This window comes from Zalophus californianus, chromosome 8, assembly GCF_009762305.2.
Source record: "Zalophus californianus isolate mZalCal1 chromosome 8, mZalCal1.pri.v2, whole genome shotgun sequence".
Classification (NCBI taxonomy): domain Eukaryota; kingdom Metazoa; phylum Chordata; class Mammalia; order Carnivora; family Otariidae; genus Zalophus; species Zalophus californianus.
Window position 1 is genome coordinate 96,352,456 of NC_045602.1, and position 144,179 is coordinate 96,496,634.

The 144,179-nt window shown below is 42.3% G+C and overlaps 3 protein-coding genes across 22 annotated transcripts; 1 reads left to right on the plus strand and 2 right to left on the minus strand.

Annotated features, from left to right (window-relative positions):
• Nucleotides 1-432: 432 nt before the first annotated feature.
• Nucleotides 433-13,840, minus strand: POLR3F (RNA polymerase III subunit F). 3 transcript variants are annotated; one of them, XM_027621281.1, is made up of 10 exons: nt 13,714-13,840; nt 11,661-11,778; nt 8,743-8,810; nt 8,341-8,361; nt 8,145-8,212; nt 6,740-6,852; nt 3,584-3,727; nt 3,269-3,376; nt 2,191-2,382; nt 433-570 (listed from the first exon to the last, which is right to left on the minus strand). In XM_027621281.1, exons 1-10 carry the CDS (start codon nt 13,773-13,775, stop codon nt 493-495), a joined length of 972 nt encoding a protein of 323 aa, XP_027477082.1. In that variant the 5' UTR covers nt 13,776-13,840; the 3' UTR covers nt 433-492. The 3 variants fall into 3 exon arrangements, with proteins under 3 accessions (XP_027477082.1, XP_027477083.1, XP_027477084.1); XM_027621282.1 differs by lacking the exon at nt 8,341-8,361; XM_027621283.1 differs by lacking the exon at nt 3,584-3,727.
• Nucleotides 13,841-14,173: 333 nt separating this feature from the next.
• Nucleotides 14,174-76,673, plus strand: DZANK1 (double zinc ribbon and ankyrin repeat domains 1). Of its 10 annotated transcripts, none has more exons than XM_027621270.2 (21): nt 14,174-14,278; nt 16,280-16,439; nt 20,561-20,714; nt 29,095-29,209; nt 30,590-30,686; nt 31,482-31,606; nt 37,056-37,141; nt 45,255-45,372; nt 50,540-50,653; nt 57,127-57,219; nt 59,811-59,933; nt 60,967-61,131; nt 62,665-62,872; nt 64,342-64,445; nt 66,494-66,568; nt 68,381-68,477; nt 68,921-69,018; nt 71,858-71,938; nt 72,663-72,790; nt 75,714-75,788; nt 76,219-76,673. In XM_027621270.2, the coding sequence occupies exons 2-21, from the start codon at nt 16,331-16,333 to the stop codon at nt 76,340-76,342; spliced, it is 2,289 nt and encodes a 762-aa protein (XP_027477071.2). In that variant the 5' UTR covers nt 14,174-14,278; nt 16,280-16,330; the 3' UTR covers nt 76,343-76,673. The 10 variants fall into 10 exon arrangements, 9 of the variants coding, with proteins under 9 accessions (XP_027477071.2, XP_027477074.2, XP_027477078.2 ...); XM_027621272.2 differs by having other exon boundaries at nt 14,182-14,278; nt 16,323-16,439; XM_027621271.2 differs by lacking the exon at nt 14,174-14,278 and adding an exon at nt 15,533-15,782 and having other exon boundaries at nt 16,323-16,439.
• A 25,014-nt stretch (nt 76,674-101,687) lies between these two features.
• ZNF133 (zinc finger protein 133) lies at nt 101,688-125,572 on the minus strand. 9 transcript variants are annotated; one of them, XM_027623290.1, is made up of 6 exons: nt 125,353-125,375; nt 123,989-124,061; nt 112,742-112,816; nt 105,786-105,912; nt 105,550-105,645; nt 101,688-103,609 (listed from the first exon to the last, which is right to left on the minus strand). In XM_027623290.1, exons 3-6 carry the CDS (start codon nt 112,772-112,774, stop codon nt 101,862-101,864), a joined length of 2,004 nt encoding a protein of 667 aa, XP_027479091.1. In that variant the 5' UTR covers nt 112,775-112,816; nt 123,989-124,061; nt 125,353-125,375; the 3' UTR covers nt 101,688-101,861. The 9 variants fall into 9 exon arrangements, with proteins under 9 accessions (XP_027479091.1, XP_027479088.1, XP_027479094.1 ...); XM_027623287.2 differs by lacking the exon at nt 125,353-125,375 and adding an exon at nt 125,038-125,274; XM_027623293.2 differs by lacking the exon at nt 112,742-112,816 and having other exon boundaries at nt 123,954-124,061; nt 125,353-125,474.
• Nucleotides 125,573-144,179: the final 18,607 nt, after the last annotated feature.

The window sequence follows — 144,179 nt, forward strand, 5'->3', positions numbered from 1 at the left end:
CCTCTAAGTGCTATTCCTGACTCACCGCTTTTGATTCCTTCTCAATGAAACCACTGAGAAAAGAGAAAACAGAAATGGCAATAGTGAACCACATATAAAATTTTCCAATGAAGACCTTAATAACTTTAAAATGGGCATTTTTAAACTTTAGTCATTATTGTAGTATATGGCAAATATGGATTTGTTGGCTTCTTTTTCCATGAACCATCAAAAGTCTTGAAAGCTTCAGAAGGTGGTCTTCCTGAAGTTCAAAGTATTTTATTTATTGAAGAATGGATTTCACTATTAACCTTACCTGCTTCATATTCTGTTGGCTACTCTACCAATATAAATTTAGTCTTCATAGATAAAAAAATACTTTTTCATAGCAGCAAGTCTATCCATTATTGTGAAGTTTGCTTTCAAAGGAATTTGATGTTCCATCATGAGTTAAATTATCTGCTCCCAAAGTAACTTCATTTGCAAAATGTCAGTAAAGTTCCTAGTTCTCTATTAAAATTCGAGCCACTCTGTCATATAAATACAGTTAGATGGTGAAATCTCACCACCTTCATGGCAGTCATCAAAAACCTTTAAAAAAGAAAAAAGTTTACAATCAAATGAGAGTTTTAAAATTATTACATTGTAAGTCTCAAATGTCACCTACAACTAAAATTTCTGTTAACAAAGTATCCAAGACCCAACCATTGTTTTTTGTTTTTTTTTTTTAAAGAATTTATTTATTTGGGGCGCCTGGGTAGCTCAGCTGGTTAGGTGGCTGCCTTCGGCTCAGGTCATGATCTCAGGGTCTTGGGATCAAGCTCTGCATCGGGCTCCCTGCTCAGCAGGAAGCCTGCTTCTCCCTTTCCCACTCCCCCTGCTTGTGTTCTCTCTCTGTCAAATAAATAAATAAAATCTTAAGAAAAAAAAAGAATTTATTTATTTGACAGAGACACAGCGAGAGAGGGAACACAAGCAGGGGGCAGTGGGAGAGGGAGAAGCAGGCTTCCCATGGAGCAGGGAGCCCGACATGGGGCTGGATCCTGGCATCATGACCTGAGCCAAAGGCAGACACTTAACAACTGAGCCACTCAGGCGCCCCGACCCAACCATTTTTTAAAGCAATATTAAAAATAAAATTTTTAGGGCGCCTGCATGGTCCAGTTAGTTAAGCGTCTGCCTTTGGCTCAAGTCATGATCCCAGGATTGGGATCAAGCCCCATGTCAGTTTCCCTGCTCAGAGGGGAGTCTGCTTCTCCCTCTCCCTCTGCCCCTTAACCACTGCTTGTTCTCTCTCTCCCTCTCTCAAATAAAATCTTAAAAAGAGAGACTAAGGCTGTATTTAAGAACATGCTATAACAGACCGGCTGTGTGATTATAAAGTTAGTGAATGAGAAACCTTTCACTGTAGCACTAAGATGACCTGCTCATCTGCCACTGGGCCAAAGGCTATCAGCAGATAACAGGAAAGCAGATCTATATACATCACTAACCAAAGGTTTCATGTTAGCTACATTCCTTTTTTTGAAGGATGCTAAACAGAATTCCCAATATGCTCGCTGTTTTTTCTAGGACTTGAAACCAGCACACAGAGAGCTTAGGCATATAGACAAGGGCTAGTGTAAGGAAATAAAACCTACATCAGCAGCCCAAGAATATAAATGCCCCGAGGGCAGAGGCAGTGCCTGCAGCACACAGCTGGCATGAACTACATGGGACCGGATGAAGAGTGCTGGGGCGCACTGCAGGGGAAAGAACATGTCTGGGTTTGCGTCCTGGTTGTTACCTCGAAGCTGTAGCTCCTACAGCTTCCTTAGCTTCATGCTTAGGCGGAAATAATACCACTAGCTCCAAGGGACAGAAGTAGGATTAAATGAGACCACATAAATCTTTAAGAATATGCCTGGCCTGTGGTGGGTTCTCAGCAAATCTCATTTCCCTCCCTACTTAGGGTTAAATGATCAGCCGTCATTAAAAATTGTCCATTTCAGGGCCATGAGTAGAAGACACAAATTTCCCCAACCTGGTTATTCTAAAAAAGAATGTAAACAATGACTTGTTCATCAAGGGCCTGTCATCAAGGTTACATGGAGGTTTGAGCCGCTGTTGGTCAACCCTGAGAGTCAGAAAACTGGAGTGTGCTTACTGGTAAGTTAGGTGGCATTTGCACTTGGTGGCAGTCAGGTATGAAGTGAAGCCACTTTAACTCACCGGGCAGAGTCCACACGGGGCCCGGACCAAACCCGTGGGTGGGATGATTGGATTGACTGCTCTGTACAGTTTCATGTGTCCATCTACACTGCCAACCGTGCCTTCTTTTGCAGCAATGATAGTCATCTCCACTTTCCCATCATAAATGAGTGTATTTAAGATCGTTTCAATGTCCTCCATGGACAACTCTACCTGAAAAGGGGATGCATTAGAAAGGACACAAAAAGCACAAGAAGACATCCTTTGGGAGAGTCTTTAAACTGTAAAGGGTCCGCAATTCCTCGGTGAAATGGGGAAGCATTATGCTGGTGAGTCACTAAAAGCATGGGTTGAACAACAGCCCAGGTTAGCACAAACCACAGAAATGCTAGGGATAGAACTCTAACCTCATGTTGAATTTGATACTTTCTATTTGTCCACCCTCTTCAGTAAAATTTAGAAGTCTTTTAACATTTTTGCGGCAAGAATTTAATGGGGATTTACAAAATGTTTGAACAGAAAGTTACTTTAGACATCAAATAGTCCAAATGCCTACTTTTTTTAATAAATGAGAGATTTGGGGTCTAGGAAATGAAAATGACTTGTCCAAGCGGCCACTTCAGTTTCTTCTCTGATTATGAAAAGCACCCAGCACAGTGTCTTTATGTATAGGGGTCTTCAAAAGCATATGTTGACACCACTACTCACAACTTACAAGGGGGACACAATACCAATAAATGACAACTGATGTGATGACTGATGTTTGGCATCTACGTTGAAATGTCCCTGAGAAAGTCAAGGACTTGTCAACAGACTTTCGCATTTTGGTAGTGCAATGAACTGCCAGGCCTCTACTCTGCTACTCTGTATCACAAGCTAAGTACATACAGATCCCACAGTGCCTGATGGCATGACAGTCACCTTTGTCTAAATGGCTTAAGACAGTGCTTTCTCAAAGTGGGTTCTGTAGAATGTTCACAGGTATCACCTGAAAAAAGGGTCTGGGTCCAATTATGTTTAGAATACACCGTAAACTATATTCCTATGATGAAGAGTAACCTTTACAAAATAAGATGAAAATTAAAAACTGTGTTCTCACCTTACTGATCCCCAATTCACAGATATACTTCCACACTTCATGTGATGAGGCAAATGAACTATTTCTTTGTATCATTGGATTCTGTTTGCTTTCTCGTGCTGTTTCTGCCTATAAGGGTAGAAACATAACTCTCAGCAAGAACACGGTGTTTTCTGAATATAACTACATAGTGTGCAATCAACAGAATATATTGTTATGTAAAAATTACCGATTTGAATTCAAGTCCTATAAAATATGATATACAAGATTAAACATCCTTTATGAAGCAACTTTTAAAAAAAGATCTGCAGTGAGGTTTCCTCTATTATGCCTCACCTTGGTTTGTAGGAATTTAAAGCACTGTTGGTTAAGCACCTCTACAAATTCTGACTCAAAATCCTGGTCACTGTACCAGGCTCCACCAGTCACAGACCGGTCCGGTTGCAGGTTATAGAGCATATATACTTTCTTTTTTGAGGCCTAGGGAAAAAATGCATAGTAGATGTGGTTATAAGATAACCAAGTCTGCCAGGGGTGCCTGGTTAAGCATCTGACTCTTGATCTCAGGGTCATGAGATCGGGCCCCTGGCTTGTGCCCACGCACTCTGAATGAATGAATGAATCAATCAATCAGTCTATCTTGAGAAAAAGAAAAGATAACCAAGTCTTCCAAAACTGAGATTTAAAAAAAACCCTCGGGGCACCTGGGTGGCTCAGTTGGTTAAGCGTCTGCCTTCAGCTTGGGTTGTGATCCTGGGGTCCTGGGATCAAGCTCGCATTGGGCTCCCTGGTCGGGCTCCCTGCTCAGTGGGGACCCTGCCTCTCCTTTTCCCTCTGCTACTCCTCCTGCTTGTGCTCTCTCTCTGTCAAATAAATAAATAAAATCTTAAAAAAATAAAATAAAATAAAAATTTAAGAAAAAACCCTCAAAACTTTTTTCTTTGGAGCCAGGGGTGGGGAAGGGGCAGGGAGGGAGAGAGGTGGGTAGAGAGAGAGAGACTCTTAAGCAGGTTCCACACCCAGCATGGAATTGATGTGGGGCTCGATCTCATGACCCTGAGATCACGACCTGAGCTGAGATCAAGAGTCAGATGCTTACCTGACTGAGCCACCCAGGCACCCTTCAGAACTTTATATTTTAGAGCAGTTTTAGATTTACACAATTATTATAAAGATGGTACATTTATCTTGTGCTCAGTTTCCCCTCTTAATATATTAGTAGGTTGTGTTTATTACAATTAATGAACCAATATCGATACACCATTATTAACTAAAGTCTACACATCACTGAGGTTTCCTTAGTTTTTCCCTAATATCCTTTTTCTGGTCCAAGGACCTATTCAGGACCGCATTACATTTACTTGCCATGTTTCCTTGGCAAATTCTCAGACTTTCCTTGCTTTTGATAACTTGCCAGTTCTGAGAATTACTGGTCTGGTATTCTGTAGGACATCCCTTGACTGGGATCTGTCTGATGTTTTTCTCATGCTTAGACGGGAGAAAAGACACGGAGGAAAAGTGCCCTTCTCATCACATCCTATCAAGGGCACTTGATTGTCACCAAGTGATGACTGATCACCATCAATATGACTTCTGTGTTGAGGTTAACCTTGATCATGTGGCTTGAGGTAGTGTTTCTCTGTTTTCTCCCCTGTAAACTGACTTTTTCCCACCTAGCCTTTCCATGTGTGGAAAGACATCACTATGCACAGCCCACACTTAAGGAACGGGAGTTACATTCCACTTCCTTGAAGGTGGAGTGTCCACCTAAATTACGTGGAATTCTTCTGCACAGGAGGTTTGTCTATTCTGCCTCTACCTACTCATGGGAAGATCTGTCATTTATTTACTTATTTGAGAGGGAGAGAGAGCGAGCAAGTACAAGCGAGGGGGAAAGGGACAAGCAGACTCTGCACTGAGCGCGGAGTCCAATGTGGGACTTGATCTCACGACCCTGAGATTATGACCTGAGCTGAAATCAAGAGTCGGACGCTTAACTGACTGAGCCACCGAGGCACCCCAATCCGTTATTTATTTATTTAAACATTTACATTTGTATGGATTCATGAATATATATATATACATATACATATATATATATATAAAACTTTGGGTTATAATCCAATAGTACTTTAGTTTGAAACCTTGAAAACATCATGTAAATGAAAGAAGCCCGACACAAAAGACCACATGGTATATGATTCTGTTTATACAAAATGTCCAGAGAAGGCAAATCTACAGAGACAGAAACTACATTAGTGGTTGTCAGGGCCTATGCGCAGGGAGGCTGGGGAGTGACTCCTAGTGGGGTCACATTTCAGGGGTGATGAAAATGTCCTAAAATTAGAATAGTGTGATGGATGCACGACTCTGTGGGTATACTATGAACTACCAAATTGTACATTTTAAACATGTGCATTTTATGGTATGTCAATTATCTCAATAAAGCTGTTATTAAAAATAAAGATGGAGAAGAAGGATTGGCAAAGTGAAGCTGGGTGATTGGTATGTGGGGACTTGTATTATTTTCTCTACTCTTGTATATATTTGAAATCATCCATTAAAAATGCTGAAGGGAGATAATGTTCTAAATTAGGGACTGGGGGGCGCATGGGTGGCACAGTCTGTTAAGTGTCTGGCTATTGATTTTGGCTCAGGTCATGATCTCAGTGTTGTGAGATCGAGCCCTGTGTCAGGCTCCATGCTCAGCACCAAGCCTGCTGGAGATTCTTTCTCCTTCCCCCTCTGCCCCTCCCTGTGATCGCACTCCCTCTCTCTCTAAAAATAAATAAAATCTTTAAAATAAATAAATAATTAATTAAATAAGAGTGTGGTAAGTTAAAAATATCATTTGATAAATAAAATCTCAAATGATGAACATCAAATTCTTATTTGCTGAAATCCGTATTCAAGCAAACTTTAGTTTAGGGGAATCTTGGGTCTTCTTCCGCCTAGGTCAGTGAGGTTAGTAGCTGGTGTCCCTGATGGAGCCAGCTCTGGAGTGGCAACCCTTGAAGGAGGTCATGGGGCAGGGGGGCTGGGATGAGGAGAAGGAAAAACGCCATGTCCTGGAACAGACACTCTACCAGGGCAGAGATCTTTCTCTGACTTGTTCACTAATGTAGCACAAGCACCCACAACAGTGCTTGGCACAGAGTAAACACACAATAGGTATTTATTGAAAGAGTAACCTAACATGCTAGAATGAAGTAAATTATATTTCATGCTGAAAATCCAGGAAAAATGTTCATGATTCCAAAAATTCCTAACTGAAGAGTATAGTAGTTTTAGCTTTTCAAGTGGGTGAGACACGGTTAGGCAGTGATAAATCTAAGCAACGTCTCCAAACCAATCCAACATGAACTAAATTTCAAAAAATCTTTTTGACTAGTAGTTTTAAATCATGACATAGCTTAAAGAACAATAAGATCTTGAAACATACTTGGAGCAAAACAATACAGTGAACACTTGGGGTAAGGAAAAACTACTCACTGCCACAGACTTAACAGCTTTGATAAGCTTTTTACTTTCCAAATTCTTTAGAATTTTGTTAATTTCTGTTAATGGCAAGTTACTTTTGTATCGGATATCTCTGCTCCATATTCCTGTAAGAAAGTAAAGTAAAATGAGTTCAACACCATAGGATTTGTGTCTACAGTCCTACTGCTTACATCGCAGGCCAAAACTAGCAAAATATGTATATATGTATACATTCCTAGGGCATAGCTATAGGAAAAACAGTGACTTAGAGTAAGAATCTCAGATAACAACAAAAGAATGCAAAATGATAAAGAAGTTACGTGCTTTATCTTCTAACCAGACATTTCTTTGAATCCTAGTGTGGCACCTTTTTAAAAACATGTGAAAAAGATACTTTTTAATGGAAGAAAAATCTTGAATGTTGCTGAATTAACTAACATTGTCTCTTCCATCCCCTCCTACACCCCAACTTCTGTTTCCTATTATTTTTACTTTAGATTGTATTTAGATTGTAACTTAAGTTTGGGCCAAGGTCAGCTGCCACTGTCAACGGAGAGCAAAAAAAACCTCTTTATGTAAGCATCTGTGTGCATGTATACCCATTATTTATACCCTATATTTAGGAGATGAAAAATGGAAGATTGCAGTTCTCACAGCCGAAAGCCCTGTGCAGGAAGCTAGGATTTCTCTTTCAAAGAAGGGCTGTATGTGGAATTTTATATTAAACATGTTACCTTATTTTCTTTACAGCACAGAAGCATAATGAGATAGGTAGAATTAAAAAAAAAAATAGAGAATGGCTTTTGTCATATGTCTATTTTTAAAATATTAAACTCCTAATAATAGAAGAATGGTATGATTTCAAGTTATATCATTATTGATACATTGTTGAAACTAATATCAGTGACTCAAATAGATCCTAAAGTGTAATAATAGCTATTTAGATATAGTTCTGTAAGAGGGATAGAGAAAACCAAAGTTGCTGAGGGACCTCTGTCGGGACACTGCCACACTGCACTGGACATCCCTCTGGTTTTTGCAAAAACAAGACAGAGATGGTATTATCCACAATTTACAGATAAGATGAAGATGAAGAAATGAAGATTAAAAAAAAAAAACTTAAGTTTTAACTGATTTATTTTGAATCGATAGTACATTTCCATGGTTCAGAATTCAGAAGTTTCTTTCCATCCCGGCCAACAGCCATCTAGCTCCTGCTTCCCATGAGCTAACAGCAGCGGCATCACACCTGGGTGTCCTTCAAGCATATGCACATTATATATTTCTATTTCCTCTCCTTTTAATATACATGGCAGCATTCTCTATACACAGATCTGTACCCTGGGAAGCCAGAGCTCAGTCCCTATATCAGGTCTAAAGACAACGTTTTTTTCTGTTTCCTCCTTCACATGCTTACCTTTATTTCCTGCATCCTCTATGATTTGATATACTAGTTTTTCTTGGTTATCTGATCCTTTCATTTTACTGCAGGGGAATAAAGTAGAATTAAAAAGGCGAAGAGATACAGGGTAATCTAATAATCTACATAACTACTTTAATGAATTAGTAGACAAGGTCATCACATTGACTTATTTACCAAAATAAGAGCTTACCTTAAAAAGAATGAGACAGGGCTGTATGTACCAGAATGAAAAGATGTCCAAGATATAGTAAGTGAAAAAAACAAGTTGCAAAACAGTATGGATAGCATGATCCCATTTTTGTTAAAAAAAAAAAAAAGAAAGAAAGAAAAAGAAAAAAAAAAGAAAAGAGATTATATATATAGTATATAAATATATAATCATTTCTATATATTTATATATATACCTAGAAGAAAGGACATATACCAAATTATTAAGAGCAGTTATCTCTGAGAAATGGAACTCATGATAAGAGGTGGGGATGGTATGCAGGACAGGTTTACATTATGCAATTCTATATTGACATTTTCCCCCAAAACATTTATTACATTTGCAATAATTAAAATTTCTTAAAATAAAAAAATTGGGGCTTACCCAGCATTCTGAGAATCCTTTATTCTATACAGAAGTCCTGTATTGCTCCTTAAGAGATCCAACTGACCCTAAAGTTTGTTTTGTTTTTTATAGAAATAACAATGAATTATTTTGGAGATATTTCAAATCAATCACAAATGTTAATTTTTAAAAAAAAATTTTACACAAACCAAAATATCCTACCCTGCACAGTTGTTAGTTCCTCACTTGAGACTTAAGTTTTTGCCTACATATCACATGTAATATATTTTTGAAAACACATAGCTCCTTAGTTCGTCATTTTCCAAAATATAAATACCTAACAGTTTCCTATATGCTATATTCTGGCTTGGTTATATGACCAATGTGTAATGAATTCTGAACAAGCAGCTTTAGAATAATAAATAAAAATCCACATTCAAATAAATTCACTAAGTATATATAATATAAACGTAAAAATGAAAATATAATTTATATAAATAAAAAGTTCAAAAGACTAACATGCATAAATATTCTATAACATGATGATCAAATAAAATTTGCAATGTTAATAGTGACATTTACTGATTTGTGTGATTTCTATTGTATTACCTGGATAGTTAGGCAGAAAGATCAAGCAATGAATAAAAGATGCAATAGTTTTGGTTTTATATAACAAGCCAAAAGTAAAGTAAAGCCTGTCTGATGTGATCTGGAAATTCCTTGGGTCTGAACACTGGAGCACTTAGGTGGCTGTACCACTGGGCTTCTGGCAGTTTGGGGAACCCATGACTGAGAGGCCCCATTCCCGTGAGTAAAGACTGGGATGACACATGACTTGCAAACAGGTTTACATATGGATGAACAGCAATAACTTCTTCCCCGGACCCCACTAAGTAGCAAAATTGAACCACAAAGTTCCATTTGGAGGTTGTTTAATTCAGCCTATGAATGTTTGCTGAACACCCATACTGTGATATATGTTTGGGGGCACCAACTTGAATTCTAAAAGAGAATCACACAGCTAATTTCAACTATCAACTTATCTCAACTAACATAGAGGTAAGTGAAGAGTAGAACAGGCGCTCAGAGCAGCAGCTTTGGCCCAACCTGGGGTTCAGGGAGGCTTTCTGGGAGACAGAAAGCGGAGCTGAGTCTTGAAGGATAATGAGGAGTTAGTCTGTGAGGAAAGGGAAGAAGGGCGTTCTAACCAGGGAAGACAAAGGACCTGAGGCATGAGGCGGCAGGGAACCAAAAACAATCCATTCTCTGAAACTTAACTTTTGAGGCAGAGTGATGGCAGATGAGGCAGGTGAGGAAGGTAGCAGCTCAGTGTGGTAAAGCCACAAGTTTGGACTTGAATCTCTAGGGCTGAGATTCTGGGTCAGAAGTGACTTGGCCAGATCTGTGTTTAAGATGATCAGGCTGGCTTCTCTAAGGCAGACGGAGCCAGGAGAGCGGGTTAGAATACACTGTACAGTCCAGGAAAAAGCCAAGACCTGAACACACGCGGGAGTAGTAGGAATGGAAATGAGGGGGCAAATCTGAGAGCTGTTTAAGAGCTAAAATCAGCAACACTTTGTGATTTACTAATACTTATTCCCTTAAAATTCATCATAGCTCCACCACCGCTTATATCCTCCAGACAACAGGACTGGCAGTGGATGGGGCTGCAGAGGTAGAGAAAGAGAGGGGGAGATACTGAGGATGATTTTCAGACAGAAAGCAAAGGGCTGAAAGGGTAGTCAGAGGACAAAAACAGTTTCCATTGCCCCAACTTCCAGCATCCCTTCCACTATCCCTCCTGGAGCCAAGTCCTTCACCAGGGTGAACTGATTAGAGATCACCAGCAGTACTAAAAGAGAGATCAGCAATCTGGCCCACCGCTTGTTTTTATAAATAAAGTTTTACTAGAATGCAGCCATGCTCGTTTGTTTATGTATGGTTCATGGCTACTTTCCTGTAGAGTTGAGTACTTGTGACAGAAACCACATGGCCTGCAAAGCCTAAATACATACTATCTGGCACTTTACAGAAAAAGTTTTCCAGCCACTAAGCTAGAAGGTTGAAGGGAGTAGTTTAACAGAAAGTTCACCTGTCCTCAAATTTCCATGAGTCCTTAGTGTAGAAATCTTTTACCCAATTTCTACTACGACCAAAGTGAAATGCTTTCAAGACAGGGGATCTCTGATGTAGGGGAAATGGAAGGAGAATTAGGTAGACTTAGAGGATGGGGTGCCACAAGGTGGGATATTTTTGGACAGTGGAGGAGAATGACACTAAGGCCCCAGGACAAGAGAAGAGGTAAAAGCAGGTAGAAGGGCTTCATTGAAAAACCCCATTGTAGTGTTACTGGACTCATTCCTGCCTCCTGAAATGCTCAAAGTGAAATTGTGGAGGGAGAAACCCTAACGAACTGACTTTGTGATAGCTGGCACAGGGCATATTTCATAGGGAATGGTCCAACATCGGCAGCAGGAAGTAAACAGAAGGTGAGAGCAGACTAGCCCTATGTGCCCTGTGTACACGATGACAATTAGGTCAACAAATACAACGGTTAAAACAAAATACATTTATTTTATTCATTTTTAAAAATTATTTATTTATTTGAGAGAGAGGTAGCACACGGGGGAGGCGGGCAGAGGGAGAGGGACAGAGAAAATCTCAGGCAGACTCTCCACTGAGCACAGAGCCCACATGGGTCTTGATCCCAAACTCAGAGATCATGACCTGAATGGAAACCAAGAGTCAGATGCTTAACCGACTGCACCACACAGGTGCCCCTCATTCATCTTGTAAAATGATGTGTAATTATTTCTTCCTTCCTCAGTTCAGGCAGTCTGAGCTGTTTCCTGGCTTGGAGTCTTAACCTAAGACACTTTCGAATGGTTTCACATACTAGGAAGTAATGACAGTCACAGCACATAAATGATTACGTGAACTAGTTGAATTTGCCTTACCATGGACAACAGTCTATTGATGGCCACTGCCCGCTGCTGGGCTTCTATATGAGGCATTTCATTCTGAATTACTTGGTCTGTGATTCCATGAGGGAACTGATGACATAATTCTATAATCCTAGGAAGAAAGGCAGTTCAATATTATTCATGTTTTTACCTATTTCAAGAGGTGGGGCGGCGGGGATACAAGCAGAACAGTTTGAAATTGTGCCTTTAGAATGAAATCTTGCCATTTGCAACGACGTGGATGGAACTGAAGGGTGCTATACTGAGTGCAATAAGTCAATCAGAGAAAGACATGTATCATATGATCTCACTGATATGAGGAATTCTTAATCTCAGGAAACAAACTGAGTGTTGCTGGAGTGGTGGGGGGTGGGAGGGATGGGGTGGCTGGGTGATAGACATTGGGGAGGGGATGTGCTACGGTGAGCGCTGTGAATTGTGTAAGACTGTTGAATCACAGACCTGTACCTCTGAAACAAATAATACATTATATGTTAAAAAAAAGAAGATAGTAGGAAGGGAAAAATGAAGGGGGGGAAATTGGAGGGGGAGATGAACCATGAAAGACTATGGACTCTGAGAAACAAACTGAGGGTTCTAGAGGGGAGGGGAGTGGGGGGATGGGTTAGCCTGGTGATGGGTATTAAAGAGGGCACGTACTGCGTGGAGCACTGGGTATTATACGCAAACAATGAATCATGGATCACTACATCAAAAACTAATGATGTAATGTATGGTGATTAACATAACATGACAAAATAAAAAAGAAGCAAAAAAAAAATTCCATTTAAGGTTCCAAGTCTTAAAAAAAGAAAGAAAGAAAAAGAAAGAAAGGAAGGAAGAAAGAAATCGTGCCTTTATTCACATTTGGCAGATAATCTATTTGTTTGTTTGTTTTTAGTGGGAGGATTAGTTGGGGGGAGGCGGTAAGGAGGGAAGGGCAGAGGGAGAGGGAGAGAGAGAATCCTAAGCAGGTTCCACGCCCAGCACGGAGCCCAATGTGGGGCTTGATCTTACAACCCTGAGATCATGATCTGAGCTGAAATCAAGAGTTGGACGCTTATCTATTGAGCCACCCAAGGGCCCCATGCTAAAATCAGATAATCTAGGTTTCTATGATGGTTCTGAATTAAAGCATGTTAGAAATTGGGTAAGATAAATATATGTTTACATTATTACTATTATTTAAAAATGTTTCTTTTTCTCACTAATATGAACTTTAAATTAGAACAAAAGTCAAATGAAAACACAGAAAAAAAATATTAAAGCTGAAGCTTCAATGTTCTCAGATGGAACAAGTATGACAAAATAAATATTCAGTGCGCTGGGCAGCCATAAGTCTGCAAGGAGAAGGCAAATCAGACACTTCTGGTAGGAAGGCAAAATTTGTTATGACAAGTCACCATAACTGGGGCTTGCTTTTGGAATTATCTCTACCAAACAAAAATAAGCCCAAATATCCCCTTTGTCATAGGATCATCATACGTGTTTTCATAAGTTTGAGAAAGTTAAGGTCTTCTAAAACTATGTGAACCTAAAAATAGTGCACGGATAGCGAATTTAAAATTAGGAGAGGCTTTAGGTGACCTAAAATCTTGACTTAAGTACTGCACGGAAACCATTTGGCTCAATGTCTCTTCAAAAACCACAGAGTGCATCCTAACTTCGCCCAAATGTTCTGTCTTGAGAGTTCTCTTAGCGACAAGAACGATCCTGGATGAGAATATGTAGCTACAAGTACTACGGGAAAAACACCGAGTCCTCTCCAGGCGTAGATCACCTTAATGCAGGAAGGAAGCACATCATCACAACTTTCAGAACAGCACCGGGGCAAGGGGAGATACAGAAAGTTACAAACTGTCAAACTCGCTCGGAACTTCTTAAGAAGTCTACGTTCCAGGGATGGGAGAGGGGTTCCAAATCCCCAGTCTCCTTCCTGCACGCGCCAGTATCTACCGAGGGTCCCGGGAGAAGGCGTCCGGCTGCCCAAACGTCCCGCCGCCTGCGGGGGGCTCCAGAGCCGGGAAGCGAACCTCACTGGTTTTACCTGTTTTCTATTTCGACCGGATCCGCGTCGGGTGGCTGCACCTTCACTTTCACCTCAGCCATGACTGCCCAGTTCCCGGCCCCTGTGGGGAGAGACGCTCGGGGTCGCCAGATAGCCAGTCCGGGAACCGAGGAACCGGGAATTGGGGAAAAACGGCGCCCGGCTTGGGCAGGGGCCTTCTTCCTCGTGTCGCAGCCGGTCCTTACTTGTTCTGTCGGCTTGAGGTGGCCAAGGGGCGCCTGATCCGCCTCATTTGCCCGCGCCGCTACATCTTGTTTTTCAGAAAGTCAATGCCTGTCGGACGAATGAGCCTGGTTCCTTCACTCTGAGTTGGGACGCCACCTCCGAGCACCCAATGTCGGTGAAGGCATATTCTCAGAGGCCTGCCGTGAAGCCTTAGGAAAGGCGCTCGAGGCCGGTACCAGTCTCCGGGCCTAGCGGCAGGGGCGGAGCTGGTTGCTAGGAAGGCAGTTTCCGCCAATCACCTGCTCGACTCTCGTGGGCGGGGCCCGACTCGCAGCGTCTGTGGAAACCCAAGAGGCGGCCGAGGAGAGGGCAAGAGGAGGTGAGAGGTGGGCTTCCTGACTGGGGACCGTGGCGGTACCTCGGGGCCCCAATACAGGTCCCGGTGGCCGGAGGAGAAGGGCCTCCCTCGCTCCAGCCGAAAGGAAGCGGGCGTCTCTATTTGCCCCTGATGGACGGGGACAGGGACCTGATGAGGTTCCGGATCCGGGCGGCGAGGGGGCGGTATTGATGGAAGGAGTTGAGGGGTTACGGGTGCTATTGATCCCAGACTGTCATTTAGGCCTAGCATGTCTGTCTACTTCTTGATCCTCTTTGCTTGGGGCCCACTGGCCGCCCCAGCCTCCCAAGGGTAGCTCCAAATTGCGGCGCATATTACTCTCCTATTTTTTGTTTTTTGGACTAATTTTTCAACTGTTTTAATTTTAACTGCCTCTTACTTAAGTGGAAAAATGAGTAACAGCACTTCTTTCTTCCCTCCCTCTCCCTTCCCCGAGTCCAGCCATCCTTCTGTACAGGCTATTACGCTAAAATCAGAATCTGCAATTTAAATTCTTAGCCTCTGACCTGGAACTATCCAACCAGGCATTAAATTCACTTCTTAAACTTAGTTATCCAACTTTAGGGAATGTAGTCTGTGGCAAAATTCAAACCAGAAGTTGGTCAGAGCAGCATTATTTAGAATTGCACCAACCAAAACTAAAAAGAAACTAGTAATAGCCTAAATGCCCAACCACAAATTAATAAATAAGATTATATAAGTATGTGGAAAATTGTAAATAAACAAGTGAGGGTGCAAGAAGTACACTATAAAAACTGAATGAACATATAGATTATAACTGAGTGAAACATATGTATCCATAATCGTTAAAATTTGAAAAGGCTGCATAGAGATGTGAATCGTTGTTGAATTAAGGTGTTCCTTCCCCCCCTTTATCCTTTATGGATTAAGAATTATACTCCATCCTACCAAAAAAGATCAGTAAGGCCTCCATACTTATACTTAATTATTTATAAATGCAGGAGAGAGAGTGGGAGACTTTTTGCTTGTTGCTCACTGTTTAAATCAGTGCCAACTTTCTTTCAGCTGAGGCATGGTACTCTTTGCAGCTTTCAAATGCAAGAACGACTTGGCGACAACAGCAGGGCCTTGAACCTGGAGCTTTCCCAAGGGAGCTGGCTCTAAATTAACATTTCATGCCACATGCAGAGTTACTTCTGTTCCTCTTGGGTGATGACTTGCCCTGAAGCCAAGAGAGGTGGCATGTTAACAAGAGGCAGGAAAAGGTGATAATGATTTAGGGGAAGCTCAGATCAGATCAGGACTGATGGTCTCTGTTCTGATGTACACTAGTCTCCCCTTATCTGCAGTTTTGCTTTCCATAGTTTCTCTCACCTGCAGTCAACTGGGGCCTAGAAGCAGATGATCCTCTTTCTGATGTCAGAAGGTCAGTGGTAGCCTAATGCCACATCACAGTAACTAGATCATTCGCCTCACTTCATCCCATCATGTAGGCATTTGATCATCTCCCTTCATCACAAGAAGGGTGAGTACAGTACAATAAGATATTTTGAGAGAGACCACATTTGCATAACTTTTATTATAGTATGCCATTGTAATTGTTCTATATATTATTGCTGTTGTTAATCTTTTACAGGGCCTAATTTATAAATTAAACTTTATCATAGGTATATATGTATAGGAAAAAACAGTACATATAGGGTTTGGCACTATCTATAGTTTCAGGCATCCACTGGGGGTCTTGAACATTTCCCCCACGGATAAGGTGGGGGGACTATTGTATTCATCTAATTTGTTCATTTAAAATAATGTCATTTCCCCATCCCATTTGTTCATGCTCTTTTCCCAGATGTGAGGTAAGTATTTAGATAATCAAAATCCCACACAAGATCTCAACAGCAAAAATGCAGCTGAAATAATAATTATTTGAATTAAAAATGTTTTTGGTGGCATTCTCTTAGTTTTTACTAGGTTTGCTGTATTTAAACAAAGTGCTTCTCTTCAACTTTTGTGTTCAAAAAGGTGCCCATTGGAATTTATTTTCATCCACTTTTTTTAATGTAAGGAGGGAAAATGACTGCAGGCTCAGTGTGTGTTCCTCAGATCATACCATTGCGAGTGCCTCCCCCCGGAAAAGCCAACCATGAAATTGATAACAATACACTTTTGGAAATGAAATCTGGTAAGAATCAAATGTACTTGAAAGCATGTAAAATAACATTGCCATACTCTTAATGTTCATCGGGTTGTTGATTTATCACTTCGCATGTTTTCTATAATTAGGACCTCGGGAATTTTGTAAAAGTTCCAAAATTTGAAACTGTTGTACTTGGTGGTTTATAGAGTGGTGTATATTTGGATTAAAGCGGTTGGCTCTGACCAACTTTTCATTTGTAAGAGTAGACAGTTGCAGCAATGCCTTGACTCACATTAGCCAAGGTAAGATGTCCCGGTTCTTCCCTGCGCTATCCCAGGATTCTTGTTATTTTGGTGGGAGAGTAATTTGACCTACTAACACAGGCTTTCCAGTCAGACATGCTGGAGATTAAATCCTGCTTTCAACAACTTCTTGTGATACATTACTTAGCCTTTCTGAGTCTCAGTTTTTTCACTGTCAGTGAGAATAATGTCTGCCATTTAGAGCCACTGTGAGAATTAAAGGAGTTGACATGTTATGTGCGGTACACAGCATCTGGTACATAGTAATGCCAAAATAAATCTTAACTATTATTAAAGAAAGAAAGCAGTGAATACATTTCCAGGTAATGACAGGAATTTATATATATATATATATATATATATACACATATATACACGTGTATATATATATAATTAACATAAAGAGAAGAGAAAGCTTTTTTTTTTTTTTCCTTAATCTCTGTGCCCAGTGTGGGGCTTGAACTCATGACCCTGAGATCAAGAGCCGCGTGCTCTACTGACTGAGCCAGCTAGGTGCCCCAGGAAAGTTTTATAGATAAAACATTCTAACAAATACTTGTTTAAAAAGACTTTGAGGGGCACCTAGGTGGCTCAGTCGTTAAACATCTGCCTTCAGCTCAGGTCATGATCTCAGGATCCTGGGATCAAGTCCCGCATCGGGCTCTCTGCTCTGCGGGAAGCCTGCTTCTCCCTCTCCCACTCCCCCTGCTTGTGTTCCCGCTCTCACTGTGTCTCTCTCTGTCAAATAAATAAATAAAATCTTTAAAAAAAAATTTTAAAAACTTTGAAATTCCAATTATATATATATATTTTTAAAGATTTTATTTATTTATTTGACAGAGCGAGAGAGCACAAGCAGGGAGAGCAGCAGAGGGAGAGGGAGAAGCAGGCTCCCCGCTAAGCAGGGAGCCCGATGTGGGACTCGATCCCACAACCCTGGGATCAGACCTGAGCCGAAGGCAGACACTTAACCACTGAGCCACCCAGGCGCCCCCCAATTATATATTTTGATAGTTAATGTGTAAAATCATCTATTTATCTATATTTCTGGTGACCCCTGTGCTTCCTAGACAAATTCCAGCTAAGAATATTGTGTAATATACTGTATCTCCCTTTATCTTAAAAGCTAGTATTATTTTTTTAAAAATTCTCAAACCAGAATACAAATTTTAATGAATATGCCCAAAACTTTTGGAAGAAGGTGGATTATTATTGACAAATGATGATATTAAAGAGTATCCAAATTCCCTAATATTTAAAATGTTTAATAAATAGGGGCGCCTGGGTGACTCAGTCGGTTAAGTGGCTGCCTTCGGCTCAGGTCATGATCCCAGGGTCCTGCGATCGAGTCTCGCATTGGGCTCCCTGCTTGGCAGGGAGCCTGCTTCTCCCTCTCCCTCTGCCTGCCTCTCTGCCTACTTGTGCTCTCTATCTCTCTGTCAAATAAATAAATAAAGTCTTTAAAAAAAATAAAATAAAAAATAAAATGTTTAATAAATAAAGAGGTTCCGGGCACCTGGGTGGCTCAGTTGGTGTCTGGGATTGAGCCCAGGGTGGGGCTCCATGCTCAGCAGGGAGTCTGCTTCTCCTCGCCCTCTGCCCCTACCTCCACTTGTGTGCACTTGCACTCTCAAATAAATAAATAAAATCTTTTAAATAAATAAATAAATAGGTTCTAAATTCGGTACCAAAAATAATAGTAACCCAATAGAAATGTGGGCAAAAGATGTGAAAGGACATTTTATAGGAAAGGAAATATAAATGTATTTTAAACATAGGGGAATATACATCTACCCATCCCTTTACCTACTAGCTGAGCAGACCTTATCCCCTGCTTTATTTACTCCATGACATTTAATTACCACTTGATAGCATGTATATACCTGTTTGTTTGTTTTGTTTACTGTTTGTGGGTCCTTCCTAAAATAGAGGCTCCCTGAGAATCGAGTCTTTGGTCACTGGTGTATTCCCCAGTGCCTAGAACAGTGTCTGGCACAGAATAGGTACTTGATAAATATTTGTTGAATGAGTGAATGAATCTTACTCAAAAATGTAAGCAATGTGAGCTAAAACTCTGAGTTTTTTTTTTTTTTTACACCTAGCAGATGGCAAAAATAAAAGAAAAATTAATACCACACTATAGGGGTGAGTGTGGGGGAACAGGCACTTTCATGCATTGCTGGTAACAATGTAAATTGTTTCAGTGTCCGTGAAGGGAAGTTTGACCATATTGTTAAAATATCTTTTGTCTGAGCAGTACTGGTTCTACACATTTTACAGATATTAAAAGAACTTCTTGCAAAGATATTCATTGCAGTGCTTATGATGGCAAAAGAAAAGAAAAGAAAGGAAAAGAAAAAGAGCCTAAATATTCACCTGTAGGGAATTGGTTAAATATTGGTTCATTTGTATAAGGACAGCACCCAATACAGACGTAACAAAGAGTGAGGACACCCTGTACACCAGTATAGAAAACTGTCCAAGATAATATTGTTCAATGAAAAAAGAGGTGTGTGGAACAGGATATGTTATGTCACCATTTGTATTAAAAAAGAGGGGAAAATAAGAATATATACATGCTTGTATGGATGTTAAATATTTTTGGACGGATACTCAAGACACCATTGATTGCCTTTGGCCATCTGATGGATGTCAGGGGTGGGAGAGGGTTTTAATTGTATATCCTTTTCTGACTTTTTTAAAAAATTGAGATATAATTAATGTATAACTTTATGTTAGTTTCATGTACACAATGTAATGATTTGATATTTATATATACTGCAAAGTCACCCCCACAATTAATGTAGTTACGATCTATCACCAACAGTTTTTTTTCTTGTGATAAGAACTTTTAAGATCTCCTCTCTAAGCAAACTTTTTTGACCTTTTTTTTTAAAAGATTTTATTTATTTATTTGACAGAGAGAGAGAGAACACAAGCAGGGGGAGTGGGAGAGGGAGAAGCAGGCTTCCCGCAGAGCAGGGAGCCCGATGCGGGGCTCGATCCCAGGACCCTGGGATCATGACCTGAGCCAAAGGCAGACACTTAACGACAGAGCCACCCAGGTGCCCCTTAAAAGCATTTCTTTTTAAAAAGCATTTTTTTAAGTAGGCTGAACTCACGACCCTGAGATCAAGACCTAAGCCAAGATCAAAAGTTGGAGGCTTAACCGACTGAGACACCCAAGCGCCCCAGTAATAGCATTTCTGAAACAATGCTCAAAAAATAACAAATTAGGGATGCCTGAGTGGCTCAGTCGGTTAAGCATCTGCCTTCGGCTCAGGTCATGATCCCAGGATCTTGGGATCAAGTTCCGCATCAGGCTCCCTGCTCAGTGGGGAGTCTGCTTCTCCCTCTCCCTCTGCTTCTCCCCCTGCTTGTGTGTGCGCGCTCTCTCTCTCTGACAAATAAATAAATAAATAAAATCTTTAAAAAAAATAAATAAAAATTTAGCTTCTGCTTTCTAAATGAGTGTTGTATTCTTAAAACTGAGCCTTGCTCTATTTGCCTCGGTGCGTTATTGGAGCCACACAATAGCATAGTGGTTCAAGAGCATGGGCTCTGGATCCATAGCCAAAGTGAAACCACAACTCTGCTGCTATCAAGCAACCTCCTTAACCCCTCTGGGACTCAGTTTCCTCATCTATAAAGTGGGTATAAAATGGGACCTTTCACATAGGGTTGTACACATGCGTTGAGCTAATTCATACAAGGCACAGTGCCTGGCACAGAGAAAGAACTCACTTATTGCTAGTTATTGTTATTCATTCCTATGATGTATAAAAAGTCTCATTAATTAACTGACCCACAGAGACTGTGCTACTTTAGTGTTAATTACACTTACCCTGTTTTGGTTTTTTTCAGACACCCCGGATGTCAACATATATTATACCCTGGATGGCAGCAAACCTGAATTTCTAAAGAGAATTGGTTATGGTGAAAATAATACATTTAAGTATACGAAGCCTATTACTCTGCCTGATGGAAAAATACAAGTTAAAGCTGTTGCAGTCTCTAAGTAAGTTAAAAGCATGGTGATGAAAATAATTGGTAATATAATGACATTACATTTTAATTTTATTTCTTCCTGTGAGAACAAGTGCTGTATTAGAAGGGCACTAAAGGCAAAGTTATTTTAATTTCAACATATCTGTAACTTTTGGGTTTTGTCTTTTTCCAGGGTATACTGTAAAGTGCACAAATCACCAGAGTGCAGCTTGATGAGGTGTAATATATATTAAGACTTTTTCTTTTCACTTCCACATTGGGATTTGGGGAAGGAAGAGCCTTTTTAGGGTTTGGGACCTTTGAAGTGATTCATCTGGCTGTGAAGAAAATACTGGTTTTAGTGGATGGTCCTTTTATTCCACAGGACATGACCTACAACCACCACCATCATTCTCTATTGTATTTTGTATTGACTTAAATGGTCTTCATGGCTACTGTCAATTTAATTTGTTGGACATTAGCTCCTTTATTCGTTTCTTTGTCCTTTCTTTTCTTCTCAATGACTTTTTCCAATTTTCAGAGACTCTTTTTTTTCAAAATTATTATTTTTTTTATTATGTTCAGTTAGCCACCATATAGTTTTCAAATATAGAAACACCACTTAATTTGGAAACCGTGTGTTGTAGAGAAAAAAACCCAAGTGCTTTGCACGTCTGTGTGTCCGTGATAGGGGAATTATTCTGCACAGCAAGACAGGTTTAGCCACATTTTTGGAACACCTTAAAGCCCCAAACCAATAACAGGCTTTGAGCAGGTACTTAAAAAAAAAAAAAAAAAAGTCTTCCAGGCTCCCCCTGGTGGCTGAACTACTGCATGGCTTTTGAGGAGAACTACAAACTACACAGATGACAGCTTTGGCATTTGAAAGTTTTAAAAAAGAAGAAAATAAAAATGAAACAAACAAAAATCCTCATACACATTATTATTCCTTATTAAAGATTGGAAAAAATTGATTTTTTTCACTTGCCAAACCACTTCTGTCAAAACAAGTCATCTCAATTATTAGAAATTAACAAGCAAAATACTTTAGTGCCTAAGGCTGTAAGGCAGGCCCTTTTATAACTTGCAGGTAGTAGTAAGATGAAGTAATAATTACTAACTATGTAATTCAGAGGAGTTAATACAGCTTTCAAAAGAGTCTAAAATAAGGTCCTTCTTTATGCCTCTCACCATCTTGCTCTGTGCCCACTTAGTGTCTGTTCTGAAAGCACTGTTAGTAGTTCAGGTATGCTCAGCTCAGGGAAAGTACTTATACAAAAATGTTTTGGGGTCTTCAAGACAGAAAGATTTGTGCTTGTATATATTTGTGACAAACGTATTTAAGTGCAATAAATTTTCTTTTGGAAATTATACTGCTTTATTCAAGCCTTTTTCTAGGTACTTACGGTAATTAATTTCTTAATGAGGAGAAAAGGCTTTGAAATGATAGTGTTAACAATTAAAGGCCACTAACATGTTAAGAGGAAAAATTATGGTCACGAAGTTTTGAGTGATTCGGGAAAATATGATACAAGTGAAAACAAGTTAGGATATATGAGTGCACTATAGTATTTTGACATTGTTTAAAAATGTGTTGGGACAGGGGTGCCTGGGTGGCTCAGTCGGTTAAGCATCAGCCTTAGGCTCAGGTCATGATCGCAGGGTCCTGGAGTTGAGCCGTGTCGGGCTCCTTGCTTGGCGGGGAGCCTGCTTCTCCCTCTCTCTCTGCCTGCCGCTCCCCCTGCTTGTGCGCTCTCTCTCTCTCTCTCCCCCTCTGTTAAATAAATAAATAAATAAATAAAATCTTAAAGATGTGTCAGGACAGAACTGAAGAAGGGCACTGACCAGAGGCGACCAGGAGTGAGTGAGTGGTGGGCAAGGAGTGCTCATTGCACGGAACCAGCCCTCTCTCCCTTCCCTGAGCCAGATGGCCAGGGACATTATGGATGTCTTTGTTTCAAAGGGGTCAGGTTGAGGGGCAGCCCCCCAGTCTCTTTCCGTCCCAGCTCAGTTTGCAAAAGGTACTCATGTGTAATTCTTCTCTATTGTAAGCTTTCCTTTTTAAATTTTTTTTAATTTAAATTCAATTAATTAACATATAATGTATTATTAGTGTCAGAGATAGAGCTCAGTGATTCATCAGTCTTATATAATACTCAGTGCTCATTACATTGTGTGCCCTCCTTAATGCCCATCACCCAGTTACCATCCCCCACCCCCCTCCCCTCCAGCAACCCTCAGTTTGTTTTCCACGATTAAGAATCTCTCACGGTTTGTCTCCCTCTCTGATTTTAGTTTGCTTCTTATGATTAAGCCATTTGAAAACAAAACAAGCCCAACTTCAACGTTCATTGCCTCTGGTGATTTAGTCATGGTTTGTGTTGTTTGTGTTGATAATTTTTGTAGCTTCCAAAATTTAACAGTGAGCTTTGCTTTTGTGATAAATAAATACAAATAATAAAGAATCTCCAAACTTATTATGTAACCAGTGCTTCTCAACCTTGGCTGCTGAATCAGTTGACTATTGCTGTATAACCAACAACCCTGACATTTAATGTCTTAAAAGAACAATCATTTATTTGCTCATTATCCTGTCAGCATTTTGGTGTGCATTCAGCCGGGTACTTGTTCTCCTGGTCTTTCCTGAGGTCCCTGACCTGGCTGCAGTTATTTTTTTGGCTCACCTTGAGCTGGAGAGTCTAAAAAACCTGAGTCACATTTCTGGTGGTTGGTGCTGGTGGTTGGCTGAGCCTTGAGTCTCCACCCAAGTCACCTGAGTTTTTTCATTCAGTTCCAAAAGCTGTAAGAAAAATAGCAAGCCCGGATATGCAGATGTTTTTCTAGTCCCTGCTTGTGTCATATTTGTTAATGTTTCACTGGCCAAAGCAAGTCACATGGCAACACCCAAAGTCAATGTGTGAGGGGATTCTGCAAGGGCACAAGGGCACCAGGGCGTGCAGATAGATAAAAGACATAATACCTCAGGGACTGTGATTATGACAATCTACCAGAGGTTCCTATCAGAATCACCGAGGGAGCTTTGCAGAATCTCCAGGGCCAGGTCATACACTCCAGACCAACTAAATAACAGTGTCTTGGGGTGGGACACAGGCATCAGTATTTTTAAAGTTTCTTAATGATTCCAATATGCAACCAAGGGTGGTAACTGACACATTAATGGGGGAAAAAAAAGATGTTTCCATTTAGAGAGATTTGACCAATACCACCTTTTTTGAAATATGTTTTTATTAAAGTTTGATATTCTGGAATGAAAGAAAAGGAATAAGGACACTGTCATATGTGCGCTTTCATGGGTCCAAATACATATACATGAATTTTCACGTCAGAGCATGGTCAGTAAAGAACACAGATGAACGGGATGGGTGGGGAACTTGGGAACTGGGGAACTTGGGAACATTTCAGCAAGCAGGAATGGGTGTCGGGGTTGTTTTGTTTTACCTTGTTTTGTTTAATTAGGCTCCACGCCCAGCATGGAGCCCAATGCGGGGTTTGAACTCACAACCCTGAGGTCAAAACTTGAGCTGAGAATTAAGAGTCAGACATTTAACCGACTGAGACACCCATGCACCCCAGGTGTTGGGTTTTGATGGTCCATATTAATGGTCCAGTCCAGGATCTGTAAACTTTCTGACATCTGTCTTGTTTCTTTAAAAGCTACCTTTATGGTCAGGAACTTCCTATCTTTGATATCATTTTATAGTGTTTTTTATTGTTATGTTAATCACCATATATTACATCATTAGTTTTTGACGTAGTGTTCCATGATTCATTGTTTGTGCATAACACCCAGTGCTCCACGCAGAACGTGCCCTCTTTAATACCCATCACCAGGCTAACCCATCCCCCCACCCTCCTCCCCTCTAGAACTCTCAGTTTGTTTTTCAGAGTCCATTGTCTCTCATGGTTCGTCTCCCCCTCTGACTTACTCCCCTTCATTCTTCCCCTCCTGCTATCTTCTTCTTTTTCTTTTTTCTTAACATATGTTGCATTATTTGTTTCAGAAGTACAGATCTGTGATTCAACAGTCTTGCACAATTCACAGCGCTCACCATAGCACGTACCCTCCCCAATGTCTATCACCCAGCCACCCCATCCCTCCCACCCCCCACCACTCCAGCAACACTCAGTTTGTTTCCTGAGATTAAGAATTCCTCATATCAGTGAGGTCATATGATACCTGTCTTTCTCTGATTGACTTATTTCACTCAGCATAACACCCTCCAGTTCCATCCACATCGTTGCAAATGGCAAGATCTCATTCCTTTTGATGGCTACATAATATTTCATTGTGTATGTATACCACATCTTCTTTATCCATTCATCTGTTGATGGACATCTTGGCTCTTTCCACAGTTTGGCTATTGTGGACATTGCTGCTATAAACATCGGGGTGCACGTACCCCTTCGGATCCCTACATTTGTATCTTTGTGGTAAATACCCAGTAGTGCAATTGCTGGATCGTATGGTAGCTCTATTTTCAACTGTTTGAGGAACCTCCATACTGTTTTCCAGAGTGGTTGCACCAGCTTGCATTCCCACCAACAGTGTAGGAGGGTTCCCCTTTCGCCGCATCCCTGCCAACATCTGTCGTTTTCTGACTTGTTAATTTTAGCCATTCTGACTGGTGTGAGGTGGTATCTCATTGAGGTTTTGATTTGGATTTCCCTGATGCCGAGCCTTGTTGAGCACTTTTTCATGTGTCTGTTGGCCATTTTACAGTGTTTTGACAGTGAACTTGTGTGGTTCTCCCTTCTCTGTCAATTACCTTATATGGTGGTCAAGATAAATTGAGCTGGGCTGAGGTAAAAGTTGTCTCAAACTGAAGGTAGGTAGCTGGGGGAGTCAGAGTCCCCTGAGAACAATAATTTTTCTTTCATGGGGGACTTACCAGTTTTACAACAATGGTTAATAAACTGATAGGCAGGTTACCAGGGCATCTCATGGGCATCCATCTGCAGCCCCATGCAGTATATAATGTGTGGAGGAAAGATCCGGATGTCATCTCCATAGCAGCAACAAAGGCAAGAAGAACACTGCTTTGAGAGGGGTAGTTTGGAGTGTGGGACAGAGGATGGAGTTTGTTGGTCTTCAGATCTGGACTTTAACCCAGTTCTCTTGCTCCTCATTGAATAAGAGGAACTTATTAACTTGATTAAGTTCTGATTCTCGGTTTTCTCATTCATTAAATGAGGTTAATAAAACTTAGTTGGCAGCCATTGTGAATATCGAGGTGATACACTTAGTATACACTTGGCATTGCACATGTAGTAGCTGTTATTGTTGTTTGTTGTTATTCACATTCTTAACAAAGGGGCTAACAGGTTGCTGTTGTGTGACCCAACTCAAGGGCATGCCTCGTATTTGAAAAATCTATGCCTGCATGAGTAAGTGGGTTCTACTTAACCCCTTCATGTTCCTAAACCAGAAGTTCTCAGGTGGGCATAATTTTGCCCTAAAGGGGACATTTGGTCATGTCTGGAAACATTTTTGGTTGTCACATCTGGAAGTGGGAGTGTGCTAGTAGCATCTGCTGGGGGGAGGTCAAGGATGTTGCTAAACATCTAAGCATAGGATAGCCTTCCACAACAAAGTATTATCTAGCCTAAAATTTCAGTAGTTCTTAGTAGATTGAGAAAACCTGGCCTGGACAAGTTGCAGAATTCTTATAGATCCAGCTTCTTAATTCTTACAATCATCCGAGTAATTCTGCTGTTTTATTGAGAGGATAGTGATCATTGTGGGGCTAGAGCTACAAGTAACTTTTTTAATGTTGAATGCACCTTATATTGCTATTCCTAAAGATATATATTTAAGGCCTCTGATTTCAATCCTAGCAAAATTTTATGTTTATTTATTTTTATTTTTATTTTTTTAAGATTTATTTATTTAGTTATTTGACAGAGAGAGACACAATGAGAGAGGGAACACAAGCAGGGAGAATGGGAGAGGGAGAAGCAGGCTTCCCACAGAGCAGGGAACCCGATGTGGGGCTCGATCCCAGGACCCTGGGATCATGACCTGAGCTGAAGGCAGACGCTTGACTGAGCCACCCAGGCACCCCAATTTATGTGTGTTTAAATGAGATTTGGGCTGAGTATGATTTCTAGCTCCAACCCTAAACTTAAGCCTTTTTTGATATCACAATCAGGAATCCTTCTACTTAGCAGGCAGTTGAAGCTAGTTTCTGGGCTCCTCATGGACGGAACAAAGTCCACGGGTGAGAGCCCTGGCTGGGTCCCCATGGAAGGGGCCAGATATGGTTGGAGAGACAACCTGTACCTTCCAGGAGTAGAGCAAGTGGATGGGAGTCAGGCTTCAGCTTAGTGTGATGGTGGGGCTAGAAGCGCACATTTCAGGGAGCCCCATGATTATCCAGGATTTAAAAGATCCCTGGATAGAGATGTTTGTGGTGTCTAGGAAGTATGCTAGCTAGGAGGACAACTGTATCTTGGGTGACAGACCTGGGACCAAAGATGAACATTTAGGTGAGATGGATGTTGAGATGAATGAGTTAAGTAAGCAGTTCATCTAAAAGATCATCTGTATCTGCATCCAGATTCCTGTAACTGTAAAACTGGTTTTGTAATTAAGAACAAAACAAAGGAAAACAAAACGTGTGCTTCCCCAAAGTTTAGCTACCCATAAATCACTCCAGCCAGTGAACATGTAGTTTAAATATTATTACACACTGATAGATAGTGGCAATTGAGATGAATTGTGTATTTCTGATCATTTTTTTCTTCTAGAAATGTAGCTTGAAACTTCCTTATTGCTTCACGTTAAACATTTCTCAACTGTTTTGGAATTGATGTTTATGCATTTATAAATATTTACCTAATCAAAGAACTTAAAGTATTTTGCAACACTTATTTACTTAAAGCTTCAAAATTTTTAAGAAATATTAAAAATCTGACATGTGAGGGATCTGAGAAATTGCAAAAGAAAGGCTAATGAAACATGAAATGTATCACAGACCAATATGAAAATCAATAAGAGCAAAGCAGACAAAGAACACAAAAGAAAGAAGAGAATGGAAATGGAAAAAGAATTAAGTGCCTGGGCAGAATAGAATTCACACAGAATCACCTGTGTTCCAGCTGTGAGCTTTCAACACAAATTAGTGGGCATGAGAGTTAAAAATATTAAATCTGACGCATGGTCATTATGACCATTGGAGGCTGGTGGCTGTCCTCCAGTATCTGTGTTTCCCTTCTTCTAGAATAATAGAGCCCATGATTTTTAGCCGGACACATGGTTGCCTGAAACAAAGATATTTCCCAATCCTCCTTGCAACTGTCAAGAGCCATATCACCAGGTGTGGCCAGCGAGGTGTATGTGAAAGTGATGTGTGCAACTTCTGGATTGTGCCCTTAAAGGGAAGAGGTGGTCCCTGCTTCCCACTGGCTGGAATGTGGATGTGGCCAGCCATGTTGGGTCATGAAGACAAGTTCAAGGTCCTAGAGATGGAGCAATGAGGTTGAAACTTGACACCATGCCCCCGTCACCATGGCACCTCTGTACCAGCTCTGGGCTGATTATACCCTGTTGATTCTCTCTAGTTTAAGCGACTATTGTTTTGATTCTGTGTTCCAACAGCCAAGCCCATATCCCCATACTCTAGGGACACAGCACAAGCAAATGCCTACAGAGAACATAATCAAGAGTACAGGTGATCAAAAAAGGCTGACAATATCAATGTTTATGCGTATGTGGAGAAACTGGAAACTTCAGATAATGCTGGTGGGAATGTAAAATGGAACAACCACAAATTTAGCAGTTTCTAAAAAGTTAGAGATACCACATGACCCAGCAATTCCTCTCCTGTATATCTATTCAAGAGAAATGAAAACATGTCCACATGAAGACTATCGTGTGCCGGCCTCAGCCCATCAGTAACCAGTGTTGTGGCTAGACTGGCCCTTGTGGTTCTTAGCATGGCTGCAAGACATCCTCAGCAGGAACCATCAGGAAACTCTCAGAGACAAGGTTTATTACTTACAGGTCTTAGAAATTACATAGCATACCTGAGGCCACACAACAAGGTCACCAGTAGAGAGAGAGAGAGAGTTCATGGGCCTGGGGTTCTGCTTTTATTGGGGTTGAGGGTGGGGGCCTAGGGTCTCTTGGTCTCGCTCTTCATTGGTTAATTTAAAACATAAGAGCAGGAATTTCAAGCCTGGGAAGAGAAAAACAAACAAACAAACTAGGGGCCCAAATGGTAATTTATGGAAACCAACCAAGGAAACTCAGAGTGGGGTGGTGGTGGGGTTGAAGGTGGTAGTGGCCTGGTTCTTTATCAAGTGGTGTGGCTGGCAGCATGGTTATTCAAGATAGCTGTCTTTTCTTTGAAGCTTCATGTAACACTTTTTCTATTTTGAATAATTTTCAGGGACTGCAGACAGAGTAGCATTGTAACAAAGGTGTTTCAGGTGGGCTATGAGCCACCAAATACAGTCTCTTCAGAAAACCATGTTGAAAATGTTCTCAAAGATTCTTCCAAACAGGCAAGTAATGAAACTGTAACACTTTCAGATGGTCACCACATTCTTGGTTCCTTCTTTTCTCAGAGAAGATTCCCATCTTCTCTTTCATTTCGTCACTTGTGCTCATAGGTTCTTATAATTGAGGTCAGTAGCCACCATGGCAAAGTGATTTCCTGCCTGTTGGTCAGTCCATCCTGCACATTAGAAATTCCTCCCCAGCATCATGGCCCATGTTCCATTGTCTTCAGTGGAACTTGCTATTGAAGAAAGTGATCGGTTTCTGTCTTCAGTCATCCTTTTTTGCTCTGTGACTCCTCTGTATATTACTCCAGCCAAACTACACTGTGTATGCTGTGTTCTATCACTGCTCCCCCAGCATTCAGGCCTTCTCGTTTTATATGGCTTTGAATATGTGATTACTTTGCTCATCGTCTACCTTCCCCAGGCAGGGTAAGTTCTAAGGTGGCAGAGAGCATGTCTGCCATACTCATTGCCTTGCACAGAGGTAGGCTGTAGAGGGCAGTGAGTGTATATTTGTTGAACAGATACATCAGACTAGTAGAAACCCTCTGTGACCATAGCCATTCATTGTGTTGAAATCTTCGTCCCTGAAAAGCTCAAAGCCTTGCCTCTTTGGAGGATGAACTAGACTTATCTACAAGGATGTTTGAAACTTCAGTCCCTGGGCTTTGAGCACCAGTGAGACAGATCCGAGGGCCAGAGGATGGGCTAGCTCATGGTAAGGCAATCAACCAAAAACTCTTAGTCATGGAGGTCTTGATGGGGATGACCAGAAGTTTGGGAAGGGATCCCTTTAGCCCAAGGACGGACCAGAGTCCAGAGGTGGCTGTGGGACCAGAGCAGTGGGTACAGGCATAGTGTGGGGCTCAAGTATGATCAGGACAGTGATCTGCCATGGGCAGGGGTATCCAGCAGAGGCTGGGCCAACTTGGGTCAGTAGGTGCTCAGGCTTGAATCAGGCATAAGGGACTGAGTCCATGGGGAAGAAAGTCCATGGAGAAGATTATAAGGACTGTGCATGGGCAGGTAGTGTGGTTAAGTCTATCTTGGTCTGACCCCACCTTTTATTTGCCTCCTGGATCTGGTGGTCCCTTTGTTATTCCCCAGACTCCCATGACTGTAACATCCTGCCTTCATGTCCTGCTGCCTGCTGCTTGCCTGGTGGAGCCTACCAACCAGACATGCTACCAGCCAAGCGGCCCAGATAAAAGCTGTGTGTTTCCAGAGTAAGGTGAAACAGAGGTCATTTTGTAAAAACTATTGTAAACCCTTTCAAGTAAGAAGGGCACACTATGACATTGTCTCTACCTGGCAACTTTTCATTTTCACATTGCAAATGGGTGTGATCAAGTGATCGACATGCGATCTCTTCATTCCTAGGAATTGAAAAATGGATTCGTGGGATCAAAACTATGGAAGAAATATAAGAATGCTGAAAATAAACAGCATTGGAATGTTAACCTTAGAAAGTCTACAGGTATGACATGGAAGAATGAAGATGAGGTTTAATATTCTAAACCACCAAATGGGTTCACTGCTTATGTTCTTGTCTGCAGAAGGGTTGGAATAAGAAACACTGGAATAGAAAAGTAAGTTATAATCTTAGTGCTGTCCTCGATAACAGCTTAAGACCAAGAGGGATTATCAAGGAGTCCAACAAAGTGAGATTTGTTGACTCGTTGCAACAAGGGAGACCACCCTGCAGAAGAACTGTGGGGCATCACACCAAACAAAGGAAAAGACAAGGTTATAGGGCTTGGGGGACAGGTGGAGTCTGGGTGAAATTTAAATGAGAGCGGAGTTTTGACAGACTCGAAGCAAAGCAGGGCTGCATGTGAACTGGCACCATCAGGTATGGATTGCAAAGGGAACCAGGGTTTTGTTCACCTTGGAAACTATAAAAATAAATGTGGAAACAGTAGCCACTCAAAGAAGGGTGGGGGGCTGTTATGACATTTTACAGCTATGGTGTGTCCTTGGGAGAAATAATGTTTCCTGCTAACCTTGCCATTGGATTTATCTATTTTCTCAGCCTGATGTGGAATGTTATAGAATGTAGCAGGGCAGATTTTTATTTTCTCACTCCAGGTTAATTTTTTCTTTCCCAGTGTTAGTTCACCGAGTGGGGGCTTCTTTATATAGTTGCTATGTCTAGTTAAAGATGTGATGACAGTGGTCCCTAAAAAGGTTTCTACCTATGAAGACATATTTGCATAATTACACATATAATTACAGATGTTCACAGAATGATTTTTTTTTTAAATAATTGTAGACCTTGAGGTAGGTGAAAGAACTGACTCTAAAACATGGAAAGATCTTCGTTTCTCAGAGAGTCCACTGGAAATCCCACCTTACCATGAAGAATCAGGTTCTAGACCACCCACCTGCCAGTCTCAGGTAACTTCTAAAGAAAATCTTTATGGTACTAAATACCTCCTATATTCTTAATCTTCCCATGAAATACTTTTAAGTCAATATCTCCTAGCCTTTTCACCATGTGCCAGGCACTGTTTTAGTCCTGGGAATAGTGTGTTGGACAAGAAAGTCCCCTGTACTCAGAAGCTTACATTTTATTGGGAGTGGGGCATGCAGATAATAAACATGTTAAGTCATCAATCAAAAATTTTAAAATAGTGGGCACCTGGGTGGCTCAGTCGGTTAAGCATCTGCCTTTGGCTCAGGTCATGATCCCACGGTCCTGGGATGGGGCCCTGAGTTGGGCTCCCTGCTCAGCAGGAAGCCTGCTTCTCCCTCTCCTTGTGCCCCTCCCCTCCCAGCTCATGTGCATGTGCGTTCGCATGCGCGTGCTCTCTCTCTCAAAAAAATAATAAATCTTTAAAAAAATTAAATAAAATTCACCCACAAGTGATTCCTGATGGACAGGCATAGTTGAGAATCACAGATGCTAGGATCTTGAGGCCTATAGCAAGGAGTTTGGATTTTCCTCTAGTTGTAAAGGGAATCTATTTGGAAGGTAAGACAGGATATCATTTGCATTTAAAATTTTTCTCTTCGGCCACAGTATGGAGATTAAGCTGTAAAGGAATAGGAGGGGAGTATCATTTAGAAGGTTTTTGCTCCAGGGGAGAGATGATGGTGGCTTGGACCAAGGTTGTAGAAGTGGTGATGGTAGGAGGCATGGGAATCCAGATATGTTTTGGAGGAAGAGACACCAGGTTTGGCTGAAGGATCAGATGGATGGGAAAACAGACAGGGAGGAGCCAAAGTTGACTCTGGGTTCTGGCCTGGACATCTAGAGATGGTGGTGCTATTAATTGAGATGGGGAAGATCAGGGAGAAGCAGGTATGAAAGGACTCATTAGACATCTATCTGGATGTCTCAAGTAGACTGTTGGATGTGCAAGTTCAACCTCAGGGAAGAGGTCAGGGCCACAGATATGTATTTAGAAATATTCAATATATAGATGGTGTTTAAAGCTTGGGTCTGAATGAGATTACTTGCTGACAGGGTACAGAAGATGAAGAGTAGATGGCACAAGACAAAATCCTTGACTTAGAGGTTGAACAGAGGAGGAAGAGCCTGAGAAGAAGGAAGAAAGCCAAAGGAAAAAAAAAGTGGTGCCATGGAAGTCAAAAGAAGAAAGAGTTTCAAGGAGAAGTACACATATATGTCAAATGTTACCAGGGCTTCAAATTAGACAAGGACAGGGACTTGCCCATTCGATTTGGAGGTGATTTACAACCTAAATACTTAATTACTTAATTACTGTATAACACAAAGATTCTCTTATCCTAGTTGCCTACTACAACTATTCGAGCACTCAGATTTTTCAGTGTTTATAAAATCCAATCTAGACTTTTGGCATCTAAGGGCAACCCAAGAGCCCTTGCTCTCTTCCTCCAATTGTGAGCCCTAGATAGAGTGTACCTGGAATCACATTTTCTAGCCACCCACAACTGCTCCTTGTGTACCTCTGATCCCAAGGCTGCTCACACTTACCATCAAGTATAAAAAAGGTATGACCCTCACACCTGGTTGTACATCAGAATCACCTGGGGGAACTTTAAATATATATGCACTCCCAGCTACACCTTCCTACAATCCTTTTAGATAATCTGATCCCATAAGCCTGGGATGGAGTTCCTGAAAGATTTTGGTAATCAGCTCAGTCTGAGCATCCCTGGCCTAGAAGACCAACTATCCTTATCTCAAAGTCAAATCCTTTTCTTCATTTCCAGTCTCTAGTGCTGTAGGGTAACTCAGTGTGACCTCCCGGGTTCTTCTGTGAGCCCACTGACTGTATTTCCTGGAGGGTCACAAAGCCCAGGCCAGAGGACCACTGACCTAGTAAGGCCTTCCTGAAAATCTCAGTAAACAAAAGGACAACCATCCCTGCAATAGAAGATTGCCCTTCTCAGTCTTCTGGAAGAATGATTCCCTGGTTACCAAATAGACTAATGAGCACTCAACTCCTGTAAGCAGTGCTCCCCAGTGTAGCCAGTGTAGTATATAAGAATACTGGCTTTGAGATAGAAAAATATCATTTTGAAGAATGAATGGTATATGACAAAATGCAATCATAACTATTTTTGGAAAACATTCTCACGTGACCATAATAATCTGTAATGTGTCCAGAAAGAGTGATTGATTTTCTTTGTGTATGAATATTTGGATTACCTTGCCCACCTAGTTATTTGAGTTGTTTCAAAAGGAAAGATAGAATGAGACAATATGTAAAGATTCCAAGATTTAGAATACCCCAAAACTAGGAACATGGGGACACATTCGGGGAATTTGACTAGAAATCAGAGAACCAAGGGGGCCAGAAAATGACTGCAAAACGTTTATCTTCTACTCTTTTTATTCCTGTTGGTAAGAGATTCTTGTCATTATTCCAGCTAAATCCCATCTGAAGCATACTTCGGCAAACATCAGAATTAATGATGCTGGGTATTACAACATGTCAACAACCACCAGGGAGACAAGATGTCTCTGAACTAAGCATCTGACCTGGGGGCGCTATTAGGGGCTAGGCAGCAGAGTAAATGTGTTGTAAAACCTGGGTGGAAGACAAATGACGGCTGACACGGGGCTTTAGTTTCAGGGCATGAGTCAGGGGTTCTCTGGCAACATGGAATGCCTGAGTCAGCTCAATGGGTTAGTTATCTCTACTTAGCTCCAGTCAGTTATGGACAAGAAGGCCTACAGACTCAGTATTGCCACATCTTATGATTTTGCAAGAAAATCCAGAAACCTGCATCTTTATGTGTTATAACCTAATTTTAAATGTTAACAATTAAATTGAATTTTGAAACGCTGTGTGGACCAATATATATGGGCCAAATGAAACTCAATGGCAGGCCAGATTTGGCCAGTAGACCACCACTTTGTCTATGCTATGTTAGATCTGACACAAAAGCAACTCAAAACCTCTGACTGCTCCCCATTGCCTAAAGCATAAATTCTGGAGTCCTAAGCTCAGCCCATAGTTATTATGGTGGACAGGGACCCTACTGGGGTCAGAGAGGCCTGGATATGTGAGATAGTTCACATACTGTTGACATGACCTCATGCAAGTGACTCAACCTTTCTGAGCCTCAGCATCTTCATCTCAAAAATGGGGATGATGATGATTATTTTTAGTTTCAGAGGTAGAGTTTAGTGATGCATCAGTCGCATATTACAATGCTTATTACATCAAGTGCCCTCCTTAATGCCCATCACCCAGTTACCCCATCCCCTCACCCACCTCTCTCCAAGAAAAATATTGTTAAAATGTCTATGCTATCCAGAACAATCTACACATTCAATGCAATCCCTATCAAAATACCATCAATATTTTTCACAGAGCTGGAACAAATAATCCTAAAATTTGACTAGAACCAGAAAAGACCCTGAATAGCTAGAGGAATGTTGAAAAAGAAAACAAAAGCTGATAGCATCATAATTCCGGACTTCAAGCTCTACTACAAAGCTGTAATCATCAAGACAATATGGTACTGGCACAAAAACAGACACATAGATCAATGCAACAGAATAGAGAACCCAGTAATGGACCCTCAGCTTTATGGTCAACTAATCCTTGACAAAGCTGGAAAGAATATCCAATGGAAAAAAGACAGTGTCTTCAACAAGTGGTGTTGGGAAAATTGGACAGCCACATGCAGAAGAATGAAACTGGACCATTTTCTTACACCATACACAAAGATAAACTCAAAATGAATGAAAGACGTAAATGTGAGACAGGAATCCATCAAAGTCCTAGAGGAGAACATAGGCAGCAACCTCCTTGACCTTGGCCTCAGCAACTTCTTGCTAGACATGTCTTCAAAGGCAAGGGAAACAAAAATGGGGATTATATGTGCCTCTTGGTGTGAGGCACTGAGATGGACACAATATCATTTCCCTCATATTTGTGCCAAAATGCATGCCTGAATCCAATCATGAGGAAACATCAGACAAAACCAAATTAATGGAGATTCTACAGATTAAATGACCCATTACTCTTCAAACATGTCAAGATCATGAAAGATACAGACAGACTGAGGAACAATTCCAGGTTAAAGGAGACAAAAGAGACTTGACAACTAAATGCACAGTGTGACACTGGACTGGATCCTAGACCAGGAAAAATAATATATAGTGTGAAGGACATCATTGGTAGGAACAATGACATTTGAATAAAGATCTGGGGATTAAATCATAGCATTATTGTGTAGCCATTAACTTTTCTGGTTTTGATAATTGCATTGTCATGTAAGAGGACATCCTAATTCTTAGGTCGTGCACACTCAAGTATGTAGGGGCAGAAGGGCATTGTAACTGCTGCTCATTCTCACGTGATTCAGGGAGAGGGAGAAGGTGCACTGAGCAAAATGTTAACATGAAAAACTGGTCAAGCTGGGTATGCAGGAGTTATTTGTACTCTCCTTGCAACTTTTCTGTAAGTTCAAAATTATATCAAAAGAAAATATTACAAAAAATTTTTAAATGAGGATAATATTACTCACCTCATAAGATCATTGTGAAATGTTAAGGAGATAATGACTACGTAATACCATTTTAGCAGGTGTCAGACCCTTCTTAAGGGATAGCTCCTCCCCTCCATGTTCCTTCTGCAGCTACTCAGACGTCTAAAGCACGTCACACCCCTGAGCCCCAGGATAGGCCAAGCACTGCCCTACCACTGTGCCTTTGCAAAGGGGTTTCCTCTGCTTGGGATTCCCATGGTCTTCTGTCCATTCGACAAACCTTTTTTTTACTTTCCCAGGCCCAGCTCAGGTGTTAGCATCCTAGGAAGTCTCTCTCCCCTGGAGCAAGTGAATGTGGTTATTTTCTCTTCTAGGGTCCCATGGGACTCAACACAAATGCAAACCACAGTGTTTCAGTATTTTGTGTGTCCACCAGTTCAGCTCCTAAAGGGTAGGGACCGTGTAATATTTATCTTTGTCCCCCCTCCCTATGTCAAACACAGTGCCTGGTACAAAGTGAATGCTCAAATAAAAATATATCAAATGAGTTAAATGTTTGTGGATAACAGCAGACAGTTGCTGCATATGTTCTTTTAGGTGAATCTTTGAGTCCTGGGGATGTAATCTTTGAGAAAAATAGAGGGCAACTTAGGTTTTTAAATTCTAAACTCTGGTCTGTCTGATGGTAAATTCAGATATCTTTTCTTGTAAACTCTGTTTTTAATGAAATATACGTACCTAATCATGATAGCATTCTAATCTTTTTAATGTTGGGTCCTGGGGTAATCATTACTTATGATTCTCCCATCGTGGTTCTCAAAAGATGAGTGCTGGATATGGTAAGACAACACATTAAAATGAAATTTTACTGTACATAGCTTTTACTGTGATTTTATATGGACCTTAATTGTAGTTCCCTAGTTTTGCACACATAACTGGCCAGAAGAGTTTGACAAGCACGGAGATCATGAGAATTCAAAGAGAGACAGACTTTCTCAAGTAAGTATCCCATTTTCTTTACTATTTCTTAAATTCTACTGAGACATTGTCAAAAAAATTTAAGGATGAGACATAGGAATAGTGTTTTCTCACCCAACTGTCTTTCATTAAATTTTTATAAATTTTAAAAGTATATTGATATACAATAAAACTGTACTTATTTAAAAAGTACAGTCGACCCTTATGTATATCACACCATTATGTACAATAGCGAAGACATGGAAGCAACCTAAGTGTTCATCAATAGGTGAATGAATAGGGAACATGTGGTATATTTATGCAGTGGAACATTACACAGCCATAAAAAGGATGAGATCGTGCCATTTGCTACAACATGGATAGACCTAAAGGGTATTATGCTGAGTGAAATTAGTCAGACAGAGAAAGACAAATACCATATGATTTCACTCATATGTAGAATCTAAAAAGCAAAAAAAAAAAAAAAAAGAATAAACAAACAGAGGAATCAGACTTACAAGTACAGAGAACAAACTGATGGTTGCCAGAGAAGAGGGGGATGGAGGGATGGGCAAAATGGGGGAAGGGGAGTGGGAGATATAGTCTTCCAGTTATGGAATGAATAAGTTACAGGAATAAAAGCATAGGGAATATAGCCAATGGTAATAGCATTGTATGGTGACAGATGGTAGCTCTACTTGTGAGCCTAACATGTAAAGAAGTTGAATCACTATGTTATACAACTGAAAGCAATGTAACATTGTGTGTCAACTATACTCAAGTAAAAAAAATTTTTTAAATTCATTTTGCAAAAAAACCGTGCAATTGACATGCATATAACCTTGAAACTATCACTATAATTAAGAAAATGAACAAGTCCGTCACCTCCAAAAGTTTCCTGCACTGTACCCTTTTGAAATCCCTCCCTTGTGCTCCTCCCTATCCCAAGGCAACTATTGATCTGCTTCTCGGCACTGTAGTTTTAGTTTGCATTTGATTCCATACATAAATGGAATAATTCAGTATGTGCTCTTTTTGCCAAGCTTCTTTCATTTTCCTAGGTTTTTTTTTTTAAGATTTTATTTATTTATTTGACAGAGAGAGACACAGCAAGAGAGGGAACAAAAGCAGGGGGTGTGGGAGAGGGAGAAGCAGGCTTCCTGTGGAGCAGGGAGCCCGATGCGGGGCTCGATCCCCGGACCCCAGGATCATGACCTGAGCCGAAGGCAGACGCTTAACGACTGAGCCACCCTGGCGGCCCATTCCTTTTCCTAGTTATTTTGAGATTCACCCACGTTGCTGCACGTATCAGGTGTTTATTTCTTTTTATTGTTGAGTAGTATCCCGTTGTATGGATACATCACAATCTGTATATTTAGTCATCTATTGATGGACATCTGGGTTGTTTCCAGTTTTGGGCTATTCAGATAAAGCTAAGAACATTTGTATACAAGTCATGATATGCACATATAGTTTCATTTCCCTTAAGTATATACCTGGAATGAAATGCCTCGGTCGTATGATAGGTGTACGTTTAACTTTTTAAGAAACTGCCAAACCATTTTCCAAAGGAGGTGCACCATTTTACATTCCCAGCAACAGTGTATGAGAGTCCCACTTTCTCTACATCCTCACCAATGCTTTAATTTTTATGTTTGGCCATTCTTGTGAGTTGGTGCTTGGGATTTCATTTGCATTTCCCTAGTGACTAATGACTTTTGAGCACTGTAAAAGTGTTTATTTGCCATCCATATACCTTCTTTGGGAAAGTGCCTGTTCAAACATTTTGTCCTTTTTAAAAATTGAGTACTATATCTCCTAATTATAGAGTTGTACATGTTCTCTTTTGTTAATATGTGTTTTGCAAATATTTTCTCCCAATTTTGGCTTGTTATTTGCTTAAGAAAGTTTATTTTTAAAGAGCTAAAGTTTTTTTGTTGAAATGTGATGTATTTATTTTTCTTATACTTAATGTTTATTTTGACATATTTAAGAAGTCTTTCCCAAGCCGAAGACATATCTCACTCATAAGATTTTCTTCTGTGTTTTCTGCTAGAAGTTTTATCTCATATTTAGGTCTATGATCCATATTTAATTATGGTGTGAGGTTATTCCAGCACCATTTGTTGAAAAGATTGTCCTTTTCTGATTGATTACTTTTGAGATTTTGTGGGTCTGCTTCTGGACTCTGTATTCTGATCCACTGATGTTTGTCTATATTTATTTACTACCACACTGCTTGATTGTCATATCTTTATAATAAGTCTTGAAACTAAGTGTTATACATTCTTCAACTTTGTTCTTCTTTTACAAAAATAGTTTGGCTCCTCTCGGTACTTTGCATTTTCAAATGAGTTTTAAAATCAGCTTCTCAACATCTACAAAATGTCTGCTAGAATTTTGATTTGGATTGCATTTAGTTGATATATTAATTTAAGAAAAATTGATGTTATTAACAATTTTGAGTCTTTACAGTCCAGAAAAATGAGGTATCTCATCGTTTATTTAGTTCTTCCTTAATTTCTTTCAGCAGTGTTGTATAGTTTTCAGTGCTCAGGATTTACATATCTTTTGTCAAATTGATTTCTAAGTATTTCGTATTTTTTTGATGCTGTCATAAATGGTATTGTTTTTAAAATGTAAATTTCTGGTTATTCATTGCTGGAATATAAAATTGATTTTGTGTAGTGTTCTTATATCCTAGAACCTTACTAAACTCACTTATTCTTTTAGCTTTTTTGGTAGGGTCCATAGAATTATCTATATAGGTGGTCAGGATACCTGTGAATATTTTTTTATTTTTTTAAAGTTGATTTATTCTATCTCTGCACCCAATGTGGGGCTCAAACTCACAACCCTGAGATCAAGAGTCGCATGCTCTTCTGATGGAGGCAGCCAGGCCCCCCTCACGTGCAAATAAAGGCAATTATTTTACTTCTTCATTTTCTACATGGATCCTTCCTTCCTTCCTTCCTTCCTTCCTTCCTTCCTTCCTTCCTTCCTTCCTTCCCTTCCTTCCTTCCTTCCTTCCTTCCTTCCTTCCTTCCTTCCACTATAAACTGATTTATTTAAAAGTTACAAAAAAGCACAACAAAATAGAGATTATCCTTAGAATTATTAATGATTTGTTAAAGATCAGGTAGGATTAGAGGGTAAGAAATGGTATTGGGTGGGGTGTGCACTTGCCTTAGTTACAGTGCAGTTGATTACATATTAATTCAGCCATTACATCCTGGGAGATAGTAGTTGGGGGATCAGTAATTTATCTGTGGGGAACTCCTACACAAATTAGATCCATCCAGACCTCCCCCGTGCCATCCTTCTCTACTCCTCAGAACCCTAAAGCCACCTGGATGGCAATATTCCCTATTCATATATTCTTTCCTCTCCTGAGGTGCTGTGCAAGCCGAAACTGTCTGATCTCTATAGCTGGAACATATATACAGATCCCTTTTCTTTTTTCTTTTTTTTCTTGACTTGTTGCCTTGGCCAGAACTTCCAGTAAATTTAGAATAGAAGTGATGAGAGTGGACATTCTTGCCTTATTCCTGAACTTAGGGAGAAAACATTCCATTTCTTAACATTAAATATGATATTGGCTATAGATTTTTTTTGTTGACCTTTCAGATTGAGGAAATTTTCTCCTAGTCCTAGCTTGCTGACAGTTTTTTTTTTTTTTAAGATTTTATTTATTTATCTGAGATAGAGAGAGTGAGAGAGATGAGCCGGGGGGCAGAGGGAGAGGGAGAAGCAGGCTCCCTACTGAGTAGGGAGCCAGATGTGGGGCTGGATCCCAGGACCCTGGGATCATGATCTGAGTTGAAGGCAGATGCTTAACTGACTGAGCCACATAGGTGCCCCTAGGGTTTTTTGGTTGTTTTTCTTTTAAATCAGGAGTAGATGTTGGATTTTGTCTATAGCATTTTCTCTACCTATTAAAGTCATCATATGGTTTTTCCTTTTTTGTTCATGTGGTGAATTACAAAGATTGATTTTCAAGTTTTATTTTAAAGATTTTGTTTATTTATTTGAGAGAGAGAGAGAGACAGAGAGAGCATGAGCTGCGGGAAGGGCAGAGGGAGAGAGTGAAGCAGACTCTCTGCTGAGCATGGAGCCAGGGGCAGGGCTCTTGATCCCAGGACCCTAAGATCATGACCTGAGCCAAAGTCAGACACTTAACTGACTGAGCCACACAGGCACCTCTGATTTTCAAGTTTTATTTTTTAAAATATTTTATTTATTTATTTGACAGAGAGAGAGAGAGGGAGCACATAAGTAGGCAGAGCAGCAGGCAGAGAGAGAGGGAGAAGAGGGAGCAGGCTCCCCACTGAGAAGGGAGCTCAATGTGGGGCTCAATCCCAGGACCCCGGGATCATGACCTGAGCCAAAGGCAGACGCTTAACTGACTGAGCCACCCAGGTGCCCTGATTTTCAAGTTTTAAATCAACCATGCATTTCTGAGATAGACCTCACTTGAAGTATTATCTATTTTATGTAATATTTATTTATTTTTTTAAAGATTTTATTTATTTACTTGACAGAGAGAGACATAGCGAGAGAGGGAACACAAGCAGGGGGAGTAGGAGAGGGAGAAGCAGGCCTCCCCATGGAGCAGGGAGCCCGATGTGAGGCTCGATCCCAGGACCCTGGGACCACGACCCGAGCCAAAGGCAGACGCTTAACGACTGAGCCACCCAGGCGCCCCTATTTTATGTAATATTTAATTTGATTTGCTAAAATATAAAGAACTTTTTGCATATATGTGCATGAGGGATATTGGTCTGTAGTTTTCATGCCTTAAAATGTCTTTCTCTGATTTTAATATCGAGGTAATTCTGGGCTCACAAAATGAGTTGGGAAGTATTCTCTCTCCTTTAATTTTCTGAGTTTGTATAGAATTGGTATTATTGGGGGGTGGGAGGGATGGGGTGTCTGGGTGATGGACATTGGGGAGGGTATGTGTTATGGTGAGTGCTGTGAATTGTGTAAGGCTGATGAATCAGCCTGTATCAGACCTGTACCCTTGAAACAAATAATACATTATATGTTAATAAAAAAGAAAAGAATTGGTATTATTTCTTCCTTAGGTGTTTGGTCGGGTACACCAGTGAAGGCACTGGGGTCCAGAGTTTTAAGGAAGACTTTAAACTACATATTAAGTTTGTTTAATAAATATAAGTCTGTTTAGGTTTATCTGTTTCTTTTTTAGCGAACCTTTAGTTTCATTTGCTCTTCTCTTTCTTTTTTTTAAGATTTATTTATTTGTTAGAGAGAAAGAGAGCAGGAGCAGGGGGCAGAGGGAGACAGAGTGTAAAGCAGACTCTGCACTGAGTTTGGAGCTGGACGTGGGGCTGGATCTCATGACCCTGATGAGATCAGGACCTGAGCTGAAACCAAGAGCTGTTTGCTCAACCAACTGCACCATCCAGGCGCCTCTGCTCTTCTTTTTCTAATTTCTTTAGTATGTGGAAGATGAACTCATTCATTTGAAGCCTTTCTTCTTTCTAACATAGGCATTTAGAATCTGCATTTCCCCCTGAGTACTGCGTTAGCCCCTAATATTGGTATGTTGTGTTTTCATTCATTTTTATTTTTAATTTTTTTAAGTAGACCCCATGCCCAGTGTGGGGCTTGAACTCACGACTCTGAGATCAAGAGCTGCATGCTCTACTGACTGAACTAGGCGCCCCTGTTGTGTTTCATTTTAATTCAGTGTAAACTCTAACTATCCTTGTTGTTTCTTTTTTGACCCATGGGTTATTTGAAAGTATTTCATTAAATTTCCAAATATTTGGGGATTTTCCTTATATCCTCTGGTACTTATTTCAAATTTAATTCCTTTTTTGATCAGAGAACATATATTGTATGATTTGATTGGTGAATGTTCCATGTACACTTGAAAAGAATGTGCATTTTGCTAGGGTGAGTATTCTGCAACTGTCAATTAGGTTAAGTTGGTTGATGATATTGTTTAACTCTTCTCTATATTTACTGATTTTTCCACCTATTGCTTCATCAGTGATTGAGAAATCTGTGGCTATAATTATGAATTTGTCTACATATCCATGCTTTCTATTGGATTTTGCTTCATGTACTTTTAAGCTCTATTATTGTGTATAAACCTTTTGGATTCTTATGTCCTCTCGCTGAGTTGACCCCTTTATCTTTATGAATAACCTTCTTTAACCCTGGTAATGCTCTTTGTTCAGGAATCTATTTTGTCTGAAGAAAAAAAAAACCTATTTTGTCTGATATTAACACAGCCACCCCTGCTTTCTTCTGATTAGTGTTTGCATGGTCTGTTTTCATCCTTTTACTTTTAACCTATCTGTTTTTCTTTAAGTTTTTTTAGTATATGTGCTGCCGAAGCGAGCACTTCTTTAAGTTTTTTTAAAGCAACATCTAGTTAGGTCTTGCTTTTTAAAAAACCTGACAATTTCTACATTTTAGTTGGGGTGTTAAGAGTATATTCTGGTTATTGATATGTTTGAATTTAAATCAACCATTGTGCTATTTGTTTTCTGTTCATCTTATCTGTTCTTTGTTGCCTTTTCTTTTTTTCTGCCATCTTTTGGATTAGTTGGGTATGTTTCATGATTCCATTTTGTTTTATAGGCTTTGTTAGCTTATTAGCTAGAACTTTGTTTTTAGTGGTTGCTTTAGGGTTTCTAATACGTATTTTTAACGCATCACAGCCCATCCTCAAGCAGGATTAGGCCACCTTGTACACACCACAGGCACCTCATGATCCTGTACTTCTGGGCGCTAAAAACAGCCTTTGTGCTACTGTGGTCACTCATTTCACATCTACGAGTATTATGAACCCCATAATACATTATTACATTTATACATATTATACATATACATCCTTACATTATTACTTTTATTTTATATCAATTATTTTTGAGGCCCTTTACACTTTTATTGTGGTAAAATATACATAAATAAAATTTACCATTTTAATGATTTTTAAGTTTACAATTCACTGGCATTAAGTACATTCACAATGTTGTGCAGCCATCACCACCATCCATTTCCAGAACTTTTTTGTCATTCCACACAGAACTCAGTTCCCATTAAGCAATAACTCCTTCACCTAATCCTTCCAGCCCCTAGTAACCTCTGTTCTCCTTTCTGTTTTTATGAATTTGCCTATTCTAATTAACTTATTAAGTAGAATCAGACAATATTTGTCCTTTTGTGTCTGACTTACTTCACTTAGCATAATATTTTTGAAGTTCTCATGTTGTAGTATGTATCAGAATTTCATTCTGTATTAAAGATGAAGAATATCCCATTATGTATATACCACAATTTGTTTATCTGCTCATCTGTTCATGGACACTTGAGTTGTTACCACATTTGACTATTGTGAATAATGCTGCTGTGAACATTGGTGTCCAAGTATCTGAGTCCCTGATTTCAGTTCTTTGGGGTATTTACCTAGGACTAGAATTTCAATTTTATGGTAATTCTTTGCCCAACTTTTTCAGGAACTGCTAAACTGTTTTCCACAGCAGCTGCATCATTTTACCTTCCACCAGAAATGCACAAGGGTGTCAATTTCTCCACCAATACTTGTTATTATCTGTTTTTCTAATAGTCATCCTAATAGATATAAAGTGGAATTTTATTGTGGTTTTGATTTGCATTTTCCTAATGACAAGTGACGTTGAGCATTTTTTTCATGTCTTTCTTGGCCATTTGTATATCTTCTTTGGTCAAGACGTGGTCCTCCTCTAGGCAAGACCTGTCACAGACTGAGCTCAGAGGTCAGGTAGGAAGTCAGAAGATTGCAGTTAAGGTAGACTTTACTGGAATTCTCGGGGATCACCCTCACCCACGCCAAATCCAGTGTCATAGGATGAGTCAGAAGTGGGATCAAGGCTGCTGATAAACTTCTGCCACAGGTCGGGAAAGAAGGTAAGCCAGGCCAGGTGAAGGACCAGTGGGTCCAGGTGGAAGGCCACTTTGTAATAAAATGACTGGAGAAGCAACCCCTGTCTTGAACTTGTTCCATATAGCCTTTGAGAGTGGTCTGCTCTTTGTTTTGTTTTTTTATTTTCTAAAATGTTTGAACACTTGGAGATTTTCATCTGACTTCTTAATGTGAACCCATCAGAACATAGCCAATCAGAAACCTATTTTGTTGCAGGTGTGCCCACTGCCTGGCCCCCCGCCCATCTGACCCCTTTGCTCGCTTCTGTCAAGAATGTGGCTCTCCTGTCCCACCCATATTTGGCTGTCGTCTCCCACCCCCAGAAGGAGCTCAGGTGAGCAGCAGAATCTTTAAAAACTTCTTTCATTGGTTTATCTGATCTTTAGTAGAGCAGTAGCATAGTACCTGGCACTCATGATCCACAAACATAAATATTGTTGAAAAAATTACCGGCAGACTAATCTCTTATTGCCCAGTCTCTTACTTAAAAATGGAAAACCTTGTTTGCGATGCCATTTCTTTTGGTGGCCTTACAGAAGCACAGGTTCAGAAGGATACTGAAATCCTATTGTATTTTTTTTTAAAGATTTTATTTATTTATTTGACAGAGGAAGAGAGAGAGAGTGCGTGCATGCACAATAGGGGGAGTGGCAGGCAGAGGGAGAGAGAGAAGCAGGCTCCCCGTGGAGCAGGGAGCCTGATGTAGGACTCAAACCCAGGACCCGGAGTTCATGACCTGAGCCGAAGGCAGATGCTTAACCAACTGAGCCACGCAGGTGCCCTGAAATCTTATTGTTTCAGTGATATGTGCATAGATAAATATATATTTCCTACTCAGATGATACTCAGTTTATAACCTGGGTACAGTAATATTTCTATTCTAGAAATAAATGGAGAGAAGTACTAATTACAAATCTGCATATCCTTAAGATACATCATTTTGTCCGAAGATTGGTATAAGCTATAGATTGATCTATTAAAAAATTTTGGCTGTTAAGTGTAGATAATAATTGGTATAAGCCTACTAATGAGTTTATAGTTAGAAAAGATACTCAGCTTACTAAAAATCAAAACCTTCACCAAAATATGTTATCTTTTATGCACTTGAAACTTGGGGAGTTTTATGGAGTAGGGTTTACAAAATGAAATAAAAGGATCTATGATGTTGACTGAAAGATAACCATCTTTAAAAAGATAGTCACTAAGAAAAAGCCACTAATTCAGTGTGTTTAAGTCTAGAGTTCTAGAATTGAGTTATACCTTCAAGCAAAGGGTGAGAATCTAAATGGATATCTTTTTTACAATTTATTCCAAGGTATTGCTCAAGATTGTTGTAGAAGTTAATTTAATTTTCTATAATGTATTTTGAACTTCATAAAAAAGATAATACAGAAAATAAACTATAAATAGATCCCAGCAGTGTGGATTTCCCCTGCTTATTTTCATTCATTGGTGCAGTGTCAAAGTTATTTTTTACTTGCCTGAGAACAGATTTTCAAAGACTTTATTTATTTATTATAAATAATAATAAATATTTTTTATTATAGTGTGAGCAGGGGATGGGGTCAGGGAGAGGCAGAGAAAGAATCCCAAGCAGACTCTGTGCTGAGCACAGAGCCCAGTGTGGGGCTCAGTCCCACAACCCTGAGATCACAACCTGAGTTGAAACCAAGAGTCAGTCGCTCAACCAGTTGTGCCACCCAGGCACCCTGGAAAACAGATTTTCAGAACTTTCTTTGTTCTTTTAGGGAGGAAAAGTTATCAAAGATTATAAATATTTTATTTATTTTTATTATTTTATTTTTATTAATTTTATTATTTTATTTATTATTTTTATTTATTATTTATTATTTTTATTATTTTTTAAAAGATTTTATTTATTTGTTTGACAAAGAGAGAGAGCACAAGCAGGGGGAGCAGCAGGCAAAGGGAGAAGCAGGCTCCCCGCTGAGCAAGGAGCCCAATGCGGGGCTCGATCCTAGGACCCTGTGATCATGACCGGAGCCGAAGGAAGAGGCGTAACCGACTGAGGCACCCAGGTGCCCCAAGATTATAAATATTTTAAATGGTAAACTTAATCCAAGACAGAGTCTCATTAACAGATGGAGAAGTGCACCTTACAGCTCCAGATCCACCCTTCATTGCCCTGCCTCGTGGGTCCTGGAGCTGGACCCTTTTAACATTTCTCCTGTGCCAGCTAGCTAGATGTTAATTTTGTTAGTAGAGGAACATTGCTGCTGGAGGGACACTGCAGGAGAATGGACTTGGCCTTTCTTCCTGGTTCTGGTATGCTTTCCTCTCTTTTTGCTCTGGCAGTGCTCAACTAACCTGCAGGAATCCAGTTGTGCTGAGCCCCGTTGTGTTTTGGTAACATCCCATGAACAGCTTCTCAGTGAGTTTCACTGGCACCCCAGCCAGCTTCCAGATAGTCCTCAGGCATCCCAGTGGGCAGTTTGCCAGCAAGCTATAGGAGCATGCCTGCACAGGCCTTCCCAGCATGTTCTACCAGCTCCCCAGAGGGAGATTTCCAAACAGGTTTCATTGGACCCAGTTTTTTGCTTTTTGCTTGCCGGTTCAGGTCTATGTCACCCCAGTTGAACTTCTTTGCTATCCAATGGTCAACAGCCATACTCCTTTTCCTCCCCATTTATTTATCTTTTCTGTAATATATATCATCATATATATTACATCTATATATGTTATAAACTGAAAATGCAGTGTTACATGATCTTATGTCATTTAAAGAAAAAATGTTTATGTACTCATATCTGGTGTCTCATTTCTTCATTTCTTTCCTGTGAACTCAGGTTATCGTCTAGTGTCACTTAGTTTCAGCCTGGTGGACTTCCTTACTAAAGGCACATCTGCTAGCCATTTCTTTCTGTCTTTGTCTATCTGATAATATTTATTTTGCATCCTCTTTTGAAGGATAATTTTACTGGATGTAGAATTCTTGTTTGACAGTTATTTTTAAGGATGTACTTATTTATTTGAGGGGGGGGAAGGGAAGGGCAAAGGTAGAAGGAGACTCTCAAGCAGGCACCCCACTGAGCATGGAGCCTGATGATGCAGGGCTCGATCTCACAACCCTGAGATCATGACCTGAGCTGAAATCAAGAGTCAGACGCTTAACAGACTGAGCCACCCAGAAGCCCCTTGTTTGACAGTTATTTTTAATTTCAGTCCTTTGAAGACATTATTCTCCTACCCCTGGTCTCCATGGTTTTTGATGTATGTGATAAGTAGTTTTTTCTCTTGCTACTTTTAAGACTTTTCTCTTTCTCTGACATTCAACAATCTGACTATAGTGTGCCTAAGTGTGGATCTCTTTCTGTTTATCTTTCTTGGAATTGATTTTCTTGGAGCTATAGATTAATGTTTTTCTTCAAATGTGGGAAGTTTTTGGCTATTATTTCTTCAAATTCTTTTTTTTTTTTTTGCCTTTTCTTCTCTCTCCCTTCCTTCTAAGACTCCTATTACATGTATGTTGATATGTTTTATGTTGTCCTACAAGTGTTTGATGGTTTATTTTCTTCCATCCTTTTTCTCTTTGTTCTTCAGATTGGAAAATTTCTATTGAACATATTCATGTTCACCAGTTCTTTCTTCTGTCATCTCTGATCTGCTATGGAGTCCCTCTGGAGGTTTTTTTGTTTTTTTTTGTTTTTTTCTTTTCCCCATTTCAGTTATTTTAATTTTAAACTCCAGGTTTTGATATGGTTCTTTTTAAAAAATAATTTCTATGTCTTTATTGAGAGTCCCTATTTTTTTGAATCATCACCATAATACTTTCTTTATCCTTTAAACATGGTTTCCTTGAGTTCTTTGAACAGTTTTATAACAGCTGTTTTGAAATCTTTGTAAATCCAACATCTGGGGATACTATATCTACCAACTGTTTTTTTTCTCCCTGAGTTTAGGTCACGCTTTCTTGTTTTTTGTGTGCCTCATAATTTTTTTAATTCTGGACATCTTAGATGATACATTGTAACAACTCTGGATTCTAACGTTTTCTTTCTTTTTCTTTTTTTTTTCTGCTATTTTTATTTTTGTTTACTGGGATTAATTTTTTTCTCATGTTTGTCTCCCCTGAAATGTGTGGCCTCTGATGTCAGGTTTTGGTTTTTTTTTAAGATTTTATTTATTTATTCATGCGAGACAGAGGGAGAGAGAGAGGAAGAGAGAGAGAGAGAGAGAAGTAGAGGGAGAAGCAGGCTCCCAAGGAGCAGGGAGCCCGATGTGGGACCCGATCCCAGGACCCTGGGATCATGACCTGAGCCGAAGGCAGACGCTTAACCATCTGAGCCACCCAGGCGCCCCTGATATCAGGTTTTTTGTTCTTGTTTTTATTTTTAAGCCTGGGGTCACCCCTGGGTCTGCATAGCTTAGTGCTCAACTGAAGATTGGCCAGAAGTTGTACTCAAATACCTTGGTCCAGTAAGGCTTCCACTCTCTGCTGATGGATCTATGTGTGGCCTGGATCAAACATTCAATCTTCAGGCTATTTTCAAGTCTGCCTCAGCTTTTACTTTATACTGAACTCCCTTGCATCTCCATGTGTAGCCTCCATCAGCCAGCAATGTATGAGTGGCTTACTCCCACTCTGGTTTATGCTATACATGTGCATATCTTCCAGTCAACTAAAGATATGTGGGGAGCTTATCAAGCACCCTATATTTGACTTACCTCCTGGAACTTTCTGTTAAATCCCTGACTAGTTGCCTCAAACAGGATGATGATTTCAGGCTCATATAGCCGCTGGCTCTCCCTGTTTTCTTGCCACTGAGATTGTCATCTTAATAGTGCTCCAAATCAAGTGACCCCTGCCCAGCTGCAGCTATGAAGCTGCTGGTTTTCACAGCATCTCCTGCCCCAGTGAGGCTGCCACACTGACAGAGCTAGAGGAGGATGGGTATAGCCTCAAGCAGGAACCACATAGACTTGTAGTGTTCTTATCTGAAATTCACCACTTTTCAGTTTGTTGTGTGCCTTTGGTGACTTTCAGAATCTGGAATGGTTTTTTGACTCTGAAATGACAGTTTTATCCAAATTTATAATTGCTTTTTGGAGAGAGGATTTGTGGGTTTCCTTACTCCATTGTGCTGTAAGATATTTTTTCTTTTTTTTTTTACACTTCTATTTTCCACAGTAAACATGTTCTTACAATATAAAAAAATAAGAATAAAGGTAATTATTTTTAAACATTTTTTACGAAAGTAAATTAAATCTTTTTCTTAAGATTTTATTTATTTGAGAGAGAGAGAGAGAGAGCACAAGTGGGGGGAGGGGCAGAGGGAGAGAGAGAAGCAGACTCCCCCGCTCAGCAGGGAGCCCAGTGCGGGACTTGATCCCAGGACTCCAGGATCATGACCTGAGCCAAAGGCAGATGCTTAACCGACTGAGCCACCCAGGCACCCCAAAAGCAAATTAAATCTTATATTCGAAGATCTACTTATACCTTCAGGTTTTGCATCCCAAGACAAACCTCTTTCTTTGTGCAGATGGGCTTATGTGCAGAGTGTGGAAACATGGTGCCCATGAACACTCCCATCTGTGTGGTGTGTGAGGCCTCTCTTATCCTACAGCTGCAGCCACAGGCCAGCCTCCGCTTGAAGGTAATGAAATGTGATTCTGTAAAAACATGAATAAAATATATAGAAAGTGATATGTAAGCCGTTAAATGTCTTCAGCTGATGCAGTTGGTGAACAACTGATAAACTAATATCTGTGAACAAAATCCACTCTAATTTTTGGGAAGGCATGCTGCCCAAGAATTTTACCTGGCAGTAGGATCTATAATTGTTAAGAGAGAGGTACATAGAAATGTGTTCCCTACACATGGATTTGGAGGGCAAAATGCATACAACTAACTTAGGCAGTTTTTTACCTTATATATTTAAACTTCAACATTGCAATTAATATTGCAGTTAAGAACTTTTCATCTTGTCCTTAAAGTTGTTTTATGTTTTATTTGATTATGGATCTCTGTTATGTAGAAAAGAATGATTATAGCCGGTCACATGGATGAAAAAGTTAAGTATCAAAAAAAAAGAAAAAGAAAAATTTAAGTATCATCATCATATATATTCAGAAAACATTGCTAGACAATGTCATACCAAGAAAATATTTTTGGTAGAATCATTGAATGAACAACTGTATCTTTTCCCCATTTTTCAGTTTACAGGCCCATTCACTTCCTCTTTAATCTCAAGTAAATGTCACTAAAGGAAAAATAGATTTAGAATTTGAGACATAAAAAAGCAAGAGTTTTTAGTAATAAGGGATTTAATGTACAACTGGAACTGTAATACTCCTAAAATGACTTTGTGGATTTTCATATGAGCAACCTGTATTGAAGTTTATGAGAGAAAGGGGACATCCACTTTTTCTTTTACCTCCAAGCTCCCCTTCACTCTGAAAGGTTTTTAAGTATTCCAAACAATGTAAGCCTTCAGAAATGAGACTTTGAAGAACTGGCCAGGCCAGGATCAGGTAGATGAAAATTTACTAATTGTTTTGTTAGATGGATGGAGCAGGGAGTGGTATGAGCCTGAGGAATAGTCTCTGGACACCCACTTTAGGGTTCCTTGAATAGGGACGATTGAGGGAAGGGGTCTGAGGAAGGAGTGGTCTCTAGGCCCGGCCTCTAGAATTCACAGGCACTCGGGCCTAGTCTGGCATCTCTCATGATGGTGCAGCCATGAACCTTCCTTCAGCTTCACTTTATTTCTCTGGGTTCTGCCTTACACCTCGAGTGTGAACCCTCAGGTACTGAGGGGATTTTTCAAAGACACCTTTGATGTGACTTTTCCCAGCATGCTGCTTCCTGGACCACTCTCTGGGCCTCTGCACCTGGACTCTCCCTGGACTCTGATCCCTAGACCCACTGCCCCTGATCCTGCCCACACTTGCAGCAGTGGAGGTAGCAGTCTGGTGGGTGGGGGGGGCCACAGAGGAAGAATTCACTAACTCTTATCAGGGGCTGGGGCCAGGGAAAGCTTTGGAAATGGAGTGTCATCTGATGGATATTGTGGGAGGCACAAGCACTTGCCAGATGGGGAAGGAATGGGGCAAAGAAAAGTTGCTCATGTGTATGTGTGGGAGGTCAGGGGGAGAGGGTGTTCCAGGAAGATGTACAGAGACTGGAAACTTTGTAAGCAGTTTGGTTTTGCTGAGTGGCAGAAATGCTGGAGATGCTGTGGGCTGTGCAAGATGGCGCCTTCTCTACTGTACTTAGCAGCTCTGATTTCTCCCAGTGCACCCTGAACGGTTGAAAGCAGGGACAGGATTTAATCAGACTTGATTTTTTAGACTTTTATCACCATGACATCTGATGTTGAAGGGAAATGCCTGATGCCTGATATTTATGGCCAATCAGTATTGCTGCTTCTACTCACAGAAGGACACCTGTTTGGAAACCCTGGGCTGAGAATCTTTATCCCAGTGGCTTTCCCAGGTCTTACATGGGGATAGATTTTTAGATAACATTCTCACCCAGAGAGGCACCTCCGAGGTCAGTGGGAACACCTGTTGTTCACAGAAGCCAACAGACTTACCTTCCCCAAGGCACCAGCAGGGCCTGCTGAAGACCTTCCTTGCTGTTTCTGTGTTGGTCTCCCTCTCACTGCACATAGCGTACAAAGCACCATCCATCCTCTTCCTACCAACCACTGGTGCAGACTTATCTTCTGTTGATTTATTTTTTTTAAAAAGATTTATTTATTTATTTATTTGAAAGAGAGAGAGAATGAGAGAGAGAGAGAGCACATGAGACGGGGAAGGGTCAGAGGGAGAAGCAGACTCCCCGCCGAGCAGGGAGCCCGATGCGGGACTTGATCCCGGAACTCCAGCATCATGACCTGAGCTGAAGGCAGTCGCTTAACCAACTGAGCCACCCAGGCACCCTCTTCTGTTGATTTAAAGGCCATGTCAAAGCTGAGGAATTTTGCTCTATCAGATATATATTTCTTTGCTGCCAGGATTGGAAGCTATAGTAGCAGAAGTTTCTCCTTTTACTCTCTGGCACAGGTGCCTGTATTTAAGGAGAAAAGAGGATTTTGCACTTTCAAAAATTTTCTAATTTTTTGTAACAAGTGAAATAGTCCTAAAGATATACAAAGAGGTGCGTAATTTCCCCACCCACCTCTATTTCTATCCTCCTGAAATAACTGATGATAGTGAATATCCTTCTATGTATTTTTCTGGATGCACAGAAACATGCATATGTATTCACACATTTAGATTTGGTTTTGTTTTGGGTTTTATTTATATTTTTAAAAGATTTATTTATTTATTTGAGAGAGAAAGAGAGAGCACGTGTGAGTGGAGGGGAGGAGCAGAGGGAGAGGGAGAGTGAGAGAGAGAATCTCGAGCAGACTCCCTGCAGAGCAAGGAGCCCGAGGCAGGGCTCAGTCTCACCACCCCAAGATCATGACCTGAGCTGAAACCAAGAGTTGGACGCTCAACCGACCGAGCCACCCAGGTGTCCCAAGTTTTGTTTTGGTTTTTAAACAAATGTATTCCACTGGCCATTTTCTAAAGTTGGAAATTAATTTGAGCATCTCTCATTTCACAAGAACACATGAATTCTCCTTTACCAAGAGATCATCAATTTCATTTGGGCTCTAACTAGCACATATAGTATACCCCCAGGTCTCCAGTCATATTGGGTTCCTAGAATCTGACAGGCTTAGGGCTGGGATCCTCTTGACGTCATTACTGAAAAAGATCTGATTATTCACGTGACTGGGGCAATTACCTCCTTATGAGACTCCTGCCTCTCACACGGTGATTTGGGGCTAAAGCCAGTGTAACCACAACTCTGCATCAAGCAGAACTTTAGCTTGGTAACTTACAAAATCCACTTTGAGATGAAGTTTGCAATGACCTACTACATTTTCCACACTTCATTTTGTCAGAGCTTATCATTTGAGAGATTAGAAAATTGTTCTCATGTCCCAACTACTCTGTAAGGAAAAATGTTACCCCAATAACTAAGTTGGGTCCACTAAATTGCTTAGAACCATTCAACTAGACACACTGCAAATGCTATGGATGAGGTAGCAAATGAGGGTATTTTTTATTTTATTTTATTTATTTATTTGACAGAGAGAGAGACAGCGAGAGAGGGAACACAAGCAGGGGGAGTTGGAGAGGGAGACTTAGGCTTCCCACTGAGCAGGGAGGCCAATGCAGAGCCTGATCCCAGGACCCTGGGATCATGACCTGAGCCGAAGGCAGATGCTCAACGACTGAGTCACCCAAGCGCCCCAGCATATGAGGGTATTGACTTTTTTTTTTTAAAGATTTTATTTATTTATTTGAAAGAGAGAGGTCGAGAGAGAGCACAAGGTGGGGGGCAGAGAGAGAAGCAGACTTCCCGCTGAGCAGGGAGCCAGACATGGGGCTCAATCCTAGGACCCCGGAATCACAACCTGAGCCAAAGGCAGATGCTTAACTGACTGAGCCACCTAGGTGCCAGAGGGTAATGACTTTTTAAAAAAAGGTCCTCATCACAGATGTTTAGCATCTTCTTTAAGGTAGTCTGATAGTGGCCTCAATCTCAGGTCATCCCTGTGGACATCTATGAGTGTAGTGATTGTGACGTAAAATTTTTTCTATCTGTGGGTCATGGTCACTGCTCTTCAAGGAAGTAAGCCATGACATGGTGTCAAAAAGTCACCAACAAAACCATTAGAAATGCCTGTTGGCCAAGAAGGCTGTGTTTACTGGACTTGAAACAGTATGTAGACTGCCATTTTGACTGTCTTGATAGTATCTCAGAAGAGAGAAGGCAGGGAAAGGTGTTTATAGGGTTTTAGTGATGCATTTGGGTGATTTTTTAAAAAGAGAGTTTGACAAGAGTGAATCCTAAGGTCAGTTATGGACTTTGGGTGATAATGATATGTCCATGTGGGTTCACTGGTTGTACCGACAGTACCATCCTGGTATGGGATGTCAGCATTCGGGGAGATTGTGTATGTGTGGGAACAGGGAGTAAGTATATGGGAACTCCCTGTAATTTCTGCTCAGTTTTTATATAAACCTAGAACTTCTCTAGAAAATGAAGTTTATTAGTTAAAAAAAATTTAAAAGGGAGTTTTGCAAGGCAGGATTGGGATAGGGCAGAGTTAGGTTGGATCGGGCAAAGTTATGACATGCTAGCTTTAAAAATAGTTTATTTAAATAAAATTTTAAAATATTTAAATAAAAAATTTAATAATTTATTTAAATAAAAATTTTAGCCACTGGGTGGCTCAGTCGGTTAAGCATCTGACTCTTGATTTCAACTCAGATCTGATCTCAGGGTGGTGAGATTGAGCCCTGCGTCAGGCTCTGTGCTATGTGTGGAGTCTTCTTAAGATTCTCTCTCTCCCTCTGCCCCCCACCCCTGCTCTCTCTCTCTCTCTCTCTCTCAAAATAAATAAATAAATAAAAATTTTATATGTTTAAGGTGATGATGTTTTAGTATACATGTACATAGTGAAATGACTACTGCAGTCAAGCTAATTAATATATCCATCTTTGTATACTGGAAATTTGCTGAGAGTAGATTTTAGGTGTTCTCACTACACGTGCATGCGAACACACATGTGCATGCACACATACACGCACACACACATAGAAATATTAACGATGTGCGGATATACTAATTTTGGATTGTGGGACCTGCCAGCATGAGGATCCTGAGGTAAGCTGTTGGACTGAAAAGTAAGCAGCCTTACTGGTTTATAGTCTTTCCAGAATATTTCCTGCAGCAAACAGCTTTGTTATTTTTGTTTGATCTCAGTATTTTTTATAACACAGGGACAGGAAATTTGACTCACTTCTCAAGGAGTGTCTTGAGTGTCACCAGATCTTTTCTGAGTCTCCAGGAAGACCACAGTCCTAAATCTCACAGAAAAGCTCTGGCAGTTGCAGATTATGCTACAGAGACTTTAAGCAACTTTGAAGAATGCTGGAACCAGGGAGTGTCAGGATCCACAGAGAGCGAGTCTGTGATATTCTGATATTTTGAATAGCAGTCAGTCAGCCATTTGCACTTTAGGAGTTCTTTGAGTTGCAAGAACTTGGAGTCTTCTACTTGGTTTAATTTCACTTGGAGTGAAATTAACCAGACTTGGAAAGGCCAGGGACCTCATAGCCTACCTAGTGGCATTGGAACTACAATCCTGGGAGTTGGACTTTCTCTTGATCATCTTCTTTGCCTCTACAGCTTCAGAACACATGGTGTCAGTTTCAGGACACCTGGGAAATGTAGGCACTGGAGTAGAAAGGAACACTGAGTGTCACTGATAAGTGAAGGGGATAGTATCCTGATAGTGCAGAATAGTCCAGCGACTGAACAGGTTTTAGCAAACCTCTAATAGTTGAACTCTAGTAGACTATTTTAATATTCCTTCCTCCCTTCCTCCCTTCCTCCCTCCCTCCCTTCCTTCTCTCCCTCCCTCCCTCCCTCCCTCCCTCCCTTCTTCCTTCCTTCCTTCCTTCCTTCCTTCCTTCCTTCCTTCCTTCCTTCCTTCCTCTCTTTATTGCTACTTATCCTCAGTTTCCTAACTTGGAAAGTTGTACTTACCATTTATTTTCTAAGAGAGTCTTTTCATTTTTGCATTTCTGAGTGAGAAACTGTAGAGCAAACCTAAATTCATTAACATGAAGCCCCATGGGCTGTTTACAAGATGACTTGTAAACACATAGATAAGCTTTTGCTAGTCTTGGACTTTTCTGTTTATTGTTCAAGCCATGAGATGAAGACCCTACCATCATGTTTTCCACTGGGGAGAAAAAAAGTAAATACTTATACATAATCAGTGCAAAATTTTTTATTTGCCTTTCTGAGACCAAATGAATACTTGTTTTCAGTTTGTTCATTTTGAGTTTTGTTTCTTTGGGTGGGGCGGGGGGGAGAGTTTCTTTTAAAATGATTTTTGTCTGACACTATGTTGTAATCATTCCTAAACCAATCCAGTTTCAGGGTCTGGGTGTTAAAATAGGGTCCATAGCTGGCTGATTGAAAAGACTGCTTGATGATTTCTTTGCACAGTTATTTGCTCAGAGAAAAATATATTTCTCGTTCTTTGTTTTCAAGGAGAAAGTAGTCTGCCGCACCTGTGGTACAGGGAATCCAGCTCACCTGAAATACTGTGTCACTTGTGAGGGGGCCCTGCCTTCATTTCAAGAGGTAGGTTGACAGCATGGACTAGGCGTCTATTTGGTGGCTGCTAAATGTCCAGTTTCAATAATAATGAAGAAATATAATCTGCAGAGGAGGGAAGAAGTAGGAGGTTGGAGAGACACACTGAAGGCAATATTTCTAAATGTGGAGAGGACTTTGTATATTCACCAATACAAAATAGTTTTCAAAGTCTTAACTCAAGGGGGATTCAATAAAATCAGCAATTTCTAACAATTTCATTTAATAACTTTGCACAGAAGGCTGGTGGCAGCCAGCAGAGAAGTAGACCCACTTGTATTTCATTCACGGTCAGGTATGTCTTTACTGACTGGGCCATGCTGTTGTTTGAAATTGAGAACATGGTGGGTACCCACTTCTGGATTTTCTGCCAGCCTATTTGGAGTATTTAAAGTGAAGGAATAGGAGTACGTGCAACTGAAATTGACGTTATTACCTGTCAGGGATGTAGTTGTCTCTGGGTCTCACTTATCAGGAAAACTGTTTCAGGAAAAATTACAAAATTGAATTTGTTTTCAGGATTTGATTTCTCTTTGAATGGTGTATCAGAGTTTGGATGTCGCAATGAGAGTATATATCACTGAAGTGCCATAGAAGTAACAATGTGTACTCAGTCTGATAGCTTATGTCTTTTCTTTGTTTAGCAGCATTAATATGAATGGAATAAAATACCTTTTCTTTCTTTAAAGCAATGTTATGTTTAAAAAAATCCACTTGAACAGTAGATGCATTTATTTTTCTAAAAGATTTTATGTATTTATTTATTTGAGAGAGAGAGAGGGCATAAACGGGGGAGGAGCGGGGGGGGGGAGAGGGAAGGGGGAAAGAATCTCAAGAATACTCTGCTTTGAGCGCAGAGCCGGATGCAGGCTCAATCTCACAACCCTGAGATTATGACCTCAGCCAAAATCAAGAGTTGGATGCTTAACCAACCAACTGAGCCACTCAGGCACCCTGAACAGTAGATGCATTTTTTTAAAAAGATTTTATTTATTTGACAGAGAGAGACACAGCGAGAGAGGGAACACAAGCAGGGGGAGTGGGAGAGGGAGAAGCAGGCTCCCTGCTGAGCAGAGAGCCCGACAGGGGGCTGGATCCCAGGACCCTGAGATCATGATCTGAGCCGAAGGCAGATGCTTAACGACTGAACCACCCAGGTGCCCCAACAGTAGATGCATTTAAATAAAAGATCTGAAGTCTTTATATTTAGAAACCCAAGTCAGCAAATTTTATATCAAAACCCTGTTGTAGCAGGAGGATACATTTGAAATTTAAGTCTGAAGCAAAAGTGTGGAAAGCATTTCTCTCTTGATTTGTCCCAAGGAGTCTCTCACTAATTGCACAGAAATGGGGTAAGGGTAAGCCTATACAAACAGAGATCTTTGTTCTATCCTTCTGGATAGATATCTGTTCTAGGATAACAAAACAGTCCCTGAAGTAAAACAGGATATAGCTAGGCAAATAAAGTTGACTAAAATATCAATCTTGGATGAAAAATGGTCCTTAGAAAACATCTTCCCTAGTGTGTACATTCTTAGTGTTGTGCGTGAGATATGTGTTGTTATCAATTGTATCAGTTATTCATTGATTCATTCATTCAGTAACCATTTGCATAACTCTGATGTGCCAAGGTTCAAGGTACTGTGTCAGTGGGGGAAAAATGTGAAGTATAGTCCTTTCTCTTAAAGAAATCAGGATCTAGTGGAAAGCAAGAGCAAGGAGGGAAGCTGACATATGGAGCCTGACCCTATGGTAAGCATCCCTCCATGTTTAATTGCCATGAACCATCTGAACCCTGCCTACAGACCTGTGAAGAGTGGAGAGGCTGCATGGAGCCATAGATAAAGGGCAGGCTTTAGAATCAGATGACCTGGGGTCAAATCTTGAGTCTTGCCTTCTCCATGCCTCGGTTTCCAACCTCTGTAAAACACAAGTCACGATGGCACCCACCTCACAGGTCTGTCCTGTGGTTTGATGCGAGGTTAGCAGGACAGTGCTCAGCACTATGTGCCTGCACATAGTAGGTGATCACATAGCAGTGACGAATACTCTCATCCTCATTTGTTCGATGAGAAAATCTCTTCCTAGGCAATAAGGAAGTAGCAGGAATCCAGGCCTACCTCACAAAGTTTCAGAAATTCTCACGAAACAATTCTCTCTCTCTCTCCCTAAAATAAAATAATTCTTTTCATGTGTCAGGGGTGGAAAATAAATTCACATTTCCAGATGGAAACCAGAGCCCTAAAGGAAAGAAGATAAACCTCAGTTGTGACAGTCTGCTTACATTCTTTCTTTATAAATATCGTTATGGTAAATCAATGGTAGGCTTGCTATGTTTGGTATTAAAGATACTGAGGAATATCAAGATGCATGAGGCACCAGTTTCATCAACTTGTGGAATGTGTCTTCTTTGTACGAATTTATTAATTGGTGAAGTTCATCGTAGTTTTACTCTTTGGGGCAAAAATACCTTATTCCAGGGTTTGCAATGATTTGGAGCTTTTTTCCCCTGAATTCAGAGGGAGATTGCAGAATATAGTATTAATCTGCCTATTGATAAAAGCCATTGTGTTTCCCAGCCCATGCGCAGTGGAGATAAAGCCCCTCCTCTGCCCACTCAGAAAGGGGAGACCATTTCCTTCTCCAAGTGTGGTCGCAGGAACCGCCGGGAAGCTTGCTTCTGTGACTGGTGTGGATCCACGGTGGGTATTTTAAATCTGAGCTTCTTGGCGCCGAGGCCTCACCACCACCCTAGAGATGGACAGTTCCTCCTCTTCCCCTGCCTTGCAGAAATCACTTCTTCGGATTTGAGTACTAGCACCTATTTACCTAAGAATCCGGGGACAGAGATAATGGATTCTGTTAAATTGAGAAAGCTCTGTTATTGCTGTTTTGCTTTGCATTTCTTTGAGGTTAAACTTTTTCAATCATTTATTGACTCTTGGTATTTCTTCTTTTATGAATTGTCTTCTTATCTTTAGAGAGAGAGAGAGAGAGAAAGAGCACACCAGTGGGGGAGGGGCAGAGGGAGAGAGAGAGAATCCTCAAGCCGATTCCCCACTGAGCCCGGAGCCCGACATGGGGCTTGATCCCGGGACCCCAAGATCATGAACTGAGCTGAAATGAAGAGCCAGATGCTTAACCCACTGAGGCTTTACCAGGCACCCCTTACCTTTTTAATGAAACACTTAAAGTCATTTCTTTGAATAAGTGTCCCATGTAAATAATACAGCACGCTTCCTGTGAAGGATTAATCTCCCTTCTCATCCCAGGCCCACAGCGCCTATCCCCAGAAGCAATCACCTAGTGTGTGTGTTCTTTGAGCCATTAAAAGCATTATTAAGTAAACTAGTAGTTTCATAGAAACACTAAATCTGTTCCTTTCACCTAGCAATGTACCTTGTTAGTAACTTCCTCATTCTTTTCAGTGGCTCTATAACATACTGCCATCTGTATGTATCATGATACATTTAAGCCATCCCCTACTGCTGGACATTTAGGTTGTTTTCCACTTATTTTCTCTAAAACCACAATCCTGCAGGGAATGGTCTTAAATATACTTCTTTGTGTACTTGTCCATCAGGAGAATAAGTTCTAGAAGGTAGACTTGCAGGATCAGGGGTATAGGCATATGTTATTTTGATGGCTGGGGATTGTATGGTATGAGAATAATTTACGTGGGAAAATTAGGACTCTAATATTTATGAAAGTGTAATAATATTTTCTGTCCTCTAGCCGGGCATTTCTGCTTGCTACTCTGTTTGCCCTAAATGTGGGGCCAGCAATCACCCATCTGCCCGATTCTGTGGTTCCTGTGGTATTTATGTGAAGTCCTTGGCAAGACTTAGCCTGGACAACAGCCTGGCTCTAGCTGCTGGAGAACTTGGCCCCTTTGCTGAGGTGAGGCCTCCATTGTAGGAAGCACTGGTGCCAGGAGGATGAGCTTAAGACTGAATTTGTTTCCTCCACCTTGTGGATCAACTCGGGGAAAGACAGCCGAAACATGTAGACCTTTCCTTTGTATTTTCAACTAGATGTGTAAATAAATTCGATCAATTTAGGCTTTAAACACTCGAGTGATTTCTTCAGAATTCAAAGATTTATCTATAGTAGATGGAGGTCTAATTGCATTTGCAAGACTAATATAAATAATGGAAATCAATACAATGTCATGAGGGAGAAATGGATTTAAAATACATGAGACAGGCATACTTTTTTTTTTTAAGATTTTATTTATTTATTTGAGAGACAGAGAGAAGCACAAGCGGAGTGGGGGGATAGGGAGGGGAAGGGCAGAGGGAGAAGCAGACTCCCCACTGAGCAGGGAGCCAGACACAGGGCTCAATCCCAGGACCCTGGGATCATGACCTGAGTGGAATGCAGACACTTAACTGACTGAGCCACCCAGGCGCCCTGAGACAGACATACTTCATGAATTTCTTATGTAGCCTGCCAGGAACTTTGCTCCTGCTCTTTTATATTTTAGAAAACTTACATCAAGCATATGAAATTGCTTTTGCCATTTATAACAACAGCGCACAGTTTAAGGAAAATCTTGCAGGATTATCTTCAGAAGGACTTAATCTCTAACAAGCTTGGCGTTAGCCTTTTATAAATTTCTCTAAGCTACATAAAGGCTTTTCAGATTTCTTTTTAGCTCTTCACTAGAAGAATTTGAAGATTGATAGTTATTAGAGAGAATGCACATGCACTCAGCAACTTTGCTTTCATTTTTAGGGAGTTCATGGCCTTCTTAACCCAGACTGAGACTTATGGATCCTGGGGCTGCCGGTAGCCCATATAGAACCATATGCAAGTGAGACAAAGGGTTCTTTCCTCAAGGCATTTGACTGCAATCTTTTGGAAATTGATTTTTAATATACTAATTTTGTTAGAAAGACATTTTCTTCCATCTACCAGAAAAATTGTCCTAATGAATATGCAAATATATAATGCTCACCGTGTGAATGGTATCCCTTTAGATGCAGTGATGTTGTGCAGTGCACAACCTACATAACATTACATGATGGTCCTCTCAAGTCCCCACATCCAGATGAAGGAGTATCTCAGAGAAATACTGGGGACTAGTGGTTGACTGTGGATGAGTAGTGAAGTTTATGTTCTATTGGATTGTAGAACTGAGAGATTAGATTTCTTTCAAGCCTCGGGCAGCAAGGCAGAGAATATCAGTTCAGTTGGACGAATTTGATATAGTAAATGGCCAAGCAGATAAGGCTGGTTTTATAGATCAGAATGGGAGTTGCTGGGAGAGACAGAAGCAAGGAAGGTGAGGCAAGGGCTAAAAACCTCTTTTTAGTTCAAAGTACAGTTTCTCGGAGATATGTTTACTTCGGATTAGAATTCATTTCTATAAGTAATATGAAGAATTAATTAAATCATATTCTAGTATTTTGTTTTCTGCCTTGCTCATAGCCCCGATCTGCCTGGCAGTCCCTAAATGTTCCTTTACCCAGACCTAATGCTGGGACTCGGAAGGACGTGGGCACACAGACTGCTGGCCTATTCTACCCATCTGGCACGCTACTAGCCAAAAAGGAACAGGAAATGGCTTCTCAGAAGCAGAGGCAGGAGAAGATGAGTGACCATAAACCTCTCCTCACAGCTGTCAGCCCAGGAAGAGGTGAGGGGAAAAGACACACTTTCTTGTCAGTAGGGAACTCCCTCTTTCTTGGAAAGAAAATTGCATTTTTTCTTCTTTTAGATTTATTTCTATACATAAGAAATAAATTCCATTGTTTTTCTTTAGGTAATTTTCCTTCATATTATAGCTCTTAAACTTGTAGTATTCTGATGTTTTAATTTTTTTTAATTCTTAAAAAAAGATTCTATTTATTTGAGAGAGAGAGAAGGGGAGGGGCAGAGAGAGAGGGAGAGAGAATCTGCAAGCAGACTCCCCACTGAGCACAGAGCCTGACATGGGGCTCAATCCCAGGACCCTGAGATCATGACCTGAGTCGAAATCAAGAGCCATGTGAGCTATCCAGACGTCCCAGTACTCTGATGTTTTGATTCATAGCTCCATTGTCTAGTCTGTAAATCAAATAGCATGTATGGATTGCTGTCATTACAGTAGAAATGTTGTTAGTCTATGTCATTATTGTTATCTACCATTATCTTTCTCCTTTTACCATTCTAAAATTCACATAACAAAATTCACCATTTTAACCATTTTAAAGTGTATAGTTAGTGATATTCAGTCCATTAGGAGCAGTATAGAAGCATCACCATTCTGTATGTCCAGAATATTTTCATCACCCCAAAAGTAGACCCAGTATTCATTTTGCAATCATGCCCCACATCTCCTCTCCCAGGTGCCTGGCAACCACGAATCTTCTTTCTGTTTTGATGGATTTGCCTGTTCTGGACATTTCCTATAAATGCATCTCCTGCCTGCACATGAGAAACCAGAAATCCAGACTCATGCAAAATCTCCCAAGTGTTAAGTGGTGGCAATGATTGAATTCAAATGTGTTTTAAACCCTGTGCAGATGACAAATGGGCACAAGGGAGCTTTCTGGAGTGATGGAAGTGTCCTTCATATTGATCGGGATATATACGCTTGCTGAAAATCAAACTGTACACTTAAAAGTTATATCTCAATATGGTTAATTTTATTTATTTATTTTTAAAAATTTTGAAAGAGAGATAGTGATAGCATGGGAGGAACAGAGGGAGAGGGAGAAGCAGACTTCCCTCTGAGCAGGGAGCCCGATGTGGAGCTCAATCCCAGGACCCTGAGATGATGACCTGAGAGCCAAGCCAAAGGCAGATGCTTAACCAACTGAGCCACCCAGGTGCCCCTCAATATGATTAATTTTAAAAGAATAAAAGAAAAAGACCCCATATGTGGCCATCAAAATATACATTTTTTTTGAGATTCTGTACTATTCTGTGATCAGTCATGTGTAAAAAATAAACCTGGGAGCAAGAATGGAACTCACTCTGATACCTAGTTGAGTTTCAGTAAGTAAAACCCATCACAAAGTTTGGCAAAGAGAAATAACCTGAGAATGCATGTTGCACAGGAACATTTTTCTTTCTTGGCTTCAGAAGAGCTACCCATGAGGATGGGTTTCTTTTTTTCTTTAGGATACTGGAGAAAACAGTTGGATCATATCTCTGCCCACCTCAGGTCTTATGCTCAGAACAACCCTGAATTCCGGGCCTTGATCGCAGAACCCAGAATGGGAAAGGTGGGTGAGCTCTGCTTGGGATTTCCACTCCAGAGAGTCCCATGGGGTCAGGCTGCAGGTCCCCTCCACTGACTTCACCCGAGACTGCACTTTGCTTGGCTCTTTTCCCTTTCCTGTCCTGTTTTCCACACTTCCTTATGTCCTGAGCGTTTCCGTAGTGTAGCGGTTATCACGTTCGCCTCACACACTTCCTTATGTCCTCCCCTGCAGGCGCTGCCTTAACAAATCACTTGCACACGAGCCTTGTCTCCGAGTCTGCTTCTGGGCACCTGACCTATAAGATAGTAAATTGTGAACATTCCATGCTTTTAGATCCCACATGCTATGGTGACTCTGGTGCTCAGAGCTAAAAAACCCAGAAGAGTTTAGTCCTGCCAAATTGTGCACTTAAATCCAGTCTATATTAGCAGCAATAGTAATCATAAGAGTTGCCATTTCCTGATGCACTCACTGTGTGCATTGTGTTCATCAGTCTGTAGCGCTCATAACAAACCTACAAGGTAGGAATATTACTTTTGCAGCAGTTTTTTTTTTTTTTTAATGGCCACAAATTCATTGGTAGTCTTCCCTTCAAAGAGTGGAGTCAGTGTCTTCTCACCTCGAATGTGGGCGGGCTTGTGGCAGTGGGGCTCACAGAGTGTGGTGGCAGTGATGCTATGGGACTCCTAAGGTGTGGTCCTGCGAGGCCACACTGCTTCCTGTCTTACTGCGCATGCTCCCCTCCAACAATCCTTCTTGGAGCCCAGCCACCCTGCCGTGAGAAGCCCAAGCCCCATGGAGTGGCCACATGTAGGTGCACCCCTCTGCAGCCGTAGCCGCAACTAGTACTTGAGTCATCCTGGCTCAGGAGCCAGGCAGATGAGTGATGAGAGAAAATGTTCCAGCCTCCAAACATGCAGCCGCCTCTAGCCATTTGAGTTTTCCCAGCTGAGGTGTCAGACACATGGAGCAAAGACAGTCTATCCCGGCTGTACCCTGTTGGAAGCCACAAACTTCATAAAATGGTTGTTGTTTAGTGCCACTAAGTTAGGGTGTTTTTTTTTTTTTTACACTGCAGTAGATAATCCGAACAAGCCTTATTTGACACCCAGGAAAACTTGCTCAGAGAAGTTTGGTGACCTGCCCAGGATTGCACTGATGGGTCTCGGGGTATTCAGGATTTGAAGCAGGTCTGTCAGACCCTGAGCCCTAAGCTTTTTCTCTAGAATTACACCATCATTATAAAGAGCTCTATGGGAAGATCTCTTCTTCCATTTTTATGACACTAGAAGGAACCTTTGAAAATCAGCCTGTTTGATCCTCTGCCACCAAATAGGCCAACATTGAAGCTATTTCATTGTCAAGTACTGTTCAGTTTCCTTTGATAATCTATTTTGGTGGTTTATTCATTCTTTGGCCTAACCCAGGGGTCTGTAAACTATGGCGTGTGGGGTAAATCAGGCCTGCCACCCAGTTTTGTAAATCAAGTTTTATTGGATCATGGCTACACTCATTCGTTTACTTATGGTCCATAACTGCTGTTATGCTACAATGGCAACCACCATATAGCCTACAAAAGCTAAAATATTTACTCTCTGATCCTTAAAGCATTTGCTGACCCCTGTTTGATCGAAATTCCTCTGGCTACTTACAGAGAAAGCTGCTCAACTATGAAACTTGGCCCTTGATTGCCAAGGCCTGGTCCCTCAGGACACCCAGGTGATGACATCCAGCCAGGTGGCTTGATTAAATTTAAAGTGTGTCTCTTTAGAGAGGATAAATTTGTGTCTTGCTTTCTTATCCAGCCTGGCAGTCTCTGCTCTTTGATGGGAACGTTAATTTCATTCATTTACAATTTATAGAATTGTAGATATGGCTGGATTTGTGTCTATTTTGCTACTTATACTCTATTTCACTTAGCTTTTGTTCCTTTGTTTTTCTTTTCTTGTCTTCTTTTGAGTTCATTAAATATTTGATTAAATTTACTGTTTAACATCTCAGGATTTCTTGGCTCAGCACATTAAACCCATGTGCGTGGTTGTGAATTCTCTCTAATGCTTTTTTAAAAGCTTCTCTCCGCTACTGTCCATGAAGATGGCTATGAAGTTAGCATTCAGCTGAATTATATTCAAGTATCCAACAAAGTGAGTAAAACCTTTAGAAGCTATTCATTTGAAAATCAACCAAACTAGTAAATTATAGCTTACACTCTATCAAAGTGCTTCTGTGAAATCCATAGAAGGCATAAATTCCAAATGTTATAAGACTTGGCTAAAGGCCAATAATTTCATAGAAATAGATAAGTAACTGTACTGAACCTCAGAGAAGCCAGGTCTCAGGCACATAAAGATGTAGTAAGAACAGGAATTATTACCCACCCTATCAGTCCTTTGGTTCTCAGGCATACTTATACTCACCAAAGTCTGAGTATAGGTGAAAGACTGACAAAAATGTTTGCCTGTATGTACTTTCACCTATTTACCTATAAGAAATAAACCAAACTTTGTGGCTCTGCCTCCCTTGATCTGCCCTCTCATATGGTGACTGGAACCTTGCTACAGTGCCTGTAGTGTGTGACAAACATTGATTGATTCATACCGGCAGCTGTAGTTTCACTGGACAAGAAGTCAGAATATACAAAAGAATAAGGAATGGATTAAGAAGATGGGTAAAGAAGGCAGGGAAAAGCACGGGGACTAGTGTATATCAGGCCCTGACCATGGACCCATCAGGGGGCTAGTGGTGTCTTGAAAATTAGGATAGACACATGGGCTCTGCCTAACTCAGAGGCTGGGAAAATGCAGTCCACTGACACACACAAAAGTGTTTTGAAGTCAAGTCAAGCACTGAATGCCATGTTTTCAGTTGTGTGGCTACAGCAGAACTTGGGTCAGGGAGGTACATGAGAAGGGGAGTGAAAGACATGAGTCAAGGCAGGGGAAGGGGCTGAGTGGTCATACATAAAGTCTAGTTTCAGCCTGATCCATGAGGAGCTCTGAAGTGTGGCTCACACCGTGAAGTTGTCCCAGGTGAGGCAAGGAAAGGAAGGATGTAACCTCTAGAGCAAGGCAGCACCCATCTGTAGAGGCAGTTGGCTAGCTGTGAGGTGTTAGCAGCCCACCCGGCAGCTGGGAGGGATATGCTAATCAGTTAGTGGAACTGGGTGGGCACAAAGAGCATCTACAACATGCTATCAGGTAGAAGTGGAGTAATTATCCCCAGGTTTAATATGTTTTTTCTTAACCTGTATGTTCTAGTGTTCAGGCAGTAGCAGGTGGTTCCCTGTGGTGGGAGAGGCAGCCATGTGAGGGTGGGACAGGATGCTATGCTGTGGAATTGACCCAGGTGGAATCAGAATTCCAGGTCTGGACTGTGCATCATCTATCCTAATTTTATAGACCTCCATTTTCCCTGTTTTACTTTCCCAACATCCCTTTGAGGTAGGCCATGATATTTCTGCTTTACAGGTGAAGAAACTGAGGTACAGAGAAATTTAGCCACCTTCTTCCAAGGTCCCTGAGCTAATAAGTAAGAGAGCCAGGATTCAAACTCTGTAGCCTGAGCTTCCCTATCTTGCCACCCTTATTCCAAGACTTGGAAGGGTTTGAAGCAGGGGAAGAACACCATTACGTATAAATTGTAGAAAGGTGACTGGAGCAACCCACGTGGAGGGTGGGCTGGCAGGAGCCAGTTGGGAATCCCTTGCAGGGATCCTGGTGTATGAAGAGGGGGTTGTGGCTATAATGACAGAAAGGAGGGGCCAGGCTGAGGAGCCACTTAAGAGGCAGAATGGACAAAATGTCCCAGTGAGGGGATGTCCAGCTTCCAGCTTGACTATATGTGTAGACAGAGGGGTCGTTAATGAAGAGAAGAACAGGTTAGCAGGGAGAGCACTCCTTCTGTGGGGATACAGCAGCCTCATCAGTCACAGTGCCTATGTTTTTTCTGTTCCCCAGAACCTTTACCTCAGCAAGGCTGTGGATTTCAGCAGCCACTTTCTGAGCAGTGTCACCAAGGGTGGTGATGGGCCACTTGGCAGCAGGTCCAGCTTGGGTGAGTTGTACCCTTCCAGTGATTTTAAGACAGTCGACCAGGAACACACTGACCTGGCAAGGACAGCAGGGAATTGCTTAAAATTTGCCAGCCCAACCACACATCTTCCTTTAATGTTCCAGCCATTTTATTCTTCTGGCTTCTCTAAAGTTAGGAGTGAGATTTTTGAAATCTTTCACAGGGCTTGGGGAGATAGGTTGTGGGGGGTGTTTTCTTTTGGGCTTAAAAAACCATAGTCCCCTTTTCTTCCCCTCCTTCCCAGTCATCCTCTGGTCCTGGACTGAGATGAGTGGCTTCAGGAGTCCTTCTTGAGAGGGTCAATAAAATAGACATTTCTATACAAGCCATTTTATTCTTCTGACCTCTTGAGGGGCATGATAGTAGGATAGCTCTTTATATGTGGCAGGGGGGCATTGTTTTAGTCCTTGATTCTATCATTTCAGTGAGTGACTACAGCCAAAGCACCTCAGACACCACTGAAAAAGTCAAGAGGACAAAGAATTTCAAGACCAAAAAGTTTCAAGAAAAGGAGCAACTCACAGTATGTGTACTCCTTTGTCCTTATAGCTGTCTTCTTAGGCCTGGCTGTTGAATGTTTTACTTTGAGATATTTTTTTTAATTTTACTTCATTTTATTTTATCTTGTTTATTTTATTCCATTCCATTCCATTCTATTTATTTTTTAAAGTAGGCTCCATACCCAACATGGGGCTTGAACTCACGACCCTGAGATCGAGACGCATGCTCTACTGATTGAGTCAGCCAGGTGGCCCTCCTTTGAGATTTTTTAAATGGAAGAATACTTTTTCATTTTCTGTTCCTTTTTTAGAAGTGTATTTTTATTTTATGGAATCTTTTAAAATATGTTGAGATTATTAATTAGAATTATTTTAAAGTTCTTATTAGTTCCCGGAATCACCTCTGTTTCCTCTGGGGTCAGTTCTGTCTGTCCATCTTTGTCTGTCTTGTTTTTGGTTGGTCTCAAATATGTGATGATCCTTGGTTGCCAGATCACGTTGACAAGTGAAGGGCTGGTTTGAGTAGTGTCAGTGCCTGCCATGGGTGTGTGGGCCTCGGGTCCCCATGGGGATGGATGGGCATCCTGTGGGGCAGGCCTACCTGGAGGGTATTTGGGTGGAGGGCAGGAGAAAGCCTTGGGGTCCCCTAAGCTGCCTTTCCTCTGGAGGTGAGGATGGTGCTGTGAAGGGCTCTAGCATATTTCATTCCTAGATGGAGCTGTCCTTCCTTCCTTATTCTCCATCCCTGTGTCTGTCACAGAGGTCTGGGCTCTGCCCGTCTTGGGCCCAGTACTCCCAGTAGAAGAGTTTGTTAGGCAGATCATGAACTCTCTGGAAAAAAAGTTACCAGGCTTTAAGCAGAGAGCCCAGGAGAGAGAGGAGGACACCACTCATCTCAGCCACTCACCAGCAAAGCCCTTTCATAGAACGCTCATGAATCCAGCCTGCGCCCAACACTGGCCCTCCTTGTTGATTAACTCAGCTTCCGCAGGGCCCCCTGGAGGGAACAGACTACTATCTCTGGCATCTTCAGCTGGTTTTTCTTTGCTTTGTTTTCCCTCTCAGCCAAATTCCAGCTACTTCCAGTCTTTGGAATTCCTCACAATTCCCCATCCACTGATGGCACCCTTCCAGAGTTTCCCACAGCTCTTAGAGTTTTGTTTTTCAAAAGTACAGACCATGAACACTGAACACTTTTAACTGGAGCTTTGGAGAAAGAGACAGTGGGTGCCCTTGTTCAGCCCCTCACCTTGCCTTTCAGTCGGTCCTCTTTGGCTGCAGTAGGGAAGACAGATGTGCTTAGCAACAAGCCCAAAGCCTGGGTTTCCCCCAAGATGAAGATGGGCACGTGTGGGTTCTTTCCTCCACCTTCCATGGAGCCAGGTCCTCAGGGTGCCCTCAGGGGTGTGTATACTTGTGTCCAGCTTGTATCATTATTTCTCCAAAGGCAGGTGACTTCTCGCCTCATCTTGTGTTTTCCCACCACGTGCTTTGCATCTCATAAACACCAATAAATTTGGAAAGAAGACCTTAGAATTATATTAACATGTATTGTGTATAATTCCTTGCACTCTTGGCCTTCTCTCAGTTTAAAATATTGTCATTGAGTAGAAGAGAAGTATAGAGTTATATAAACTTTAACAGTTTTGGAGACTATACCTGCTTACACTGTATGTGACCCAAATCTCCCCATTGCTATGTGCCTTTATTTTCTCATTTGTGTTTAGGGGATAAGTATCAGACAAATAATAACAGCATCCAGTGGTTCACTCATTCAGTGGTTATTTGAAGCACACATATACCAGGCATAGTTCTCGGTGGTGAAAATAAATCATGAACAAAAGCTATAAAGGTCTCAGACCTCATGCGGTGACATTCTAGTGCATTCTAGTATAAGTTTCCATAAGGAATGGAATTCAGTAAGAACAAATGTGCCCCCCCAGACTTTCTAGGGGTTCACTTTAATATTAGAGTACCTTGTTCCAAGCTAATCACCTTAGAGTAGGGGGCGGAAGGGACACAGCCTGAACCCAGGATTTTCTTCCAGAAGGTTCGCAGGCCTTGACCAATGTCCTCATCCTGATGGCTCCCCAGAAAGACAGGAGGGGGTAGATATATTATTTCTTCTTTACAGACAGGAAAACGGGAGTCCTGGGACAAACCACCCCAGGTCACCCTCAGAACCAGTGATGGAAACATACTGAAAGCAATGTCTCTGGCTTTCTAGACTGTCTCTTCAGCCTTGTGGCAACCAGCATTTGTAATCCTTTATATATAAAGAAAGATTGCATAGCAAGGGGAATTTCATCACATTTTGAAAACAGAGCATATAATAAATTCTTCAGATTTCTGATGATAGGTGAGAGCTTTTTCTTCCCCCAAACAAGATTCGACTTTATCAGTTCACTCATGCCTCAGGTGAGCACGTTTTCTGAACAGTCATACTTAGGCTGATTCTGAACCCTTTATAAAACTGTGCAGAGGAAATATTAGGATTCACCCGGTTGCTTTTCTTAGGAATATTTATTTCCTTTGTAATAAAACTAGTGTGGGGTTTCTGGGGGTGGTGAGGTTTCTCATTGCATCCCTGTCCTGTCCTTAAAGATAAAACAATGTCAATGTGGTATTCTTCCCCGAGACAAGGTTTCAGAGACCAGGAAGATTTACATTAGCTAGGTTTTTTTATGCTGCTGGTGTCGAAGACCACACACATGCTCACACGCACACACACGCTCACACTCACCTGTCCCTGGAGCTCAGAACTTAACCTTAGAGAGGAAGTGTTTGCCTTGGGAATTGGGTCTGGGCAAGGGAGACAGTGCGAATTCACGGCGGTGGAAATGACCTTGTGTAACCCTGCAGCCTGAAAACAGGCTTCTGCTGAAGGAAGTTGGACCAACAGGGGAAGGGAGAGTCTCTGTGATTGAACAGCTGCTTGAGGAGGTAAGTACAACTCAGAGAACAAGTCTCTCTGAGGATTTCAGCCTCACATTTCACCTCTGTCTCTTTCAGATGCAAGTCTTGTTCAGTATTGTGATAACCACAGTGCCATTTCTTTCTTTTTTTTTTTTTTAAGATTTTATTTATTTATTTGACAGAGAGAGACACAGCGAGAGCAGGAACACAAGCAGGGGAGTGGGAGAGGGAGAAGCAGGCTTCCGGCCGAGCAGGGAGCCCGATGTGGGACTCAATCCCAGGACCCTGGGATCATGACCTGAGTCGAAGGCAGACGCTTAACGACTGAGCCACCCAGGCGCCCAACCACAGTGCCATTTCATTTAAAACTGCCTGGAAGTGGACTAAATGGCTAGTCAAGGACTTTCCAGTAATTGTTCCTGGTTACTAGTTTTTATAGCAAAGAGAAAAGTCATATGAGCCCAAATAATGTGCATAAATGTGGACAGAATCCCTGGCCTGTGACCCCATGTGACCTTCATGTTTCCTAAAGAAGCGAGGCTCGGGGGGATGCCTGCCCCTCCTGATGGGGGGAGCAGAAGTTTTATCACCCGAGTTAGGGTGGTTAGATCTTGGGTGTCCTGATTCTGTTCTCTCTTGAGGTAAAGCAGTTTAGTTCCGGCAAGCATGTGCATTACACTTCGCAGGATGGCAGCTGGATGCTGCCGAGAGCAGGGTTTGAGGCAAGTCTGTCCTTTCCCTTATGCTGCAGGGAGCAGACCCCAACTGCAGGGACAGTGAAGAGCGACCCGTGATTACCGTGGCTGTTGTGAACACGCGCCACGAAGTGATTCCGGTTCTCGTGCAGAGAGGAGCAGACACAGAGCAGCGCTGGGGCCCGTAAGTAAGACACCGTCAAAAGAGAGTTCCGGCGCGGCCAGCCGCTGCCTCCGGGCCCTGCTCTAGCAGCGTCCAGCCACACGCATGCCCCGATCCGTTGGCACCTCTTGGGAACCATCTTAACCCATGTGGGCCTTAATAAGAGACTTCACTGCCACTATTTTTCAAACCTGGGCAAAACAAAAACTTTTTAAGTGGATTATTGGATTGCCAAATTTTTTGTAGCTTTTATAAATGATAAATTTTGTTAGCTCTCGGGTTTACACTGAGGGGGGGCCGGCAAATCCTTCACCCTTGGGATGTTAAGCAACATTATTTTCATCCTGATCTTAACTGTTGAGATCGCTAAGAGAACAGTGGGCCCAGTGTAGTCCCTATGGAAATGTAGCCATGAAGTTACTCTACAAAGAAAACCTTATCCGGTTGTCTCTGGATGTTGATACACTGGGGATGACACTGCACATCCAAGTACACTACATGATCTGGTTGGTGCCTTGGTTTCCCCAGCTGGGAAGCAGGATGGACAGATACCAAGTCCTGTTGGGTACTTCTGTCACTTCCCTGGTCTCGGGCCTCTCCTGCCTCTTGACCTCTCGCAGCCTTGGGATTCTGTTGTTCTCTGAAATTACTTTGGAAATGTGGGGTGGACAGTTCCTTGAGGACGGGTTCCACATGTTAACTGCTAATAGCCTGCCAACTAAGTTGCCAAACTGGGAGTTCTCTAGGGGTCCTGCAGCCATCTGACCCTGCTGCCCCTTGACCTACTTCTGAGACCAGATCAAGGCCCACCAGAGAATCGTGCTGCTGAGTGTGTCAAGCCAGCACGTGGAACAAAGTTAGATAGCTTTGCTTCTGTTTTCCTCCATCTCAACTTTAACTCCAGTGTTTTTATTCACAATATATGCCAGTTAATTTTTCTGTGTGCACTGTTACGTTTCTGTCCAACAGGACAGCTATATCAGGTAGACACAACCTCTTTTTAGTTTTATTTTAGAGTAGAACGTTTGGCCCATTTGGTGGACGTATTTGGTGGCTGGAATTTATTTGCTCACCTTTCCCTGGGGTTCACATTCTTCATACTGTCAGCTTCTTCGTTTGACCCACACTTGGGTTATCATTATTCATAAAAATAATGCCACCATGTTCGGCATGAAGGTGTATTTTATATTTGTACAATTCAGACAAACTTTTCTTGGAGCACTTATGTATAATGTCTGTGGTTGGTACAAAATCTCTTGAACAGATTTTGAATTGATGCTTATGAGAAGTCCCGCTGAGAGGAAGAAACTACTCTGGACTACTCTGGACATGGAACAGATTACCCGTTTTTCCTTGGTGTTCCTCAGTTTCCATTCTTACTTCATTACCATTCTATAAATTGACATTTACCCACACGTGATCTCTACTAAAGTCTAACTCTGCGGTTGTACCATCTGTCTGAACGGTGTGTAATAGCCCGTTGTCACTCCCACTGCATTAGCATGGTTAGCAGAATCTAGCTCACATGGAGGGGGAGGGAGGAAAGCTAGACCAGAGCCCTCCCTCAAAATAGAGCACAGAGATCTCTTCTTCCCCTTTAGTTTATGCCAGTAGAAGAAAGCGGATTTCTCCACTGAGAGCCAACTCTGCTGTCTGTTTTATATTTGTTAGTTCGAAGTGTTTAGACCTGGGTCAGCCTGACCTCTACCCCCTGGCTGGACCTCTGTAGATCCAGGAACATGACCTCAGGACTCCATCTATCCTACTGCTCCTCAGGCACAAGCCATCCAGAGATCTGGCTTTCCCATAAAAAAGGTTCAGTGAATTGTCCCTTAGCAAACAAGGATTTAAAAACTCTTCCTCCCCCGCATTCCCAGCTTGTTTGACTAGTGGAGAGAAGCAGCGTAGGTGGTCTCTACACCAGGTAACTTCTGTCCAATGGCTTGGCAGGTAACAGAAAGCCCCTCCCTAGTGTTTCTGTTTCCAATGTTTGTCTCTTTCCTACCAGAATACACTCATTTTCAACCCAAAGGGATGGCTAAGGAGAGGTACACATCCTCCACCAAAGCTGATTCCTCTTATCGGCAGATTTCAAGAACACAGATTCAAGGTCTCACTAAGAGATGGGCAAAGAGAAGTGCCATTTGCTTTTGGACAACATCTACCCTCCTTCACTGGCAATTTCAAACATTCTGTCTCTTAGTTCTGCCCCAGTAGCCGGGAGGGGTGGATGTAACCATTAGTCTGCTTCTTAGAGGTTCAACTGTGGAGAGTTACTCTATTAGGTAATTCATGATTTACAAAGAGAGAATGTACCTTCATCTACCATGATACATAGATTTGAATAAACCATTTGAGTAGTTTGTGCATTCATAGTAGAGTTTCCTTAAAACACAAATTCACAGAACACCATGGTGTACCCGCTGTACAAAACACATTCTAGAAGGTCTGGTGATATAACACCAAGCTACTCAGAGGAACAGACTCACAGGTATCACCTCTGCTCTGAACCGAAGAGGGTGTCCCCTCTAGCGTCCTTGCCTGTTGGAGTCAGAGCAGTGGACAGAGTTAGAGTCGGCAGTCACAATTCACTGCTTCCCCACACTGAACTGTGGTTACACAGAAAATCCAGCCATGGTGCCCCCTCCCCACCTCATAAATGGAAGGTGCGTTCTGCTCTCAGTGTAGAGGGAGTTATGAAAGAAGATCATGCATCTACTCAGGAGATGTGGCAACCCCGGGAATACATATAAGTTCCAGTGGTAAATGCCTAATAAAGACCCAAAGAATGTGAGGGGTGAAGTAACAGTTGTGCTACCAGGGAGAAAGGAAAGACGAAAGATGAAGGAGGGTTGGTGTCATTGGTGTGATTTTGTCTGCATGCCCACAGCATCCTGCATTACAACTGCTTTAGCAGGATGATTTTCTCCCCCACCCCAAACAGGCTCCAAAATACAGCTCTTCATGAAGCAACTCTGCTTGGCCTGGCAGGAAGGGAGTGTGTCGCTGCTTTACTGCGGTACGTTTCCAGCCTCTAAGGGAGATTTCTGAGGGTCCCCTGCTGACCTGTGATGATTTCAGAAGGCCCTAGTTCCTGAACAGTTAACCCTGTGAATGGGGGCCACCATCCCACTGTGGGCCCCAGCGCTGAGGGCTCTTAAAAGCACAATGGAAATGTTGTCCCCCCACCAAACATACTTGGTTGTAGGACTTCGATGCAATGGGAGCCAATGGGCAGGATTGGCAATTGAACATGTTGAAATCACAGAGCCCCTCAAAAGGTCTCAGGGTAGAGCCTCCTTTGAGAGTGGGGGTCGTAGTGGCCTCTTGGGGACAGGTTTAGGAAGGTGGGGCCAGGAGGCTCCCAGACCGGCCTCTGTGTCAGGGAAGAGCCAGGCCCTCAGGTTCAGGTGCCTGAGTCCTTCTATTCATGCCCATTCCCTTTGCAGATGCAATGCAAGCATCCAAAAGAAGAACATGAATGGCCAGACACCGTATGACCTGGCTCTGCAAACTGGGGATGATGTCGTCACCTCACTCTTTGCTGCTAAGCTCGGCCTAGATGACTCTTAGACCCAAAGGCCTGCACAGGACCTAGTTGCAAGAAACCATCCAGTTCTGGCTCTTCTTTGTTTCTTTCTGAGATGTGTATTTGTGGTTTGAGAATTGAGGTTGAGAGGAACTCATAAGACTTTTTTTTTTTTTTTAATATGACACTGTAAGCCACCATGTGGGTATTTCCCAATATGCTGTGGATGGTGATGAACTTAACATGTACTTTTTAAAGGGTTTCTTGCTGCTTATTTTAGAATTTTCTTTTAAATTTATTTTTCAGGGGATGCCTGGGTGGTGCCTTCGGTTAAGTGGCCAACTCTTGGTTTTGGCCCAGGTTGTGATCTCAGGGTCCTGAGAGTGAGCCCCACATTGGGCTCCATGCTCAGCACAGAGTCTGCTCGTAAGATTCTCTCTCCCTCTCCTCTACCCCTCTCCCTGAACGTGTGCAAGCATGTGCTCTCTCTCAAATAAATGAATAAATCTTTAAAAAAATTTAAAAAATAAATTTGTTTTTCAGTAGATAATAATTGCACATGGTTCAAAGCTAAAAATTTAGTATGAAGTGTTATGTAGTAAAAACTCTGCCATCTCTGTCCCACAGCCACCCACATCCGCTCCTCAGAGGCACCAATGATACCAGTGTCATCTGTGTCTTTCCAGAAATAGTATAGGATTATATAAGCACATGTATATAATATATGCATCTGTACATAGAGGGTATACACAAAATACAAATATAGATAACAGATATATTCTTTGCCCTCTTTAAGACAAGTACTAGCGAACCACACACTCTCCCAATGTGTTGCATCTTGTTCTTTTCCTTAATATATCTCGTAGGTGGTTCCAAGTGAGTACATAAAGATCAAGTTTATTTTAAAAATGTTGTTTCTGATGTTGAGCTCATCAATATTCCTATTGTTCTTTGGTTGACAAACAAGCCTTGAATCAGCCATCTGCAGGAATGTGTCATTTTGACGTATGTCTTTTTTCAGATTGTTATTTCAGTCCTTGGGTGATAGCGCTGCAGTCATGCAGTCCCTAAATAGTTTCTGTTAAAGTGTGTTGATAGAGTATTTATTAATTCTGAATGATTAATTCCGCACAATAAATAACCGACTTCGCTGAGTGGTTGTTGTCATCACTACCTGCACTGCTTTCCTGAGGGAGCGACTGTCTGCGGTTGGGGCGGCGGGGACAGGTGCAGAGTTGCTGGAAGCGATGCCCGGACACAGGGTTGGGGGGCACTGGCCGGCCCCTGTCACACTCAGCCGTCTGTGTTGGGGGGCTGCTGCAAGGTAACCAGGGTCCCGTGGGTCGGGGGCGGTGTGCACTGTGTCAGCTCAGCCGGTGCAATACGACCCCTCCCAGACTTCTCTGCCTTTATGGTGCGGTGCAGGGTGGGCCACAGGAGTGACAGCACGAGGTTCCAGATTCCAAAGGCAGAAGCGAAGTGTGGCCCTCACGCTAGGAAGGTGGGTGAGGGCCCCAGAGGGTGCTGCGGCTCACCCTACTGGCTCTGGATTTGACACTCAGGGAGGAGGGTGTGGAGTTCAAGACCATTTTGCCCAGAGCTCAGGGAACAGGGGAGGCCCCATGGGCCCATGGGTTCCAGAATCTCTTCTCTTGGAGCTCTCAGGGGTAACTTTCATGCCCTGAGTGCAGGAAGGACATCTCCACTGTTCCTTGGGTTTCCACACTTCCTGGGGGCAGGGCCTGCCCTTATACCTGAGAGGCAAAGCGCACACCCGACATCTCCTACCAGGGATCTTGCCTTCTGCTAAAGGCCACTGCCAGCACAAATCACCTTTGGGTTTCCATCAAGCCTCATGTACAGAGTGAACAGGTGGCTCAAGATGCAAGAACATAGGTTCAGATCCAGGAACTCTCTGATGAAATCCTGGAGGGTTATGTAAAGCATTATATAAACATTGAACTCTATGTTTTCAGGAAAAGTAAAGTTAAACACATGTTTCAGGCAAGGCCTTTCTGATTTCAAAGTTCATGTTATTTCTTGTCCTTCGTGACGTTTTATTTTTCTTTTCCTTGGGTCCCTGTATCAGGGCTTGAAATGGGAGCAGAACCACCATAGTGATGCTGAGTAAGGGGTAATGAAAAGGACCGGACTGCACGCAGTCGTGGGAGTGAGTGAGTGAGGCTGGTCACAGGCCAGGCACCCCTGTAGCTCAGCAGGGCCGCAGTGGGGAAAGAAAGGTGGGTGCCGGAAAGGGATGAGCGAGGACAAACCCGAACCTCTGGGCCCAGTCTCCCTCCTCCCTCCTCATGGCCACAGGTGACCTGCAGGAGACCCTGGTGCCCTTTGGCATGGAGCCTGTTCCAGGCATCCCAGGCTGGGCTCTCCAGAAGCAGACTGAGACAGCTGGGGATGGGGGAGAGAAGAGGATGCGTGTTTATGGGGGATCAGCCCTTGTGGAAGGAAGAAGGGGGTGGTACGGCAGGAGACATCAACACAGACACAGCCCCCACAAAGCTGCAGCCGCGCTGGGGCAGGGTGCTGAGGAGGAGGATTGCCCATCATCCTGCGGTGCCCGGACAGCTGTAGCTCAGGCACAGGTCCACCACTGCCCCAGGACAGCTGTGACTTCGGGCCAGGCAGCTCTCTGCTAATGACTGGAGGCAGTCTGCTGCCCTTCCTGCTGCCTGCATTCCCTACCCCCAGGTAGTCAGCGCTGCCCTAAGGGGCATGCAGAGGATGCCCCTCTGTGTGTACCACAGAGTGCATGGCATGGGTCCCTGACCCAGGCTGCTGGAAGGGGGAGGTCTGGTGGGAGCTGCCCCCACCCATCAGCCAGCCAGTCCCAGGATGCCAGGGAGGGCGGCAGTGACACTGACCTCAGAGCCCCACCCTGCAGGCTCAGCTCAGGTCCAGTGGTTGATGCTCAGGGTGCCGGGTGCTACATGGAGTGACAATTAGCTGAGCATCCGGTGGCTGGTGACTCAGGCCACAGCGACCTCCCTGCAACTGGATTCACCACAGACTCCTCCTGAGGCTCGGCGGCAACTCTTGAAGGAGCCACCCTCACTTTGTAGCTTCATCCCACATCCCCACAGGGGTCCAGTGGCCTTGGAGTTTGCCAAATTCCCCCCAGTGACCATCCAGGTGAATGAATTCCCACGTGTTTATTGGCCAGTTGAGTATCTTATATTTTTCGTGCAGATTTGGGAGAAGGCTTTCAGTATAACTCAGGGTCTCATGAGTTATAGGCATAAATCTTGGGGCTCTGTATTAGTCAGGGCTCAGATGGAGAAGCAGGACTCACAGGAGATGTGTATCAAGAGACTCACTGCAAGGGACGGATGTAGGTGGTTGTGTAGGCCAGCTGGGCAAGTCCCCAGTGGCAGGGCAGGTGTCAGGAAGGGTGGGCTGGCACCGCTCAGGCACGGCCAGCCGAAGCTGCTGCCCACCAGCAGAACTCCTTCTTCACGGAGATCTCTTTCCTTCAGGGCTTGGAGCCCATTGAATCAGGCTGACCCAGACCTGCTAGGATGATCTCCCTTTCTTCAAGTCAGCTAAGAACTTTAATCACAGTACAAAATACCGTCCTGGCAACACCTAGATTAGTGTGTGAATAACTGAGGGCCGACGCCCAGGCAAGATGATGCATAAAAAAAGGACCATCACAGCCTCTGTTACAAAGTCATTGATTATTGATTCTTTTTCCTACCCCCGACTTGAATAAAATCGACAATACACACAGATGTACATTTTGTGTCCTTTTTTGCATAAGGCTACACATTTTTTTTCGGCCAGTTGCCTGGGTTTTGGGGTCATACAATTTTCATCATCCTTCTTTTGTGTTTTTATATTCAGATCGGTTGTTAACTTCTCGTTTGGCTGCCACTATTTCAATTTGTGTGAATGTAGAGCCGCTCGAAGTAGCAAGAGCCTCACTTCCTGCAAATTCCCAAGTAGTGAGGGCTGAAGATAACTTTCTGGCAAAGCTGAACCCCTTTCTCCCCACTCTGGCCCACCCGGTCCCCAAACATGTCCTCAGAGAAGGACCAGAGTGACCTAATATTCATGTCTGCTTTGCTATCAGACCCCTAACCCACCACCAGGATAGGGGAGGGGAGGGTTACTTGAAATGAGGTGGGCGCTTGGGTGGCTGGGTGGGCGCCTGGGTGGCTCAGTTGTTAAGCATCTGCCTTCCACTCACGTCATGATCCCGGGGTCCTGGGATCGAGCCCCACATCGGGCTCCCTGCTCCGCGGGGAACCTGCTTCTCCCTCTCCCACTCCCCCTGCTTGTGTTCCCTCTCTCGCTGTGTCTCTCTCTGTCAAATAAATAAATAAAATCTTTAAAAAAAATTAAAAAAATAAATGAGGCGGCCTGGAAGTAGACAGAGGTCGGCTCAATCAGTAATCACCTTGAGTTTAAAAAAACAAAAAACAAAAAACATTTAGTGGATATGAATCCAATACTTATTATTTATTGTAATTTTTATATAAATGGCAGTTTCCAGGCCCCTGACCTGGGGTCCCCATGTTTCCAGCTGGGTAGTAATAAATGGTTCAATTTTTAGATTAATTACTTCTAATGCAGTTAGAACCCTAGAAATTCTTTTTTTTAAAGATTCTGTTTATTTGAGGGAGAGAGAGCGAGCAAGAGAGAAAGAGAGAGAGCATGAGTGGGGAGAGCGGGAGAGGGAGAGGCAGACTCCCCACTGAGCAGGGAGCCCAATGCGGGGCTCGATCCCAGGACACTGGGATCATGACCTGAGCCGAAGGCAGATGCTTAATCGACTGAGCCACCCAGGTGCCCCAGAAATTCTACTTCTGACCCCAACTCTCAACATGAAAAATTTTATTATTCTCTCCTCAAGCCCCCTCCCCCACTTTATCCTGCATCTGCTCAGTAGAAACTTCCTTTCCGCCATCAAACAGAAGGGAAAGAGGCAATCTTTGGGAGGAGTTCCCAAATCCTTTCTGATTTTGCTGAAGAGACTGGCATTCTCAAATATGATTTTCTGTAGAATGTCCACTAGTAGGCTTGACTCACATTCTCATCCCTGGCTGTTGTGGGTGCTTTTCTTATTTTTTCTTGTTCTTCCTGGAATTCCCTTTCCTACTTTCTCCAAGCATGGAAAAAGAAACTGGTGAAATCTGGTTGATTCTTTTCTCTTCTGACCATGTAGTTGTTAAGAACAGATTGCTATTAGAGGGACATTCATGCCTTTCTTTTGGCTAGTATATTCTGCTTCTCAGTTGTTTTCAAATTTGGGGCAGTATTAGAGATTTTTAGAACCCTTCCCTTAGACTGCTTTGTTAAGGGAGACGTTAGCCTCATGGAGTATGAGACATGTAACTACTAGAAACCTTCCCTTAGACTGCTTTGTTAAAGGAGATGTTAGCCTCATGGAGTATCATGTAACTTCTAGAAACTTCTATCTCTGGACACCCCTTGCTCTAAAATTTGAATAGTGTGAGGTTTGTGTGTGTGTGTGTGTGTGTGTGTGTGTGTGTGTGTGTGTGTGTTTTACTTATCTGCTCATAATTTTGTTGTGTTTAGAGAGGGCTTGCTCTGAGCTCGTTTAATACCACCATCTTACCTCAACAGCCCTATTTGCTCAGAAATTCTAGACTTTTCACCCCCTCCCTGCTTCAGCTGACATTTTGACATTTCCACCAGGGTGCCCACAGCTCACCCCAGACCCTCCACTTCCCTTGCAGGAAAATTGCCATCTGCTATCTCTCGCTCAACCCAGGAGCTGGCAAAAAGAGATGCTCAGTAAATATTTAATTACATTAGGTTTTTATTGCTGCATAACTAATTACTCCAAAACTTTGTTAAAATATTAAAGCCTTACTATCTGGCAGTTTCTGTGGGTTAAGAATTCAGAAGCAGCTGAGTTGGGTGGTTCTGATTTCGGATCTTTCATGAGGTTGCCCTAAAAAAGCCAGTCAGGGCCTCAGTCTTCTGAAATTTTGGCTGGAGCTGGAGGATAGGCTTCCAGATGGCTTACTCACATGCTGCTGCTTTTGTGAGGAGGCTTCCATTCTTCCTGGTGTGGGCTTCTCCCTGGGCTACTTGAGTGGCCTCACAACACGGTGGCCCACTTCCCCTCAGGTGAGCAATCTAAGAGAGACCAAGGCAGAAGACACTTTTTTATCACCTACAATTGGAATTACACACCATCAATTCTGCTGTTTCCTACTGTGGTCAGCTCTCTTCAATGTGAGAGGCAACCACACAAAGACACGAATACCAGGAGGTAAGGACCATGAGGGGGCCATTTTGGAAGTTGGCTGCTTCCACGAGTAAGTAAACAGAATGAATTGGTAAGAATCAATTAGTAGACTAGCTAGAAAATAAGTGTTTACATTCAATGGTCGTTGTCAATCAGCTTCAGAAAACATTTCCTTTTTTCATTCTTGGCTACCTGGAGCAGAGGTTATGAGTAGATAAATACACAAATGTTTAAAAAGTATGTATCAATAAAGTATTAAGAGTTAAATATCGGGGCACCTGGGTGGTGCAGTCGGTTAAGCGTCTGACTCTTGGTTTCAGCTCTGATTGTGATCTCAGAGTCATGAGATCGAGTCCCACTTTGGGCTCTGTGCTCACAGATTCTCTCTCTCCCTCTTTCTCTGCCCCTCCCACTCATGCTCTCTCTCTCTAAAATGACTAAATAAATCTTTTTAAAAAAGAGTTAGATATCAACACCTTATTAGCTATTTTTAAATCAGTATTCATACAACAAATATATCTGGATCTGACTCCTCACACTCACATTAAAGAAATGTAATTTAATTTACCCGATTCCCCTCTTCTCTTTCCACCTTTCCACAATCAGTGTTATCTTTAGATGGTAATCGGAAAAAAAATCACAGATGCCCACTGAGCTTTCAGGTGCTCTCCCGTCTCAGACTGCCTGCCCACGACAATCCACTTCTCAGCAAGACAAGCAACCCCAGGCTCTTCTTCCATCTAAGTCCCACCCCATCTCCTAACTGTCCCTGTGTGTCCCAGGTACCCACTCTCATACTCCACATGTGGGGGTGGAGTGAGTTAGGCAGAATCTGAGATCGGCCAAGACTCTATCAACGTGCACAGAGAAATGTAGCTTCACATTGATTTCCTATTTTCCTCCCCTTCACTCTCCCAGAACCCACCCCCAGCCACCACGCCCATCTTTTTGAAGAAGCTCCTTGTGATGGATGGTTCATTTCATGGGTCAACCTGACTGGGTCATAGAGTGCCCAGATGTTAAACATTATCTCTGGGTGTGTCTGTGAGGGTGTTTCTGGATGAGACTAGCGTTTGAGTTGGTGCACTGAGTGAAGCAGATGGTCCTCTCCAATGTGGTGGGCATCACCCAATCTGTTGAGGGCTGGGTAGAACAAAAAGATGGAGGAAGGGAGACTTCACTGCCTGCCTGACTATGGAGCTGGGACATCATTCTTCTCCTGTCCTTGGACTGGGACTTACACCGTTGGTGCTCCTGGCTCTCAGGACTTTGGACTCAAACTGGAACTGTATCACCAGCTTTCCTAGGCCTCCAGCTTGCAGATGGCATGTCATGAGGATCCCCAGCCTTCGTGATAGCATGAGCCTATTTCTTACAATAAATCTCTCTCCCTCCCACCCTGTACTATTGGCTCTGTTTCTCTGGAGAACCCTAACACACTGCTTTAATTTGTTGTTTGTTTTCCCTTGGATGTTCCAGGACTGTATTCCTTCTTCTCTTTCAAACTGGAGTTACACAGTGCTGGAGACCAGGTGTGGAAGGCAGAGTTCTAAGGTGACTCCCAGGGAGTCACATTCTTATGTAGCCCCCTGCCAGGAGGGCCTGTGAAGATGAGGGGATGCCCACTCCCATTATTAAATTATGTTGTATGGCAAAAGTGGGAAGACTCTGTGGTCATCTGTGGGCTTGACCTAGTCAGGGGAACCCTTTAAAAGAGCGTCTAGAGGTCAGAGATTTGAAACAGCAGAGATTCTCTTCTGTTGGTCTCGAAGAAGCAAACTGCCATGTTGTGGGAGGACTGGTGTACAACCTCTAGGATTTGAAGCCTTCAGTTCCACCACTGCCAGGAACTGAATTCTGCCAACAGCCAGTGAGCTTGGAAAAGAATCCTGAGCCTCAGATGAGAACACAGCCCCAGGTGACATCTTGACTTCAGCCCAGTGAGACCCCGAGCGGAGGTCTCAGCTAAGCTGTGCCCAGACTCCTGACCCACGGGAACTCTGGGATAATAAATGTGTGTTGTTATAAGCAGCTACTTTTCTAGTAGTAGTAGGTTATACAGCAGTAGAGACTACACCACCGTCTTCAATGTTTTCCATCAATGAACTTGATTCCGGGCTGAAAAGATAAGGATCGTGGTTCAGAACGGGGAACCACTAAGTCACAAGTGCCCGGTTTTGCCTTGCTGACTTTGCAGCAAAGCTTTCCTGCTGAAGGAAGCAGTGTGTTGAACTCTTTCTCAAGACCTAAAGTCCCCAGGGGGAAAGCAGATGCTGCCTGGAGCCAGTGGTTCTGATTGTCACTCTCAAGGGTCACGGTGGGGAGGGGGCTGCAGGTGGCCTGGATCCACTTGGACCCCCTCCTGTCTGTCAGGTCTGGAGACACTGGATTCCTTCTGCTTCCCACTAGGGAACAATTCCTGTTGCAAATACCCTCAACCAGTCATGGCATTCATTGCCTGCATGAGTGAGACCAGCAGCTTGCATTCAGGCTTCCAGTCAGACAGAAATCCACTTCCGCTGCTCAGGTTATTCCTCAGGCCTGAAGGCCTGTAACTTTAAGGTTGTGTCTTTCGAGAGTTACTGTGTTCTACAGCTTCCTCCTCTACAAATGGACCATCACTACACACTTTCTTTCCTCTTGGAATGAATTAGCGTCTCATTTCATGCCCTACAATCTTGTTCTCTTTCCTGGAACCTTTGACTTGGGCGTAGCGGGCTTTCAGATACTTCGGCTTGGCTCTCTATCACACACCGCCCCCCCAACCCCCAGAGGCCACTCCGGCCCATCGTTCTTGAGCCTCCAGCTGCACCTGTGGCTGGGATCCCCCACACTGCATCTGCTAGGATGCCCGAAAAAGTTACCTGGGCATGCTCTCTCAGCTCTGGGCCTGCACAACTGCAGCTGCCCCTGCCATGCCTCCACCACCTGCCTGCAATGGCCTCTGCTTTTCCCTCCAGCAGAAGTGACCAGTCCGTGTCAAACTGGCTTGGCCATATGCCCATCTCCCTGGGACACTGAACATATGTGCACGCTGCATCTTGTGCCTAATTCCAGTTTCTGGCATGCGGTAGGTTCTCAAAAATGGTTGTTGATGTAATACATTGTGTGGCTTTTTGGTATGGGCAAAGTTTCCCAGCCAAACTGTAGGCTCTGTGGCAGGGGTGTCTTGGCCGTGAGGTGGGTTTTTTTATTGTTATGTTAATCACCATACATTACATCATTAGTTTTGGATGTAGTGTTCCATGATTCATTGTTTGTGCATAATACCCAGTGTTCCACGCAGAACGTGCCCTCTTTAATACCCACCACCAGGCTAACCCATCCCCCCACCCCCCTCCCCTCTAGAACCCTCAGTTTGTTTTTCAGAGTCCATCGTCTCTCATGGTTCGTCTCCCCCTCCAATTTCCCCCCTTCATTCTTCCCCTCCTGCTATCTTCTTCTTTATTTTCTTAACATATATTGCATTATTTGTTTCAGAGGTACAGATCTGTGATTCAACAATCTTGCACAATTCACAGCACTCGCCATAGCACATACCCTCCCCAATGTCTATCACCCAGCCACCCCGTCCCTCCCACTCCCTACCCCTCCAGCAACCCTCAGCTTGTTTCCTGAGATTAAGAATTCCTCATATCAGTGAGGTCATATGATACATGTCTTTCTCTGATTGACTTATTTCACTCAGCATAACACCCTCCAGTTCCATCCACGTCGTTGCAAATGGCAAGATCTCATTCCTTTTGATGGCTGCATAATATTCCATTGTGTATATATACCACATCTTCTTTATCCATTCATCTGTTGATGGACATCTTGGTTCTCTCCACAGTTTGGCTATTGTGGACATTGCTGCTATAAACATCGGGGTGCGCGTACCCCTTCGGATCCCTACATTTGTATCTTTGTGGTAAATACCCAGTAGTGCAATTGCTGGGTCATATGGTAGCTCTATTTTCAACTTTTTGAGGAACCTCCATACTGTTTTCAAGAGTGGTTGCACCAACTTGCATTCCCACCAACAGTGTAGGAGGGTTCCCCTTTCTCCACATCCCCGCCAACATCTGTCGTTTCCTGACTTGTTAATTTTATTGGCCGTGAGGTTTGAAAAACATATTTCTTATTTTTTATCTGATAATTCTGCTGTAAGTTTGTAGATAAAAATAAAAGTATGTATGTCAGTAAACTATAAAATATTTGGGTGTCGACTCTTTTATAACTTAAAAATTTCAAAATAAATATTTTAAATTCCAAATAATATCCTGTTTTTGTGGGTTTATGTGTTGTTCTAAGACAGGTAATGTAGTATTACATTAGCAACATTTATAGTTAAGGTAGATATTTAAGCCTCATCAAATGTTGACGGTCTAAGTAATTTACTATTTCTCTTATCGAAATAATTGTGTAGACCATTATATGGTTGTTGTAAAATAAAACAATGCAGAAAACTCAAAGAATTGCCGAAATACCACCATCAATGATATTTCATCAATGACAGTTTTCTTTTATTTTTAAAAGATTTATTTATTTATTTTAGAGAGAGTGCACGTGAGTGGGGGGTTGGGGGAGGGGCAGAGGGAGAGGGAGAGACTCTCAAGCAGACTCCCCGCTAAGCACGGAGCCTGACATGGGGCTTGATCCCAGGACCCTGAGATTATGACGTGAGCTGAAATCAAGCGCTTTACCGTCTGAGCCACCCAGGCAGCCCCAGAGTTAGTTTTCTAAACATCTCTCTTCACATAGACTATTTTACATAAATATTTTTGTTCAATAATATATTGAAATCTATCTCCTTGTAAAAATGATATCCTGGTTTTGCTCCATATACCAACAGATACCTTGGGAAATATCTCTTGTGAAAGGAGGACTCTTATTTCACCTGCTTTTCCGGCTTTCTTCTTAAATTCCTTAAAATCAGAGTCCAGCTTTACAGGGAAATTGAACTTATCCAATCAAAAAGTATTCAGTGAACAATTAGCACGTGCCTGCCCTTTGCTGACAGAAAGAGTGGAGTGAAGTGTGACTCCCATTCAGTTGGATGTGCCATGACTTGTGGAGAGACAGTGAGTGTAGCACACACACAGAATTTAAGGCACACACATGCCAGTCTGAGCCGGTCCTCTGCCGAATCTGGAGGCACCCCTGGAGAAGGACGCCTAAAATAAACTCGCAGCCAGGCTCAGGCACCTTTTTGTCCTTTCAGACTTCTGGTATCACCCGTGGCTTTGACCATATCTCTCTTTCCTCAAGTCCCCACATCTCTCTTTAATGAGACCTGGCCAAGGGTGAACCCAAATGCAAGACCACAAGGTGGAAAGCCTCTCTCTGAGGCCTAAGATGAGCTAAAATCTGTTACTCAAGCCCCCGCCCAAGCTTCTTACACGCTATTTTTCAAAGTTCTGCAGTAAGAAGGTATGATGACCTCACATTTAGCTGAACTATGCAGCCCACGTGGTGGTTTTCACGTTTGTGCCATTTGGATGACCTGGTTGGCAAGCAGCACGTCCAATCTCTTTTTACCACGTTTCTCCACCCCCAACAGAATGGAGCAGACAGCACCATGGAACCGTGTGGTTTTTGTCAGTGTCTTCTTTCTCGTTTCCCTCCCCAGGAGGTAGCCGCCTCGTGCGAGCAAGGGTGGGACTTTCCGCCAGGGAGGACGCTGAGAGGCACTGGCACAGGGAGGCTGTAAGTCCAGACCTGCTGCCCGATTTCACCCTCTTTGGGTCAAGTGCAGGTACTGAATCTAAATCAAGGGGATGCAGTTATTATGGGGAAACCCATAAAGCTACATTTTCAGGGTTTTTTTTTTTTTGCAATTAAAAAAGTTAAACCAAACTATTTGGAGCCCTTGGCAAATTCTAGAGAGAAATCACCTTACAGTGAGGCTCACCTTGTTATGCTGTGTCCCTAGGGTTGAGATAGAATAGGGACAAGACTGGGGGCCCTCCCCGAACCTTAAAGCGATGTGACTATACTGTAAAGTGAAAACTCCCTAAAAGAAAATTCATGAATCTGTGTTTCTTGAGCAATATATTTGACAGGAATGCAGAGAACAGGACGTCAGCTTCAAGAAAGGAGTCAGCCCCTGCAAAAAACTAGTGAGATGCGGACCAAACCAGTCTGCGCCAGTGTGGACCTCTCGGAGTATGCGCAGTGAGCCCCTGGAGTACCCTCAGGTTGCCCTTCCCACTTTCATAGTCTAAAAGTCACGCCCAGGGGTGGAGATTTAACATGCTAATGAGACAGGCAATGTGTGGAAAGCATAATCTCTAAGTACACAAGAGCCGAAAAACCCCACCTCTACAAGCTTAATCCTCACCCTTTTCGCCGTCTAAATTTCTTTAAGAAACTCTCCAAGACCTCTTCTCCGGGCTCCCTGGAGCATAAACCCCAATAAAGCCTTGCCTAAAACTCCTGTTTGGCCTTTCTTTCCTTCCTTCCCTTCCCTCGCCTTCCCCCTTCCCTTCCCTCTCTTCTTTTCTTCCTTTATTTATTTTTAAGTAGGCTCCATGCCCAAGGCAGGGCTCAAACTCACAACGCTGAGATCAAGAGCCCAAGGTCCCACAGACTGAGCTACCCCTCTTTTTTTTTTTTTAAGATATTATTTATTTATTTGACAGAGAGAGACACAGTGAGAGGGAACACAAGCAGGGGGAGTGGGAGAGGGAGAAGCAGGCTTCCCGCGGAGCAGGGAGCCTGATGTGGGGCTTGATCTCAGGACCCTGGGATCATGACCTGAGCCGAAGGCAGACGCTTAACCATCTGAGCCACCCAGGCGCCCCTCTTTTTTTTTTTTTTAAAGATTTTATTTTTAAGTAATCTTTACACCCAGGGTGGGAACCAGAACTCACAACCCTGAGATCAAGAGCCCTTGCTCTTCCAACTGAGCTGGTCAGGTGCCCCCTTTTGTCAATTTCTATCCCCTAGAGAGCCCGAGGGCCGGGTTCAGAAACAGGCTAAGCTCTGGTCCCAAGGCCTTGCCCTGTTGCTTATACCCTGTCTCAGTTGGGAGCCCCCGAAGGGCCCGAGGGGCCTGCCTGGCAGTTGGCCCCAGCTCCCTCTATCCCCCCATTCATATCCAGCCGCCAAGCCCTGCGGACTGGGTCTCCTAAACTCCTCCTGGCTCCCTTTTCCCCTCTTCCTGCAACCACTGGCTTAGCCAAGGTCATCTCTTGCAGGTTTGATGAAATTGCTCTCCTCCAGGTTCCCACCCCTGGCTTTATACTCCTCAACACTCTTCCGTCAGAGCTGCCAGAGTGGTCTACACGAAGGTCCCCCCCCCCCCCCCCGATGGTGACTGCTTAGAGTGCGACACTTGTTTCTTTCTGCTTGTCAGGACGAGCTCCACTGGGCAGCACGCTTGCCCCGGGTCTGCCCTGTGCTCCAGGCTCTGCCACCAGGGACTCACACTCAGGCCAGAGGACAGGCACGCAGCTTCCTGCACGCACCAAGTGGAACCTGAAGGCGCATGCGCAGGAAGTGGGTGTGCCCAACTCTGATCCAACAGAGCCAGTGACAAGCTGTAGAGAAAAAAGCCGACCTGAGAAATGAAGGTTTTCATTCCTTGACTCTCTTAGAACTCAGAGTATTCCCTGGTGTCCCTGGGGTTGGAGCCACTGGCTTATCCAAGCACTGGAGGGGAGGTCTGAGTCTGTGTCAGTATGGCGCCGTGTAACAGACACGCCACCAAGTGTCATCTAAATGGGTTTGGGTGGCTGGAAGAGGGAGACCTCTACGTGTCAGATTTACTAGAAATGGAGAAAGGAAAACACTAACAAAGTGTTAAGATGTTCCAAAAATATTTATGCTAAGCCTCAGATTTGTGTGTGCACGGATCGACTATTGTAATTCCTGGTTTCCTTCATGGTCGGCATGATTTCAATTATGGTGATAGCTCCATTCTGCATTTCTGTGCTTCTCCTTATGATTTATACATTCATCCACGTATTAATTCATTTTCCAAAATACTACATGTCAGATGGAACACAATGTGCCATCTTAAGTTTTTGAAATAGTTTTTTTGGGGATGTCTGGGTGGCTCAGTCGGTTAAGCGTCTGCCTTCAGCTCAGGTCATGATCTTGGGATCGAGTCCCGCATGGGGCTCCCCACTCAGTGGGGCTCTGCTTCTGCCTCTCCCTCTGCCTACGTTCCACCTGCTTGCATACTCTATCAAATAAATAAATTTAAAAAATAAAAAAAGAAAGAAATAGTTTTCTTGAGGACTTAAGGGCATTACATGACAAATCATTAATGGAAAACAGGAATCGTGACAGTATGCTATGGTAATAGGAATAAAAAGCCACCCTGATCAAGTGAGATCAAATACTCTGATAAGGTTTTTCTCCAAAAATTGTTCAACTGAGGTGCCAAAAATGACATGAAGATATTCGGTAGAAAACCTTAAGGACTTCTGCAAACTGAGACCCTTCAAGCTATCCGTAACCTAGAGTATTTTAACTTAAAATGGTGCTCACTATGGTTGGTTTCCAGGTGACCCATGGGTCAGCTGTGTTCACAGTGTTCTCGAACCTTCTGTCCTATGTGATGATAGGTTTAGAGGTCACTGTATTCTGAGTTCCATGCAACAGCGACACTGGGAGCCTGGATACTCCAGTCTGAAAGTGGCTTCTCCTGTGGCTAGTGGAACCCAGTCATGGGGCTTCACTAAGTGGCAGCCAGGGCCCCAGCTCCAGGTGTCCTGGCCTTGGGGCCTTGAAGGTAAATTACATTGGAAGGTTTCCTTTACATAAAAGACACAGGCAAAAAGTGTCCTTTCTCTGCTCATCCCTCCCCTTCTTTTTGATCCCCAAGCCATGGACAAAGGGGCAGAGATGTTTTCAGGCTTTAATTGTACAAAGAAATGCAGTCTTTGGCCTTTCCAGGGGAGAACCAGCCCACATACACTGCGGGGTGTTTGTCCCAAGAAAGGAGGAGGGGGCTCAGGAGAACAGTGTGAGGGTGGGGGGAGGGGTGGTCGGTGCCGAGGGGGGAAAGGAGGGGCCTTCCCCTGGCTTCTTCCCTTCTGCTCTTGAAGGCCTTTTGCTCCATTAGCTGGGAACTGAGAATTTGCATGTAGTGGGAATCCACAGCCAGGGGTGGCCCAGGACTGTTTCCCCTAAATGGGCTGGGCAGACTGGTGGTTTCTGCTGGGAAAGCTTCTAAATACATCCATCATCCAGTGACAAAGGAAGCCTAGACTTGTATAGATTTCTTGAAACATCCTTTTTTGGGTGTGGGTGGGTCGAGATTTTTACTAGCATGCAAACCTGATCTAACATGTTTCAGATTGGGCCTAGACGTCTTCAAGGAATTGGCTAAATACTGCAAACTCTGCGTTGCTGCCCCCTCCCCTAAATTTCTCCTCCCTTCTTACCCAAGCCCTTTGTTCTGCCCCTTATCTCCATCTCCCCTTTTCCACCTCTCCCACCCCTTCCTGCCCTTCACCTCCTCCCTCCTCCTCTCCCTCCCTCCTTCCCTCTCCTCCTCCTCCCTTCCTCCCTTCTTCCTCTGCCTCCTCTCCCTCCTGTCCTCCTCCATTTCTAAGTTACCCTCCCCCACCCTTTCTTTTCAGATGGAGTATTTAGCATTTACCTTAATAATAGACTAATTGCTTTAATTTGTCCATTTTTCTTTCTTAGTGAGGGCTTACCGATGTTTCATGGAGAGACCCCTAGTTTATTGAGGAAATATGAATTTGAACTGGTACACTCCCCTCCTGTGGAAATAAACTCACCAGTTTTTATTGACAATATATGAAAATTATGCTATTTGTTTTCTCAGTTTCATTCTTCATTTCATCCCTGGAACTCTCCTAATGGTCCATCTTTTCCCCAAGGGAACAACTGGAAGGTTTTTTATTCTCTTAAACCACATGGACACAATCAAATATACGTATGCTTGGCTACCAGATGTGGTAGTTATGGGATTTTGGAATATAGGTGAGGTTCGGTGGGGTGAGGTCCGGAGCCGACGACCAAGAAGGAATTCTTGAGACATCTTTGGTACGAATAGGTGGTTTATTAAAGCATGGGTACAGGACCCAAGGGCAGAAAGAGCTGCTGCCCCAGGGTTGTGAGGGGTGACATTATATACTATACTCTATACCAACTAGGTATATAGTTATATACCAACTAGGGTTGGGGGAGGTAAGAGAAGGGAGGTTTTCAAAAGGTTTTTCATATGTTAAAGAAGATTCACAGGATACCGGAGGCCTTGCCATTGTCAAGTTAAGGTTGTTTTTCCCTCTAGCAAGGCATGAAGATAGTTGGGAGCGTCCCAGAGGAACACTACACTTTGGCCGCTTCAATTATCTGTCAATGGGCTGCAGATTTTAAGGACATTTAATTGTATCTACATTCCCTTCCGGAAGCTAGGCCATTGATAGAAATGCTTTGTTCTTGTAGATCGCTAAGACATTTGGAAACTGAGGGAGACTCTTGTCTTGCAGGATTGTGATCTCTATAAGTTAATTATTTGTTTTTCCTTTCCTTAGCTTTAGGGCAGCCAAGGGTGCCTGAGGAATGTCACATATGTCCCATGGGGGGGGTTGCGGGGTGTCAGCTACTGCTTTGTCCTCAGCTTGCCTTCTGTTCCCTCATTAGTATTGTGCTCACTTATACGTGTTACATGTAATATGGTTGATTTTCTTCAGTAGCTGGTGGGCCTTTGTGGGTGGTCAGTATTAATACGTGGCTGACCACCAGGGATGGTAGGTATGGGCACTTCCTCCTGTTCCTGGTGATGCTGGGCCTGTGGGGTGGGGCTGGGTGGTTCTTCCCCTGGCTTTGCTCCAAGGATGGATAGGGAGCAGGCAGGTAGGCTATCACTCCTCCAATCCAGACTATTGAGTAGGTAAAGGAATATAACTTATCCCAGGGCAAAGCTGACTTCCTTACTCGTGTGCTCTGAGGTGGCCTGAATACCCTGTTCATCTCTATGCTTTGGAGATTCTTAGATCCATACCAGACTTTTAAAAAGTTATTAATTTTAAAAATAATTAATTTTAATTATTAAAAAGTATTAATTAATTGTTATTAAGCTCTTGTTTTAGAACTGTTCAGATTTTGCACTTCTTCTTGAGTAAATTTTGGTAGGTTGTCTTTTTCTAGAATGTGTCCATGTCATCTGGGTTCTCTAATTTGTTGAACAGCATCCGATTGTTCATAATATTTCCTTATACTCCTTTTTATTTCTGTGAGACCAGTCATAAGGTCCCCATTTTGATATTATTTTCATCTTTTCTCTTTTTTTCTTAGTTTCACTAAAGGTGTGTCAGTGTTGTCAATCTTTTCAAAGAACCAACTTTAGGGCTCATTGATTTTATTTTTATTCCTATTTCATATAGCTCCATTCTAATCCTTATTGTTTCCTTCCTCTACTACCTTTGGGTTTAGTTTGCTCTTCTTTTTCTGGGTTCTGAAGGTGGAAATTTGTTATTGATATGAGATCTTTTTAAATGTAAACATTTCTAACAATGAATTTCGCTTTGAGCACTGGCTTCACTGCATCCCATACATTTGGGTGTGTAGTTTTCACTTCATCTCAAAGTAGTTTCTAATGTCCTTTGTGATGTCTTCTTTGACCCATTAGTTATATCGGAGTATGCTGTTTAATTTCCACAAATCTCAATTTTCCAGTCTTCCTTCTGTTACCAATTTCTAGTTGTATTCCATTGTGGCTGGAGAACATACTTTGATTTCAATCCTCTGAACTCTCTCTAGACTTGTTATAATCTAATATTTGTTCTGTCTGGAGAGAGTTCCAAGTGTACTTGAGAAGAATATGTGCTCTGCTTTGCTGTATGGTGTGCTTTCAATATGCCATCTGAGAAGCTGCGTCTGTCTGGGGGAAGCCTGTCAGATGCAGCACAGGCAAGCCCTTCAGCCAGTCCTTCAGGGACTGACCAGACACTTCAAAACCCACTGCCATGATTCCTCAGGATAAAGGTCCATGTTGCTCCCACCGATAACAACCTGCATCCAAAAGGTGGGCCATGTTCTTCATGGCTGCTGCTGAGCTGGGGGTGGGAGATGTTCAGCAGGTAAGATACAATGTCACAGCACTCTCAGAAAAATGGAGTTTCCTCAAAAAGTTAAAAATAGAACTACCCTACGACCTAGCAATTGCACTACTAGGTATTTACCCAGAGGATACAAAAATACAGATTCAAAGGGGCACATGCACCCCGATGTTTATAGCAGCATTATCAACAATAGCCAAAATATGGAAAGAGCCCAAATGTCCATCGACAGATGAATGGATAAAGATGTGGTATGTGTGTGTATATATAATGGAATATTACTCAGCCATCAAAAAGAATGAAATCTTGCCATTTGTAACAACGTGGATGGAGCTAGAGTGTGTTATGCCAGGTGAAATAAATCAGTCAGAGAAAGACAAATACCATATGATCTCACTCATGTGGAATTTAAGAAAGAAAACAGATGAACATATGAGAAGGAGGGAAAGAAAAAAAGGAAAGAGGGAAGCAAACCGTAAGAGACTCTTAACGATAGAGAGCAAACTGAGGGTTGATGGAGGGAGGTGAGTGTGGGATGAGCCAGATGGGTGAAGGGTATTAAGGAGGGCACTTGTTATGATGAGCACTGGGTGTTGCATGTAAGTGATGAACCACTGAATTCCACTCCTGAAACCAATATTGCACTACATGTTCACTAACTAGAATTTAAATAAAAATTTGAAAAAGAAAAAGTGTATTATTTCCTTAAAAACAAAGGTCAGAAAAATGATAGGACATTCAGAACCAGAAATATTCGTGATTAATTTTTTTTCCTATTTTTTTTGTTATGTTATGCTAATCACCATACATTACATCATTAGTTTTTGATGTAGTGTTCCATGATTCATTGTTTGAGTATAACACTCAGTGCTCCACGCAGAACGTGCCCTCTTTAATACCCAACACCAGGCTAACCCATCTCCCCACCCCCCTCCCCTCTAGAACCCTCAGTATGTTTCTCAGAGTCCATAGTCTCTCATGGTCTCCCCTCCGATTTCCCCCCTTCATTCTTGCCCTCCTGCTATCTTCTTCTTCTTTTTTTTTTTTAACATATAATGTATTATTTGCTTCAGAGGTACAGATCTGTGATTCAACAGTCTTGTACAATTCACAGCGTTCACCATAGCACATACCCTCCCCAATGTCTATCACCCAGCCACCCCATCCCTCCCACCCCCCACCACTCCAGCCACACTCAGTTTGTTTCCTGAGATTAAGAATTCTTCATATCAGTGAGGTCATATAATACATCTCTTTCTCTGATTGACTTATTTTGCTCAGCATAATACCCTTCAGTTCCATCCACGTCGTTGCAAATGGCAAGATTTCATTCCTTTTGATGGCTGCATAATATTCCATTGTATATATATATATCATGGTTAATTTTTAAGACATAAATCTTTTCACGAACTAGGTGTTCGGTACTGTTGAAGAAATGTGAAAATACAAGAAGTAACACCAGGCTCTAGAAAACAAAAAACAAAACAAAAAAAACCCTTTAGCCTCAAGCCAAAGAACAGATATGTGTAGGTAGCATTTAAAGACTCTCATTGGAATAGAAGATGTTCAGCTTCACACATACTCAGAAATGTTAACTCTCTTAGTAAAGACATTTTATATTGGGATATATGGTATAAACTCCTGTGTTAAACTTTTTTGTTTTTTGTCCACCAGTACTTATCCTCATCTAAACAGTAATTTGCTATGCTAGGACTTGAAAACTATCAAAGAGTACCAAAAAACTCAGAAATCTATGATTTATAAAAATTTTGACTAGAAAATCATATTTCCAGCCCATTTTCAAATAATAATCTGACATAGGATTTATATCCAAATGATCTAAATTTTGTGATCTAAATTTAAAAATCATATTTCTGGACCATTTTGAAGAAAAATCGCCTTAAGACGTATGTCCAAAACACTCTACAATTTGAATATGGATTAAAAACTTACATTTCTGTGTCATTTTTGGAAAAAATTATGGTGAAGAATTCATGTCCAAGACCTCCCAAGATTTAGCAGATTTGGATAAATATTTTGTTTTTGCACTATTTTGGTGGAAAAATATGGCATATGGTTATGTCCAAAAATACATTTTGGGAAAATTTGGATGAAAAGCCATCTTTCTGAACCATTTTAGAAGAACCATGGGACTCATACCTTAAGAACCCACTTTTTGGAAGAAAAAGCTGGCATAGAACTTATGTCCAAGAAACTGCATTTTGGAGGGAATTTAGGTTTAAAAAATATGGTTGAGGGCCACTTTGTAAGAAAATATGCCACAGGACTTATGTCTAATAAACCTCATGATATTACTAAGTTTTAATAAAAAATAATATTTTATGGCCATATGCAAAGAACAATCTGGCACAGGGCTTACCAAAAAAGCCTCCTACCATTTGAGGACATTTGGATGAAATGTCACATTTTTAGGCCACTCTGGAAGACAATCTGGCATAGAAATTATGTCCAAAAAAATGACAAAAAACTATTTGAGCCAATTTGAAAAATCACATTTCCAGGTCTTTTAGAATAAAAGTCTTGCATAATACTTATGTCCAAAAGATACTAAGATTTGAGTGAATTTGGATCAGAAATCACATGTTCTGCATATTTTAGAAAAAAAATCTGATGTAGGACCTAGTTCTAGTAAGCCCCCAAATTCGAACAGATTTAGATGAAAACATCACATTTCCAGGGCATCTGGGACAAATATCTGGCAGATGACTTATTTGGTTATATACCATATGACCAAAGCTCCACTATTTATATGAAGTTGGATTTTAAAAATCATGTTTCTTGTCCATTTGGGAGGAAAACTTGATGAAGGATTTGTACCCCCCAAAACCAATGATTTGAATGAGTTTGGATGAGAAAGTGTATTTCTAGGTAGTTTTGTAAAATAACGTAGCAGAGAATTTATAACCACACCACCCTAACAATTTGAGCATATTTAGATGGAAAGTCACACTATTTTGTCATCTTAGAAAAGTCTGGCAGGGAGCCTGGGTGGCTCAGTCAGTTGGGTGCCTTCTGCTCAGGTCATGATCCTAGGGTCCTACACATCTGGCTCCCTGCTCAGCAGGGAGCCTGTTTCTACCTCTCCCTCTGCTACTCCCTCCCTGCTCTTACTCTCTCCCTCAAATAAATAAATAAATCTTAGAAAAAAAAAGTTTGGCATAAGAATTATTTCCAGGGGCACCTGGGCGGCTCAGTCATTAAGCGTCTGCCTTTGGCTCGGGTCGTGACCCCAGGATCCTGGGATCGAGCCCCGCATCGGGCTCCCTGCTCAGCAGGAAGCCTGCTTCTCTCTCCCTCCCACTCCCCCTGCTTGTGTTCCCTTTCTTGCTGTGTCTCTCTCTGTCAAATAAATAAATAAATAAAATCTTTTAATAAAAAATTATTTCCCAAAATCCATAAAACTTAATGAATTTGGATTAAAAATTATATTTCCAAGACCATGGTGTAGTAGTACAGACACAAAATCCCACTTATTGTGCTAATTTGGATGAAAAATGTCTTTCTAGGCCATTTCAGAAGAAAAGCCAAGTGCGTAAGTTTAGGTGAAAAACAAACTATTTGCGTGAATTCATATGAAAAGCTGCATTTCTTGGACTATTTTGGAAGGAAATTCTGCTGTAGGGTTTCTGTGGCTGAAACGCCACTGATTATTGCTGTAGCTTTAGTAATTTTTGAAACTGGAAGTGTAGTATTTCAACTTAGTTCTTATTTTCTAAAAACATGTTCTACTGTTTTTTAATGTAAAACATAGCACACTGGGGGCGCCTGGGTGGCTCAGTCGTTAAGCGGCTGCCTTCGGCTCAGGTCATGATCCCAGGGTCCTGGGATCGAGCCCCGCATCGGGCTCCCTGCTCAGCGGGAAGCCTGCTTCTCCCTCTCCCTCTGCCCCTGCTTGTGTTCCCTCTCTCGCTGTGTCTCTCCCTGTAAAATAAATAAATAAAATCTTTAAAAAAAAAAAAAAAAAAAAAACATAGCACACTGGCTGTAGCATTCTCAGACTGTTTTCCCCAGTCCTCCTCCCATTGGTTAATCTTGGAGATCTTCCCATGTCAGTACATAGAGATGCTTCTCATTCTTTGACAATATACAGCATCTTGTTCTATTTATGCATGGTTGACTTTAATTAGTTCCTCTATTGGTAAATATTTTCTTCCTTACTAAAATTTAAGTTACGACTGCACTGAAGACCTCATGTAAATCATTTTGCACATGAACGTGTACAGCTATTGGATAAATTCCATTGAGGTTATGGGCTCATAAAGGGAATATGAATTTTTAACTTTGGTAGATATCATCATGTTGTCCACCACAAGACTTGTACCAGTTTATAGTTCCAAGACTAACATGTAAGCGTACCTGTTTCCATAGTCTACAAGAGTATGTTTCAACTTTTGTAATTTTTGCCAGTTTGACAGGTTAAATATCGCTGTGTGGTTTTCATTTGTATCTTCATTAAGTACATTTTCAAATGAAAAAGGACTTCCTACACTGTGATCTGAGTCTGATCAGTCAGTTTGAGTATTTTTTGTTGCATTGTTGATTTTAAAAACTCCGTTTCTAGAGATATTTTGTAGATCTCTTTATAATACAGACTTCAGTATTTCCCTCCAGTTTGTCTTTTGTTTTGGCTGAAGGTGTGGGTTGTCTTGCAGAATTTATTTTGTGTAGCCAAACTTGACCTATTTTCATTATGGCTTCAAGATTTTGTCATAGTTAGAAAAGTGAGTCCTATGCTTCAAAGGTGTTATAATTATCTATTGCTATATAACAGGCAACACTGCAATTTAGGGCTTAAGACAATTTATTATCATCATCCCTCACAGTTCTGTAGGTTGACTGAGCACAGCTGAATGGTTCTCCCCTGAAGTGTGAGGGCTTGGCAGAATGGGATTTCCAAGATGGCTCTATCATGCAACTGCAGTTGATGTTAGCTGTTGGCTAGTTCAGCTAGGGCTATTGACCATAATACCTTCATGAGGCCTCTCAATGAGGCTTTGAGGTTTTTCACAGCATGGAAGTGGGATTCAGAGTAGAAGCTGTAAGGCTTTTCATGAACTAGCATCAGAAGTCCCATAATATCACTTCTCCCACATTCTCTCGATCAAGCAAATCACTAAGGCCAATCCAGATCCATGGGAGGATAAACAGACTCTGCCTCTCTCTCTCTCTCTCTCTCTCACACACGCACACACACACACACACACACACACACACACGAAGGAACTGATGTCCATCTTGGAGATTATCTCCACAGTCTACCATCTGAACACCAAACTTCATGTCCACCCCATGTGAAATATACACTCACCCCTAAGACCCTCAAAGTCTTATCCCATTATGGCATCGACTCAGAGTTCAGAATCCTGTTATCTAAACCATATCAAAGCATAGCTGATTCTTTATCTGAAGACTTGAGAGCTTAAGATACATATCTGACATTCAATGTTGATTTAGGGATAAAATATAACCACAATAAATGCTTCTATTAAAAAAATGGTGAAATGAAAGATATACAGCAGGTACCAGTTCATAGACATTTTGAAATTCAGCGGGGCACAGGCCACTAGTTCCTTAATTAGTGTCCAGTACTGCTCCCTGGCAGTGATTCTCCATTATTTTTATGTCTACACTGAGTTATTCTTCTGAAATAGCCTGTATTTGCAGCTTAGATTTCTCAGCCTGCCTCCCCACCCATAGAGAAGTAGGGATTTTAGGGCACCTGGGTGGCTCAGCTGGTTAAGCGTCTGCCTTTGGCTCAGGACATGATTCCAGGGTCCTGGGATCAAGCCCTGTGTTGGGCTCCTGGCTTAGCGGGGAGTCTGTCTCTCCCTGTCCCTCTGCCCTGCCCCCTGCTCATGCTCTCTCTCTCTCAAATAAATAAATAAAAATCTTAAAAAAAAAAAAAAGAGAAGTAGGGATTTTTCTCTGTCCTTTTCAGAGTAGGCTGGTGTTTCTATTACAAACTCATGTTTCCCATGCCTCCTACAGAAGTTCATTCCATTAGATAAAACCACGTCTACAGAGCTCTTCAGGGGAAGGCTCTCTCTGGTTTGGGTTGCCAGGGTGCGGTAGGACGACATCTTTACAATTCATAGAAACCGTTTTGTGTAGCTGAGAGTCTAGGACCTATACACTTCAATCTTCTTAAGTCTTAGAAAAGGGTTTACAGCTGCGTCCTTGAGATGGGTCTTTACCCTAAAGGTCATTTGTTTTGAGCAAGGCCACTTTGGACCGGAACACGGTGAAAGTATGGTTAGGAGTCTTTATGGCTGAGTATCTCTAACCTTGAGATTGGAGAATCGCTGAGGGTGTGCAGCTAAGGGAACTTGGACCAGTTCCTGGATGGCTAGCATGGGGCCTGGGCCTGAGACGGAGAGCTGAGGAGCATGACTGTGAGTTCTAAACCCTGGTATTCCAGGACTGATTTGGGAGAATGGCTTCAAGAGTCTTCTCTGTGTTAATGGAGGACTGAGGAGAGCATGTGGTTAAAGGTCATTATATTATTGGAGTGCCAGTGTGATAGTGTGGCTGGGGGGTGGCTGGAGATCCTCCATGTTCTTGGTGGTCTGATAGGAATGTGACTGGAGACCCCAGGCTCTGAGATGAAGAAACTGGCTGGTCACAGCTGAAAAACTCCAGGCCTGAGGGACTGGAGTGTTGGGGACAATGTACTGTTGGAGGGGCTCCATGGTGGGAGGACCAGGGACTAAATAAAGCCTGAGAAAAAGCATTTAAGGTGGGCTAGGGGAGGATTCAGCAAACTAGAGACATTTGAGAGCTAGGAGGAGGGAAGCGAGAAAGGGGGCTGTCACAGAAGTAAAGGGAAGTGGGTAGTTGCAGATCAAAGTGGGCCTGCTAGAGGAAGCCATGTTTTTTGGAAGACACCTGGAAGATTCCCTCCCCTCGCCTGAAATCCCTGAATACAGTTCCTCGATTTGCCCCCTCTACCAAGGACCAGACTTTCTAGTAAATATTCTAGTGACTCAGTTCCTGTTTTCCAAGGAATTGAATTCTTGTGGAAGAGTGGACTTAGGAGTTCAAGTTATCTGTACCCCTCCTTGTCCCCTATCTTTACAGATGGGTGAATGAGGTACATAGTCAAGGTTACGGATTTGTAAAGAAGCAATGTTTATTAGAACAAAAGGCCACAAAACATGAAGACTTAGTGTGGAGAAAGTGAACTAAGTCCAATGTCCTCTGACCACTCCTGGAATGCACTTCTCTACTCCATTTCATGAAAGTATAACAGTTCTGATGACTTAGTCCGCACCACTACCTTCACTCTCAAAGAGCGTGTAAGAGGTCAGGAGATTGTCCCACACAGGCCTCAGAGTCAGGCTGGAGTGGAGGTTTGTAGTGCACAGATTTCATCCTCCTGTGTCTGCTGAGGTGGGACTTCTGGCTGAAGCCTTGGCCGCACATCTTGCACACGTAAGGCTTCTCTCCCTGGTGTGTCATCTGATGTAAGAGGAGGTGTGACTTCTGGATAAAGTCTTGGCCACACTCTCTGCACACACATGGCTTCTCTTCTGAATGTACCCGCTTGTGTGTGATTAAAGCTGACTTGTTGCTAAAGCCTAGTCCACACTGTCTGCACGTGTAAGGCTTCTCCCTTGAGTGCTTCCTCTTGTGCCTGATGAGACCTGCCTGGTGACTGAAGCCTCGCCCACACTCCCTGCACACGTACGGCTTTTCCCCTGAGTGTGTCCTCTGGTGGGCAACGAGGTTCGACTTCTGGCTGAAGCCTCGCCCGCACTCCTCACACACCATGGGCTTTTCCCCTGAATGCGTCCTCTGGTGTCTGATGAGATTTGACTGCTGGCTGAAGCCTCGCCCACAATCCTTGCACACGATGGGCTTATCCCCTGAGTGTATGTTCTGGTGTCTGTTGAGGTGTGACTTCAGGCTAAAGCCGCGTCCACACACCCCGCACACATAAGGCTTCTCCCCGGTGTGTGTGCGCCTGTGTGAGATGAGAGTTGAATTCTGGCTAAAGCTGTGCCCACACACTCCACACACGTAAGGTTTCTCTTTGGAGTGTGTCCTCTGGTGGTTGACCAGGGTCGTCCTCTGCCTAAAGCAGCGCCCGCACTCCTTGCAGGCGTAAGGCTTCTCCCCGGAGTGTGTTCTCTGGTGTGAGATGAGGTTCGAGCGGTCACTGAAGCCTAGTCCGCAGTCACCGCATACGATGGTTTTCTCCTCTAAGTGTGTCCTCTGGTGTCTGACGACAGCAGACTTCTGGCTAAAGCCTTTCCCACACTCCCGGCACACGTAGGGCTTCTCCCCCGAGTGTGTTCTCCGGTGTATGATGAGGTTTGACTTCTGACTAAAGCCTCGCCCGCACTCACTGCACATATACGGCTTCTCGCCTGAGTGTGTCCTCTCGTGTATGATAAGTGTTGACTTCCGGTTAAATCCGCGGCCGCACTCCCTGCACACAATCGGTTTCTCCCCCGAGTGCGCCTTCTGGTGCCTGGCAAGGCTCTTCTTCAGACTGAAGCCCTTCTCACACACCCCACACACGTATGGCTTCTCCCCGGAGTGAATCCTCTGGTGACTGAGCAGGTTTGTCATCTTGCTGAAGCCCAGTCCACACTCTCTACAGTTGACCGTTCCAAATCCTAAGACTTCTATCCTCTTCAACAGTCTGTCTGCTTCCTCGGGGTTCCCTGCCGGGGTGGGGCTGGACTCTATTTCCACGCCTCTGAGGCCACTCCGGGAGCTGACCGGCTGCCTTTGGGGTGGCCTAGAGAATGCCCCCGAAGTCCTCTTCTTTGTCTTGCCAAACAAAGGCTTGGCGCCTTCTCTCTCTTGACCTTCTGCTTTATCCCTCCAGGGCTCTCGATCTGAGGCCTGTTGCTGCTGCTTCTGGTCCCCTGGGCACGGATCCCCGGGCTCGACAGGAGCCTCTGCACACAGGCATGTGAAGACCCAGGGGGGATGATTACACAGCATGTGCTGCACGTGGACTTTCTGACTGGAAAAATCCGAAGGGCAGAAAGGACAGAGGTGGAGTTCTGGCTTTGGTTCCACTGCAGAGGGAAAAGTTGGAGTCAGAACTGAGACGCTGTGGGGTAGCCCGAGCAATTCTGCCCAGTCTGCTGGGAGACCCGCTTCCCTGCTCTTCAAAATGCTTAAAACTGGAGAGCTACCCAGCCAAGACTTCCTTTAAATGATGTGCTCTTCCAGCCTCTTCCATTACAACCCAGAAAGCCCCCTCCCAAGCCTCTCCCATGTAGTCAGCTATAAAAATCATCCCAGGCAGTTTCAGCTCTTTTATATAGGGACACTAAGCAACAGTCCTCCCCGGCTCCCACAAATGTCCCGTCGCCACCACGCACATGACCGAAACCGTGTCCACGAGTATCTCCTCTGACTGAGTGAGATCTGACCAGAGGACCTGTAGGGAAATGTCAGGTCTTTCCCTATTTCCCCCTGAGAACAAAGGGACAGATGGAGAGAACACTCATTCAGAATGGAGAACCCCTAGTTGTAGGAAGCAGCATAAAAATGGTTAAAGAGATCGTGTGTGAGGTGCCTGGAGTTCCTCCACTCACTAATGAATATTTATTAGAGGATGACTTTGGGCCAGAATTTCTACAAGGCCATAGGTTTTCAGCAATGGATGACACAAACACAGTATAGTCCCCTACTCCCTTAAAGATGCTCCCTCCTGGGGTTCCTGACCAGTTTAATTCCTGTTAATTTCCATAATTAGTCTAAATAAAAATCTTCCCACAAATCAGCATAGAAGCAAAAATTTCTTCGTATAGTACCTCGTGTGTAGAAGATGCTGAGTGTATTGTTTTATCACAGCTGCTTCTAGTCTTCTGAAGGCAATAAACGACCAAATAATTTGAGAAACCAGGTAGTGATGGTACTGGACCAACCTGAACACAATTTTCTTGATCAATGAACTGAACTTTTATTTTTTTATTTTTTTAAAGATTTTATTTATCTGTCAGAGAGAAAGCACAGGCAGGGAGAGGAGCAGAGGGAGAGGGAGAAGCAGACTCCCTGCTGAGCAGAGGGCCTGACGCGGGGCTCAATCCCAGGACCCCGAGATCATGACCTGAGCTGAAGGCAGACGCTTAACCAACTGAGCCACCCAGGCGTCCCAATGAAATGAACTTTTAAAAATCAACTGTATACACATCTATATTCCAGTATTTGATACAGAATATTACTGTATTTGGAGATGGGGCCTTTAAAGAGGTAATTAAGTTAAACCTTAATTAAGCGGTAATTAAGGTTAAAGGGGTCACAAGGGTAGAGCCCTTATCTGATGTGAATAGCGTCCTTACAAGAGGGAGAAACAGCAAGGATGTGCACGTGCAGAGAAGCCATGTGAGGACATAAAGAGAAGGTGGCCATCTGCAAGCTTGCCCTCTTTCTGTAGCTTGCTGGGTTTTTTCTTACATTCTTGCTCAATCTTTTTAAAAAACAGTAACAGAAAGAAGTCCATGAGGGGTGCTGGGTGGCTCAGTGGGTTAAGTGTCTCCCTTTGTCTCAGGTCATGATCCCAGGGTCCTGGGATCGAGCCCTGCATCGGGCTCCCTGCTCAGCAGGGAGGCTCCTTCTCTCTCTGCCTGCTGATCCCCCTGCTTGTGTTCCCTCTCTCTCTCTCTCTCTCACTTGCTATCTCTCTCTCTCTCTCTCAAATAAATGAAATCTTTAAAAAGAAAAGCAAAAAAAAGAAGCCCATGCCTACGGAAGAGATCTGAGTGAGGGAAAGAGGGCAAACCCAGTGGGAGGAAGAAAGACTTCTAGTGGCAGAAGGAGATGAGAGACACCAGGAGAGCCCTGCCCTTAGGTGAGGATGAAGGTCTAGAAGGGAGGCCATGCCAGGCAACGCCAACCACAGCACGGGAGGTGAGAACAGCTGCTCTCTAGCACCAGGGCAATGCCTCCTGTCTCCCACGCCAAGCTGCCTGCAGCTCTGTTCTCCGTTTGCCTAGCACTCCCCACTCACCTGGACGGGCGGCTGGTGGGCATGTTCTCTCCTCTCTCCAGGTTTCCTTCCCTTGCTCCAGCTGGCTGATAAGTTTTGGCTTAGAAAATGGAATTCCTGCTCACAGGAAAAGAAAAAACAAGGTGGCTGTAGGTTAGGGGCACAAGGGCCAACTCAGAAAGCAAGATGGCTGCTTCAAGCACAGCCTAAAATGCCCCGCAGCAGGGACATGAGTCCTTAGAGATTCCAGGGCTTACCCAGTGAGACCAGGTTGCTGTAGTTCTCCAGCATCACCTCCCTGTACAGGGATCTCTGAGCGGGGCTCAGCAGCATCCACTCTTCCTGGCTGAAATCCACAGCCACATCTCTGAATGCCATGTGTGCCTGTAACAGAAAACACAGCTCTGCTCACTGAGGAGCCAGCCTTGCCCACGACTCAGGCTGAGGGGAAGGGAGGATGCTGCCCAGTGGGCGGCGGGTGAGCTACCAAGATTCTGTCTTGGGGGCACCTTGTGCTCAGTCAGTTAAGTCTCTGACTCGATTTCAGCTCAGGTCATGACCTCAAAGTCCTAAGATCAAGCCCTGTGTCCAGCTCCTCACTCAGCAGGGAGTCTGCTTGAGATTCTCTCTCCCTCTCCTTCTGCCCCTCCCCCTGCTCGTGCTTCCTCTCTCTCTCTCTCTCTCTCTCTCTCTCTCTGAAATAAATAAATAAATCTTAGGGACACCTGGGTGGCTCAGTCAGTTAAGTGTCCGACTCCTGATTTCAGTCATGAGATTGAGCCCCATGTCAGACTCTACTGGGCGTGGAGCCTGCTTGGGATTCTCTCTCCCTCTCTCTCTGTCCCTCCCCCCACTTGTGTGTGCCCATGCACACTCTCTCTCTCTCTCTCAAAATAAAATAAACAAATCTTTAAAAATAAATTTAAAAAAAATACTCTGCCTTTGATTGTGACCCTGATGCCATGTGTTCCAAGACCTTTAAACCTCTGTTGCTATCCAGCCAACAACACCTGTGAATCTACATTCAAGATCCTGGGTGGGCTGTGTGGAGAATATGTGCAAAAAAAAAGTCCCTAACTTTTAGGAACTTTAAATCTAGGCAGATAGAAGAGCAAATAATAAATAAAAAGTAAACAAAAGTAAAAATGTAACAGACTTTTAATTTTAAGAATTTAAAAAATTAAGTAATATTACCAATCACATTAGTATTGAAGCATCTGAATGACTAAAGTTCATACAATTCAATAATGGCACAGCCTAACTATAACTCAGTCCTTTCCGTAAATGCCATGGTCCCTTGGCCTCCTTGGGTCTGAGAGGCACAAGTGGGGCATAGTGAGGAGCATGGACTTGAACGTACTGCCTGGGTTTGGGGTCCACCTCTGTGGTCAATTGGTGAAATGTAGATAATAGTATATTAAATTTATGGCCCCACACTGTGGATGCTCAGGGTGGACCTTCTTGGCTACTCAACCTTCAAATTCATCTCTATATTCATTCTCACCCCCCTGCCCAGTTTTACTAATCTCCTTAACTCTATTTCAAAATGGTGAGCACAGTGAAATACGGACATCAGGAAAGAGTCCTGAAGAAGCCCCAGGGACTTCTCTTAGAGAATGGGCAGGAGTGAGGAGAAGAGGGAAGTGTTAGGTATTCCAGATGAAGCATGCAGGGAGCGGAGAAGACGACACTGTGAGCAAAGGAAGAGAGGAAGCCACCATGTGGACACGGAGGACAACCCGGGAGGAATAAAAGGTAGAATACAGAAGAGGTGGAATGTAGCAGCCTATAGATTTTTTAATTTTTATTGTAAAATATACCTAACAAATATTACACTATTTTTACCATTTTAGGTGTACATTTCAGTAGGATTAAGTACATTCACATAGTTGTACAACCATCGCGGCTATCCATCTCCAGGACTTGTTCATCATCCCATGCTGAAACTGTAACCATTAAATAATAACCCCTCCTCCTCCCAAACCCTTATAACTACCATTTTGGTTTCCATCTCTATGTATGTGGTTATTCTATGTACTGCAAGTTAATTGGACTTACACAATATCGGTCCTTTTGTGTCTGGCTAATTTCAAGGTTCATTCCTTTGGAAGCATGAACTCAGAATTTCCTCTCTTTTCAAGACTAAAAAATATTTGATTTTATGTATAGACCATTCATCCATTGATGGACATCTTGTTTGATTCACTTTTTAATGACTGTGAATAATACTACCTCACAAATTGGTGTACAGTGATCTGTTTGAGTCCCTGCTTTCAATTATCTGGGGGTATATACTCAGAAGTAGAATTACAAGAGCAAATGGGAATGTCACATTCATTTTTTTCAGGAATCACTGTGTTCCACAGCAACTGCATCATTTTACAACTCCACTAGTGATGCAGAGGGGTTCTAATTTCTCCACATCCTCACCAATACTTGTTGCTTTCTGTTTTATTTTTGTTGTTTTTATAACAGCCATCTGATGAGTGTAAAATGGTATCTCACTGTGGACTTAGACTGCATTTCCCTAATGATTAGTGATGATGATCATCTTTTCACATGCCTATTTGCCATTTATATAACTTATTTGCAAAATATCTATTCAAATTATTTTCTTTGCCCATTCTTGAATCAGGGTCTTTGTATTTTTGTTGGGTTACAGTTTTTTATATATTCTGAATGTTAATCACTTATCAGATCACTTATCAGATAAGTGATTTGGAAATATATTTGCACAGAGGTTATAAATTCTGATGAAGACCAATTTATCTATTTCTTCTTCTGTTGCCTGGGCTTTTGGTGTAATATCCAAGAACTCATCACTAAACCCAATTTCATGAAGCTTTCCCCTGTCTTTTTCCTAAGAGTTTTATAGTTTTAGTTCCTTCTGTTTAGGTTTTCAATCCATTTTGAGTTCATTTTTGTATATGGTGTGAGATTTGGGTCCAACTACATTCTTTTGCATGTAGGCATAGTTTCCTAGCACAATCTATTAAATAGACTGTCTTTTCCACATTGAATGGTCTTGGTACTCTTGTCCAAAATCATTTGACTATATACATGAGGGTTCATTTCTGGGCTCCGTGTTCTATTCCATTAGTCTGTATTTCTGTCTTTATCCCAGTACCAAACAGCTTGGATGACTGTAACTTTGTAGTAAATTTTGAAATCAAGAACTGTGAGCCCTTCATGTTTGTTCTTTCTCAAGATTGTTTTGGCTATTCAGAGTCCCTTGAGATTTCATATGAATTTTAAGGTGAAGTTTTCTATTTCTTTTTTTTTTTAAGATTAAGTTTTCTATTTCTGAAGAAAAGAAGAAAAAGCCATTGAGATTTTTGTAGAGATTACACTGAATCGACTTCAGTACTGTTGTCATCTCAGCAATATTAAAATTTCCATCCATGAACATGGTGTCTTTCCATTTCTTTAATTATTTCAGGAAGGTTTTGTATTTTTCAATGTACAAGTCTTTTGCCTTCTTAAGTTTTTTTTTAAGTATTTTATTCTTTTTGATGCTATTGGAAGTAGAATTGTTTTCTTAATTTCTTTTTCCAATTGTTCATTGTTAGGGTATAGAAATGCAGCTGGCTTTTGTGTGTTAATTTTGTATCTTGCTATTTTGTTGAATTTGTATATTAGTTCCAACAGGTTTTGTGTGTGTGTCTGGAATCTTTTCTACATATACACAGTCATGTCATCTGCTAATTTTACTTCTTCCTTTCTAATTTAGATACTTTTTTTTTTTTTTTTACTTTTCTTTCCTACTTACTCTGGCTAGAATTCCTAATACTGTGTTAAACAGAAGTGGCAGAAGTGGGTATATGTGTCATATCTGATCTTTTATCTTACAGGAAAATCTTTTAGTCTTCTACCATGGAGTATGTTAGCTGTGAGTTTTTCATATACATGAGCTATTCCTAGCTTGAGTATTTTTATCATAAAAGAGTGCTGGATTTTATCAATACTTTCTGCATCAGTTGAGATGACCGTGGGGTTTTTGCTCTTCATCTGTTAATGTGGTATATTTATTGATGTTTACACGTTGAACCATCCTAGCATTCTAGGACTAGACTTAGTCAGTGGGATTCTTTTAATATGCTGTATAATTCTATACAGTGTATAGAATTCTTTTACTACTGTAGAAAAGTGTATAATTCTTCTAATATGCTGAATTTGGTTTGCTAGTATTATGTTGAGAATTTTTGCACCAGTACTCATAAGAGATCTTGGCCTGTAATTTTCTTTACTGGTTTTGTATCAAGGTTTGTCTGATTTTGGTATCAAGGTGATGCTGACCTCACAGAATTAGCTAGGCAGTGTTCCTTCTTCATGTTGAGGGGGGAAATGTTTGAAAATTGGTGTTTTTCTTTAAATGCATGATAAAATTCACCAGTGAAGGCATCAGTCCAGGGCTGTTCTTTGTTGGGAGCTTTTGATTACTGATTTAATGTCCTTACTAGTCTATCAAGACTTTCTAATTCTTTTTTTTTTTTTTTTTCAAGACTTTCTGTTTCTTACTGATTCTGTCCTGGGGTTTTCTGTTTCTAAGAAGCTGTCCATTTCATCTAGGCCATCCAGTTTGTTGGGGTACAATAGTTTATAGCAGTCTCATATAACCCCCCTTATTTCTGTAGAATCAGCAGTAATGCCCCACTTCATTTCTGATTTTAGTAATCTGAGCTTTCTTGTTTTCTCAGTCAAGCTAGCTAAAGGTTTTGTCAATTTTGATAAACTTTTCAAAGAAATAATTTTTGGTTTTATTGATTTTTCTCTATTATTTTTCTATTCTCTATTTAACCCTGTTCTAATCTTGACTCTTTTCTTCCTCTGCTACCTTGGGTTTAGTTTGTTCTTTTTCTAGACTCTTAAGTTGTAAAATTATGTTGTTTCCTGGAGATCTTTTTCTTTCTTTTCTTTTTTTAGGAGAGGGAGGGAGGGAGAGGGGAAGAGAGAGAGAATATCTTAAGCAGGCTCCATACCCAGCACAGAGTCCGACGTGGGGCTTGATCTCACAACCCTGAGATCATGACCTGAGCTGAAATCAAGAGTTGGACACTTAACCAACTGAGCCACCCAGGTGCCCCTTCATATCCTTTTGTGTACATTCTGTATCTATTTTCATTAGAGTTATCACAGTGATTAAATTTAACATCCTAAAGTTATAACACCCTAATATGAATTGATATCAGCTTAACTTCAATAGCACAATTCTATATAGCTCTATCCTCACCTCTTGTCAGTTATTAAAGTCATAAGATTACTTTGTGCATTGTGTCCAAAAATATAGACTCATAATTGTGTTTTAAGGCATTAATCTCTTAAATCATTCAGAAAACAAAAAGTGTAGTAAACCAAAGTGACAATAACACTAGCTTATATAACTGCCAACTTATTTACCTGTAGAAATTTATTTCTTCCTATAGCAGCAAGTAACTGTCTACTATCATTTCATTGCACCCTCAAAGACTCCCATGAGTATTTCTTGCAAGGCAAGTCTGGTGGCTGCAAACTATATGACTTTTTCTTTTTCTGGGAATGTCTTGATTTCTCCCTTACTTTTGAAGGACAATTTTTGCTGGATATAGAATTCCTGGTTGACAATTTTTTCTTTCAGCATGGAATATATCAACCCACTGTCTTCTGGCTTCCAGAAGATTCTGGCTTATAGATTTTAGAGGACCCTTTGTATGTGACAAGTAGCTTCTCTCTTGCTGTTTTCAAGATTCTATGTTGCTTTTGGCTTTCAAGTGTTTGGTTACACTGTATTGTGGTGTGGGTCTCTTTGACACTTTATCCTACTTGGAGTTTGTTGAGCTTCTTATTTGCTTTTTATGTCTTCTGTCTCTTTATTTCTATTTCCAGTTTGTCCTAAAATAATTTTCTTGATTTTGTTCATGTCTTCCTTTAGCTAAGAGAATCTTAAGACAACTGTTTTAAAGTCTTTGTCCAGTAAGTCCCACCATCTGGCCTTTATCAGGGATAGTTTTTAATGATTTATTTTTTTCCTCTGAATGGACTATATTGTCATGTTTCTTTGCCTCCTGATTTTCTGTGGAAAATTGGATATCTGAATATTATAATATAACAACTCTAGAACTCAGACTCCCTAGTATCTACTGGGTTTTAAAATTATTGTAGGCTGTCTATGCTGCGATTCAGCCTATGGTGTAAACTTAGGGTTTTCTTGGGTCTCTTTCTTTTTTTTTTTAAAGATTTTATTTATTTATTTGAGAGAGAGAATGAGAGACAGAGAAAGTACATGAGAGGGGGGAAGGTCAGAGGGAGAAGCAGACTCCCTGCCGAGCAGGGAGCCCGATGCGGGACTCGATCCCAGGACTCCAGGATCATGACCTGAGCCGAAGGCAGTCGTTCAACCAACTGAGCCACCCAGGCGCCCTTCTTGGGTCTTTCTTATGCTTTTCTGATCCTGTGCCTTTCTGTGGGCATGCATGGTAACTTTCTAAATCAAAAGGATGTATAGGGATACATGCAGTTGTTTTGGATGTTCCATCCTGAAATGTCTGACAAAAAAGGTGAAAAGGGAAAAAATAAAGAGGAAGAAATTTCCCAGGATCTGGTTCTTTAAATCTCCTACTTCAGCCAGTGGGGGTTGTAACAATGTAATGCCCACTTCTGTAATGAGAAGCAGCAATCAGGAATCAGAATACAGATCCTCAGTATTTGGAGGACAAGGTCCTTACTGCCCACCCTGGCCTCCGCAAGCTGTGTGCAAACTGCTTCAGGAACACATGCATGGCTTTCTGCCATGGGGGAGGGGGATGTGTGATGGGTACTGCACTAAGAGTGGAAACTGACCATTCCAAACCTTCCCTTGGAAGCTGCAAGCATTCAACTAGACTCCAGAGTTCCAAAATAGTTACATCAGACAGATTTTGCCAATAAAATTGTTGCCTACGTGGGGAGACAGATTCCTGGTGCTTCCTACTTCATTATTTTCCCTGATATCACTCTCAGCTTATAAAAGTTTTAAAGCTGAACAAAGGAATGTAGACTCTCTCCTGTCCTGTAGAACTGTGCGTTGTTCAGGGTTAGCCACTTGGTGAGTGACTTAAATCATAGATGGAACAGGCTTCAGGTAAAGTAAATCACTCCAAGACTAATGCTAGACTCTGCCAGGTACCAACAAGGCAGCCAGAATAAGAAAATGAGTCTATCCTGACACAGCCAGTGTGGAAATACAGAAAACACTCACCATTACCCTGGCTTTCCGGCACCCTGTGGCCATTTTCCCTGGTATCCCTAAAGAAGGATATCTCAGAAGGCAGATCTGGGTAAGGAAAACAGAAATGAAAGGGTGTCAGGTAGAAATGCTCTCCCCATGAGTGAGGCAGGACCTGCCTCAGTTGGGGGACAGGTGGCATGATGTTACCAGGCTGATTCTCAACTAGGGCCCTGGAAAAAGGTCCAGAAAGCCAGGCCTTCAACAGGTTCAGTTCCAAACTCTCCTGATAACAAGTTAAATGTAAAAGGACATTTTTGAGGCCATTTACTTGGAAGTACATAATGTTAAGTGCAGGATTACGAATTTGAGGGGTTGTGAAAATGGTATTCTGGTTGATTTTCAAAGATACATATTGAAGTATTTATGGATGGAAATGATTAAAAACATTTCAGAAAAAATGAGACAAAAACATGAAAGAAGACTGCAACATGGTGATGACTGTTAAAGTTGGGGCTTTGTTATACTATTCTTGCTCCTTTTGAACATGTCTGGAATTCTTCCATTAATAAAAATTATTTTAAAATTCTTAGCCAGCAAAAAAACTTATGCAATATGGCAAAATGTTAAGAAGCGTTAAATCAAGATGATGTATGTAAGGATGGTCATTATACTGTTGTCTCTTTTATGTTTGAGAATTTTCATTAAAAAAGTAAAAAGTATACAGTTTTTTCATTGGATAGCCAGGACAGATAAAACAGTGTGTTGAGAACAAAACCAGTGGAATCCAAAGCAATAACCAAGGACAGAAACTGGCAAGAATTAATGATCAATTTTAAATAATAAACTATGAAACTCAGGTCAAATAAATAAATATTATGACTTGGACGAAGTGGTTAGGGAAAAAATGAAATAAAATGGCAAATCATTTATAAGGGAAGTCAAAAGACATTTTTCAAGAAATTTACTTTTGTGGTTTAATTTCATTTGATGTAATTATACATGTGATTAACATCTCTGTTAGTGTTAGAAAGAATCCAGAGTAGTCTGAAGATTATAAAAGAAAAAGTTTAGTTCTCTTTCTGGCCTTTGCCCCAGGCCCACATCTGGGTAACTGCTGTTAACTATTTCATTAGTGCTCTTTATCATTTTGTCTCGTCATTTTCATTTGTATTTGGGTACATGTGTAAACATGTAAAGTAACAATGTTACTTTCCCATAAATAAAAACCATCTGTATTCTGACTTATTTGCATTTAATATCTTGGGTCTATGTGTACACCAGTACTCACAGACCTAACTCCATTGTTTTTATTTAAAAAGAATTTCTTTTAAAACTCCATTCTTTTTAATAATTGTTATACTTTGTCCAACAGCAGACCACATTTTCTTTTTTTTTTTTTTTAAGATTTTGTTTATTTGCCAGAAACAGAGAGAGGGAGAGTACAAGCAGGGGGAGTGGCAGGATGTGGGACTCGATCCCAGGACCCTGAGATCATGACCTGAGCCAAAGGCAGACGTTTAACCATCTGAGCCACCCAGGCGCCCCCAGACCACATTTTCTTTAACAAAGTATTCTTCTGTCATTGGACAGGCTGTCGTATTTATCACCAAAATGTTATAAGCAATACCTTTTTGCAAACATGTCAGTCTTTCTGTATGAGTGCTAACAGAGTGGAATTACTGGGCTTAATTTTGAACATGTGCTTACGCTGCCAAATTGCCCTCCAAAGGCTGACCAACTCACAATGCCAACGACCACATATTAAGTATGTGCCCCTTTCCACACTTTTGGTTAATACTTGATTCATCCAAGGGATTCTTCAAGTAAGAAGCCTATAGGAAACGAGTTTTACACATGCAAGAGCTTGGGGAATTCTATAGCCTTGAGCTCTTTGTGAAGAATCTACTGGAAGATGGATATTAAACACAGTAAGACCGGAAAGGGAAACTAGGTAAAGAACTGATGGTGAGCATCTAATATACAGAATTGTAGATCTAGCACAACACAGTGGGTGGGTAAGAGAGCAGGGAAGAAAAATATATACTAATGGTGTATGGCATGTGTTCTGATAAAGTAGAAATGCCACTAAAATGGGAGAAGAGACAAGGGAAGGGGAAAGTAGAAAAGGTTTACTGAATGCTGCATTAGGTGAGAGTTGGAGGGAAAACACAAATGAAGTCACAGAATTTCTAAAAATAATAATGAAAACACTGTGGATGTGTGGGATTCATTTAAAACAGTGAGATGAGGGAAATGTACAGTTTTAGATATATTAATAAAGATAAGAACAGAAATTAATGAACAGAAAAAAGTGTAATAAGTGAAATCCTAATTTCTTAAAAATTTAGTGAAATAAACACAGCTATCTTAAGAAAAGAGAAAACATAAATATTGAAAATAAGAAACCACAAAGGGAAAATGCCAGTTTTTTGAACTGTCAATGTATTGGGTTTAAAACAACAACAAAAAAAACCCAACAAATTGTTTTCACCTGCTTTCTATTCCAGAAAGTAGGAAAAAAACAAAAACTGAGAAAAAGAGAAGAAAATGTTTTTTAAAAGAACAAGAAAGAGTAAATTAAAAACCAGTAGCATTAGATTGTGATACTGAGAACAGCTTGCATCAAACTAACCCTTTTACTAATAACTATACACCCTAACCAAAACATAAAAAAAAAAAAAATCGAAGATACCGCAACCAAAAGCAGTGTGAAACCGGAGGGGGTACAACCCTTGAAAGAAGGGATGCATACTGGTGAGACCTGTATTTAACTCGTTTTTCACCTGAGGGCACTCCCCAGTTCAAGCGGCACAGGAGGAATAGATCAATAGTCTGTGGCTTCCAGACTTTCTGGAAACAGCCTGCCAAAATCCTAGAAAAGTGGGAGCAACTAGGGATGGAGCCTCAAATCTACACACAACACCTCCTAAAGTTGGTTGAATACTTTGGCTGAATGCAGAAGGCAAGAAACAAAGAGCTCAAGTGGCTAACAATGGATGGAAGGTGAATGGAGCTGTGCAGGTTTCTGCTACTGTTCACAGGTGAGACTGAGTTTAGAGCTTGAATCCAATTAAGTCAAAGATTGCTAAATACCTTAGATAAGCTTCTACTGAAACACAGGTCATTTACACAAAACGTACATCCTTTCAGCATACCTGGACAGAGGATATTCTAACTTCAAATTACCTGTGAATAAATTACCTATAAAAAAAAGCAAAAAATAAAAAAAAATTTAAAAAGCATAAAACACGAAACCAGTGCGCTATCTCGTTTACTTCCAACATTAAGCCATCAGAGAGTAGAAGAGCAGCTCAGGGGGGAAAACTACATGAAAGAGAGAAGAGAGACATTAACAGCAGATTTAAAGTTGATAGAAGTGGCGCCTGGGTGGCTCAGTCGTTAAGCGGCTGCCTTCGGCTAAGGTCATGATCCCAGGTCCTGGGATCGAGCCCCGCATCAAGCCCCGCATCGGGCTTCCTGCTCCGCGGGAAGCCTGCTTCTCTCTCTCCCACTCCCTCTGCTTGTGTTCCCTCTCTCTGTGTGTCTCTCTCAGTCAAATAAATAAAATCTTAAAAAAAAATAAAAAATAAAGTTGATAGAAAACAACCATCAGAAAAGAAACATTACCATGCATGAGAAAATGCTGAAAATGTGTACTGATAGGTCAGAATACTTACTACAGGGACGGGACTTAAAAGCTTAGGCAGAATGAGCACAGGATGTCTTGGAAAGGGGAAGCTCCAAGGGAAAAGGGGATTACAAGCAAGGAAAAGGCAACTCTTGGAAACTCCAAGGTAAAGGGGAAAAATAAGCAAGGGGGAAATACAGGGTCCTGCAAAAGAGAAGAGAATTAAAAAAAGAACACACAATCTCTCCTCCTGCTGCAATCCAGCAAAGGAATCATACTAGTTACACTAACAGAAGAGTTTCCCGTCAAAAACACAAGAATCTGACAGTTGTTTACAGAAATGCAGATGTGCAGTCCTCCTCTATTCCAGAGTTCAGCTAAAAAAAATTCTACAAAAAAAAAAAAGGAAAGAAAGAAAAGGAAAGGAAAGAAAAAAATAGTAATAGAGAAAAAGAATAACAAAACACTACAAGCTGAATTCAATATCCTCAAACATTTGGGCATATGAGAAATCATCTTGAATCAAAAATTCAAATTTGTAACTATGTTGAGGAAATAGTCTTAAACTTATTGTGATAATCATTTCCCAACATATACATGTATCAAATCATTATGTTGCACACCTTAAACTAATACAATGTTGCATATCAATTATATTTCAGTAAATCTGGAAACAAACTCAAAAGCTAAGAACAGAAATGGACAAAAAAATAAACAAAATGAGTGTTGACTGAAGTTCAGAAAGAAATGAAACTAAATTACAAGACAGCAAAGAATAGATTGAAATGAAAACAGGATGGGCGTTGAAGTGTAGCAGGAAAACCACTTGAGAGAATAAAAATGAAACAAAGGATGGGCTAGAGAGAAAGTGGTTGAAATGGAAATCAGACAATAAAGGGAATATCACCCATATAATTGTAGTTCCTGAAGAAAACAAACAAACAAAAAGGAAACAATATTTAAAACTACAGTCCAAGAAAACTTCAAGAATAGATGACCTGAGTCTAAATATGAAAGGACCTACAGAGTACCAGGGAAGTTTACTCACAACTACCCACTTCAAGATATCTACTAGAAAAGCTATCAGGCCTTTAAGAACAAGAATCCTAAAGGATCTTAGGCAAAAAATATATCAGACTTTCATCAAAATTATCAAAATCATCATTCAACCCATCTTGTACTGTTCAGAATATAAAATGGTGCAGCCACAATGGAGAACAATATAGTGTTTGCTCAAAAAATTAAAAATAGAATTATCATAAAATCTACCAATCCCACTTCTGGGGATATCCCAAAAGAACTGAAAGCAGGGACTGGAACTGATATATTTTTTTTTAAAGATTTTATTTATTTATTTGACAGAGAGAGACAGCGAGAGAGGGAACACAAGCAGGGGGAGCAGGAGAGGGAGAAGCAGGCTTCCCGCATAGCAGGAAGCCCGATGTGGGGCTCGATCCTAGGACCCTGAGATCATGACCTGAGCCGAAGGCAGACGCTTAACAACTGAGCCACCCAGGCGCCCCTGGAACTGATATTTGTACACTTATGTTTATAGCAGTATTCATAATAGCTAAAACATGGAAACAACCCAATGTCCATTAACAGATGAATGGATAAACAAAATCACACACACACACACACACACACACAGACACACACACACAGATAAAAAAGGGAAATCCTGACACATGGTACAACATAGTTTAACCTTGAAGACATCAGACTAAGTGAAATAAATCAGACACAAAAAGACACATATTGTATGATTTGACATACATGAGGTAATTAGAGTAATTAAATTCACATGGACAGAAGTAGAAGGATGGTTGAGAGGGGCTCAGGGGAAGGGAAAATAGGGAGTTATTACTTAATGGGTACAGAGTTTCAGTTTGGGAAGATGTAAAAAGTTCTGGAGATGGAGAGTGGGGTGGTTGTACAATAATGTGAATATACTTAATGCTGCTGAACTATACATTTAAAATGGTTAAAATGGTAAATTTTGTGTTATATATATTTTACCACATTAAAAAAAATGTATGAAAAAAAAAAAAAGTCATCCAAAGCAGTGGAGCTACATTTACCAGAAACTTAAGGAAAGACATTATGAGCCAAAGATTTCATATTCATCCAAGGGATTCTTCAAGTAAGAAGCCTATAGGAAACCATTTTACACATGCAAGAGCTTGGGGAATTCCGTAGGCATAAGCTCTTTGTGAGAAGCTCTTTGTTTTGTTTTGTTTTTTAAAGATTTTATTTATTTACTTGACAGAGCGGAAGAGCACAAGCAGGGGGAGCAGCAGAGGGAGAGGAAGAAGCAGGCCCCCTTCCAAGCAGGGAGCCTGATGCGGGACTCGATCCCAGGACCCTGGGATCATGACCTGAGCCGAAGGCAGATGCTTAACCATCTGAGCCACCCAGGCGCCCCGAGAAGCTCTTTGTGAGGAATCTATGGAAGATGAATATTAAACATGATAAAACAGGAAAGGGAAACCAGGTAAAGAACTGATGGTGAGCATTTAATATATATAACTGTAGATCTAGCACAACATAGTGGGTAAGAGAGCAGGGAAGAAAAATATATACTAATGGTATATGACATGTGTTCTGATAAAGTAGAAATGCCACTAAAATGGGAGAAGAGACAAGGGAAGGGGAAAGTAGAAAAGGTTTACTGAATGTTGCATTAGGTGGGAGTTGGAGGGAAAACACAAATGAAGTCACAGAATTTCTAAAAATAATAATGAAAACCCTGTGGATGTGTGGGATTCATTTAAAACAGTGAGCAAGGGAAATGTACAGCTTTAGATATTTTAATAAAGATAAGAATGGAAAAAAATGAACATAAAAAAGTGTAATAAGTGAAATCTTAATTTTTTTTAAGCTTTTATTTATTTATTTGACACAGAGAGAACCAGAGAGAGAGAGACAGAGACAGAGAGCAAGTACAGGCAGGGGGAACGGCAGGCAGGGGAGAAGCAGGCTCCCTGCTGAGCAAGGACCCTGGGCTCATGACCTGAGCAGAAGGCAGCCGCTTAACCAACTGAGCCACCCAGGCGCCCCGAAATCTTAATTTCTATAAAAAAATTAGTGAAACATGGCTAACTTAAGAAAAGAGAAAGCAGGGGCGCCCGGCTGGCTCAGTCGTTAAGCGTCTGCCTTCGGCTCAGGTCATGATCCCAGGGTCCTGGGATGGAGCCCCGGCATCGGGCTCCCTGCTCCACGGGAAGCCTGCTTCTCCCTCTCCCACTCCCCCCGCTTGTGTTCCCTCTCTCGCTGTGTCTCTCTCTGTCAAATAAATAAAATCTTAAAAAAAAAAAAGAGAAAGCATAAATATTGAAAGTAAGAAATAAGATAGGGGAAATAACTACTGACTCACCAAAACACATTTTTAAAAAGTCATATGAGTATTTTTCAGACCTTTATAAAAAAAATTTGTATACCTAGATGAAATACATAACTTCTAAGGAAATGTAACTGACGCCAGATGGTCACAAGGGAATTTCACCAACCTTTCAAACCAGATAGTACCAATGCTCAAAACACTGTCCCAGAGCACTGAAAAATGAAGGGAACTTCCTTATTCTTTTTATAAAGCAACTCTAATGTTGACACCTAAACTTGATGGTAGTTCAAAAAACTGAAAATTAAAGATCATTATCACTTATGAATATTGAAGCAAAATTCTAGAAATATCAGCTAAGAGACTCCACCATGACAATAAGAAAATATTTCACCAAGACAAAGTGGGATTCCCAGAAATTCAAGATTGGTGCAGTATTAGGAAATCCATTACTATAATATACCATATTAATCAACAGATCTAAGGGAAAAACCAAGTGTTTTTATGCATGCTGAAATATTCTTTAACAAAACTCAACACCCATTCCTTACTTAAAAAAAAAAAACTCAAGAACATAAGATTGATGGATTTTTAGAACTTTTTATTTTGAACTAATTTTAGTCTTATAGAGAAGTTGCAAAAATATCAATTCTCATATAACCTTCACCCAGCTTTCTCTAATGTTAACATCTTAGAAAACCATAGTACAATGATCAAAACCAGGAAATTGGTATTGACTAAATCATAGTCCTTAATCAAATTTGTCAGTTTTTCCACTAGTGTCCTTTTTCTGGTCCAGGATTCAGACGAAGTTCCCATGTTGTATTTAGTTGCCAGGTATGTTTAATTTCCTCCAATCTGTGACAGTTCCTGTCTTTTCTTGTCTTTCGTGAACTTGACACTTTTGAAGAATATCCCTCAATTTTGTGTTTGTCAGATGTTTTTTTCACGATCAGAAGGAGGTTAGTTCATTTTTGGCTAGATTATCTCAGAAGTGATGTCATGTCCTTTTCAGTGCACTGCATCAAGGAGTTGATGATACTGATATGTCTATTACTGATGATATTAACCTTGATCTTGATCACTTGGTTAAGGCGATGTCTGCTGGGGTTTTATAATAAATATCTTGGGAGAGATACTTTGAGATTATACAAATACCCTGTTTCTCTTCAAATGTCCACTCACTAATGTTAGCATGCATTTGTGGGATGTGTCCACGGTAGTTATTACTGTGGTATTTACCAAATGATGAGGGTCTATTTCCCTTTTTAATTTTAAATTCATTAATTATTCTGTAAGCAAGAGCTGTCCCTTCTCCCCCATTTTTTAAATTTATTCAATTCTTTATATCAGTATGGATTCATATCTTATCCCATGGGTTATAACAGAATATCATCACTATTTGGCTGCTCAAATCATTCCAGCTTCAAACACTGGGAGCTCCTTTGGGTTGGCCTTGTTCCTGCTTTACCCAGTAAACGCGGCCCAAGTGACACTGTGCCAGTTACAGGTTTATGTCTTAAGGCTAGAGAGCTTATGTTCTACGGAGGCCCAAATACCATGTAAGAGGTTCAACTCCTCTGCCGGACAGACCATGCAGAGACAGAGGCCCTGACACTACATGGGCAGAGTGAGGCCCAGCTGTCCCAGCTGACCCCAGCCTTCTAGCCAACCCAGAAAGGGCCCAATATATGAAGGAACCATCTCTGATGTTTCAACCCAAACAAGTCCCCAAGGGACTGTGGCCACAGCCAGGTCTGTAACTCACACAGAGCAGAAGAACCACAAAGCTGATCCCAGTAAACCCAAAGAATTGTGAGAAATTATAACATGCTGATTCTTCTGAGCCACTAAGTTTTGGGGTGGTTTGTTGTGCAGCAATCAATAATCAGAACACTTCCAGACATGCCATGCCTTCTCCCTCCTCAACTTTCTTAATGACAGAAGCACCTTCCCTCTCGCCCATGTGCCTTACTCAGACACCAGGACTACTTCCCCACTTGCCATAGAAAGCCCATTACCAAGGCTGACTGATTCTACCTCTGAAAACTCTCTCAATTTCTCCCCACTCCCATACCTGCTGGGGAAGGAGGACGATGGCCATAGTCCCTCCTGGTAGGGTTTGCAGACCCTCTCCCAGCATTCCAGTCAGCCTCATCCCTTCCTCCCAGAATCAGCTCTACGTACATACAGTTGGATCATTCACTCATTCAGTAAAATATTTATTAAGTTTTTACTGTATGATAGGCACTATTTTAGACACTGGGGATATAAAAGTGAACAAAGAAAAAAAACACCTGCCCTCACTGACACAAAAGTCCAGAGGAGGAAGATGGGCATTCTAAATTAATGAGTAAAACACACAGTACATCAGGAAGTGATGCGTGAGATGAAGACCAATATAGCAGGGAAGGAGAAAAGTAACAGAAGCAGGGTGGGGTTTTGGAATTTTATTTATTTATTTATTTATTTATTTATTTATTTATTTATTTATTTATTTAATGGGGTGGGGCTTGGAATTTTAAATAGTGGTTAGGCATGGCCCCTCTGAAAAGGTGACAGAGTAAACATCTAAAGCGTGTGAAGGAGTGAGCCAAGTGGGTAGGTCTGAAAAGAGCCAGTTCACTGGGGCTGGTATGCTGAGCAACGCAGGCAAGAGCCAGTGCATGGTCAAGGTACAGAGTTCACTGTGGCTGGTGTGCTGTGCTTGAGACTGAGTAGGAGAGAGAAAGTTCAAGTGTAAACATGGGGGGAGATCATACCCCACTTTGTAGGATACTGATTCTGACTTTGACTGAGATAAGAAGCCACTAGAAGGTTTTGAGCAAATGCATGACATGATTTGATTGACATTTGAAAAGATCCCTCTGGTTGCTGTACTTACTAATATACTTTAGGGGGGATGAGGGAAGATGCAAAGAGATCATTCAAGAGATATGATTATCCAGGTGAGCCAGGTGAAATAGTGGTGGTTTGGGCCACGGTGGAAGCAGCAGAGGTTGGAGATTGTGTGTGTAAGTCCAGATTTGCTTAGTAGGGATGGAGTATAAAAAGGCCAAGGTTTTGACACTGAGCAATCTGAAGGAAGATGTCATGTCTCTGCTCCCTATTAGAGCTAAAGTCCCTGAAAGAGTGGTCTATATTCTCTTGGGGTAGAGCATGTTTGGGGAGGTGATCAGAGTTTGTTGTTGGACACATTAGGTTTGAGATGCTGAAGACATATCCAAGAGAAAATCTGAAGTAGACAGCAGGAGACTGGAATCTGAGCTGAAAGGCACAGGCCTAGGCTGAACCTCAGAGAGATGGCATTGAAGGCTTGAGAGGAGATGGGGCCACCATGGAGACAGTGTGGCTGGAGAAGATGAAAAGTCCAAGAACAGTGGGGGTTTGGGAGAAGAAAAGCTGGGAAGAGGGACAGGAGGAGCGGCCTATGAGGTAAAAGGAAAACCTGGAAACCAGGAGCCACCATGTGAAAGGATATTTTAAGAAGGAAGTACGATGCAACAATGTAAAATGTCGCTGAGAACTGACTGTGGCCATTAGCCACGAGATGCACAACCTCCATGAGAATGTTTTTCAGTGGGTAGAGCTGACTAGGCCTCATTGGAATATGTAAGAGATGAAGGAAGGATAGACATGAAGGTAGCAGCAGGGACAATTCTTTCAAGTTTAGCTCTAACAGAAAGGAAAGACATACAGCCATAGCTGGAGGGGGCAATCATGTCACTGCTCTAGGCTCCCCCCTGCCCTCAGATCAAGGCCACACTCACTAACCTGTCATTTAGGGCTCATTCCAACAATAACCAACCCACGCCTTTCCAATAACACCCCCCACCCCGCCCGGCCAGCGTGAACGTCCCTTCCAGCCAGCGAGGATGACAACGCGAGTCTTCAAACTACATCACCCGCTTAGCCTAACCAGGTGCCAGTGACTCAAGAGGAAAAGGATGAGGTACCCAATCCAGAGGGACAGCTGGACAGTCACAATGCAGCCTGAGAGCCCAAGAGTCCTGACAGTGTCGCATGTTCTGCTGCTGACAAGGACACACTGGAAGTATTCCCTGGGGGAAATCCAGGAATGCTTTCCAGTGGGATTGCATCTGAGCTCAATCAACAGAGTTTATACTGAAGCAGAGAGGCATGGAGAAATCAAAGGGGTCACGAATGAGGACACAAGGTCTGAAGAATAGTCCCTGTGAAAACTGTCACCTTGTTTTCCTGCAAATGGGACACTGTAGGGCACAAGATGTCAAAGTCGAGCAAAGGAAACCCACCGAGGTCCGGCATGCAAATGGGAAGGGGTCCCCACCTGAAGCTGGACTGTCAGGAACCCGGGAGTCCTCTCTTTGCCCACCAGGCAGTCCTCTCTGGGCAGGCAGGGGCTGCAGGGGGCAGATCAAGAACAAAAAAGGTTCAGAAGAGTAACTGGAAACCTTCGGCTCCAGTAGGGTAGGGCCTCCTCCTCCTCAAAGGAATGGGCCTATCCCTGAAGAAAAGACTGTGGGCAGCTTGCTGGGAACACAGCCTGCCCTGACATGCTGCTGACACTGAATATGAGCTGAGCTGATCCTCCCTCACCTTTGTTCTTAATAGTACTTATTGGGCACTGAGTATATACCAGTGACTGTTCCAGGTACTGTAGGAGTTTCATCGATTCTCCTCACCCAGTGAAGTACTATTTCTTATCTTCATTTTACAGATGAGAAAATTGAGACACAGAGAGGTCAGTCTCTTGCCCAAGATGGCACAGCTATGAAATGACTGAGCCTGGATGAGATCTGGTTGTAGAGGCCATATTCTTAACCAGTAAGGGCAGTGATTGCTAATCTCTGTGGGTTGTAAGGATTCTCAGTGTGTGCATTATGAGAAGAATCAAAATTGGTCATAAGGTGATAAGCACTGAATTTGAGTAATGGGTCTATGGAGTTCTATCTACTTCTGACTGTTTGAAATTTCTCCATCATAAAAAGTTAAAATGGACCTTCAAATTCCAAAGGCTGTTCACACCAGCTATGTGGGAATCTGTGATTCCTGTGGTCAGTGAGGATCCTTGGGACCTTTGAAAAACTTGCCTAGTGCACCCTAACCCGACCTCTTCCTCCAAGGCCGGAACCCTGGGGTGACCAGCCAAATTTGAGAGCCTAGGATCGCGCCAAAATGGCCACTCCACACCCAGTGCAACTCGGGCACGTCTGGCCAAGCCAGCCTGCCTGTCGCCTCGCCTCGGCAAAAGTGAGGGGTAGCTGGACCCAAAAAAAGGACGATCAACATCCTCCCACCGAAACTCCGGACACATGTCCCCAGGGACGGCTTTCACGCCACCACCTAGGAAATATCAGCCCCGCAAAGGCTACTTACTGAACTCCCCGCAAACCCGGAGAGTTGTGACATGAGCGACCCCCTCTCTCAACATCGCGGATTTCGGCCAAGGCCGAACCTGTCCCCAACCGCAGGAACCTTTGGACGAAAGGCCCAAGCCCAGCACCCACCACCACTGGGCTTTGCGGCTGAGCTTCACCCACGTTCCTCGGAGATGCGCGCCCACACCCCCCAAAATAAGACATCCGGGAGAGCACGGCCTGAGCCACGACAGCGTGTCCCCACCACTACCTCCTCTCCCCGCCATCTGCACCGTCCCCAGCCTCAGCCCATAGACCAGCCTTTAAGACCTACCTTGCTGCACCAGGAAGGGCACAGTTGCTGCAAGGGTCCCGCGGGAGCCTCACTCACCAGCGCCACCAAAGAACAAGGGGTCACTCCAGCCACCAGCTGGAGACCTACTTCTGTAGGGCGCCGGGACTACACTATCCAGCATCCTCGGCGTGGCGCCGGGGCCACACCTCCCAGGATGCTCCGCGCAACCAGAAGCGCACTGACAGCCCACAGCTCCCATTGGCCTCCCAGGGAGCCGTTTCTGGGTAACGTTCCCCGGTCATTAGAGAATGACCACCGTGGCACCTGGATCCCTGGTATTTTTTTTCTTAATACCACGTTTACAAAACATGTACAGGGTCTCGGGTGAAGCTTCTAGCCCTGCCATGTCCGCTTCTCTAATGCTTCCGCCTCAAAGACTACACTCCCCAGTGGCCCCTGCAGTGACTTCCGCATCCGGTGCCGGCCCGCCTCCCGACCGGCGGAAATGACGCATCAAGGGGAGGTTCGGTTTGGCTTCTGGGATTGGCAAGGGTCAGCGGCAGTAGGGCGGTGAGGTCGGGGTTTTCCAGCTGCAGTGTGGCACACCTTCGTCCCGTGTTCCTTGAGCGACCGGCAAGGCGTGGTCTCGTCCAGCTCACGTGCCCTTTTAACTCCGTTGAGGCCCATGGAGAGAGCGGAGCTGAGAGACGCAGAGCACTCTTCCTGAGGTCTCCCATCCGGTGCGAGGTAGACCCGGATTCTGAGCACAGGCCCTCAACCCGAAATATCCACTGCGGGGACCCTGAGACCTTTTTCCTCTGTTGGAGTCCCCAGAGTTTTGGCAAACTCTCATTTGTCTCCTGGGGGACAGGAACCTCACTCTTAGACCGTAGCTCGGGGTAGAGGCCGCTGTCGGCTTAGCTTTTTGGGTCTTTGTTCCGGGCTGTGGTTGAGAACAGGATTGCGTTGGTGCCCGTCAGGAACACCCCAGTCTAGAAGCTGGAGAATAAGCTCCACTGAAGTCGTGGGAGGGTATTTACACCCAGCCACCCTCTCACTTCTCTTTACCTTCCTCAGATAGGCTTTCAGAAATTTCGTTCTTCTCTAGGACGTCCACGTGGCCTGAAGTAGGGAGAAAAAAAGGATTTACTAAAATTCCTTCTTAGCTTTCGGAAAACGAATCCATCCCCTTCTTTTGCCCCGCTGCTTTGTTCATAGTGAATTCAGTTCATCCCTGGCTCTGGAGAAGTGCCTAGTCTTACTTGGAGCCCTCTATCGACAGTTCCTCTCTGCCCCACCCATGACTTATTCACCAAGAAATTAGCTGTCAACACCCATGGAGGTTCAAAGTAACAATGCAGGGACGTCCATGTGTAAGTGTCCAGTGATGCTTGCTGTATGCCAAGGGTGGAGATGGCTGGGATCCCAGGGGCCTTGGAGATGAGAAAACAAGGAAGACTTCCAGGATAAGAGACTGCCTGAGCTTCCCTGAGGGGAGTAGGTGAGAGGAAGAGTTGGAGAAGGACCGGCCAGTGGGAAGAGAGCAGGAAGTGAAGTCAGAGTCTCAGAGGCCTAGTCACTGGGTAAACTTCCCTGGCCTCAGTGAGGGAGGTTTTCAAAGGAAAAATGGTCTTGTGTCTGGCCGATTTTCTGTGCATATAGGCAAGGATACTGTGTGGCTGTTCACATGTGGCATACAGATGTTTAGTTTGGCCAGCCTTATGGTTCATATTTGAAAGAGTTCTTAGCATTTAATAACTAGGAGTTTCCATCTAAAAATCTGGATTGCCTGCCTATTTTTTTCTTCTTAAGATTTTATTTATTTGTCAGAGAGAGCACAAGCAGGGGTAACTGCAGGCAGAGCAAGGAGCCCAATGTGGGACTCGATCCCAGGACCTTGAGAACATGACCTGAGCCAAAGGCAGATGCTTAACCAACTGAGCCACCCAGGCATCCCGAGGGTTCCCTGCTTTCTAAAAAGACTCCTGGCCTCCCTTCTCTATCTCCTTTTTCCCTACGATATTTCCCTCCCAGTCTATCCCACTTCCTACCTCATCTGGAATACCTTGCCTCCTCTTCCTTGACTTCTAAATCTTGCAGCTCCTTCAAGACCAAATTCCCAACTCTTTTTCCTGAACCCCTGGCATTCATTGTTTGTAAATAAAGCTGTTTTCACTCGAAGAGAAAGTGTCATCTGATAATGTAGAGGACAGATTCTATTTTGGAAAGAAAATTTCATTCTTGATTAGTTATTGCTATTGCTGAACCCACATACCTGGGTAGATCATTTAACACAGTGCGTCTCAGGTGTGAATGTCCATCCTATCACCTGGAGTCTTGTAAACATGCAAATTATGAATCAGCATGACTGGGGTGGAGCTCAATCGGCAGTTCTAACAAGCTTCCAGATAATGTTGACTCTGTCCTCAGACCACACTAGGCAGCAAGAATGTAATCCAGGGGCTCAGATCCTTAATCTAATACCATTAGATCAAGTAATCTCCAAATTCCTAAAACTCAGATCTGACTATGATTCTATATTTATGTTTTATTTTCATGTGTAGTTTTCTTAAGTTTAAAGCACTTCAAGTTCAGGAATTCTATTTTTGCTTTGCTTGGAAATCCCATAGTAACCAGACCAGTACCTAGACAGTAGACAAATGATGTTGGTTGGATAGAGACCAGAGTCTTGGAATCCCCACAACAGGGTTATAGTGAAAAACAGGATCAAGACATTTTTCCTACCTTTCTCAGGGCAGCTTTCTTGCTTCTTCACTTTGAATCATAGGCAAGTCTGACAACAGAGTGAGGAGGACTATTTGGTATAACAGGATTTCATAGTGTTTAGGGGTGTGGCTGTGGCTTTCATCTAGGAGATGTGGAGGCTATGGAGTCCTGCACAGGTCCTCTACAGACAGGCGTTGCTGGGGAACTATAGCAACTTGGTCTCACTGGGTACTGATGGCTTCTCTTAACAACTTCAAATCTGACCTAGTTTAAACTTCTCATGCAGCTGCCGGGCATAGCTGATCTTTGCCTTAGGATTGGACCTCACTACAAAGATGTGCTTTTCCAACATCCCTCCAAGGAAAGTCTGCTTTTTTGTACAGTTGAGAATAGGTAGATGGTGGAGTGGAAGGGTGGGTGTTTACTACACTTCAGGCATTTTTCCCCAGGCTGGATTCTATTCCTAGATACTCTCTTGCTTCAGGCAGGGAAGATTTTTTCATCTACCCAGCAAGAAGTAGACATAATGTGCTGCTTTGCTGATCTGAGTTTCCTTTCCCTTACTCATCCCTTTTCTACTGCTGAGAGTTCACTCACCCAGTCTAGCTCTGAGTTCTGAAATGGCGCCTTGAGCCTGTATCTTATAGTTACGTTGTTTTCTTTCCGTGTGCACAGGAATCCCATTTTTGCAAACCAGAACTCATCACTCGCTGGAGCTGTCCGGGAAGGGCCACAACATCTGCTGGGCCCCTGTGTAGGTCAGAGGGTACTGAGTGCAGTTGACATGGTCAGCAGGTCAGGAATTAGGAGACGTCATTGAGGTGCTAGGGAAGAAGCTGTTTCCTTGGCTTTCTAGGTTGCTGTTTAGACTGCCTGGCCTTGCCTTTCTTCCAGACTTTCATCTTTACCCGAGAGGGGTTTCTAGCATACTTTGTTTTCTTTCTCTGCTGGGAAACCACCCTTTGTCCCACTGGGCTTGCTTTTTCAAGCTTACACAGTCTTTCTCTATTTGTGCGCTTCTTTCGATTGGCCTAATCTTAAATGAGCGCCAGACTGTGTGCCCAAGGATGCCCAAGAAATTGTGTGTTGAATGTCAGAGGGATCCAATAAAAATCTTTTCTCTGCCCCACCTGCTCTTTGGTATTCTGAGTCAACAGGTTTGGCTTGGGGTATTTGGTCCCAATTGGCTATGTGATCATGGGCAAGTGACTTGCCCTATTAAGGTTGGTCAAGATCATGGTTTTCAGTGCATGAAACAAAAAAAATGGAACTTCACTAATATGCCCTGTGAGGAGACAGGAAGCCTCATTTTCTTGGTATGTGTCATAGCTTTTAACTTTTATATACATTATGAACCCCCATCTTACAGCATTACATCTAAAGAGTCAATTGTATCATTGGGAAATTATGCGAAGAAAAAATAAGTCATATATTTGCCATTTCTAGTGCTCTTTATTCTTTTCTGTAGATCTGAGTTTCCATCTGGTCTTAATTTCCTATAGCTATAAGAATATTCTTTAGCATGTTTAGTGTGGATTTGCAGGCAACAAATCCTGTATTGGTTTATTTGGAATTGTCTTTATTTTGCCTTCATTTGTGAAGATTATTTTTGCTGGATACTGAATTGAGTTCACAGATTTTCTTTTAGCACTTGAAAGTTGTGCTTCCTTTTCTTTTTTGCCTCCATCATTTCATTGAGAAGTCAGCTTTAATGTAGACTGTTGTCCCCTGTATATAATGCTTCTTTGTTCTCTCACTGTTTTGGAGGTTTTGCTTTCTCTTCAGTTTTCAGCAGTATGACATTGATAGTTTGTTATTGTGTTGATGTTGTTTGGTATTTATCCAATTTGAGGCTTGTTAAGATTCTCTATTCTATAAGCTAATATTTTTCATTAAGTTTGGCAACTTTGGCTATCATATCTTTAAATACTTTTCAACCCTTTTCTCAATTTCTTCTCCCTTTGGGTCTCCAGTTATACATACGTTAGACCATTTGATTATCCCACAGTTCACTGAAGCTCTGTCCAATTTTCTTCAGTATTTTTTTTCTGTTTGTCAGATTGGTTAATCTCTATTATCTGTTTTCTTTTCTTTTTTTTTTTTAAGATTTATTTATTTGTCAGAGAGAGAGAGAGCACACCAGAGAATGAGCAGGGGGCGTGTCAGGCAGAGGGAGAAGCAGGCTCCCCGCTGAGCATGGAGCCTGATGCGGGACTCGATCCCTGAGTCGAAGGCAGACGTTTAACCCACTGAACCACCCAGGCGTCCCTCTGTTATCTGTTTTCAAGTTCATTAACACTACCTTTTGTCATCTTCAATCTTTTAATACCCTCTGGTAAATTTTAATTTTTATCTACTATGCTTTTCACTTATAGAATTCCCATTTGGTTCTTTTTCATAATTTCCACCTTTCAGCTCAGATTCCCCCCATCTGTTCACTCATAATGTGCATATGTTCCTTTATTATATTTATAACTGCTGTTGTAAAACCACAGGGCCATCTCAGGATCTATTTCTGTTGACTGCTTTTTTTTTTCCTTAACTATATTTCTGTGCATGTCCAGTAATTTTTCAATTTTATACTGGATATTTTTTGTTAGCACGACTAAATTCTCTTCTGTCCCTCTCCTTTGAGTGTGTTCTTTGTTCTTATAGGCAGTTTAGTTATGAACTGGTCATTTTGAGCTTGTATAGACTTTATCTTATGCTTTGTTAGGGTAGATATTTGTGTGTTCAAAGTATTTATCAAGCCTCTCTAATGTGGTAGGACTCAAATTCCAAGTTCTTTCACCCATGCAAGTGTTACATCTTTATTTTACTTTCTGTTAGAGCATGTTTAAAGAAGACCTTACTGTAAGATGTGGTTTTTCTTAGAGGTGGGTTAAACATTACATTAGATAGTTGAGAGAGAATTAGTCAAGTGGAAGATAAAGGCCACAAATTTACACAGAATGTAGCACAGAAAGACAAAGAGGAAAAAGTGTTAAGGAGCAGTAAGAGATATGGAAGATAAAATAAGAAGGAGATAATATAGGTAATGGAGGAGAGGCAATAAACAAAGAGATAAAGGATGAATTTTTTCCAAAATTAATTTTTAATCCCTAGCAGCATAAGAGGAAGTCAATAAAAGAAATAAAAACTAGGAAATAAGAGGAAAGGGTAAGCCATGCCTAAACACATTAGTACTCAAAGACCAAAAAAATATATCTCAACAACAGCAAGCAAAAGAATGCTTGGCTATAAAGAAATGGCATTTTGGGGCACCTGGCTGGCTCAGTCAGTTAAGGGTCCGATTCTTGATCTCAGCTCAGGTCTTGATCTCAGGGTAATGAGTTCAAACCCTGTGTTGGACTGCACACTGGGTGTGGAGCCTTCTTAAAAAAAAAAAAAAAAGGAGAAGAAGAAATGGCAATTAGACCGAGAATAGATATTTCAACAGCAACAGTGAAGACCAAGACCAAAACCCGTGGAATCATATCTTCTGAACACTAAGAAATAATAACTCAATTTTGAATCGTATACCAGCTAAATTATTATTCAAGAATAATGCATAGGGGCGCTTGGGAGGCTCAGTCGTTAAGCGTCTGCCTTCGGTTCAGGCCATGATCCCAGGATTCTGCGATCGAGCCCCACATCAGGCTCCCTGCCCTGCGGTAAGCCTGCTTCTCCCTCTCCCACTTCCCCCTGCTTGTGTTCCCTCTCTCGCTGTGTCTCTCTGAGTCAAATAAATAAATAAAATCTTAAAAGAATAATGTATAAAAAGAGATGTTTTTATCTAACCTAAAATTTTGAAATTTGGGGTTATTACAGTTATAGATTATAAGATATTAGGTGAAAACTGTTGGAGAGAGAAATTCGCTGAAATAAAATGTTATCCTGAAAAAAGAAAGATGTGATTTTTGCCTCTCTAGTTTCTCAGCTTGAATGACTGAGGTGTTAATGAGTCTCTTCACTCTGGGGGAATCAGAACTTCTGCAGTTGCCAGCCCTGCCCAACTTCCAGTATCTTTGTCTTCTCAACTGTAGAGCAGCTCGTGTGATGAATCCTTGGGTAGTCTGCACTGCACAGGCAAGGCCCACCCTCAGCCAAGGACAGGCTCTGCCCCTTCTGCACAGCTGCCTCCTCGGAGATCTGCCTCACTCATTTCATCTGCTTTACTATCATCCCTGAAGTCTTTTTTGCCTCCTCACCTTAGTGGGAGACCAGTATGCTCTGGCCCCGCCACCCTATAAGAAATTGTCCCCAAGCCTGGCAGCCAGGGAAATGTGGGACTCCCCTTATAAGTTTCCCCTCTCGGGCATCAAAGTCTTGTGCTGCCTGTGGTCCAGTGCCTAAAAGCAGTTACCTCATACTTGCCATTGTTAGGGTTATTTATCATGGAAACGATGGTGTCGTACCAGCTACTCCATCATAGCCAACAGAGCCAAGTTCATCTGGTAACTACTTTTAATCACTAAATTTGTATTTATTTTTCTGACATTATAATTCTAGGAGTAATCCTTTATATAAGCAATAATTTGTTAGAATCAATAAGGCCACTCAGCCTTAAGAAGGAAACACTACCATTTGTGGCAACACAGATGGACCCTGAAGACATCTGCTAAGTGGAATAAGTCCATCACCAAAGGAGAAATACTACATGATTTCTCTTATATGAGGCATTTAAAATAGTCAAAAGTATAGAAATAGACAATAGAATGATGGTTATCAGGGGATTTGGGGAGGGGGACATGGGGAATTGTACAAAGGGCATAAAGTTAAAATTATGCAAAGCAAGTAATTTCTAGAGATCTGCTGAATTACATAATGCCTGTAGTTAACAGCAAGATATTGTGTACTTAAAAATGTGTTGAGAGTAGATCTAATATTAAGTGTTCTTGCCACACACACAAAGGAGCACAAGGAAGCAGAGATGATGGTATGTTTATTACCTGGATTGTGGGGATGGTAACATGAGTGTATACACATGTCCAAACTCACCAAATTGCATACATTAATCAAGCAGTTTTCTGTATACCAATTACAACCTCAATAAAGAATTTGTAAGGCCATGGCTGTATAAGGAATTTTAGTAAGTGTTGGGTTTGTCATTCCTTCTCTGGAATACTTGTCAGGTACAGTTTACTAGGGTATCCTAAAAAAATCTTCAGCAGCAATTGTGATAAAGTTCAGCCATAAACAAAGTTAATTATGTTTCTCTTTAACTCACACATACAAAAAAGTACTTCACAGGTTAACGATGTTCAGGAACCAGTTTTGACGTAAAATAAGTTAGTTTAATGGATTGAAAATTTTAAAGGTGTGTGACTAGTGTTACTCTTATCCCTGGTAATACAACACATATTTCAGCTGTACGGTATTTTAGCTTTTTTGTAAAACCTCGTAATACATATTTGTGCTGATGTTAGATTACAAGACATAACTAATAATAACTACATTCAACTAGTTAATGTCTTTGTCCTGGTTTAATTACTTACACTTTTAAATTATAACCTTATACATATTTTGTTATACTGTATTCCTGACATCTGAGAAATAGTTACAGAATATATCAAATTTACTCCTCCAGGCTTGATGTATTTATTCCAAGGTATGATCACCGGATAATGTCAGCTTTGAAGAGAGGAAGGAGTCTGCCCCTGAGGAATGGTTTTATGTCACTATTTAGTTCAATATGTCTACACTCCTTGCCCAGATCTCAAAATGACTTAATCTGTTCTCCTCAATGTGCCTGTTGAAGTTAAGACTTCCCAGGAGAAAGTGTAATCTTTCCAGGAGACAACTGATTTCCATTGCTTTGTGTCCAGCTTTCTCCCTTGAGCACCTGAACTTACTAGGATACATGTGGAACCTGTCTCTTATGATGACAGTCTTGGCCCATGTAATCTGTGTCTACTATACAAACAACAGAAAAGCCTTAAATCACTTGCTGCAAAGATGCTGGACAAGGGAATTGCTTTGGAATATTTATGTACCAAACAAGTTGGCATTTGTGTGGTGACCATGATTTTTGGTTGTATTCAGAAACATGTTTCTGAATAATAAAGTTCAAGAACAAGCTGGTTGGTTATCCCAGACAGGACAAACTCCACCATCAAATTTTCTTTTACATGACTTGGTTTGGCCAAATAGGAAGTTGGTTGAAGGATCCCCTACAAATCTTAGGCTATTGTCATACTTGTTCCCAATGGTTGCTTCTGTCAAGTGTATTGTTAACAAAGTATTAAATGCTTTGGCAGAACTACCAACCCATCGGTTCAAACCACAGATGATTTTATATCAAAAGGAAATTCAAGCAGCTCTGATCAAAGAAATTCTGTGAGAATGACCCTGAAAACAGTATAGAAGTATAGAACTGAAACCCTGATCATTTGGCTGTTATATATTTGCATGGTCATCCCATCATTTTAGGAAGAGAAAGGACCTAAAGGAGGGACAGTAAAAGGAAAATATTTTATTTACAGCAGGATTTACCTAGAAGATAACTAAATGCTGTCTCTTTTCAGGGAAATCTGTTAAGAACCATGAACTTTGAATGACCCCATTAGGCCAAAAACTTTCTGGATTTAACTCAAGAATTTTTCGTGACCTGAAAAAATGGACCCTCTTTTAATCCATCATGTAGCAGTTTTATGGATTCATTCCAACCTGTCCAGAGTGCTAGCTCTCAGTCCTTGATGAACACAGCCACAATGAAACACTCTTTCTACTTTTGAACATTCTAAGACGTGAAATTTCCCCATTAATGGACAACTTAGAAAACTTTTCAGTGGTACATATAATAAACTAAGCCTTTTTTCTTAAGCCCCGGTCATTTTCGTTTTACATTAGAAACAAAACAATACTATATATGAAAACCAGAATTCTGATCATAGCAAATTCACTGACTTAAATGATTATATTATGGAAAGAAAAAAATGAAAAAGTTCAGAAAACAAAGCCTTCAACCCAAGTTAGGAAAAAATAACAAAAAGAAACACAAAGGCGGGACCCCTAGGTGGCAAAGTCAGTTAAGCATCAGACTCTTGGTTTTGGCTCAGGTCTGATATCAGGGTTGTGGGATAGGCTGGCCTGTGTGGAGCTAAGGGTGGAGTCTGCTTGAGTTTCTCTCTCCCTCTTCCTCTGCTCCTCCTCTGCTGCACTCTCCCTCTCTCTCACTGAAATAAATCTTTAAGAAAAATACCTCTGTGTGTACACACACACACAGGCATATACGCACCCACATTTCCCCTGTATCATTTGTTGGGTAGGTATGTCAGCATGCGTTTCCCAAGAGTAAGGACATTCTCTTCCATGACCACAGTAGTTACCAGGTTCAGTAATTCAACATGGATGCGATACTTTTACATAACCTGCCATCCATATTCTAATCTGACAATTAACCCGTTAATGTGTTTTGTACATTTCCCCCACTCTAGTACAGAAGCCAGTCTAGGACTTTACCTTTAGTTGTCATGTCCCTCCTTTCCTTAAATCTGGAATATTTCTCAGTTTTGTTTTTGTCTTTTATGACAATTGCATCTTGAAGAAGAGGGACCTTCTTTTTGGTAGGTGAATGTTTCTTGCTGGGGGAGTTTCTACATATTAGATTCAGGTTGAGCACTGACATGCATGGATTGTGTCCTTCACAGGGTATCACATTAGGTGGTGCCTGATTCTGCCTTGTACAGTTACACTTCTTTCTCTCCTACCTAAGACCATCTCTGGGGAGACACTTTAAGACCATATATCCATTAATGGTTCTTGCCGAAACCAGTCTTTACTGTGAGGGTTACAAAGTGATGAATTTCCAATGTCTGCCCTCCTTCCATGTTGTCCAGTCAGCACTAGGCATTGGAATAGAATGCAATTTTTTTTTTAAGATTTTATTTATTTGAGAGAGAGAGTGTGTGAGCACAAGCAGGGGGAGAGGCAGAGGGAGAGGGAGAGGGAGAAGCAAATTCTCTGCTGAGCAGGGAACTAAGCAGGGAGCTGGATTCCAAGACCTCAGGATCATGACCTGAGCCGAAGGCAGACACTTAAATGACTGAGCCATGCAGGCTCTCCTAGAATGCTATATTAAGCGGTATTTCCACATCGCAGTGAGAGATGGATGTGCACAGCCCTGATCCCAGTCACCGGGGCTCTTCAGAGGTACAGATTGCTGTGATGGCTTGGGGAGTGGATCAGGGGTGGGGTGAAGGTGGGGGTGGCAGGAGGCAAGGCTGGTGAGGGAGGGTGGAGCTGCATAGGTTTCCTCCCCTGCCTGGCTGTGGTGTCCAGACTCAATCCTGAACATTGGTGAGCCTATGAAAGTCATAACAATATAAAACCTAATGGCAGAGAAAAGAACTTTATCAATAAATAATGCAACCAGGTACCCATATATTTAATATTGTCAGAAAAGCCAATTGTCCTTTAATAAGTTAATTTTTAAATCATATTCATAGTTAAACAAGACAGCATCATCAGATTTTTTTTTTTTTTTAACGATAGTAACACAGCAGCGGTAAAGAGCAGGTTCTGAAGAATGAAGAGATATGGGGCCATAAGAAGTAAGATGAAGAGAGTAAAGGATGGAGGGGTAGCTCTGCTAAAAACAAACGAGATTTATCATCAATGGGCAACTGGGAGTCATCAGAAATCCTATCTAATGTAGACCAGAGCTTCTCAAAGATGAATATGCTGGGGATTCTGATAAGATGCAGATCGTGACCCAGGGACCTGAGCTCCCCAGCAAAGGAGATGCTCCTGGTTGGGGCCCACACTCAGAGCTGTAAGTCCTACGGAGGCATGTCATAAATGACAGGGAGGGTGTGGATAAGGCAAGCTACCGAAGGAGCAGTGGAATGACGAGATATCTCAGTCTCCATAAGCGTGAACAGTCACTCCCACCACCACAACCACCAAACCCTTTGGAGTTTTTGTCCCCAGTAGTTCCTTGAGGGCTCGATGACCCAGAGGTGGCTCAAGCTTGGGTACGGGCTACTTTTTTAAAGCTATTCTCAGGAGCCAGATACTGTGCTCTACCTACATCATTTCATCGAAGCCTCAGTACAGCCAAACAGATTACTCCCTTTTTAAAGATGGGACATGGAAACTCAGAGCTGGTGGTAGCAGGTAAGATGCGGAAGCCAAATCTGAACCTGTCTGGCTCCAAAACGCTGTTCTGACCACACATGAATGAAGTGCCCACCATGCACCATTCACAGAGTTCATGAAACCATGTGGCACTCCTCGCCCTCCGGCAGCACAGACTGAGGGGAAGAAGGGTGTGTCTGCAAGGAGCTCTCATCCAGCCATGGGAGTAAAGAAAAGGACCACCCAGGTATTAGGCTTCTGCTCTGCAGACTTCTTTGGGTAGAGCTGTAATAAATGCCCTTTTACAAAGTAGAATCTTGAGGGGGCGCCTGGGGGCTCAATCTGTTAAGCGTCTGCCTTCGGCTCAGGTCATGGTCTCAGGATTCTGTGATTGAGCCCCGCATTGGGCTCCCTGCTCAGTGGGAGTCTGCTTCTTTTTCTCCCTCTCCCTCAGTGCTCTCTCTCTTAAATCAATCAATCAATCAATCTTAAAAACAAAACAAAGTAGAATCTTGAGAATGAAATATGCTGGAGTAACATTATATTTAAAAATAATAAACGATTGAACCTACCTTAATTCTCTCCCTCTCAACATTTTACTATGAAGATTTCCTAATAAAAGTTGGGACAATTGTGCAGTGAATATCCAGATGCCCACTGCAGTTAACATTTTACTCTATGTTTTTGTCACACACTTCTCTGTCATCTATCAGTCCCTCTAAATTTTTAATGCATTACAAATTTCCAGATATCAGTCACTGCACCTCTAAACACGTCCGCATGTATATCATTAACTAGAGTTCAATATTTGTTTACAGTCCTTTTCTTTAAGTAAAATAGACTTACAAATGCAATGCACAAATCTTAGGTGTACCATTGAATTTTTTTCTCAAGATTTTATTTTATTTATTTGACAGACAGAGAGAGCGTGAGAGAGGGAACACAAGCAGGGGCAGAGGGAGAGGGGGAAGCAGGCTTCCCGCTGAGCAGGGAGCCCGATGTGGGGCTCAATCCCAGGACCCTGGGGTCATGACCTGAGCCGAAGGCAGACGCTTAACGACTGAGCCACCTAGGCGCCCCAAGTCATGCTATTTTTTTTAAAGGTTTTACTTATTTATTTGACAGTGAGAGAGGGAGAACAAGCAGGGGGAGCAGGAGATTTATTTAAGTTAAACATATTAAATTAGATTTTCTTGAATTTAGAGAAAAAAGGAGAAATTAAACAAGTCTAAATGAACTTTGAACACCAGCTAAACATTTATAATATGACCCTCCTCCTTTAAGTTATCCTTTTTTTTTTTTAAGATTTTATTTATTTCTTTGGGGGAGAGAGAATGAGAGCACAAGGGGGGGGTGGGCGAGGGGAGGGGAGGAAGAACCAAACTCCCTGCTGAGGAGGGAGCCTGACTCAGGGTGAGGAGGGAGCCCAAAGTGGGGCTCCATCCCAGGACCCTAAGATCATGACCTGAGCCGAAGGCAGACGCTTAACCAACTGAGCCACCCAGTCGCCCCTAAATTATTCTTCTAAAGAAAAGGAAAAGATCATGAAAAACATAAAGCAACTGAGTATTTTTTTAAAGTACCTATTTCTGTTTTAGGCAAGACGTATTGATGTGCCATGAGAAATGTGGAAATCAGCATAGAAATAAACTCCCTCAGCGCTCAGTTTCTGTGAACTATTTTTATTCTGTAAAAATTCACATAGTTTACATCCTATCAATTACCCTGTAATTCTCACGATGGCTTCATTTTGGATCTGTATTAAACTGGATTCTGTGCTCGGTAATAGTCCATTCACCGCAGCTCCTCTAAATGTGAGTTCTTCATTAATGTCACACTTTGTTGGCAGGATTTCAGCGACTCATTTTTATGACAGTCTAAATTTTTAAAAAGGCAGAAGAGATGCTTTCCAAGTTCAATTTCCCTCTTTGGGAGGCACAGGTAGGGGAATCCAACTTCTACCCCTTTAAGAGATTTAACCAACAAGGTGCCCGGTGGTGAGACAGATGACCTCTTTGGGCCTCAGTTTCCCCATCTGTAATGTGTGGGTTTGAACTAATCGCCTCTATGGTCCTTTCCAGAAATGAAAGCGGTGGTTCTCTGACCTTCCACCCAAGCCGCTGGTCCACGGAAAGGCCTGCCCTGTTCTCCCGGCGGCAGCGCTGAACAGCAGGGGGCGCCCTAAACTCAGTGATCCATTCCCTTGCCTGCAGGCACTCCTGGGGATCCAGGCGGACAATGGGAGCCGGCCACCTTCTCAAAATTCAGTGTTCAGTTGTCCAGAAGTCAGCCTCCTCTCTGAACAACACGACTAGCCCAGGCCTCAGAGGAATCCATTGATTTTTGTATCTTTCCAAATATTTGTGAGACTGAAACATTTTATTGTATTTTAAGTCTGGATATTATTGAAGAAGATGGAAATGACTCAGATTCTTGTAGTTCTATGGCAATTTACTGCTCTAAAATTAAACAGAAATACGTAATATAGCTAGTGTTTTTGGGGGGGTGGGATGAGGGTGCGGCGTTCACATAATACCCCAAGGTTCTCAGAACATGAATTCATTCTTTCATTCATATTTATTGATGGTCTACTTCATGCCCACCACTGTTTGTTTACAGCATTAACAAAAAGTCCTTGCCCCCAGTAAAGCCTATACTGTGTGAACATTTTAAGACGGTGGGCTGAAATAGGGTCTCAGGTGTCGGAATCCATAGGCAGAGTCATATTTGAGCTAACCACGGGTGTGGCCCTTACAAACACCAGATAATATTCAAAGGAAATTGCTCATGGGGTAGAAAGTCTGCTCTCTATTCAGGAATTTTCTCACCAGCAAAATGCGGTAACTGAGAAACTGTTGAATGAGTTCAATGTATAAAGAAAACATTCTGGAAATAAAGACAAGAAAGCCAGCTCAGTTTGAATTTCTCAGTGTCAGGGGGAGTACAAGTGGGTGGAAGGATATTAGTGTTCAAACTAATCATGGTAGCTAAAGCACCTATTGTGGTCAACAGCAAGGGGTTCTGGAATCAAATCACCAACTAGCTGTTTTGGGGGAAATTTCTTATTCTGCCTTCAGTGGGTCTTGAGGATTCCATGGGTCCATACACCTGAGCCATTAGAACAGTGGCCTGGCACATAGTCATTGCTCTGTAAATGTTCGCCACAGTCATCAATGTGATTATCATTATAGTTTTAAATTAGCCTGATTTCTTTTCATCCTGACTGAAGTCTTTCAAAACTTAGTTTCAATTTGTTTAGTCAGCAAAAAATGTAAAAGTCAAATCAAATCAAATTGAGAACCTACTATGTGCCTGACACTGTTCTAGGCACTAAGGATTTGGTGATAAACAAGACAGCGTGTACCTTCTCATGAGCTTACAATTTCCAGGGAATAAATTAAAAAAAAAAAAACAAAAAACAAGTGAAGGTGTAATGGATGGAAGTTGTGTTTCTTTCTTTTGAATTCATTTTAACAACTTTAAAATATTATTTCTAGTATTCTTGATGATATGCTGCTATAGATGGAATGTTTGTATCCCCACCCCCCAAAATTCGTATGTTGAAGCCTAACCTCCAATGTGATACTGTTTGGAGGTGGGGTCTTTGGGAGGTGATGAGCAGAGCCCTCATAAAAAGGATTAGTGCCCTTACAAAAGAGATCCTGGAGAGCTCCCTCATCCTTTTCACCATGTGAGGACACATGTGAGAGCCCCAGGAAGTGGGCTCTCACCAGACATGGAAACCGCTGATGACTTGATCTTGGACTTCCAGCACCCAGAACTGTGAGAAATCAATGTTCATTATTTAAGCCACCCAGCCTATGGTATGAGCAGCCAGAACGGATTAAGACATGGGTTCGTGTAAGTAATCATCTTCCACTTAAGGAATTGATACATGAATCTTAGCAAAGAACTTAAGTCAAGATCGCTCTGGCTTCCTTCTCCAGTTCCACAACATGGAAGCAGGAGGTGAAGATGCTACACCTTCTCTTTTGGTCAAAGAATATTACATTGGACTGTAACAAGATTTTAGACCTGATTATGTCTTGAATTGTGTTTGTCCTGGCTAACGACTGAATTTCAGGCTGATACCCACAGTATGATTCCAGCAACTAGAGAATGAGTGGGTCATGTTTCCTCAGCCTTCAAATAATCTGTATATGTTACTGCTCTTACATTTCTCACCAGTGAGCTATCTTCAATAGGAGAGTTTCTAGAAAAAGATGCCCCTTTCCTTAAGGCATTTTACTTCCATCTTCTTTAAATTTTCCATGCTAGGTATCCATTTCTACAAGGTTTAAGATGTGAATTGCACTCCCTAGTTTTGTTCAGTGCACACCCTGTGCGGCGATATCAAACAGCTCTCCTGGTAGGTCTCATCAAGTCCTGTGAAGCGAGAAACAGGAGAGCAACTTATTTCATAACCTTATTTCGTAACTGCCTTCTTTCTACCCCTTCCTCTAGTCACCAGCTCTTCTCACCTGCAGGCACACAAATTTTTATGCCAGTGGATAATAAGTTTATTCCAGATCCTAGCAATTAAGTACATTCTTGGGGGAAGACAGCTCATATCTAGATGACGACCACAAACAAGCAAGCAAATAAAACTGCATGCATGCACCCTCAACAAAACAAAACTAAACAAAATTTTAAAACCTAGGAAACATTCCCCATCTGGGCTGGCGTTGGTCCATTGTTTTCCGCTGCCAGATTAGCTTTCATGCTCTCATCCCACCTTCTGAATGTGTACTGCTCCATCGTTTCAGAATTACGAGAGCCCTGCCATCTCTTCAGTCAGAACCAAACTCTGCCTGTAGCATGTAAGATCCATCTGTTCTGAAACGTTCGGGAACTCCAGACCTAGTCTCCGGTGCCAGGAGCCTGTCTCTGCGTGACCGTCAGGCACCTCGAGCTCAGCATGTCTCAGACTCACCCCGGTCCCCTCCTTCCTGGCCCTCCGCCTTCTCCTTCGTCCCCAGTCTCCGATTGCATTGTTCTTCCTTCAGCTTCGTGGGCGATTAACCACCTTCTTAGAGTCTTTGTCCACAACTCCCTTTCCCTTCACCGCAACATCAAATCAGTTACCAAGTCCTCTTTGGCCTAGATTCTTAAAGCTGTCGGGTTCTCTCAGTGGCATTGCCTCCGGGGAGGAATGCAACGGCTTCTGACCCAGTGCTCTGGCATTCAGAAGGCCCTCACCTCCCTTCAGTCCTCTGCTCTCCTGTTACCCAAAGAGAGCGCTGCCCATTCACCTGAACTACTGATAAACCTCCAGACGCTCCTTACTGCCTTCAGGATAAAAGCTCAATTCTGGTCCAGCCTACTCCACTCACTCCTAGTTTTAGCCACTATTCACTGTCCTCTTTTTTTTAAGATTTTATTTATTAGACAGAGAGAGAGAGCATGCATGCACAAGCAGGGGGTGTGGCAGGGGCACAGGAAGAAGGCTTCTTCCTCAGAGGCAGAGGGAGAAGCAGGCTCCCTGCAGAGCGGGAAGCCTGATGTGGGACTCGATCCCAGGACCCTGGGATCATGATCTGAGCTGAAGACAGTGGCTTAACCTGAGCCACCCGGGCACCCAATTCACGGTCCTCTTTTCTGCACCCCCCTTCCTCATCTCCCGCTGCTCTCTGCATTTCAAGCTACTTAGAATTTCCTTAAAACGTTGTGCTTCAAGCCGCTCACCTTTCAATGCCCTGTGGATTGAATATCACCTTCTTCCCCCCAACCCCGGCAAACTCTTAGTCATCCTTCAAGGTCCCTCTCATGTGTCACCTCTTCTCTGAAACTTCCCCACGCACCCCCTGCTTCGTGTGGTTTTTCTGGCCATGTTACAAACCTCTGCCCTGATGTTTCTTTTCTTTCTTTTGTTTTTTAAGATTTGACAGAGAGAGAGCACACAAGCAGGGGAAGTGGCAGAGGGAGAGGCACCTGAGCAGGGAGCCCGATGAGGGGCTCGATCCCAGGACCCCAGGATCATGACCTGAGCCGTAGGCCGATGCTTAACGGACTGAGCCACCCAGGTGCCCCTGCCTTGATGTTCCTTATCATGGTGTGGTGCAGCATGTTTCTCCTGGCTTTTTTTCCCAACAGGAACGAGCTCCCCCAGGAGAGGTGCCAGGCCTCATTTTATCACCTAATGCCCTCAGAGCTGACACCACAAAGTGCTCAGAACTTGGTTGGAACCTTGACATGGGAAGATAAGAACAGTGAGATAGGCAGGTGACTCCGGGGCCTGTTGAGCAACTTTTGATGAGCTTCAGAGATAGAAGGGAGGAGACCGCTGTTGCCAGGCAGGTCCCAAGCTGTGGGACTCAAGAGTGTTAACAATCGGAACTTGCCCCCAGAATGTTTTCCTTTTTCACGCACTTGACATTCTGGGGTTCTGTTGGATTAGGGCTTTACAAAATGAAATAAAAGGATCTGTGCTGTTACTATAAAGTGATCATCTTTAGGAAGATAGACACCAAGGAAAAAAAACCTTAATTCAGGGACTTGGAAGTTCAGAATTCTAGGGCTGATTTGTGGACTCCGGCAAGGGGACAGATATTAAATGGTTATTTTTAGGTCTTCTTCTGGTTCATTATTCAAAAATGTTACAAAAGCTAAATCAAGGGGCATGTGGGTGGCTCAGTCAGTTGGGCGAGTGATCCTTGGTTTCAGCTCAGGTTGTGATCTCAGGGTCCTGAGATCTAGCCCTGCATCTGGTTCCACGCTCAGTGGGGAGTCTTCTTTTCTCCCCCTCTCTCTCCCCTTTGTCCCTCCCACTGGTTGTGTGTGTTCTTGCTCTCTCTCTAAAATAAATAAATAAATAAATAAATAAATAAATAAAATCTTTAAAAAAAGCTAAATCAGTCTTGCTTATATGATATACTTTGAATTCCTCTGAGTTCAAGATTCTACTGAAAACAAAATATGAATGGGTCTCATTATCTTGCCTGCTTAAATCTCTTTGATGAAATGTCACATTTTCTTGTTGCCTAGGAACAAGTTTTCTCAGAAATTTTTTTTTAAAGATTTTATTTATTTATTTGACAGAGGGAGAGACAGCGAGAGAGGGAACACAAGCAGGGGGAGTG

Excerpts from the sequence above, each read along its gene's own strand:
- POLR3F (XM_027621281.1), bottom strand. The coding sequence starts at position 13,775 with ATGGCTGAGGTGAAAGTGAAGGTGCAGCCACCCGACGCGGATCCGGTC. Across the intron at positions 8,362-8,742 it reads AAGGATTCTCAGAATGCTGG|CCCTGTCTCATTCTTTTTAA; the intron begins GTAAGCCCCAAT and ends TGGTACATACAG. Across the intron at positions 8,213-8,340 it reads CCTGTCTCATTCTTTTTAAG|TAAAATGAAAGGATCAGATA; the intron begins GTAAGCTCTTAT and ends ATTCCCCTGCAG.
- DZANK1 (XM_027621270.2), top strand. The coding sequence starts at position 16,331 with ATGACTGCAGGCTCAGTGTGTGTTCCTCAGATCATACCATTGCGAGTG. Across the intron at positions 20,715-29,094 it reads AAAGCTGTTGCAGTCTCTAA|GGACTGCAGACAGAGTAGCA; the intron begins GTAAGTTAAAAG and ends AATAATTTTCAG. Across the intron at positions 62,873-64,341 it reads AGCTGTCAGCCCAGGAAGAG|GATACTGGAGAAAACAGTTG; the intron begins GTGAGGGGAAAA and ends TTTTTTCTTTAG.
- ZNF133 (XM_027623287.2), bottom strand. The coding sequence starts at position 125,243 with ATGTCTTATTTTGGGGGGTGTGGGCGCGCATCTCCGAGGAACGTGGGT. Across the intron at positions 105,913-112,741 it reads GCCGGAAAGCCAGGGTAATG|GCACACATGGCATTCAGAGA; the intron begins GTGAGTGTTTTC and ends TTTCTGTTACAG. Across the intron at positions 103,610-105,549 it reads CCCACCAGCCGCCCGTCCAG|TGGAACCAAAGCCAGAACTC; the intron begins GTGAGTGGGGAG and ends TTCCCTCTGCAG.